This window comes from Poecilia reticulata, chromosome 5, assembly GCF_904066995.2.
Source record: "Poecilia reticulata chromosome 5, P_reticulata-male-v2, whole genome shotgun sequence".
Lineage (NCBI taxonomy): Eukaryota > Metazoa > Chordata > Actinopteri > Cyprinodontiformes > Poeciliidae > Poecilia > Poecilia reticulata.
Window position 1 is genome coordinate 8,689,038 of NC_088834.1, and position 112,360 is coordinate 8,801,397.

General features: G+C 36.2%; 12 protein-coding genes and 2 long non-coding RNA genes across 16 annotated transcripts; 9 read left to right on the top strand and 5 right to left on the bottom strand.

Moving 5' to 3' along the window:
• Window positions 1-7,522: 7,522 nt before the first annotated feature.
• On the top strand, window positions 7,523-12,516 carry LOC103464818 (uncharacterized). 2 transcript variants are annotated; one of them, XM_081606965.1, is made up of 9 exons: window positions 7,523-7,633; window positions 8,042-8,269; window positions 8,399-8,653; window positions 8,738-9,040; window positions 9,835-9,885; window positions 10,180-10,230; window positions 10,502-10,597; window positions 11,077-11,132; window positions 11,281-12,516. In XM_081606965.1, exons 1-9 carry the CDS (start codon window positions 7,534-7,536, stop codon window positions 11,560-11,562), a joined length of 1,422 nt encoding a protein of 473 aa, XP_081463091.1. In that variant the 5' UTR covers window positions 7,523-7,533; the 3' UTR covers window positions 11,563-12,516. The 2 variants fall into 2 exon arrangements, with proteins under 2 accessions (XP_081463091.1, XP_081463092.1); XM_081606966.1 differs by lacking the exon at window positions 9,835-9,885.
• Window positions 12,517-17,351: 4,835 nt separating this feature from the next.
• Window positions 17,352-18,373, top strand: LOC145551565 (uncharacterized). Its single transcript, XR_014087433.1, has 4 exons — window positions 17,352-17,453; window positions 17,554-17,628; window positions 17,849-17,904; window positions 18,004-18,373. It is a non-coding gene; the product is annotated as an uncharacterized LOC145551565 (long non-coding RNA).
• A 921-nt stretch (window positions 18,374-19,294) lies between these two features.
• On the bottom strand, window positions 19,295-37,149 carry cand2 (cullin-associated and neddylation-dissociated 2 (putative)). Its single transcript, XM_008409188.3, has 24 exons — window positions 36,924-37,149; window positions 36,145-36,288; window positions 35,632-35,786; window positions 35,366-35,489; window positions 34,978-35,035; window positions 32,935-33,133; window positions 32,123-32,228; window positions 30,358-30,497; window positions 29,749-30,059; window positions 29,324-29,465; window positions 29,009-29,127; window positions 28,663-28,818; window positions 27,891-28,112; window positions 27,594-27,800; window positions 26,424-26,611; window positions 24,115-24,274; window positions 23,709-23,849; window positions 23,308-23,447; window positions 23,019-23,194; window positions 21,924-22,019; window positions 20,340-20,509; window positions 20,102-20,266; window positions 19,841-19,948; window positions 19,295-19,712 (listed from the first exon to the last, which is right to left on the bottom strand). The coding sequence occupies exons 1-24, from the start codon at window positions 36,989-36,991 to the stop codon at window positions 19,482-19,484; spliced, it is 3,726 nt and encodes a 1,241-aa protein (XP_008407410.1). The 5' UTR covers window positions 36,992-37,149; the 3' UTR covers window positions 19,295-19,481.
• A 2,414-nt stretch (window positions 37,150-39,563) lies between these two features.
• Window positions 39,564-44,079, top strand: sec13 (SEC13 homolog, nuclear pore and COPII coat complex component). Its single transcript, XM_008409190.3, has 9 exons — window positions 39,564-39,716; window positions 39,891-39,935; window positions 40,895-41,010; window positions 41,257-41,408; window positions 42,008-42,141; window positions 42,257-42,390; window positions 42,827-42,947; window positions 43,313-43,459; window positions 43,567-44,079. The coding sequence occupies exons 1-9, from the start codon at window positions 39,714-39,716 to the stop codon at window positions 43,675-43,677; spliced, it is 963 nt and encodes a 320-aa protein (XP_008407412.1). The 5' UTR covers window positions 39,564-39,713; the 3' UTR covers window positions 43,678-44,079.
• Window positions 44,080-44,229: 150 nt separating this feature from the next.
• Window positions 44,230-51,428, top strand: LOC103464822 (deoxyribonuclease-1-like). Its single transcript, XM_008409189.3, has 10 exons — window positions 44,230-45,628; window positions 46,700-46,786; window positions 46,876-46,970; window positions 47,081-47,158; window positions 48,118-48,230; window positions 48,668-48,780; window positions 49,250-49,404; window positions 49,994-50,090; window positions 50,220-50,349; window positions 51,171-51,428. Exons 1-10 carry the CDS (start codon window positions 45,482-45,484, stop codon window positions 51,272-51,274), a joined length of 1,119 nt encoding a protein of 372 aa, XP_008407411.1. The 5' UTR covers window positions 44,230-45,481; the 3' UTR covers window positions 51,275-51,428.
• Window positions 49,216-50,924, bottom strand: LOC103464820 (uncharacterized). The gene is made up of 3 exons (XR_533714.2): window positions 50,829-50,924; window positions 50,562-50,698; window positions 49,216-49,395 (listed from the first exon to the last, which is right to left on the bottom strand). It is a non-coding gene; the product is annotated as an uncharacterized LOC103464820 (long non-coding RNA).
• A 568-nt stretch (window positions 51,429-51,996) lies between the features above and the next one.
• LOC103464824 (enkurin-like) lies at window positions 51,997-54,283 on the top strand. Its single transcript, XM_008409191.3, has 5 exons — window positions 51,997-52,139; window positions 53,044-53,189; window positions 53,267-53,463; window positions 53,757-53,894; window positions 54,042-54,283. Exons 1-5 carry the CDS (start codon window positions 52,066-52,068, stop codon window positions 54,231-54,233), a joined length of 747 nt encoding a protein of 248 aa, XP_008407413.1. The 5' UTR covers window positions 51,997-52,065; the 3' UTR covers window positions 54,234-54,283.
• A 4,750-nt stretch (window positions 54,284-59,033) lies between these two features.
• Window positions 59,034-64,825, top strand: LOC103464856 (elastase-1-like). Its single transcript, XM_081606969.1, has 8 exons — window positions 59,034-59,180; window positions 59,279-59,376; window positions 61,166-61,266; window positions 61,478-61,603; window positions 62,076-62,212; window positions 62,297-62,439; window positions 64,488-64,637; window positions 64,725-64,825. Exons 1-8 carry the CDS (start codon window positions 59,141-59,143, stop codon window positions 64,734-64,736), a joined length of 807 nt encoding a protein of 268 aa, XP_081463095.1. The 5' UTR covers window positions 59,034-59,140; the 3' UTR covers window positions 64,737-64,825.
• An 828-nt stretch (window positions 64,826-65,653) lies between these two features.
• Window positions 65,654-73,988, bottom strand: gls2b (glutaminase 2b (liver, mitochondrial)). 2 transcript variants are annotated; one of them, XM_081606967.1, is made up of 18 exons: window positions 73,429-73,988; window positions 72,871-72,970; window positions 72,598-72,719; window positions 71,511-71,640; window positions 71,214-71,293; window positions 70,682-70,845; window positions 70,442-70,500; window positions 69,824-69,856; window positions 69,644-69,702; window positions 69,440-69,506; window positions 69,266-69,316; window positions 68,964-69,140; window positions 68,755-68,886; window positions 68,017-68,109; window positions 67,875-67,936; window positions 66,954-67,030; window positions 66,623-66,686; window positions 65,654-66,530 (listed from the first exon to the last, which is right to left on the bottom strand). In XM_081606967.1, exons 1-18 carry the CDS (start codon window positions 73,599-73,601, stop codon window positions 66,374-66,376), a joined length of 1,800 nt encoding a protein of 599 aa, XP_081463093.1. In that variant the 5' UTR covers window positions 73,602-73,988; the 3' UTR covers window positions 65,654-66,373. The 2 variants fall into 2 exon arrangements, with proteins under 2 accessions (XP_081463093.1, XP_081463094.1); XM_081606968.1 differs by lacking the exon at window positions 73,429-73,988 and having other exon boundaries at window positions 72,807-72,937.
• Window positions 73,989-74,044: 56 nt separating this feature from the next.
• Window positions 74,045-78,895, bottom strand: rdh5 (retinol dehydrogenase 5 (11-cis/9-cis)). The gene is made up of 6 exons (XM_008409195.3): window positions 78,493-78,895; window positions 77,442-77,522; window positions 76,985-77,307; window positions 76,642-76,900; window positions 75,652-75,815; window positions 74,045-75,434 (listed from the first exon to the last, which is right to left on the bottom strand). The coding sequence occupies exons 2-6, from the start codon at window positions 77,519-77,521 to the stop codon at window positions 75,214-75,216; spliced, it is 1,047 nt and encodes a 348-aa protein (XP_008407417.2). The 5' UTR covers window position 77,522; window positions 78,493-78,895; the 3' UTR covers window positions 74,045-75,213.
• Window positions 78,896-80,447: 1,552 nt separating this feature from the next.
• Window positions 80,448-82,568, bottom strand: bloc1s1 (biogenesis of lysosomal organelles complex-1, subunit 1). The gene is made up of 4 exons (XM_008409196.2): window positions 82,265-82,568; window positions 82,089-82,161; window positions 81,322-81,454; window positions 80,448-81,097 (listed from the first exon to the last, which is right to left on the bottom strand). The coding sequence occupies exons 1-4, from the start codon at window positions 82,323-82,325 to the stop codon at window positions 80,987-80,989; spliced, it is 378 nt and encodes a 125-aa protein (XP_008407418.1). The 5' UTR covers window positions 82,326-82,568; the 3' UTR covers window positions 80,448-80,986.
• A 311-nt stretch (window positions 82,569-82,879) lies between these two features.
• Window positions 82,880-94,217, top strand: itcha (itchy E3 ubiquitin protein ligase a). The gene is made up of 24 exons (XM_008409197.3): window positions 82,880-83,007; window positions 83,706-83,775; window positions 84,626-84,767; window positions 85,643-85,767; window positions 86,301-86,432; window positions 86,926-86,974; window positions 87,057-87,235; window positions 87,440-87,677; window positions 87,943-88,038; window positions 88,254-88,428; window positions 88,804-88,873; window positions 89,001-89,085; window positions 89,549-89,677; window positions 89,788-89,860; window positions 90,001-90,072; window positions 90,176-90,264; window positions 90,490-90,649; window positions 90,762-90,895; window positions 91,766-91,906; window positions 92,026-92,146; window positions 92,566-92,670; window positions 93,182-93,278; window positions 93,371-93,443; window positions 93,583-94,217. Exons 2-24 carry the CDS (start codon window positions 83,751-83,753, stop codon window positions 93,680-93,682), a joined length of 2,610 nt encoding a protein of 869 aa, XP_008407419.2. The 5' UTR covers window positions 82,880-83,007; window positions 83,706-83,750; the 3' UTR covers window positions 93,683-94,217.
• Window positions 94,218-98,431: 4,214 nt separating this feature from the next.
• On the top strand, window positions 98,432-102,377 carry pxmp4 (peroxisomal membrane protein 4). The gene is made up of 4 exons (XM_008409234.3): window positions 98,432-98,661; window positions 98,858-98,920; window positions 99,008-99,206; window positions 99,757-102,377. Exons 1-4 carry the CDS (start codon window positions 98,492-98,494, stop codon window positions 100,021-100,023), a joined length of 699 nt encoding a protein of 232 aa, XP_008407456.1. The 5' UTR covers window positions 98,432-98,491; the 3' UTR covers window positions 100,024-102,377.
• Window positions 102,378-105,614: 3,237 nt separating this feature from the next.
• Window positions 105,615-110,770, top strand: tgm5l (transglutaminase 5, like). The gene is made up of 14 exons (XM_008409233.3): window positions 105,615-105,724; window positions 105,831-106,013; window positions 106,151-106,384; window positions 107,131-107,249; window positions 107,421-107,549; window positions 107,898-108,075; window positions 108,193-108,328; window positions 108,425-108,528; window positions 108,638-108,880; window positions 108,985-109,047; window positions 109,140-109,352; window positions 109,718-109,872; window positions 109,980-110,116; window positions 110,412-110,770. The coding sequence occupies exons 1-14, from the start codon at window positions 105,718-105,720 to the stop codon at window positions 110,563-110,565; spliced, it is 2,055 nt and encodes a 684-aa protein (XP_008407455.2). The 5' UTR covers window positions 105,615-105,717; the 3' UTR covers window positions 110,566-110,770.
• The last annotated feature ends 1,590 nt before the right edge of the window (window positions 110,771-112,360 follow it).

A 112,360-nucleotide genomic window follows, 5' to 3' on the forward strand; every position in this document is an offset into this window, starting at 1 on the left:
CAACTGATTTTTGCCACCTTATGCAGCCTTTTAGCTCTTTCTTCAGCCGTTATATAAGTGGGATGGTGTGACCGCATAGTATGCAGCCAAAGTCTCAAAGTTGCACAAAACAAAACCTCCAGATGGCTTTGGTTGTTAGGGCAATGCGCAAACATGGCAACCAGTATAAAAGGAAAGGAGGACACAGCTAACTATCAACTGTATGTTAGAGCCAGGCACCTTTATTTGAAACCTGACTAAAAATAACCCACTAATGGGAAGATTTGCCAGACACAGTCATTGTGCTGAATGCTTGCTCATATCTACAGACCATTCATGCATAAAAAAAGCAAACATGGTTGGAATCTTTCCCAACTTTATAGAAGTTCTGTTCAGTGGAACTGCCACATGAGTTTAAATGTGAAAACTAAAGGTTTTTGTGGCCTCAACATCATATCCTTCAGATCCCTCAGGGAATCTTCATCAGTATGTAGTGTAGGTGAAGTATAGTAAACACTATATGTAAACACAGTCACTGTCAATCACTTTCAGCACCTCTGACATGGAAAAAAATCAGAACCTGATGGTGTGACAGCACTTTGATGGATGAGGGCACGACCCTCCTTACACTTTTTAATACTCCGCACCTGCAAAAACACTTGTTTGGTTGTAACCTGAGATTATTTCACATAAACAAACTGGATGAAGGGATGACAGGATTAATGGATATTTTGTGCCTGTGCAGTAATAGACACATTTTTTGAGGGCAGACTCTTGATACTTTAAGTAGACACTGTGTTATTTTCAAGGTAATCTTCAATGGATCATCTTGTTCATTTCCTGCAGTTTTCTACTTCTTCTTTTTTGGAAGCCAAAGAGGTAAATAACTTTATTACTATTAATACTGAATATTAAGCTAAATAAAGCTGAATGGTAACTCGTTTTAGTTTTAGGTTAATTGGCCTATCTGCACATGTTTATTTGTCTCTTCTTTGGATCCAAATTGTATCTTAATTCTCTCCAGTAATAAATGTTTGGACCTCAGTACCCCTAAGCAGGATTAAGCAGGTGTATAAAATAAATGAATGGATTACAGGAAAAATGCTTGACATGTCAGTTCCTATCCACTTGTGGCCACTTTGCAGTAGTTTCTCAAATGAACTCTCTAATCCTTTCTTTCTACTTTGAAAGGAGGCTACTGAAAATTCACACAGAAAAGGGATTACAGTAACATGTGAAGTCCACAAAAATTAAGGAACCTCTCTTAAATCTCTGGTAGCTTTTTACCCATTGAGGTTGATAAAAAAAATAAAAAAAAAAACAGCAAAAAAAAAACAATCAAAGTAAAATCTTTTTTTTTGGGTGTGCATGCAAGTTAAATGCTTTTACATCGTTGGGCATCAAAACTGCACCATAAAATTAAGCTCTGACTTTTTTCCAGGTCATGCAGCATGTTTTCATTTATTCTGACACAACTTTATGCTTTACAAGTTTGCGGGTGTCACTCGTATATGCAGTGCGTTTTTATTTTAACAACATTATACATCTGTCATCTCTCAAGGTGATTTCTCCCAAAGGCGACACACAGCATTTCATCTCCTCCTTCTGGCAACTCATTTATATGAAACTGGAATTCAGACGCTGCAGATTTGATTTCCAGCAAAGAAAGCTGTAAAAACAGATAGGTTCAAGATTTACTCATTCATTGTTATTGGAAAACAAATAATACTCTGGAGGACCGTATATTTTAATCTTATAGATTTATTTCTTTTTCAACTTCTAGAAATATAATTTGATATCTTGGTAATATGGCTCTCAGCTGAGTGTGCAGAGAGCCATAAAAAGCCTTCTTTTAAGAAACTGTTTTTCCAGCAGGTATTCCTGTGGGTAGGCTGTGAATTCAATTAAGATAGCAAAGTGTGCCAGAGTTCAGTGTGTTAAGACTCCCACAGTGACATGATGGAGAAATTACATTTGTAAACAGAAGATCCATGGGAGAGATTAGAGAAATCTCTCAGTGTCAAGAAGTATTTTCAGAACAGATTCATACACATACATGTATATTTGTAACTGTTGAAATGATCAGCAAGAAGTAGGAAAGCAAGGAAACGTTTAATCACTAATTTATTACCAAAGTAATTCTCTATAAGAATAAGATGGATTATTCATAATTCTGTTGTGTTTGTCAAACTATATGTGATTTGTTGTGTTGTTTTCAAAGGGCCCAAAATGCTTCTGGACAATCGGTCATATCTGTCAAGCTTTTTCCAACTGTGGGAGCAAGAATAAAGAAATAAAACACATTAATTTATGTTCTTATGGCATCTCAAGGCCAGACAAAGCAAAGCTTTTAATGGACTGAGAGCATGAAAATGAGAACTATAAATTTTCCAACTCCAGTCAAAGAACTCTGTTTACATGAGTGTCATGTATTAAAGGCTTTGATGAGTTCAATGTTTCTTCCTCTAACAGAATCAAGGAAAGACAAGAATTGTTAAAGGAAATGCACACTGGTCTCCTCTGCAGAAATTAACCACTGGGGGTCAGCATTTTAGCATAAAGAGCCGATATGAAATATTAATGACTGAACAGCTGAACATGTCCTAATGAATTCAATTGTTGCTTTTTTAAACTTTTAAATATTACATTATCTCAGATTACGTGTAAACAGATTTATTGATAAGCAAAGATCTGTAAAGTAATAAGAAAATAAGTGTTTTATTTTATTTAAATTTTTTTATTGCAGACACCTAATATCACACAGATATTTCTAATTCAACTTATTTGAATTTAATTTATTCAGATTTCACTTTCATCTTCAGAAATAGCTTTTAGCAAAGGCTCCATGGGAATAATTACTAGAATCCTTAATAATTTCCATAAAAAAAAAAAAAAATCTATAAAAATTCTTGAAATTATACTTCAGATTTTAAGATAAATGGGTTTCTATGAACTTTTAATTAGTACTCATGGCTTTATAAAATGGGAAATAAATAAATAACACCAGAGGTTGATTTTTTTGAAGCCACTGGTGTCTATATAGGACAAGGATACATATTTAGCTTGCAACGGTGAACTGGATGGTAGTTAAAAAGATTAAATAAAACTTGCTCTTCCTCTCTACTAGAAAACAGCATCAGTGGGTGTAATGAAGTCTCCAGAACACCCATTAAAAGCTACAAATGTGGTAGGAGCTGTGTAATAAATAAGTCTGGTAACTGGTACAGGACTTTAAGAACACGTCTGCTAGCATTTTTCCTAGCACTTTAATTAGCATTGCAATTTAAGTATTAATTTACACATCATGAACAATTTGCAAACATAAAGTTTTAATTATTCATGAGATATTTGTTGAGGATTTTAACAACTGGCGTATGTGTGGATATTTTTTTGTGTGTTTTCACAACAGTATAAGATTAAACTGTGAAATAGTTATGAAAAGTAAATGGTAAAACATATATGTTTATATTTATTAAAATGTGTGCTGTGTACTCAGGAGGAGTATGTGATTTGGTAAGCTGCCTACAAGTAAATAATCGGTTAGTTCCTGTACAGCTGAGACTATCAGAAGCTGCCATTTTCTCATTGTTTTAGAAGGCCATCAACTTATTCTCTTAACTCTGCACCAAAACCCCTCACAGCCAGTGTTAAGATTTGATTGTTTAGTTACTGTTTACAACAGTTTTAGTAATATGCCAAATATTTGTCCCCATAATTTTTTTTTGCAGGCACTAAAATAAGAAAAAGCTATGGTTTCTGTTGTATTACCCCAAAATGCAAATCTCATCCTATAGCTGGTAATTTTCAAAAAGACATATTTTCTGTGTGTGTGTAGTAGAGTCTATATTATACAATATGAAAAAAAAACTCTTCATGTTTCTCTTCAAAGAAAGAAAATGAGACAGGAATGCTTTCAACAAGGGAGTTAAAGCTTAAAAATAGTGTTGGGAATTTAAATTCACATCTGTTTTTAGAAAAGCCTTAGCTGTTTAAAGATTCCAAAAGCTTTCCATAAATGTAGGAAGATTTCCCACCATTACAGATTATAGTGTTTATACAACATTATCAGCTTCATTCTGACTGTATCACCAATGTCTTTCAAAAACCGATAAGAGTTAAAAATGACCTTTGGTGACCTGTATGAAATAAAACATGTCCAAAATGATCGTCAGTTATTTATTCATAAGTAGTTTAACACATCTTTAACCAGTTTAATATCTTCTGGGTTTATTGGTAACTAATGACTGTCCAGGCACCAATCTGGGGATGAGGTGCATGTGTGTTTGACAAGTACAGAGCAGAGTTTGTCAGAGGTCAAACTGAAGCCTTGGGTTACTGACAGGCTTTTAAATCCCTGAGTAAACACAACACAGCTCCCCAAACTCCAGGCAAGATTAACCTTCATCAGTCAAACCTCACTGCATGAGGAATATTATGTGATCTATGTGCAGTAGACAAAGGCTGATACTAAACCTTTGTTCATAAAGCATGCTAATGTTTAAATCTAAACTCATTTGATCATTTCTCTGTACACCTGTGATTATTCTTCTATCCACCGTTTTAACTTTTAAAGGGGCAATATTAAGTATTCTAGCCACATAGTCCCATTTTATAGCACAATGAAGTAACTATTTTGACTTCAGTTGTTATAAAAGTGCTACATATATTAAATATTTTGTAAAAAAAATTACTTTGTAATTTAACTCCTTGAAATTGGGCCTCTGCTCTTTCTGAATCTCCACCTTCAGGAAATCATCATAACATTGCTCCTCTATTAACCCTTTACTAACAAGTGTTGCACTGAGAAGTAGCTCATATATTGAGCTCAGCAGATGCACAGTTCCACCAGGTATTTGCTAATTGCTCCTGGCTAGTCTGAAGGAGCTGACTGGGGGAGTCAAGGAGGAGGGTTGCTCTCTAACATGGAAGCATGGAAACTGCAGCTCCGAAGAGAAACTGAGTCTTAAAGGTGGCGCTGGGTCCACTCAGGCGTTTTGCACAACTGAGCGGTTGCCATGGGAGATTCAAGAATTTCTGTAAGAATCAAAGCAACACTCCAAATGTGTTTTTGATGAGGGAACAACAGAACATGATGTAAAGCTCCAAAAGTCAACTTTACATTATTTTGACCCTTTAACGTGTTTTTAGCAACTCCAAGTCTGCTCTGTCATATTTAATAAGAAATCACAATCTTTTCTCTGCTCTCAAGCCTAAGTGAAGTTTTGATCTTTTCGTATCTCCCTAATTTTGTGTCTCATCAGCTCCTATTGCGTGTTTTTACACACCTCATACATGTTCATGAGAACAAGAGAAAAAACTAATTCCTCAATTTAAAGTGAAAAAGAAATCTATAAAACAATTACCTATTTAATCACAAGGACATGTTAAAAATAATTTTACTGATTCAGCACTGAAAATGTTTCTCTGTAAATAGATTGAACCCTGGGTCTTATAAACACAAATCATCTCTGCATGTGTTAAAGCACTTGGTTTTGCTCAAAAGACTCCAAACTGTATGAAATTTCTATCCTATCTGTGTTTTCTTTTCAGATTAGCCAGTGGTCTCGCTGATGGCAAACATTGTATAAAAAACATAATCACACAATGGAGCCATCGGTCCGTGTTTAATTTGGAGCAGCTGACGTTGTTATCAGAGTCTAAAGGCCAAAAGCCATTAGAGCTCTTTAGCACAAGGCTGGTGTTCCACCCAGGCTACATGCTCACATACACTTGCTAGAAACTATTATTTCAGTTATTAGTTTTCACAGACAGCTTGATATTGTAGAAAACAGCCCAGTCAGCACAATCTAGTGGTGTATTTGGAGGTCAGTGTCTCCAAAGGCTGTTTGTGTTCAAACTAAGTGTGCATATTATACTTATGCGTTTTATATTATCATTTTATTTTCCAGTGCTTGACAATTAGCATGCCTCAGTCATGTTGAGGAACAGCATGATTTATCAAGGCTTAAAATACTGAATTCAACATTTTACTTAACATATGGACCAGATGATTATTCAGTTGATTATTTGGTGCAGAATAGTGTGTAGAAAAATTCAAGTAATTTCATTCAACAATATCTTCATAACTTATATAATATATTTTATTCTTTCTTGCTTTTATTTTTTATCTTTTCTAAATAAATCAATACAAATAAATAAATGTGTGGGTCTTGACAATTATTTCAACATCTTTTCCATTCAATAAAATAAAAAACATTAAACATTTGATGTCACCATTAATACTTTTACTTACTTTGTTACATTACAACCACTTTTATTTATTTTTCAGGGATTTTATGCAGTATATCAGCATAAAATAATTAATTGCAGCAGAATGGTTTATTAAAAATTTCCCCAAAGGAAGTTTGTTGTTGCATTGTTTTGTATCCTTCAACCAAAATAAATACATAATATGTAATGTGACATAATCCCAAAAGGTACAAACTGAAACTTGCAGAGGTTAAAAAAATTTTAATTTTATGGATTACAATTTTGTTTTTCAATCTGTCTATCTATAGTTTGATTTCATGCTTAATTTTAGTCTGCTTCCTATTTTTGATAAAGAACAAGTAGAGCAGTGGCGTAAATAAGCAAGTAAACATTTCAGTAGGATGTGGTTTGAGGGAAGATTTTCTGATCAAGAATGGTTAGACGTGCAACATTTGTATTTTGGTTTGGCAGCTTGAGCTTTATGCTTTGATTCTTGTGAGAATCTTTATGAATATAATGCATGGTATGATGTAGCTCAAGAAGACCAAAAATAACGACTTCTCAAGTTTTTGTCAGAAAATGGGCAAGAGAAATCATTAAACATGACAGCCAAATGAAAAATCTGCAACAACAAACAGAACAAAAAACATTCCAACTTTGAAATAGCAAACAATCAAGAAAAAAATTAGCTGGATATGTAAAGTTGTAGGCAATAAGGATGCATACAAAATAAAATTAACAAAAATAAAGAAAAATATTATGTAGATAATTTTTCGAAAAACAAATGTAGGTGAGAATGATTTTCTTTTATTTAAGCGCATTTTGATTTTTAGAGTTGATTTTCTTTAACCAGTTCTTGTTCACTGTTATAAAAGCTACAAAAAATATATTTCTATTTATACATTACACATATGTCTGTGATTTGTTACTAAGCTAGCCAAACAACTTGTCTCCTTCAAAATAAAATGCACTTATATGGACCAGTTCTTCAGAAAAACCGTCAGCTAAATGCAGTCAAATAATCATAAATTTCAAATGTCTCTAGAATAAGAACAATACACAGATTTCTGAATCATAAAGCTCCAGTAGAATATAGTGTTTACTCCTTTTTTGACTGATGACAGGTAAATGAAAAGCTATTTGCAAATTGTTCATATTAAGATCAGAATATAAGAATCAGAATATGATTCTTACAAGTGATTCAGAAATTTATTGCATTGTTTTATCTACTGCACGTTTTTACAGTCTTTAGTTGTTGCAGCCTCACTACAGCACCACACAACATCAATAAAGGAAGAACATGGGTGGAGAAGTTGAAGATGCTTTAGATTACATATTCAGGAAATGGTGAAAGAAGACAAGACATCGTACAATTTCAACACACGACAACAGTCCAGGACGTGCAAAATGAAGAACATCTTCCTGCTCATCATCCTGATTTCAGGTAAAATTTGGGTTCTTTTTCTCTCTTTCTCTCCTTTTATATCTGAGTTATAACTGTTGTTGCACAATTTTATTTACTGTTTTCATATTCTTGAGGAAGCATTACACTTACGGTCTCAGTCGAGCACCAGATCACAACGGAAAACTAACGAGTCAAATCTATTGAATTGTATTTTAATGCAACCAAACGCAATTTATGTTCATAACTAGTTTGAATCCACTGGCATTTGATTTCACACATGGTTGGTGGTTTTGACATTGCTTCAAGGTTTTCCTTTAGGATTTAGAAAGTTTGAAAAATTACACAAATCACAACAATTTTGTCGTGTTAAATTTGTTTCTTAGCTGATAAATTGTCTCAGTGACTGGCATGGCACGGTCTGAATATTTTTATCTGTCTGATTTACAGGTTGCAAGGATTCATTTGGAAAAAAACGATGCCTGAAAGATGTGACTGAATTTACATGCAGTAAAAATGTGAAAATATTTACTTCCACAATTAACTCAGAGCAAAACAATCATATTGATGTATGCAAAGAAAGATTTAACTCCCTCCTGTTCCATTACAAAAGCAACAGCGTCAGTTTGACTGTAATGTCAAAACAACACATCGGTGAAATTTTAGAAGTAAAAGCAGGTAAATTACACTCAACTTTTAAATAAGAAAAATATTGTCAATAACTAACTGTATTTAGTTGTAAAGCTTTAGAAATGTATTTGCTGAATAAAATTTTCTGTTTTAAATATTTATCTTTCTGATTTGCAGACAGCTGTAGCTCATCAACAGCTAAAAAGCACACAATATGTAATTATCCAGGTCGAAACCAGCCAAAAATCCAGTTTAGGTGCAAGTCCAAGGATTTTGTCTGTGAAGAATTATCCCCACAATCATATCAAGTTTCAAATGGTGAATTTACAGAATTAATCCATGAAGGGCTCCCACACAAATATTTTTATTCATGTAAAATGGAGAGGAGAAAAGCAGAAAATCTTTATGATGGATTCATTCTAACAATTACTGGTAAATAATTCTTGAGTAAAATACATCGTGAAATTTCATTATGTTAAGGTAACTTAATTTTCTAAAACTTTTTTTTTTTTACAGATATTGTAACTTTCACAAAATCACCAATTATTGGAGAGAACCTCGACTACTTTTGCAAATATGATGACAAAGACCAAAACCTTGGTAAATTTGTCTGTAAGGGAGAGGATCCGACCAATTGTGATGTTGTCATACACACCAAAATTGCAGATAAAAAATCCAGGTTTACAATAGAGAATAATAAGAAAGGTAATATCACTATAACAATGAAAGACTTAAGAGCCATCGACTCTGGTACATACTGGTGTGGAGCAAATACGTCCAACCGCCAAATATTCATAAGCCGACTCTTCTTGAATGTAGGTGAGTCTAAGCCTGAATTGAACTGTTGTGGTATTATTGAAAAATGTTGACCTTGCATGAATGTGAGATGAAGAAATACCTGATTTAATTTTGAGGTTAATTTATTCAATTTTGTTATTTTTTTAGCTTCTCAGCTAAGGACCTTGCTCTAATGATGGTTAGACGTATAAGCAAAGAAATGCTGGTGACAATATCGAGGTGCTTCTGAGCTGAAAGGGAGGAGAATTACAGGAAGTGGTTTTATTCAGCAGCCATTAATACAGGAAGCGCAATACAGGAAGTGCTTGTAAAATTATCATTCCTGTTTGTAAAGTTTACTTGTGTTAAATCACAGATCTTTTAATTAATCACCAGACATACATGTTTAAGTAAAAAGACAGAATTATGTGCATCTATTTCTTTTTATGATTCTTTAACACAAACCTTGGGAGGAATGAAAACAACAAAAACACAATCAGACATCAGCATTCTGGGATGCACACAGCTGGTAGTACAGTGTTATTGGTTATTGTGTTTCCATTTTATTTCCATTTTCCTGTGATCAGACAGAAGTTGTGATAATTATAAAAAAACAGCTGTGAGAAAATGACTGAAAAGTAATTTCTAAAAAGAGAAACTGAGTGTCAATCAAGCAATAGGATGCTTGATTGACACTCTGGATGCTTGATTGACATGAAACAGTGATTGGTGATAAAATCATGTTTATGAGCATCATTCTTCTACAGATTTATAGTTCAAAACCCTTTCACATGTATCATAATATATAGTTTTATCTCCATGCTTTTCATCTCTAGTCACAACACCCACATCTCCTCCTACTTCATCTACGTCTTCAGGTACTTCTGGTAAGATCACATCTTTACATCACGACATTTATTTAGCTTAAAATGAGTAATGGGGAACATTACAATCAAGCAACATCCTGTTGCTTGATTGACACTCTGGATGCTTCATCTACGTCTTCAGGTACTTCTGGTAAGATCACATCTTTACATCACGACATTTATTTAGCTTAAAATGAGTAATGGGGAACATTACAATCAAGCAACATCCTGTTGCTTGATTGACACTCTGGATGCTTGATTGACATGAAACAGTGATTGGTGATAAAATCATGTTTATGAGCATCATTCTTCTAGTCACAACACCCACATCTCCTCCTACTTCATCTACGTCTTCAGGTACTTCTGGTAAGATCACATCTTTACATCAAGACATTTATTTAGCTTAAAATGAGTAATGGGGAACAAGCTGGTTTTGGTGTTGATTTTATATGCATTGCTTTTTTATTTGTTGTTGGATTTATTTAGTAACAGTATCCATATCCTCTGCCTGTAGAAAAACATCATGCTTACCAACCTTCACGACATTTTTACTTTGTTTCTGCAAAATCTATTTTAGATTCTTTCAAATTTGGGTAATCATGTTTCAAACTGTTTCAAACAATGCCATTTCTTTCAGGTGGCTTGAGTTCAGAGGCGAAAACATCAATCATCATGACAGCAGTTGGAGGGACGCTGATTATTTTGCTGATAGTTACGTTTTCTCTGTACAAACGTAAGAATTTACATCATTTATTAGCACAACATACAATAAAAGGTCTCATACAGACAAAATTAAATTTATTAACTGTAAATGTCATTATCAATCCTAATTCTAAAACATGGCGAATCGTGTCAAGATTCTCAATAGAATTCAAAAGAACAACATTTTACCTGAAATCATTATTCCTGAATAGTCTGGAATAAATTTTACTTTCAGTCTAAAACTGGAAAACTAAATAAATTATGGAAAAATGTATGGATGACAACAGCAGAATCCTGTTATAGGATTATTCACTAATTTACTGATTTTGCTGATCATGAAAATCATACTGTAAAATTTTAATCTGCTTTGTGCAAAAATGTCAGCTGTGGCTCCAATCCAGTAGCTGGTTACCATCAATGTGTGAATGTGTGTGTGACTGAATGTAGTTTGAAGTCTTCTGGGATCTTCTGGATTTGATAAAATGCAATTTACCGTTGTGTTTCTTATAGGATGTCTTTGTTCAGATAAAGCAGAAAACAGATCTGGAGAACAACATCCCACAGAGGTTAGTGCTTGTCTGGAAGGATATTGATGTATTTAATTTGGTTACTTTTTTCAGCCATATTACTATAGTGAAAAGAGTTGGTATTGAATATGCATTTTATTTAGACTAAATGGGAAAAAAATAATTTTTAAACATCTATTTCTAAAAGGACTGCATATATGAAGAGATACCAGATGGCCTGGAGACAAAAGTGGGCACCGTTTATGCCACAGTCAACTTTTCACCTAACGACCCAGCTTCATTGCATTATTGTACTATCAATTTTCAAAGCGGTTCCACCAAAACCGCTGATGGAGAAGCTCAGATCATGGAACCCTCCTCATCCTCTTGTCAGTATTCTGCCATAAAGTTGAGCCAAAACTCAGCTTCCCTCAGTGGTCCACCAACCAAATGTACAGGCGAACCGCTTTACTCAGCAGTCAAGAAGTAACAATAGAAAATGAACGAAAAAAAAACAAAGATGTAAAAGATTGGAGGACATAAGTTTTATTTCATCAGGGCAAACATTGTAAATACTTTCAAGCTGTAATCAGTTGATGTTTTAAAATATGATACATGACATCTGACTTGTAGTGCAATGATGGAGATCAGTATTAAAGTTTGGTTTCTCTGTTCTCTTCAGCCTCATATTTATCACATCACAGAATGCACTGCGACAGTATTTTCCTTTTTTATGCATTATTCGACAATTGCACTTGAAAACCATCATTACTATAGGTGTATTATGCTTGTTGTTATGTGGTTTTATCTGTTTTGTATTTGGTTAGTGTTCATATCATTTTTTTTTTGCTTTCTGCATCGTTTTATACCAGAAAATAAATAAATAAATAAATAAAAACTTTGCAATGCATTTTATGAAATGGATACACACACATTGCAGCCCTCAGTTTAGCACATTTTTAGTTTAAATGCAAAGAATTCTAAAATGTGCATGAAAGATATCACACATTTGCAAGCTGAACACATATTAACGTCCACAGGCATTAGAAGTGAACTCTTCTATTTGTACAGTATAAGTCATGTGGTCATTTACCTCTATGTGTTGCATAGGATGGAGAAATTAATAAAATCTTACAGCAAAAATAATTTAATATCTTTTGCAATATTATTGTGCTGTATTATTACAAAGATAATATGCTGTCTTTCTTTATTGTTTATTTCTATTTTTTTATATACATTGCCTGTTTTGTGTTTATAAATGTATCTATATGGATGGCTGATTGACACTTGGTTGCTTATTGTATCGGAAATTGACTTATGAGAGAAGGGGTAGAAATTATAAGGCTTTTTTTCTTCCAATTACTTTTTTTCATTCAAAACTTTTGTTTTTATCAACATGTCCATTTTAAACTGTAAATGAATTAAATAAACAAAATAAATAAAACTTTTGTTTTCATTTTGTAATCAAAATTATTCACTTTAGAATAATTTCAGTTCTACACCTGGGTCCTTGACAAATTCTCATTAAAACAGACTTTTTGGCAGAACATGAACTAATGAGATCTATTGATATGTAAATACACACAAGTTGTTGCAAATCTATGATAGAAATTCAGAAAATGCAGATAGTGATGTGGTCACAAGACCATGAAAACAAAGATCTTTTTATTTGTCTTCTCAGTGATGACAGGTAAAAAAACTATTGGTTTGTTATTCCCATTAATAATCACTGTCATTACTAATCATTCTGTTTGGTAGTTTTATTCTCTTGTGGTTTATGTTGTATTACACAGGGCCTGCAAGTGAAAAAAGGCTGCTCAAATAAATTAACTTTTCAATAATATTCCAATTTACTGGTATGTAAAGATATGCACTCTCTTTATATTTAGAGTTTTAAACAAGTAGTTGAACAACTTAGCTCCATTTGTGTTTAGCTTCAACTCTTAAAAACGAAAATCATCACCATGCTTCAGAGGTGAAAGTGAACTTAACCAAGAGTCACTGCATTCTCGATGGTGTGCTGCCGTTGCCTTTACTGCATCCTCTCATGTTGCTGATAAGATCATGAAAATGTTAAAAGTCATGACCAAGGCCCAGAAACCTCATTGAAACAGGAAAATTCAGCAGATCTTGATGAGGCCAGCGACCTTAAATAAACTTTCTACAAGACCCGGAAGTTTAGTTGAAATAATTTCTCTAATAGCTCAGAGAGAAGGTCTTATTTTGAGGACCCAGATTACAAGAATTAAATAATTGAGGATTTAATTATTTAATTTAGTATCTTTGTGAAGCAGTTTTGCTGATGCATAGAAGCTGTTCTTGTTGCGGTGGAGAATCACAGGTTTTTGGAAAAGCTGCAAATATAAATTATTTCCAAGTACAGAGCACACCTGTATCATGAGTGTCACACAGAAGTGGGTAAAAAGGATCTGAACTCCAAGTGAAGTGGTTTGGAGTAGACAGTGTAACCAGAAATTTAACTCAAATCAGAGTAGCAACACAGTATGATAATATTCCTCTAGTAAAAATAAATAGTACAGTGCAGTAAGGGTATCTTCAAACCTGGTAGTCCAGTAGACTGGACACCATTGAGACTGCACTGTCACAAACTATCCAAACTTATTGATAAACCAGCTCCCCGCCTTGCATGTGTTGGCACTGCACGAAGAACTACTGAAGGAAAAAACAAGAAAACCTCAGAAGAAGTTATAAGGGCAACTTCCTTCTTCACAAGATGTAAACAAAAATGGAGTAGCAACAAATTTTAGCGTTCAAATGATTTCTCTTTTGTCTTTGGAAAAAGACAATGAGCAATTTCTCCCTCTAGTGTTAGACTCTTGCATTTGTTTTGATTCTATTGACCCAGAAAGCCCTGCGCTACAGTTTGCTTCTGGCTTTTGGAGGGTCTCCAGTTCGCTTGCATCCACATGTGTATTTGAACTGCACCAGAGTTCATTTTAATCTAACCAGAACCTAGGTTTTTAGGTGGACCAGAGTTAGCTTTTTTGGTTCACGTCTACATCACTGTTTGATTGCACATTCACACCTCCCCGAATGAACTGTTCTTAATCTAGACAAACACACTGGAGTTTCATTAAGACCAACTAACCAGGGCTGGTGTGAATTCACCCTTGGGGTGCATTCAAATTTCCTAAGCAGGAAAATAGAGTTTGAATGTCTGTTAGGGTAAAACCTAAGGGGGGTAAATAGGGATTTTGTGAATGCAGCCCTGTTTAGTCTGCTTATTGTTTGTGGCCTATTGACTAAATGCATCAACCCACTTACCAACGGAAATCTGTCACCCTCCCTCTCTGTCATGTTGACTTCACGTGTTTACACCAACACTCTGGTAACATTTTTGAAATACCTAAAAAGGAAAAAAGAATGATTGACAATCGATGTGCTAAAAGAGTAAATGTCTCCTCACCTCCAACCACTGAAGAATATTTAAAGTATTTCCTGACTCAAGTAGACCTCAGTCAAAAGACTGATTTAGATATAAAATACACACTGCATGTAGACATGGGAACCGGGGACAAATAGATGATTTAAGCAGCGTTCTAATTCGACAAATCATAAACCCCTATAACTCAGTGTGACCAAAATTCAAATGCCTCAGAGAAACGCCCATCTCATCTTTGTCTTCATGGATGCAAAATCTGCGCCTGACCCAGATTTTGCATCCAGGAAGCACCAAAATCAGACCTAACTTCTAAACTTCTAGGTGGATAAAATTTGAACATCTGTGATTTCAGCTCAAGTCCTTCAACATGAAGAGCATCTTTCTACTTATCCTCTCACTAATAACAGGTAATTTAAAAGCTTCTAGTTGATTAAATTGTACGTCTTGCATCTTACATCTGATTTCAGACCATCTTCATAGAGGGTTTAGAATAATATGATATATTTATTGGTTAATATAAGTTTTCAGGAAGCTGCCTGCTTGGACATTACGATGCAAGCTACTGAGTCCTTTTAACCTGAAAACAGATTTTCTGCATTCCCATTGCTTTTGAGTTCACTATTAGAAATACATTGTCTTATGTATGCTTTTAATTTTTTGTAAGTTTTAAACTGAAATGTTGACACTTATTGAGGAAACCAGACTTACTACTTTTTATATCTTCTGAATGAATCGTTCTCAAGGCTGAGAGTTTATCAAGCTTTTGTTGCTTTCGGTGATTTTATTTTTCTTTTTACTTCGATTTTGGCTGTTGTGTCATTGGTTTTTAGTCCAGTGCTTATACCGGACCGGCAGCAAATTGTGCAGTATGTGCTTAATAGGTATGAACTATGAACAACTGATGAAAGGATTTCATGTCAGGATTGTAAAACTACTTCCAGAAGATGGTCTCTGACGGTAAAGTAATAAAATTCAGAACAGAGCTGATAGGATCAGCTAGAGACAGTTCATTTTCAAGGAATGCAGAAATGCGTGGCTCCTTGCAAACTGAAAATGTGTGCATGTAAAAAGCCAGAATTATCATTTTTCATAGGTTTTGTACTGCTATTGTTTTGTGTTTCAAGAAATTACAAAAGGCCCGAAAAGTGCTGCATATAAGCCTTAAATTTAGACTGAGCTGATTTTTTTTTTTAAGTATATATATATATATATATATATATATATATATATATATATATATATATATATATATATATATATATATATAATTTTTTTTTTTTAAGTTACCTACTGTAGCTTCATTACCAGAAGCTGGTTTGATATATTTCTCTGTGTTTAGTAGATAACTGGAATCACTTAAACTTCGTCTTTCTTCTACAGGAACTGAGGCCTCAACAGAGATACAAATATGTGTGGAAGGATGGGTGGAAATGACATGGAAATATCCTTGTGCCAAACAAAAATATAATAAACTCCAAGTAGTTTTACCAACTGAAACCATACAGAGCAATCAGACAAACAAAATGGAAAATCATGGCAAATATGTATTTTACCATGATACATCGGAAAAATATCTTAGACTAATGGTATGGTCATGTAACTCAACGGACAGTGGAACTTATGGTTTTAATTGTGATGACAACACAAAAAAGAGTAAAGTAAAGATTTGTGGTAAGTGGCATTACATTGGAGTGAGTACCAGAGTAAAAACAGTAAAAACATCTTGCACTGCTATGCAGGCAGATATAATTTTACAAAAGTAATTAACTCTCTGTCACATCATAAATCAGCAGGACCTTTTCACATATTTATTCAGGTTTGTTCTATTTACAGAGAAAAAATACTGCAAGAAACGCAGTCAAACTGCTTACCGAAGAGCTAAAATGACCATCAAATGTGATTATCCAGATATGTATCTGTCCAAGTCCAAGTTCATCTGCAAAGAAAACAACTTTACTTGTAAGAGTATCTTAACAACTAAAAACTCAGGATTCACCCTGACAAATACCAACAATGGCTTCAAATTGTCAATTAGTCCTGTGTCCTTAAACAATGCTGGTGTTTACTGGTGTGGCGTGAAAGAAAGCAATGGCAGTTATCGAGTTGGAATCTCAAAAATACAGCTGGAGGTTAAAAGTAAGTGAGTTACATATTTATTTGCTCGCCAATTATTGAACAAGACTAAAACAACACTTATTTTCCACAGATATCACAATGTTCCAAAGATTGAAAATTCCAGGACAAGATCTAAAATATTATTGCAAATACGGAAGCGATGTCTCTAACCTGACAAAATGTATCTGTAAGGGAGAAAATCCAAATGACTGCCAGGAAGTTGGAAGCACCTCAAAAAACAGCAGGAGGAGGAGGTTTATGATGAAGGACAACAAAGTAAATCAAACCATCACCATAGACGTGAGAAATGTAACAGTAGCTGACTCTGGAACGTACTGGTGTGGAGCAGAGAACACCACCAACAAACACAGCAAAATATTTATTCACATGTTAGTCTTGAAAGTAGGTGAGTCATTTTGTTCCTACTCTGATGGAGACAGCTTAGGTTTAGACTGCATTTAGTCTGGTTTAGACTGGTTTCTGCATAAGTATGCAGAAAGTGAGAAATGCATAAGTATGCAGAAACCAGAGCAGTAAGTAAAGTGATGAGCATATAGTTTTTCATACATGGAATTAAGACACCAAACACTGTTAGACATTCCTAGATTACCTACTTTTATAGGTAATATATCAAACACTGACCCACAGGTCAGTTTGTGCTGCATTTCCATATATTTGAGTATTATAGGAAAGCTTGTTATTTGTAGTCCATTAATCTGAGATTAATGCATTTCAAACATGTATTTATTTTCATTTTCTGATTATGGTTTACTGTTAATTAAAACTAATATTGCATTTATTTTGTTATCCCCACATCACGCTCGTTTGGATAAACTCAGCAACTTCACCTGCAAATACATTTGGTAAGAGACTACTGTATTTTTGTTCTTAAACTGCTTAATAATCAATTTATTTCTCTGTGTTGCTGAGTGCTTGAAACAAGACTGTGTCTGTATGTTGTAGGTGACATAACCCTGATCACTGGTACAATTGTGGTGATGCTTCTACTTTGGGCAACATTGATCATTATATATAAACGTAAGAATGTTTGTATTTATTTGAACAACAGAACACAAGTAATATTATTGTATGAAACCACATTCTTACACTTTACATGTGTAGATTAAATCTAAAGAGCCACATCAGGAAGACCTTTGTTGCTGATTTATCAGACACTAAATTGTTTCTTTTAAAAAGAAAAATTCTTAGATAATAGTTTTCTGAGTTCTTATTTGTGTACTCTTCTGTTTTTGAAAAGGACGTTCAAATACAAAAAACACAGAACGCAGAGCAGCAGAATGTCACCTAACAGAGGTTAGTTTTAAAATCTACACTTTCTGTGTTCAAGTGTTGTTGCACCAACAAATAGATTTTGTCATGCCAGTAACCAGATTGATATTCATTCTCTGTTAGGAGCATTTCTATGAAGAAGTGCGGGAGCATCAGGAGACACGGGTGACCTATATCTCTGCCAACACTCCTACAAATGAGCCGGCCCTGCTGCCGTACTCTATTGTCAGCTTCCAAAGGATTTAAGAGAATAACGCTGACACAGAAGCTCTGCTCCTTTTACCCACCTCTACTTTGTGCAGCTGGAGCTCAATCTTCCTAACTGATCCACAGACCAACCTCTTTACCATATATCAGGGGTGTCCAAAGTTGTACATGTACATTGCTTTTTTGTTACTTATTGAAATATATTTCTGATTTGTTTCATTTATTTATTTTTTGCATTAAGTTCCTCTATGTTAAAGATGAAAAATTCACATCTCTTATGTACACTGAACACTTATACTTTAATAAAAAGTGATTACATGATTACAAGATGATACTGGGTGTGTTAGGGCATCAGATTCATTTGCTCCCTTCTCAGCGTTTTCCTTTTTCCTTCTGTGGTGTGATGAGGCCACAAGTTTGCTCTTCATGCTAAGGAGAAGCACCTGTTGCCTATCAAATGTCATCAAGCTCCAGCTTATAAGGCTGGTTCTTCCAGCCACACCTCACACTGGCCACCAGATAGAAATAAAACTCAAGTCTAGTATTTGTCAAGTTTGCAAGATTAGCCTATTTTGTTTGTCATCTCAGGAATCTTGCGCTGCTTCAAGTGTGCTAAAAGATTCAATAATCTGCTCCTGCAGTTTCTGCCCCCCTGCAGAAAACCAGGACTGGTACTGTTGTAAATCATTCCAAACCTCCCCATATCTGCCCGTCTTTCATAAAACGGGTGAAAACTACTGGAGTAAAAAGTACATGACACCTGCAGATTATGGATTTTTGCTAACAAAATGGAGTTCAGGGACCATTCAAACAAGTATTCCTGGCCCTAATTTATTAAATGCTTGCAGCCCATCTATCCACATAGTGACACTCAAATCAATCCTCCATGATTGGCGAGACCAAAGAACTGTCAAATGATGCCAGGATAAATATGGCATCACCACAAGGCTGGATTTAAGAAAACTACTTTTGTCTTGGCACCTTTCTAATGGTTACTTTTTAAAAATAAAAATCTAACTTTTCTGAAGCCGTGGTGCATCTACAAACACGTTCAAGAGAACAGGACAATAGGAAGAGTTTCATTTGTTTCAATGACAATGCAGCATTCTCTCCAGGTCATAAAGAGCTCAAACTGGCATATTTTCTGTCTAATAAAAAAAATTATATTCTTTGCAAGATGTTTGCGGAAAAAGCACTATTTTCAGAATAGTTTATTTCAAAATTTATTCAGCCCACATTGACAGGATCCAACAAGGCAGAAAAAAATTTCACACAGTAAACAAAACATCAAACGTTAGATCAAACATTGGCCTGAAGCTCTAAAAATACAAAAAAACAAACAAACAAACTGGAAAACCAACATTTTCTCTTCTAAGGCACTTAAGGAGGAGAGCTTAGCTCATATCCATGCTCTCTGTGGGGCCTAAGCCTCCTGCCTCCCCTCCCTGGACACTCTGGTAGATGGACGCCATGTCAACGTTGGATCTAATCTGGTTGGCGAATTCAGCCATGCTGGGACTTCTCTCCACCTCTGGCACAGCCAGCAGGGCGGCGACAGCGCGCATGGCTGAGCGCCGCAGTTCCTCCTGCTTCTCAAACTCCTGTTTTACAGAGCCGGCCTTTACCTGTAGATTGTAGGAGATGCCACAGAGTGTAACTCATGTTGTTTGGTGGGCAATCTGGTTAAGCTTCAGGTCAACAAACTGGGTCAAATGCCTCATATTTCAGTAATAATTTCAAAGTATTACAGTACTTTGGTGGTGCAGGTGGCTTTAAGAGGTTCCACCAGTCGGTCTAGTCTTTGGAGAACAGCAGCAGGACACAAAGAAACCAGTCTGGCCAACATCAAAAAGGTCAACATCTACAGCCCAGAATAAACAGAAGTGATAGAAAAACAGATGGTTTGTTCTTTAACAGTCCAGAAAGCTGAATTGCTGTTTTCTTACATTCCATGGAGCAAGCTTGACATTTATTTGATTCAATTATTTTATTTTCAAATAATGTTCCTTCTCACCCTGATATCATAGTGGTCTTTGAGTCCTTCCTCCACATGATCCAGAAACTGCAGGACGTCCAGCCCCTCTAGGCAGCTGTCCAGTAGAGTGTACATACACTCAAATGCTGCTTTACGCACATCCAAACCATCATCCACCGTGTGTTTGAAAGGTCCCATCTCCACCTGCAGCATACATGCAAAGCATTACATTTGCACAGATTGTCATTACTTGCAGAGTCTCCATCAGTCAACACACCTCCCTGATGAGGTCCTTCCTGATCTGGGTTTCCTTGTAAAGGTGAGGCAGGATTGTTCCCAGCAGACCTTTGACCAGAGATGGTTTGTTATGAGCAGCAGAGTTAAACATCACCAAGGCGACACGGCGCACGTTGATGTCACTGTCCTGCAGGGTCTTTAGAAAGTCACCTGTCAGAGTAAAAGAAAAAATATCTTTGTATCACCATTAACAAAGTTTGAAACCCTCAACAAATATGAAGAAAAGCTGCTAATATACTAAAGAATGCTACAAATGGTTTAGGATTTCAAATTTAAAATAATCTATTTTTCTACACTCTTCTTGTCACAGTAGATCCACAAACATTAATGTGCCTCATTAGAAATTCATGGGACAGGCCAAAAAATAGTATTGCATATTGTAAAGTTGGAGGAAAACAGCACATAGTTTTAAAAGTTTGTGAAAAGAAAAAAAATCTATGCACACATTTGTATCCATCCAACTTGGCCTAAAGGTAATGAAGCGCCACCCACCACCTTTAGAAGTTACAAAATTAGTACATAAATGCAGCTGTTCCTTCCTCGCCTTTTAAGGTTTGGTAAAAATCATAAAGAATGCTACATTAACACGCATTATCAAAAAGATCAAAATGCATCAGACAAGTCAGAGTCACCATTAGTCACACACTAAATGTTATCTTTGTGTTAGAGGGGCAGGAAGGAAGTCACTGTTTAAAAAAGCTATAAGAATTTCCTGCTGCAGCATGTCACTAGTACCAAAAGGGAAACGGTAAATATAGATCTTATTGGCATTCATGCAAAATGTCACATGTGGGTCGAAATGAAGACATTGCCTGTCATCCTAAACACAACAACCTCACCAGGGAACATGGTACTGGCGGCATAATGCTGTTGTAATTTTTCCTAGTTAATAAAATCCACAACTTTGTATTGATCTTTTACGTGGAAGCTAGGTTAATACATTTATGTTTGTAATTACAACATAAAAAAAATGTAAAATAAAAAGATGAAGGATAATAAATATTTTTTGCAAGGTATGATGTATTCAGAATGCTAATACGGAAACATCATGGTAGCTGAGTTCACCACTGAACTAACTGGAATATTTAGTTGGAAAATCATCTGCGAATTAAAACAAATTGTGCTTGAAGCTTATGGGTCGTGACAACAGACGACTACCTCAGCAGCCCGAGGCTTCAGTAAGCATAGACTCATCACAGCTGAAGAGCTGCGGCAGAAATCATCAGAATGAGTCCAAAACAGCAGGTTTCTTTGTGCCCATCAGGCCTGTTTAATGTACCCTATCCAAGTTTGAGTACTTCTGAACCAGATACTCACACTAAGCCTGCATAAAGTTATATCTCCAGAAACTACGGCTGTTCTGAGTGGCAACACGGTGCACTGAATTTGAATTTTCCCAGGAATGTTGAGGTTTGATTATCTTAAGTCCATTCACAATCATACGTTTTTTCACAAACATATGATTGGCCATATGTGCAATCATATGGCCAGTAAAAAATTGTTGTAGAATTTATATTAAAAAGTGAACTAAGAGTAAAGATTTACTGCTAAAGCTGTGTTTTACCAATGCTGTCTTTCAGCAGTGAGTCTATGGGAGCTGGATGGTCAACGATGGTGAACTTTACAGCTGTCACCACCGTGCTGCGAGTCAGAGGAGAACCTGTAAGGCAACAAGCATGAGCAGAAAGTTAAAACTAGATTCTGTTTCATGAGGTGGGTCAAGTTCTACAAGTTACAAAAAATAATTCTACAAATGAGATATTTAAAGTAATCCATTTTTAACATTACACCTCAGGGATCAGAACTAAAATAACTGAAGTTAAACTCCATGGTTTTGCTGATATGAGCACAGAAACACTTCAGGGAAAATAGATTAAGAGAAACGTGTGTCCTAGTTGCCATGGACATTGCAGAGAGATAAAAAAAAAGCTGGTTTGGTTTTACTCAGGAAACAGTAAATGGCTTGCAACGTGTTTTTATTGTACCTAAATTCCATAAAACTCTTTCTTTGTTGGCCATGTCCAATGTGCTTTGATTATGTTTTAATAATAAGTGATACCAAGATGGCTATGTTTTATTTGTAAAGAGATTTTGCTCTGGTTTTAACCGTGGAAGAAAGCATTATAATCTTTATCATTCGTCCAGGACAGGTTGGACTGATACGTTTCTTGATAAGAGTTTAATTAGTGCAGCTATTAAAGAACAAAAACACCACTTCAGATTCTTGAAATCATTTCATCCTCTTTATCTTTTTGTTCTATAAATGCGTAGAGCTCTTTATGCTTCACAGTGCTAGAATTTCCATTAGAAATGTGAGAAAAACTTTGCTAATGTCAAAAAACCAACTTCACAATTGCATCGTTTCCATAAAATACGTTGTTGATCATGTGACTTGTGTGATGCTTTAAAAGTGTTTGATTTAAAGTTTTGTGAACAAACCAACATCAGTACATATAAAAAAAAAAACACTTCATCCTGGCAGTAAAACTTTTAATCAAAAAACATTTTAATTGGCATGTTCCCATTAAGCTCATTTATTTTCAAAATGTGATGTGGTGAGTGGAAATGTGAGGTATCTAAATGTCTAAACTTTGTATGTCTAAAAAGATCCAACATGATGAACAAAGGACAGAAAAAAAGAACTTAGCCCCCACAGTACCAGCTTTAAGTTGTTGTTTTAGTCTGGGCAGAAGTTGTGCAGGGTTGACTAAGGTCAGTTTTCCCAAACATTCAGCCACTAGGTTCCTGGTCCCCTCCTCCTGACTCTCACAGTGCTGAAACAGCAAAGCCCAGATCGACTCCACATGAGGTGAGAGACTGGAGGCTGGACATGCGCTGAGCAGAGAAAGAGAGAAAAGGTTTCAGCAGAGATACCATGAAGGCCTCAAAGGACAAAACTTGCTTAGCTTATAAAACCTTTGATATAAAGTATATATATAAACACCGACCTGATGACCTCTTTGAGGGAGTGAAGCAGCAGGTATTGTCTTCGTGGTTGAGCTGAGATCTCCTTCAGCATGAAGGGCAGAAACTCATTTAGGCTGCCGACCGCCATGCCTCCTAAAGCGCAGGACGCCGCTGTTTTTATCTGGGAACACAGAAGGGATGATGCCTCAACACTTGTGAAGATAATTTGTGTTGGCATATTTTTACAACAACAAGCTGTGGCTTTAAGAAGAAACAGAGATGAAGTTGCTCCAGGGGATCTTTTTTTTTTTTTATTCAGTGTTTTCACTGAATACGTGAAAACCTCAATCCAATGAAATATTTCTCTGTTTTTCCTGTCCTTTTGTTTTATGCCGGTTTTGAAGAGCTATCAAGCTTAGCTTTTTTATTATCTGTGTCCTACCTCCTCGTTGGTTGAGGAGAAGGCCTCCAAGATGACTTCCTGAACCTCCTTACTCCCTCCCAGACTGCCGCTCCTTCCCACCTCCCCCAGACACAACAGAGACAGGACTCGAGCCGACTCTGGGGAGCTGGAGTTCTTCACCTGAGAAGAGAGAACTGAGCTTTAATAAGACAAACACCCAGGATGACATCGTTAAGCATCAGTGGTACCATGTTTCACAAAAATAATAAGAAAAGGGGCAGTGTTAATACTGTAGGCAGTATTAGTAAGATATCCATTTTTATTTGACACATTACAACCACAAACGTCTGAGGATTTCACTGGGATTTTATGAGACGGACTAAAACAAACAGTATCTACCTTGAGTTAAACTCTTCCTGTGTAGCTGAAAAGAAGAGTCACACACCTGCTGTATGAGGCTGGTCACAGTGCCAGGCGTCTCTTTTGGAGAAGCAGAGGACAGAGCAGCCACACAGCGAGCCACAGAGTGGTAGGACTGTCTGTGCAGGACGTCTGCAGAGGACTTGGAGCTTTGAAATGGCTCCATAAGAGACTTAAGCAACTGACTGAAGAAGAGAGGAAAATATAGAAGTAAAAAGAAGAAGGAAAAAGTATGATCAGATGCCTGTCCGTATGTACAGGTGTTGATACATCACAAATCACTGTAAAGTGCAATAACACTGCTAAATGAAACATAATCTATGTTGTGTGGTATTAACAGTCATTGTAAAAAGTAGACACTTTTGCAGTTTTATGGTTTTATTTCTTGGGGCACTACAAAAATGATTGGATTTTTCACAGAATCTAAAATGATGTAAATCTGATTTCAAATACACAAAAAAGTATGAGTTCAAACCACATGATTCCCTTTGTAATGAACAGGAACCTGAGGAGATTCAGGTTATGATCATCAACACCTCTAAAAAGCAACAGTTTTGGGAAATCAATGATCTGAAGCACATTGTGCATACTAACAGAACTGCAAGGCAGGAAAACTTCAGCAATGTCCTTTGAGAAGTTACAGCTGATTCCCATCAATCTGGGAAGGGTTAAACTGATTTTCCATCATTCAACATAAACATCTCCCCAAGAGTGGTCATCTTAGCAAATTCACCTTAAGTTTATCTTGTTGAGTTAACAAATAATCCCAAAAGCTCAAGACTCAACATGTCAAAATAATATCAAAGGCTAAACATATGTGTGCTGTTCAGGTTGCAATAAAAAAGCATTTTTGGTTTCAAAACATAAAAGCACTCTAACTTAATTTGCAAAGTTGCATCTGAAAGAATCCCAAGATTACTAGAACAGTGTTCTTTAGACAGATCAGACCAAAGCAGAGATTCTCGTCTATAATGAACAGCTGCATGGTGCATGAAGAGCATGCACCACAACCACATCAAGCATGGTGTTTGTGGGTGATTGATGATGTTTTGCAGGGGTAGGAAGTGGGTAACTTTGCAGTCACTGAGTTGATCGTACGGAAAAGCTTTAAAGTGGGCATTCTTACTTTTCAATGTGAGTGTAGTTCAGTCACTGAGTTGATCGTACGGAAAAGCTTTAAAGTGGGCATTCTTACTTTTCAATGTGAGTGTAGTTCACACTCATAGTCTAAACCAATGCATATTTTGATCATAGAGTTGGTTACATATATTTCAGAAGTATGGAAATCTGAATTCAAAATTCCTCAACCTGGCCCTCTTCTTGCATCTTGTCGCTGCGGATGAGAGCATTTTTATCTTTTTATCTGGAGTAGGTTGATGTCATTTGGAGGAAATAAGTTCCACCTTTTTGTGTTGCACAAACGGAGACTGTTGCTGTCCTGTCATAACAGAGCCACTGATTAACACACAAGTTTTATAGAAGTCTTCAGAGCCTAATTGCATCTGACATGCCATCCTTATGTCACTGAAAATGTCCCCCAAAAGAAGCTGGAACCCTCCAACCAGCAGATCGGTTTTCCTTGCCACCACATGAGGCCAACAATTGAGGTAAGTTTAAGTGTAGGATATTTTATAGCCAGGTCATTTATCAGTTTTGGCACTGGTTATGTTCTCCATACGTCAGCTTGGGACAACCTTAATTTTGACAAAGTTCCTGGAGAGCCACAGAAGGCATTACACGTCAGTTTTACCAGACTCAGTATTACTGCCTGTGATTAGCGAAGTGATCTTTATCAACATAATTTGTGGAGTTCCCCTTGAAAACAGTAATCACATCATTATTGATTTCGTAGAATAACAAAGCGGGCCTGACTCAGTTGTGACTCAAGAGTGATGTCCACACACTGGAGACGTGATTTAATCTGGACCCGTGACGTGAGGGGAGCTCTGATCAAGTTTCACTGTTTTTATTTTCTGTAATATAATATAATGGCTTCTAATCAGCAAAGGAGACTTTGACATTGTAAGTTTTGGAAGGTTTTCTCATACCCTGATGAAATAACAGCTGTTTACAAGCCTGAGGGAAACACCACATTTTGGCATGATTGTAATTTTATAGAGCTGGCAAAATGATGGTAAAACATCCATTTGCAACGTCAACTCTAAAATTACCTGATTCCTATCTGCAATTTTTAACCATTGTTGGTCAACAACTCATTGGTTGCAAACTATTAGCAGTTATTGGTCCTGAACGACTTTCCCATCAATCTGTGTTGACCCGAGTACGACACGCTTAGTTTTCTAGAGGTTGGGACAGTTGAGCTCACCAGCTTACCTGTAGCCCAGGTTTGTAGCCTTGCTCACCACCAGGGCTTGGAGGAAGTCCAGTATAGCCAGAAGTGCTCCACCCTGCAGCAGCGGGGAGTGGATGAGCTTAAAGACTCCGGACAGCACAGATGAGCTGATTTTAGCCAGGGAGGAGGGGCAGGCTTTGGCCATGCAAGTTAACAAGGTAATGGACACCTAGACAGAGGAGAGCATAAAGTATATAAAGCATTTTAACAGCAAAAAACAGCTCCAGAAGTTTGGCTTTATGATTCAAATCCTGGTTTTACTTTCTGTAATTGGCAGCAGGTTTAGCACAGTGAAAGTTAACTAGGAAGGCAACGACTCTCCACTATCATCATGGTGTCACCGAGATGCAGAGTCATGAATTAAAATTTGTTTTATAGTCGATATAAACTATAAATCGTTTATAACTATTATAACTATAAATATAGTTGATATTTAAAAATTAAGGCAGTTTAAATAAAACAAGCAAATGTTTTATTTGATTGTTTGACCTGCTGAACTAACTGCTTCCCAAGTTTCTAATTAAGAAATAAAAGATTGGGATGTCGCGATTGGACATTAATATTGGAAATTAGTCCGATATCAATCAAAAGATGAGCATCGGATTATCTCAGCCTGTATCCATAATCTGACATAAACACACCTGTAAAAGCACTATTCTCCAGCATTTAGTCCGCCTCACTACTTCCATCCAACAGAGCTTGTACTCTGTACTCAAACCCACTGGTTAATAATAAAAGGGTCAGTTGTTCTCAAACTTATTCCTGACATTGACTATTGTTCTCTGTTTGAGTAATATCACTTAATCAAGCCTTTTCTAACATTGCACACTACAAAATAAGTAGTAAAAGTATCAATGATTTGTGCTGATATCGTATCGGGTCAATGTCGATATCAAAAGTATCAATATTGACCCGAAATACCAAACACCAAAATAACGATGCAGCTTCTGTTGGATGTTCCAGGCCTGCAATGGGCAGAATAAAAGGTGTTAAACAGGTGGCCATGATACTATGTCTGATTGGTGTATTTTCACTGTGACAAATTCATCTAAAAAATATTTAGCGATTTAAGTGATGCAGAGATTTTTGTGTTTTACAGACGGAAAAAAAAAAAGATCTGGTTTTAGAAAAAGCATTGTCTGTGTGAGTACCTGTGATACATGCATGTCGCTCTCATCCACCAGAGGAGGAATCTCACTTAACACAGGCTCCAGAGCAGCTGGCTTGATGCTGGCAGCATGATGGGTAACCAGCGCTGTGAGACACGCCAACGTGCTGAGCTTCAGAACCCGCTGGTTCTTCCGCAAGAAAGACCCCAACACCGACAAAGCCTCCGGCAGGATGGATGTCATGTCAATCTGGAGGAGCGAGGAATGTTGCTCTCATATTTTAAAAGAAAGTCAGGTTTTCTTTTTGTAAATTCAATAATAAAAAGTTTCCTACTGAACCTTTAGTGGAGATGCAGAGATGAGGGTGAGGGTCTTCACCGCTGTCAGTCTTGTTATCTCATTTTTCAATCTGTCCAAAAAGATCCCCAACACTCCCTGCAGCTCCGTCCCCAGGTGGTCGCCAAGATGACACACCATGTGACCCATACAGGAAATGGCTCTCTCCTTCACTTCCTGGTCGATGTCTGTTGCTTTGAGCCTCTTCATTGTTACTGAAAACACCTGCAGGAAAGAAGATTTAATAAAGAACAGGTGACAAAATAAAACACATCTGGAGCGAAACAACAGCTAATCCAAGGCAAATAAACAAAAGAACCAAAACAGGAACAAATAATAAATTAGAACAAAACAATGTAAACAACAACAGACTTATTCAGTGAAAGAAAATAATCAGTGAAATGGGACAAAGCCTGCAAGGATAAATGTTTCTTTGATATTCTGGAGGAAGCAGAAACCTCATTTCTACTCAACACAAATAACACAGTTTTCCCAACTTATTTATGGAAGCATTTTAGATTCCTCTGTGTTTAAAGGTAAAACACAGAAGCATTGCAGATTCTTACAAGCAGGATAAGCAAAATATTTCTGCATGTTTGCTGTACATAAATCAAATTATTTTTTATATCTTAAGTATTATATCTTTAAAGTAGACCCACTTTACTAAACAGTTTTTGGTAAAGTGAGGCTGGTTTTCCTCTCCTAAAACAACAACAAAAATTATTCCAACTCCAACAATGTAGACTGAATACAACATTTAAAAAATAGGATATACCTTCTGAATAAAAGGCTTCGGGTCAAAACCTGAGGATGTGGTCGTCTGTCCCTGTGGCCTCATCACTTTGATTAACTGCTGAGTGACCAGCAGCGCCTCTGCAGTGATCTTATAGAAAGTGTCCTCAACGCATGTTAGGACGGCAGGCAGCAGCGTCTGCAGGAGCAACAGAGAGGATAACCATGAAAACGTTGAGACGCCCAGACAACCATTAATGGTTCAGGGTGTGACAACACTGAGATAACTGAAATTGTTCTGACCAAACTTTATCACTTCCCACAAAATGCATGTTCATTGTTCTGGTTTAAAGTCTTCAGAGCAAAGCATTAGAGGAGGTTTGAACAACCTGCATGTGTGGCTGAAAGGCTTGGGGATGGTGGGAGATGAGAAGAACGTGGAAGAATGAAAGAGCATCAATCCTCATGGTGGAGGAGGTGGATTTATCAGTCAGGGAAAAGACAATGCCTGGAAGGAGAGGTGGAAAAAAAGGCAGAGATTAAAAAAAAGAAAGCAAAGGAAAGAGAAAGTAAACTAAAGGGAAGGACAAAGAGATAGTTTCAGTGTGAAAAACTGAAAATGAAAAAAAAGCTGACCTTGAATAAATTTGAGATTTATATCACATTAATAAAGATAATGGGTCAATGTCGCAATGTATATGTACCAGGTATAAGGACGGGTATATGCTCTTCCAAGGCTCCAGGTACTGTGTAGGCCAGCTCTGTGAGAAGACAGAAGCAGCCCTGCCGAGATTTAAGACTCTTCTCCTTTAACTGTTTATGGAGAGCCTTCACAATCACCGGCACCTGAACGGAGATGAAATCACATATTAAACATGAATATCTCAAAACAGGACCCCATTTGCAAGACATGGGTTTCCTTTCTTGACAGGAAGTGTAAACATTTTTTTTGTTTGTTTCTAAAATACAGCACTTGTTGACCTCATTTAGAGCCACCCCTGGTAAGGATGTGCAGTAGCATAATATATAGTGATTTAATTTTAGCAATGTTTCACGCAATAATAAATAACTCAGTTTTAGGGCTTAAATTTTTCTTCTGGCCTCAGGTATTAACATCCGTTTTCAGCACCTCTTTTTTCAGCAAAGCGACCTCTGGTTCTTCCTCCCGGCTCGTTCCTGGCTCTGAACTGGCCGCAATGAGGCTGTGATGACTTGAACCGCCTCGTGTTTGCCTCAGGAGAGTGGAAAAAGCAGCAAAAACGTCAGCCTTCACGTTCTCCTCGCGCTCCTTGAATCGGGCCAGCAGAGCCGGGCAGATGGAGGAGTAGAAAGAGAGGAGAAGGTCTCTCCTCGTGCTGATCAACGCCTCCAGACACTTGATGGCGGAGCGGCGAACCTTCCAGCTCATGTCATCGTCATCACTGTACTCATCATCTGATTCTGTGAGAAGTTAAGACATGATACCTCTTCAGAGTATCTTCAAGATTTATTGACATTTATTTCTAATATGTTTTGACAGTGGTAAGTAGGGAACTGAGGTTATGGACATTTGAACTTTAGATTAAAACCCAGATTTTTCTATTTTTTGAAGACCCAGGTCAGAATCTTCTTTTTCTTTTATTTTGACGAAAGAAAACCAAATTCATTAATTTATGTTGGTGAATATCAGAATTTGATTTTTTTTTAAATCTTACTGTTCTGCTCAATAAAAAGAGCAAATAAAAACCTGATAACAAACCTTCATCAGCTCCACCCTCTATGTCCATGCTGTCTTCATCTTCCTCTGTGTCATCATAGTTGTAGTTAGGGTCAAAGGTCATGAACTTCAGACAGAGCTTAGTCACTGTGGCAACATGAGGTGACATCTCCTTTGGACATCTAGTGAACAAACACAATGTGAGTACTAGACAAAAATACATATGTTCTCAAAAGAAGGAAGCAAATTAGAATTGTTTGCATCTTTATCAAAAGGTTTATTTGAAGTTTAGGCCTTCTTGGCTAAATTTATAAATTTCAGTTTCCAGTTATGTCCTGTAAATTCCAGTAAACCGTGTTATTTGTTCCTTAATCTGTTTTATTTGAATTTATTGCAGCTCAACTTTCAAAGCACATTCTTTTCAAAGATAATGTAGCACGTTTATTTAATATAACACGTCACCCTGAACACATCAAGCCCACTGTAAAAGATGGTGGTGGTAGCATCATGTTCGGGAGATGCTGTTTTTCAACAAGAAAAGGGAAGCTGAGCAGAGATAATAGGAGGAAAGATGTCGCCAAAAACCGAGCAACCATGAAAGAAAACTTGTTGGTGACATGATTCATATTCAATAAATACTGTATTTTCCAGACTATAGTGTGCACCTCACTATAAACTGCACCCACAAAGTAAAAAAAAAAAAAAAAGAAAGAAAAAAAAAGAAAACTGGAAACGTACATATATAAGCCGCACCGGGCTATAAACCGCTGGTCCCTCCGCCATTCTCGGTTTTCCACAGATTAATAAATCATCTATTAAGGATGCAACCCTCCGTCTCCAACGCCGAACTATGGATTTGTTCACGCCGAGCTTACGTGCAGCGGCTATCGATCTGTACTGCAAGATCGATAGCCTTCAACTTAAATAAGAACTTCTTTGTGTGGTTTCCATGATGAGGGGGTATGAGTTTGAAGAAATTTCTCTGTCGTGCCTGCTGCTAGCATGTGCTTGTTCTAAATTAAAATCAGCACTTTCTTCTTTGATTTCCAATTTTGACTTCCAATGATTCACTTCCTGCTAAAGAGCCCCCTGGCGGTTGAAGAAAAATCCACAGAAAAGCCACACTGGGCTATAACCCGCATGTTCAAAGCGTGGGGAAAAAATGCAAAATAAAAATAAAAAGAAATTGTCATCTAATTGAACTGTGTTGTATTTAAGCATGTAACAATTTATTAAATGAGGAGAATGAACAAATGCACAGAGGATATTTTTCCGGAACATCTTTCTGAATAACACTTGTTTACAGATATCACAGTGTTTGACAGCTAGCTGTAATTAAAACGGAAGGATAAGGCAAACAAAAAATGCAAACTCAAACAATTCAATGTAAATAAGTGAATGAAAGATGTTCAATAAAATTAATGTGATTGTTGTAAAGAACTTTTACCAACAAACACCTAAAACTGTGACCCAACAAAAAGCGTTTTTTGATCAGAGCCAAAGAATGCATCTTCTTCTAAACAGGTGATCAGGTTACTTTTCTAACCTGTGGTGTACTGAGAAGCACACATGTAGATAACATACAGGCTTCACATTATCAGCCAGTTTGTTTGTTTGTGACTCGGTGTGCAATTTATTCTGTTCCTGGTGATATTGGCTAGATTTCCCCAGATAATTAACCTGCCCAGTGGTTTGGGGTTAGGGTGAGGTGAATATCTGATGAGAAGCATTAATGAATGGAAAGGAAATGGGAGAAATTCAATATAATGTTTTCCTGAAGTGAAGGAAGCAACGTGTTTGTTTGTACCTTCGTATAAAGGCTTCAAAGGCCTGGAAGCAATACTCCCTCAGCTCATCGTCCTCCACACTGGTGAACTTCACCACCATTGGGATCAGTTTCTCTAAATGCTCTCCTGCAGTAAAACAGGAAAGAAATCTAAAGTTACAATAAGTTGTGACACATCACAATAATTTAAACAGTTATACCAGTCTATAAAATGCTTGTTATTAAAATACAAACCTGTTACAGCAACCATGAAAGTTATGATTGCCATGAGAGCGAGTATAAGTTTGTACACCATAGAATTTGCATTGAACGTTCATTGCAACATTTTAGGGACGGTTTTTGACAATTAGCTATTGTCAAAATAATAAAGGCTGTCAGAACTACAAATAATTAATTTCTTTGTTTTGTGCAAAAATGGCGTTATACCTGTGAGTGTTATGGGCTTTTTTAATTACCTAGATGTGTAAATGTGATTGGCTGAACACGCACAACCACTTGCTAGACAAGCTACTCTTTTGAATATTGGAAATAATGTCTATGCATCCATTTCAATGAATAAATGTGAAATAAACATTTTTTTTTTTAGTTTTGGATGACGTTGGCTTTAGAGAGAGAGGAACACCAAAGAGGCAAGCACTCATTCAAAAGGACAAATATGTACGTCCATGTCATGAAAAAGAAAATTAGATGTCATCATTATTTCATTTCTATTAGATTTAATAGGAACATACTGTTATAAATATGTTTTTAATAAATTTTAAACATCCCCATTATGATATAAAATTTAATATGAAAAACTAATTGTACCCTGACTAAAGAAAACAATTTCTTACCAACTCGATGGCCGCCTTGCCGACTAACAGTTGCCAAGCACTGGATGTATGTCCTCGTCAGTGATGTTTGCGGGTTTTTTGCCAGTTCTTTCAACAGGTGTTCAGTCAGTTGAGAGAAAAGGGCGGAGCTACAGCAGGCCACCAACTGGCCGAGAGCCAAGATGGAACGCTTCCTGACCGCCATTCTGGAGCTGGTAAGCTGGACGATGAAGGTAAAGAATAAACAGCTGAACAGACGAAGATAAGTTGATTTCAAGATAAATCCTTCAAAATGTCTGTAAAGTACTCTTCCCACTTTCAGCAGCAAACAACCTTACTTGTGGCCCATATTATGAACCGCCACTACTCACAGAACTCTTTATTCACATCTGTATTTCAGATATACATTTAGTGTACTGCAGAAAAACAAACTTTAGAAAAAAAAAGAATAATCAGTTTGTTCAGCACCTGAGGTAGCAACATTAAATTCGGTGAACCTTCTCACCCTTAGCACTTGAGTAACATGTACTCCAAGACAAAAGACCACACTGACTTACACCAACTTACACCAACCACTGTGTTTCTGTAGACTTTCAAATAGTTTTGTTTAGACACAATATGCTAAAAACCACAATCTTATGCTAAGATGAAGACTATCTGATAGAAAAAGAAAAAAACATGTACAAACTACTTTCAGTTTACAGTGTGGGTTGTTGTGAAAAGGCAGGTTGGAATTGGGGACGCTCTCCTGTTGCAAAAATGCTTCAAAGTTACTGAGAGCTTTACAAGTGATCTTGTGCAGACTCTTCTCTCCAAAGAAAAAGAAGTGGAAGAGTGTCGTAAGACTTATTTTTTTGTTTGTTTTAAATACAAAAGGGCACATACACTGTATTAAGGCAACAAGACGGTATTTAAAACTGTGAAAAAAAGACATAAGTCACAGTCCAGCTCTAACCTCAGAGCATACTTGATCTCTTACATTCTTTATTTGAACAGTATGTCCTTTAATGTTAACCTCTTCTGGCCTATTTCCCAGTTTCCAAATGCTCTGATGCACAACATTTAATTAGTTCCATGTTTTATGTTTACTTTTGTTGTCCCTTTGTTGTACATCAGACATTTTGTTTTGCTTGTTTAAATTAAATCAGCAATGCACTGCTGTGAACAAGTTCAGCCCCTGCACAAATTTGCAAATTGTTTGCAGTCATGATGATATAATTGAGATTTTACGACATACACCAACACAAATTATTGAAGTGTGCCAAGACAAATGTAAACATGTTCTTCAAGGCTTCAGTTTACTCTTTAAATAACATCTAGTCGACCCAACTGCTTTCAGAAGTGACGTAATTAGTAAAAATAGATTCCTCCTGTATGCAATACATCCCAATATGAACATAGCTGTTTTGCAAAGGCTTCGACAGCGTCATTATGACAAAGCAACACATTAGAAAGGTCAGGATAAACATTTTCAGAGGTTTAAATAAAGACAAAAATGTAAAACAATATCTCAAGTTTTGCATATTACACAGAGTGCTGTTTTATTGATAGCTTTCAAACAGAACAAGTACGGAACAACAACAAGCCTACCAAAATGGCTGTAAACCAGAATTTTCCTATTTATACTTGAGTGCCAGTGTCCTGAATCGTAAAGGCATTTTTCCACAAATCTAACTTATATGAAAGAATGAGGCACAGCAAAAACATACAGAAATTTGTTCTGGTCAAACAATAACAAAGTTAACTTTTTGGCCTTTGTAGAAAATGCTACGTGGGGAGAAAAAAAAAACTCTGCTCATTACCCCAAACACTATCAAATACGGTCGTGGTAGCAACATGCTTTTCTTCAGTGGGGACATGGACAATGACCAGAGTTGATGAAAAATATGGCTTGAGCTAAAAATAAAACAATCTCTACAGAAAACTTGTTAAAGATTGCAGAATGGTCAATTACATAAAGTTAATCATATTATTATGCATGGATGTTTTGTGGTACTTTTTTTAAGAAGTTGGATTTTTTTTAAATAACACTCCAGTTAGAGTTTGTTTTCATCAGCTTGTTACCTGAGGCAGCAGGCTGGAGAGGAGAGAGCTGTGAAAACCAACCAGAGCGCCGCCCAGCCTGCAGGGGAAAACAAAATACTTAAAATACACAACAAATGCTTAAAATGCTTTACTTTATCTGTTTGTATCTGTGTCTGTCCGTTTCTGTTCTGATAGCATCAAATATGTCTAAGATGCAGACAAAGTGCTTCGCAGGTGTGTAGCTGCTAGTGCACTGACCTATAATTGAAGAATTACCCTTAAGCAGCCGTTTGTCCCGTACGTGGTCTGGCTGATTAATGACATCTTGCCTCAACAGTTGTAACATACTTTCAATAACTTTTTACATACTACCTCATTTATTTGATTAACACCTCATAAGATTTTTTTTCAAGAGACTTATATTTACCTTCCTAACATGTCAGACAGAATGTCCAGAGCCTCTAACTGAACGGACACGTCTTCTTGTTTCCCAAGGGCACCAATCAGCTGAGAGGTAATCTTCTTACACACGCTGGCTGTGAGACTCAAACCTGCCAACATCACGGAGAAATTTAGGAGAAGGTATCATTCCTAAGCTCAAAACACAAATCTTACGGACATTCATCCAAAATGTAACTCTTTATTGACTCTTCTGGCTTACAGGACAGAGCTGAAGCAACAACCAGTCCTCACCTGAGGCCGACAGTGGCAGCTCAGCGATCACGGCCTTCAGTCCCATGCTGGAAATGTCTCTCAGCTGCTCCTTATCTGACGTCATGTTGGTACAAAGTATGTCCACCATCACCTCCACCTGAGGCTCCTTCACCTTACTCACCAGAGGGGCCAGACTAAAAATCCAGAATATTGTACCTCAGTTTTTGCCTTCACAAAAATTTGTTTTTAATGCAGACATATACATTTATATCTTATTTCATCGTTCCATTGAAATTAAAAGAGACTTCCAGTATACATGTTTGTCTTTCTCAGATAAACAGTTTTTGGATGCATTATGATTTTTACTTCTGATGTAAGTTAATTAAAATGTAAATAAAATTAAAACATTCATCTAAAAGAAGTCATATTAGTAGATGGATATTTTTCATCAGTAAGTAAATAGTGAATGAATTTCATACTACTGATATATTAAAACACTGGTTTATGTTTAAGTGAATGATTTCTCGACAATGCATCTGTTGTAGGTTTTACCATTTTACAGCCAGGTTTTGCACCTCTCCGTTTTTGTCCTCCAGCAGTCTGAGCAGCATGTTTACCACCTTTCTCTCACTGTCCTCATCCAGCTTAATGCTGTCTTTCTGCAGTTCCAACATCAGGTCATTGGTGGCCATAAACCTGGATGCACAAACATGCCATAGAGGAAATACAAACTCAAACACAGGTTCAAAATGTAAGATTGTCAGGTTAAAATGTAAATTTTACTGAAAGAATTATAAAGTGAAAAGCCAGTGAGAGTAAACTGACTAAGATAAAGCTATAATGTATTTGGAGAAGACTCAAACACATTTGAAGCAATATTAATCAATTATTAGAAATGTTTTGTTCCATAATGTTCTAACATTATTAGAAATGTTTTTGTTCCATTGCTTTCCATGTTTGCTTTCAATTAAGTTGAAAGCAAACATTTCAAGCTTACCAATAACAGACGGGTAAAGCCTTTATTTTTGACCATTAAATATCCACCATGATAATTCTGTATTTTATGCATTTGAAATGACTTTTTTTATAAATTTCTTGAAAACCTTAAGTTTTTCCCCCCCTTATATTTAGATGACTAACGGCAATAAAAGACTTGGTAAATAATATGAGTTGTGTGAGCAACTTATAGAGTCGGCAAATATGAAGAAAAAAAAATCACAAACAAATAGGTTTTACTTAGGAAAGAGGACACACAGTGGCATTCCCATGACATCAGTCAGACTAAATGTGTCATGTCACTTTCAGAGGGTGCTGACAAACTCTTACTTTACCTGAAATCTTTGTCAGTTGATGTCATTTTCTCCAACAAGCTGGAGATGTGGTAGGAAACACTCGACATGGTGGGTATCTAACCGCTGACACCGTAGCTATGAAACTTATGGTCTGTGGCAAAGCGGTGAAAGTGGAGCAAAAGATTTACCCTGACAACATGGCGAGGCTGGTGGGCTGAAGGGAGAGCAAACGGTCGGTGGAACCCGACACCTACTGGGTAAAGATAAAAATAGACGGTAAGTCAGAGTGTAGTGGTTTATGTCGCCCCCATGTGGACATAAAATGTATCACACCTAAGTATCTCGTGCAAGAATAGAATAGTTGTACATTAAACAGGTAAAAGTACCTAGTTACTATACTTGAAGAGATTTCTCAGGTATCTCTACTTTACTTATGTGTTTATCTTTCTGGCGACTTTTTACTTTTACTCACAACATTTTAAGAGAAGTACCTGTGCTTTCTTCTCACATGTTCACATGTCTTTCTACTTCCATGATAAATAAAACAAATTAAATAATGACTTATTATTTATATGGAGTCATATAAAATCAGAACAAAAGTGTTCTTCCATGTTGTTGGCTCAAAGAACAATTAATGACAAATTTGCTGTGTTTTGTGCAATCTAAATTGTCTTGACCTGACTGAGATTTGATTTGAAGAAAAACTAGAGCGTATCAGTTTTTAGTTTTATTTCTATACCAACACATAGCATGTTGTGAGCAAAAGAAAACAAATAATGTATTTTGAATGACAAGAAGACAAGTTATAACTTATAACTTAAGTTATAACTTTAATTAAGTTATCAAAAGTTATTTTGTATTCCTGGAGGTAAAAAATACTTTTTATACATTTCAAAACTTGAATTTTTTTACTTGAGCAAAACCTGTACTTTTCCATCCATCCATCCATCCATCCATCCATCCATCCATCCATCCATCCATCCATCCATCCATCCATCCATCCATCCATCCATCCATCCATCCATCCATCCATCCATCCATCCATCTTCTTCACACCCTTGCCCCTTAGTGGGGTCGGGAGGTGCTGGTGCCTATCTCCAGCTAACTTTCTGGGTGAGAGGCGGGGTCACCCTGGACAGGTCGCCAGTCTGTCGCAGGGCAACCTGTACTTTTACTAGAGTATTTTTTCATACTAGTATCTGTACTTTTACTCAGTGACGGTTTCTGGTGTGGGCGACATGGGCAACTGCCCAGGGCAGCATCTTGTCAGAACGGCATGAGCGCCCCCGGTCGTCCGATGTTACCATTTCATATTATCCAGAATATTTAAGGTTTTTATTTTTTTTTCATCTCTAATGCTTACCCGTATCCTTGATGTTTAACATTATTGCCAATGTTTATCGTATCTGGGATGTTTAACGCTGTCCCCGATGTCAAGTGTCTCCAGAAAAGTTTCCTATTATGTTACACTTTGGAGATAACATTAAACATCCAAGACATGATGAACATCAGCAACATCCTTAAACATTAAGGACAATGTTAATTGGAGATAAAATAAAAAATTGGAAACAATGTTAAAGATCCCGGATGACGTTAAACATTGGAGATAACATCAGTGTTGGCGTTGTACCCTATGTTTAACACTGTCCTTTTTTCTGTCTTATCTCAAAGAAATCTCCATGTCCAACCTCCATATTCAGAGATAATTTTCTAAGATTTTTCGGTTTTATAAATTTTTATTTTAACAGACAGACAGATTGTGAGAACATCCCTGTAAAGAAATCAAAAATGGTCATGTAACTCCCAGGAGCTGAAGGGAACCAGGATGGATCAATGGAACCAGGAAGGATCGAGGGAACTATAGGACAGATTCAGATGTAGCCTAACGGTTCAGCTCAGGCTGAAACCAGTTTCACATGAGGACAGCAGAGTTAATTCCTGGTCGTGAATTCTCTCTTCCAGAGAATTTGTTGCTCCGGCTCAGTGTGACAGAGCAACTCCAACTGTGAACAGGTGAGGCCATTTTTAGGCTGTTTGATCTCAAACCTCCCCCATCAGCGGTGCTGAGTTACCATGACATAACAAGGCGTACATCTTAAAACCTTTCTCCAGCTTACTTGTTGGGCGCTTCGGATCGAGGTACATCATTAATTATTACCTTGGGCAAACCCTGCAAGCACCTAGTGCAAAATGCCATTTTCAATAAACAGGGGACTCTTTAGAAATCATGAATTAAACACAGTTCATCATTAAAACTTGTTAGTAAGCATAAATAACCCAAGACTCTGGATAATCTACTGAAAACTTTGTAGTTTCAACCTGCTTCTGGGACTTGAGAGAAGAAAATTGGTGTCAAACCTTTGTGCAGCAAAAAATTGTTGTGAATCAATTTTTTGATCAAAATTGATTGTTGTGATAAGGGTGTAATTTTCTTACACCCTTATCCCTCTGGGTTTGGGAGGGGTGTTGGTGCCTCTCTCCAGTGTTTGTGAATCATTTTAAAGATATTAATAAATGTTTCCAAAGGTCATCCAGCCCCTTCCCATTTACAAATTATAATTAAGCAAACTGAATAAAACCTCTATTTAGACCCAAACACACACACGCACACTGTTCTGACACACTTTTAAGAAAATCGTCTGAAGCTCTGTGATGTCTTGTTAGGTGGAACCATTCTCCGTCATTCTTTGTACCTCCCGGTAGGAAGGAAGGTGGGACTCGGTGGAAGCGGTTTCTGTACTTGTTGCCACGTCGGACTGTTTGGTGAACCTGGAGAATTAATTTCACATATACTTGAGTAAATATTTTTAGGAGGACTAAATAACAGTCATGGTGAGTTTGAGTACTTATAAACTTAGCTGCTGGTTAAACTGCTTCAGGACAATAATGATACTTATTTATAAGTACTGACGTTCTCGTTCTCGCAATTCGTTAGCACAGTGGCTAATAACAGGAGGCTATTTTCTCTTGATTTGTGCTTAATTATGATCTTTTTGTGATTTAAAGGTTTCTGTTATTAACACAGTGGACACCTCGCATGAGGACATGATAGTGAGTATTTCATTTTTTTTTTCATTCTTGTAATATGTCATTGTTGTTCGAAGCTAACACAAGGCGCTAGTGCTAAGGATTATCTTTATTGAAACGTTTTTCTATGTTTTTGGCCAACATACATTTCTTTTATCTATTTTTATCACCTATAAAATACTTGGGAGATGCACTTTGTAATCAGGAAAGTATCTAACAGTAATTATGAATATTTGTTCACCGTAAACCTTTATCAGAAGCACATTACTTTATACTTGTTCCTCTTATTGTGTTGTACAGCCATGTTTATTTGAGAAACTTTATTTTAAATAGACACGTAGCAAAAACAGAGTGATTGTTATAATTGTAATATTCACAGCATTTCCTGTAGATGCAGTTTAATTTGAATACATTGACTTGGGGAAATGTGCATCAGCTACATTTATAAGTCAGCTTGACTGTCAAAATAACGTTCAAGAGTAATGGAGCTCTTGCAATACCTCTTTACTAGTATGCAAATGCCCATGTCTTATTTCATTTAATTCAATTTAAATTTAAAAAGTAGTGTATTAGTACAAAATGAAAATTCAATAATTACTTAATAACTAAATACCAACTAAATGATTATAGTAACGTAATATTTTGCTTTCTTGTCCTTTTTTTCTTTTTTTTTCTAAAAAACTGTGTTTTTTTCTAATTATTTATTACTAGCGCTTTGAATTACCCCGTTGTTGAAATGTGCTATGCAAATAAAATTGTCTTGTAAAGTGTTGTACAAGTGAGTCAGTTTTAAAACAGACTAATTTATGTTTTGGTTTGTATGATTAGCCTCTAAAGATACAGAATTGTCTATGAAAATCCAGGAATCTGAAATTTGATTCTGGTAAAAACTGCTACTTCAGTTTCATGTTTTGAGTTTTTCAGCTTGTGTCACTGTAACCAATCATGAAATAGTGGAGCATTCCTGGTTGTGTTTGTTTCAGCACGATGCCCAGATGGATTACTATGGGACTCGGCTTGCCACCTGCTCCTCTGACCGCACCGTCAAGATCTTCGATGTCAGGAATGGAGGACAGATTCTGGTGGCAGATCTCAGGGGGTAAGAAACAGAACCAGGAGGACTAAATCAACAACAACAAGAAAAACTATTATAGACTGTCAAGATCCAAAAGTAAATAACAAGCAATATTTTTCCACTGATCCTCTGGTCACAATTTACTCTTTTTTTATGCCATGTTGTTTTTTTTTGTTATTTTAGAGGTTATATTCATTTATTGTATTCATTGTACATAAGTGGAATTGAAGCCATTTCTTATGTTGAATTCCAATAATTGTTCTTTTTTAGACATGAAGGCCCTGTGTGGCAAGTAGCGTGGGCTCACCCGATGTTTGGCAACATTCTGGCTTCTTGTTCTTACGACCGAAAAGTCATCATCTGGAAGGAGGAGAATGGAGCCTGGGACAAGATGTACGAGTACACTGGACATGAATCATCAGGTTGGTAGATAGCCTTGAATCTATTTTCCTCTTCCTCCTGCTTAGTTGCTGACTCTGTGGAGAGGAAAACCAAGCCTTGTCTGGCTGTTAATATTTCAACTGCTGACCATTTGTTTCCCTTAATGAATAACAAACTCAACAGCAAGGTAGTTCATAAATTGAAGTTCAGGCATATATCAAGTGTATGTTTAAAATAATCAGTAGCACTATGTAAAACTGTAAAAGTTTTAGTGCGTGCCAAATCCATCTTCCTTTTTATTATAAAATAATAAACATTTTCCATTTTGTATTATAAACAAACTGTTTATGTTTTTATTTTTTTGTATGATGCCGTTAGATGAATTTCAGCATTTTTCCACTTTTTTTAAGCATTCATTGCTTATTTTATTGGTCACATGACTTAGAAACTAAACCATTTCATTTATGGGGATCGTACAGTTTCCATGTAGGAGTATTTCCTGTCCCTTTAGAGCAACCTCTGTTCACATTTCATGACAGACATCAATCATCTAATGATGAATTGGTTCTGTCTGAGATCATTTTCAACATTTTGTGAAGGCGTTGATCTTTTTCTTTTCTCCATCCCTCTGTGTCCACAGTGAACTCGGTTTGCTGGGGTCCATATGAATTTGGTTTAATTCTGGCCTGTGGAAGCTCAGACGGGGCAATTTCTCTACTCACATTTACTGGAGATCAGCAGTGGGACGTCAAGAAGATTAGCAATGCACACACTGTGAGTCAAGTGGTAGAAGTAGTTTGTGATTCCTGTCATTGTTTTGTTTATTTTTCTTTGCTGTTCATTTTGAGGAGTGGGTTTCGTGTAAATCTAAGGTGTATTTTTGCTGCAGATTGGCTGTAATGCAGTGAGTTGGGCTCCTGCTGTAGTCCCAGGCAGTCTGATCGATCAACCATCTGGACAGAAACCAAACTATGTCAAACGTTTCGTCTCTGGAGGTTGTGACAACCTGGTTAAACTCTGGAAGTGAGTCTCTGTTGTCCAACATATCTGTAGTGAGGATGCTTTTTGTTTCATTTTTAGTTAGGTTGATAGTTTTGCTCAAAATAATGATTATACGCTTTTTTAAAGATCCATGCTAAGCGTTTGAGTAATTTTTTTAATGCATATTTATGACTTTTTTTGACATGCTAGTCTGTCTTTCTGCAAGACAAAGAGTGCAGGAATGTCATATTTGGTTAATTTAAATGTTTAAGCATTTTTTTTTGTTACATTATTAAACTTGCTTTAATATTTTCCAAATGTATGTCCTGCTAGTAGACTTTCAACATCTTTTTAAGGTGGATAACTAAGAACTGGAAATTCTTATGTGAACAACAATTACCTTTTAATCAAGTATTTATTTGTGCAACCACTTAAAAACCCAGTATGTTATGCTTTAAGTGTTGCTTCTTCTCTGCAGAGAGGAGGATGGTCAGTGGAAGGAGGACCAGAAGCTGGAGGCGCACAGTGATTGGGTGAGAGATGTTGGCTGGGCTCCTTCCATTGGTCTTCCCACCAGCACCATTGCTAGCTGCTCCCAGGTAAAGTTTTAAGGTGTAAATCCCTGTGGCTTTACTAGACTCATTTTCTAAAACATAGTTATTCTTTTATCCCTTATAAAACATTAAAGAGAATGTAGTACTTTGCTTTGCACTTAATTGTTTACTTGTACCACTAGGTGGAGCCATAAAACTATAACGTTTTATAGTTGGTTGGTGGTTAAAAAAAAAAAAGATATTAAGATTTTTCTTTTCATGGCCGAGCTAAATTAAGTATATCTGCTAATAGAGTGTGATCTAATGAATGAGTTTCATTGCTGTAGATACATTTTGAGTAAGTTAAAAATAATTATTCAAGGGGTTTAATCCTATAAATGTAAACATCTGTTTCTTTATGTCACTTCCAGGACGGCCGTGTGTTTATCTGGACGTGTGACGACCCTGCTGGCAACACCTGGACGGTCAAACTGCTCCACAAGTTCAACGATGTGGTTTGGCACGTCAGCTGGTCCATCACCGGAAATATACTGGCAGTTTCTGGTGGAGACAACAAGGTAAAATATACCATCACGTTCTTAAGAGTCTTGATAAGTACAAATATAAATGTGCTTGAGATCTAAAAGCTGAAGGTAAAGACTTGTGTGCCTTCTTGTGGCTGTAGGTGACGCTGTGGAAGGAGTCCGTGGACGGTCAATGGGCGTGTATTAGCGATGTCAGCAAAGGCCAGGGCGCCGTTTCCACCATTACAGACACTCAGCAGAATGAGCAGTGACAACCTTACAGCAAAGAGTGCAGCTTTAAGAAATTGATTAATAAACATGCTGGACATTTGGACTGACATCAAACTGCTGTCCAGAGTGACTGAGCTCAATCGGATCTGTTTTTGACTCCTGGATGTCTCCTAAGACAAGAAAAATGTTTCAACGTGAGAAAGATTGAAGAATAAATGGTTGTTGTTTTTTTTTTTAAATTCAACCATGGTTTAGAATGTGTTTTTGTAACATTCACTCCAACCTCAGTATTTTAGTTTCACCAACTCACACCGCTTCCTCCTGAAAGCTGGTCCAAATGAAACTTTAGTCGTAAAAATATTCTGCTCTTCCTCTCCATGTGACTCTGTTTTGAAACATTCCGCCTTCATCACCAATAAATCATCAGCCCACAGGTGACATCACCTTTCTGCAAAGCCTCTGTTAATCCACAGTCACTGTTGACTTATTCATCTAAATAAGCTCCGAGTTGAAAAGAAATATTCATGCATGTACAATTTATTTTGCATTAGTTTCCTGATAATTCAGCTTCTTATCTCAGGCTGTGAACAAATCGCTATGTTCTCAGATGCCAAATTTTGGCTTAAGCTGCTTTAATCAGTTTCAGATATATGTTAACTGAATGTTGCGCTTTGTCACCATTGAATGCAACATAATTCTAAACAGTTTGGATGTTTTACTTTTATGATTTCAGATAGAGATTCTTTTTTCACATTTGATGTAATAACTGCTAATGTTAAAAATCTTATGTCTTTGCATTCATTATGTTTATTATTAATCTAAAATTAAAACGTGAAAAAGAAGATGTTTCTGTTGGATCAAATGCAATTTTTCTGCATTTTCTCAGTCATCTTTAAATTTAAGCAACTAAATTCTTAGTTAAATTGAGTTTCAGCAGCAAATGAAAACTGCAATGCTTTCAGAGTTTGTGCACCAGGCTAGAAGTGGTTGAAGATCTGCTTCTTTGCTGCAGTATTTCTTCCTGTCATTCTTCTTGGTCCCAGACAGGAAGTCTAACGGACTGATAAAGGGCCATCTCTGGAAATCAGCTAAATGGATGTGGTCAACCTTTTAGCTGTACAGTTTCACTTTGAAAATACTTGTCTCTTAAAAGTCTTAAGTGTTTTTAGGTGTATAAGAGCTTGCAAGAACATCCTTATAGAATATTTATTCTTTAACTTTTTTTTAAAGGGATTTTATTTATCTGAGCAGGAAGCTTCTGCAATAACATTCCATGTTAAGAGTTTCTGAAAAGTCAAAATGTCTGAAAATGTTAAAGAAGAAAACAACAAAGTGGGTAATGAATTACCATTAATGAATTTCTAACTGGGTGTGACAGCAGGTGTACTGTGCTCTAACGGATAGATCTCAGGTCACATAAATTATGCAAAGGGGGAAAAGAGGAAGTGTTTGTTGTCTATTATGTCCTGATGGATCCGCTTCGCTTCCTCTTTTTTTATCTGCTCTTTCATTCCTCTTTTAAAGCACCACTAAGTGAAAGAAACCATATTTTCACAGGAAACTGTAACTTCAAATAAAGAACCTGTAATGAGGAACTTTTCCTCAGAACCTCATGGGAAAATCCCAGCAGCAAAGGGAAGGTTGGAGAATATTGTCATTGAAAAGAACTTGGCTCCTCCTGGAAACTGACACAAACTCCACATGTGGGGATTTTGTGTAATTTAATCAAGCAGAATAATTTCTTCAGTCGTCCTGTGTTGAACTTTGTTCCCTCTGGTCTATGATGCAGAAAAGTGCCACGGCTCTAAATGCCCGCACAGAAACGTGTTCTTCATCTGATAACGTATGCTGCTGGGCGTGCTAAAGTTCACATGCTTTGGGGTTGTGGTCAACAGAGACACTTCCTGTAGGTTTGACAGCTGCTCTGTGAAGCATCTGTTTGAAGACAAACACTGCAACACACTTCCAAAGTCGTCTGATTTATCTCCAACGGTAAGAACTTTCTTCTACTAAGATCACAATCTTTTCCTTCCTTTATTAGTCAGTAAAGGTCATTTGGTGATGTTAGTTTCTGTTTAGAATCTATAAAATAAAACATGTTTTTGTTTCATTTTGATGGTGCGCTTCGTTTCAGTACTTCACTCAATTATTGTCATCTTTTTACTCCCATACAATGAAGAAACATCCAAATGCTGCATGAACATGTCTGTTCATGCAAAACATGTCTGGCAGTTTAACTGCATCTCTTATCTTCCTTTTTAATAAAGAGTTATCAGTGAGCTACAGTTGGCAGCATTTCCACTACACGACCCAATTCTTTGACTTGCTAAAATATGCTTTGCCACAATGTAGAAGACCTACTCTAAAACTGTCTTTTAAAAGTTTCTTTTAGTTTAAGTGTTTTCCACTTTGCTTTCTGAAGTGTTTTCAAAGTTTCCCTTTGGACTTTGACTGCTTTGATTTTTTGCCAAGTATAGATGTTTAAAATAATTTTTTTTTTGTTTTCTAAGCCAGTCACCTCTGACCCACGATTCACTCATAGATAAAAAGGCTTCAAGGATTACAAGAGTAGAAGCAGTAGTTGAGGAGTTTAAGAATGATGGTCAGTTTTCACTGTGTTCTTTTCTTCCTGTTTACAATTTTCAGATACTAACCTGGGATTTCTGAACATCATAGAAAACTACAAACTAATCATCTCCATGATGAACTGATGCTGAATTTCATGCAAAAAGTGCCCCTAGTATTTAGTGCAAATACTATTCAGCACATTGACATATTTCCCAGTAGATTACTATTTCTGCATCAAAAATATATTTTTTTGTGCTGGACTTTTTGAAACAACACTATAAGGATTTTGTTGTTATTGTTTTCTGTTCACATTACCCTGTTAGTTGGGGTATTTTGACCGTGTGAAACAAACAGTTGGTTTATACAACACAGCTGAGTCTAGCCACATAGCTTCTCTGTGGTTATGTTCTTATTTCACCAAATTCCTCTTGCGTCTGTGTCTTTTCATTTTTTTCATGTTTATTCATTTCAATTATCTTTTTTTTCTCTAAATAGGTCAAAATGAAAGTCGCAGCTTTTAATGTGAGGAACTTGGGAAATCAGAAAGTCACAGACAAAATGGTTTCCCAGTACCTTACTAAGGTAATGGAACTATTTCCATCTTTACGGCATTTAAAAATGAGATATGCAATGTAGATGTATATTGTTTACCTGGTTTGTGTTTCTCCCAGATAATCTCTCAGTACAGTGTAATTGTGATACTCGAGGTGGTAGATAAAAGCGGTAAAGCCATGGAGATGTTGCTTAAAAAACTCAAGTGTACTGCGTAAGTATAAAGTAGGAATTAACTTAGTGTAGACAATGGATAATGGATAATGTTCATGAAAGCATTGTGTTTCATCATAATGTTGTCTTGTGTTGTATTTGTTCCATCAGTGATCATCCATATGAAATGATCTGCAGCTCTAGTCTGGGCAGAAACACCTACAAGGAGCAGTTTGTTTGTTTCTACAGGTATGTTATTACTGCTAATAATATAGAGTTAAAAGTCAAACGTTCAAGCCTCTGTTAAACTAATGTGTTATGCTTTGTTATATTGAGCAATGAATGACATAAGCAACTTCATGTGGTGATGATTTAGAAACTCAAGATCTAACTTACATCAAAAGCAAACAACACTGTCCCTTTTTAGAGGAGACAATTTTGCCTTTGTATAAATAGGACAAAAACTAACAGCTGAAACTAAATCTCTTATTTATTGCTTACAAATGATTTTTCTCCAAAAAATTTGGATAATAAAAAACCAACAATAGGTCAGATAATCATCAAACCTTTAAGCAAATGGGCTATAATAAAAGACCACACCATTTATCACTCTGACAAACTACAGGAAGCTGAGACAATAATTCTCACAGATTCACCAAAACTGGATAATAGCAGGTTTAAAACAGCATCCCCTTGTTTAGCTGCACATTAATATTGAAGGGTCACAATTAGGAGTAAAAAAACATGAAAATATCTACCTTGTATCAATGTTTAAGCTGCTGCTGGTGGTGCAGCAGTGTGGGATATTGCTTTCTGGCAAATTCTGGGCCCCATATTAGAAACTGAGTCTTTATAATATCTTGCTGACCATGTCCATCCCTTGATGACCACAGTTTTCAATCTTTTCAATCAGTAGACCTCAATCCAATAAAACACCTCGAGGATGTTATTTATTCTGAGATCCTCATCTTGGATGTGCATCTGACAAATCTTGACCAAAATGTTTGAGAGATGTTTCTGACATCCTGTTAAATCTATGCTATAAACAATTAGTAGAATTTCATGAAGTTTCTGATGCACTCTGAGTGGTGAAAATCTACAAACCCCTCCAAAAAGTTGACTTCTCATGTACTCAAAAAGGTTTAAAATCATGTTCACAAAACAGTAACAAACTTGTTTTTAAATTGTTATTATTGTTTGTGTTTCAGAGCAGATGAGGTCAAGCTTACAGCTCAGTATCAGTATGAAGATAATCAGGCTGGAGATGAAGATGCTTTCGCAAGAGAGCCCTTCATCCTGCGCTTCCACTGTCCCTCCACAGGTGGGTGCTGTTCCACATTCATGAAACGTCAGATCACAAGGTTTCTACACAGTTTGGAAACATGAAATTGTACTAAATATTTGTGTATAAGTATGTATGAAGAGAATAAAAACAATTTTTTTGCACATACTTTGATTCCTATATTAACCATACAATTATCCATCCATCTGTCCATCCAACCTGCTACGTGTTGCAGTTTTTGCAGAGTAATACTTTATGTATAACTGTTATAGATATATCTGCTGTGAATGTATGGTCAAATGTTGTGTTTTATTTGGGTATCATGTGAACCAGGAGACGTTTTGACATGAAATATGTGAAGACACTGAACTGAGGCCTATAATTTATTTTAAACCTAAAGATTTATTTGAGCTCACACCTATTTAGGTGCACTATGGATTTGGGTCTTTGTTATTTGCTTTTATGTCCACTTTCAGCTGTAAAAGACCTGGTCCTGATTCCGGTCCACACCAAGCCAGAAGACTCAGTAAAGGAACTTGATGAGCTTTATGATGTGGTCACAGCTGTCAGACAGAAGTGGAAAACTGATGTAAGTTGTTAAATTTTATATAAAGATATGCAACTCGAAAATTGGAAGGTAATATTAGAGTTTTTATTAATAGCTTTGTTAATTCAGCCAGAAGTTAATCATTTCAGCCATCTCGTCACTGTAACTCAGAGGAGAAACTCTTCAAACTCCAGGTGTCACTGTCTTGTTAAAAATGTGAGTGAGATGCTGGATAATGTGTTTGGTAAATCTCTCATTGAGTAACACCACGATTTCTTCCATTTATTGTGGATCTTTTCTGCTATTACAAACAGTAAGAGATCAGTAGGCTCTTTTTTAATGTCTTTTAACACTAAAGTAATTGATAAGGCTGCCAATGGAGAAAATCTTGGGGGAGCAGGATAAAAAGTAAAATTGCAGTTTTGCTTACGAACACTAACAGTCATCACTACTCAAATACTTGTGAGCAGTAACGTGTGATTTTGACTTTTATTGTTATTGTTCTTGCCAGAACATCATGATATTGGGGGACTTCAACGCAGATGGTCGATATCTTTCCAAGAAGAAGAAGGAATCAATCCGCATCTCTTCTGATCCCTTCCACTGGTTGATAGATGACGATGTTGACACCACGACTAGTAATCATAATGACAACACCTACGACAGGTGAGATACATGTTAGGGGTCAAGGACAACCATCTTTGTTTCTACAGCATTAATAAAACAGCAGATTGTCACTTTTAACTTGAGGTTTAATGAGTCAGGACAAAATAAAAATGACTTTGTCCTGGAATTAGATAAAGAGTTTACATCGCAACATCCGTTTGTCATCAATACACACTGCGCACATTTTTAGCACAGTTTGAATAAAAATGAATTCCTGGTATTTTATTCCTTGAAATAATCATCTTGCTTGAAAAGGATGTTTCATTGTCCTTATTTCCAAATTTCCCTTGATTTTGATCATCTTTCTTATCTTGTCATTTTTTTATATATCCCCTCATTGTTATTTAGAATTGCACCCTGCCTTAATGCGTTAAACTAAGATCTTAAAAATAGCCTTCTTTCTTCTTCACCTGACTGAATCTGCATGATTGAATTTCATTCCCTCTAACAAATCATGGACTGCAAAACAAATCTACTGTTGCTAAAAGTACTATCTAATAATATTATATGTAAACGTGTGAATGACTTTGCAGGTATGTTGAAAACTGCGCCAGTAAAATGCATTTGTGATGCTATCTTCTTCAAATAGGATTGTGGTGTATGGGGAAGAAATGCTGGATGCCATTGTTCCTGACTCTGCAAAGTCTTTCAACTTTCAAGTGGAGTTTGGGCTGACAGATGAAGAAGTATGCTTTATTATTATCATTGTTATTGTTTAGCAATAATGCATCTCAGAGAAATGGTTGACACTTTCAGACAGTTTAGAGCACAGAATAGGTGCTAAGATTTATAATTTCATGTTTTTACTCTCCCAGGCTGGAAACATCAGCGATCATTATCCTGTGGAGGTGGAGCTGGAGACTGTCAAAAAAGCAGCAAAACCAAAGAAGAAGGCTTTACCACAAACAAGAAAGACATCCCCCAAAGGAAAAGGTCCAAAGAAAGGTACAATTTATTTTGTTGACGACAGAGACTAGAATTTACTCTAACAGAATTTGATCACCCCTGATCTAAACTTTTCCATTGCAGCCCTGGCCATGTGGTTAGGGTTCCCCTGCTGAAAGGTGAACCTCCTGCCCAGTTTCTAGTCTTTTTGAAAAAGTTTTTATTTTTGTGTGTGTGTCCAGGATTATCCTCCATTTAGCTCAATATCTTACCGTCATTCTGACTTGCTCCCCTTCCTCTGATGAATAAAAACATCCTCACAGAATGTTTGTCTGCCACCACTACTTTCCACCTTAGGCATATTGCTTTCAGGGTGATAGTTTTCCACCCCACGTACTGTTCAGCCGGTCTGGTAAATAATTTAAAAAAAAGAAAACGTTCATTTTAACTTTCTGTATCAGAGGAATTTTTGGCATGCTTTCAACAATTGAACAACATTGCCATTTTTCCACAAATTTCTTGTCCATGCATTCCCCCACCTGAACAATGGACTTCTGCAGCTCCTCAAGAGTAAGCCCTCAAGATAATCGAATTGATGCTAATATACACGCCGGCTCTACACTGAAATCAATTGGTTGTACTGGATTTTGTTTTGGGGCATTGTTAACGAGTACGCATAGCACCCAAAACTCACATTTATATTTGTAAAAACCATGTTGTTCTTCCTTTTACTTTACAAGCATGCACTGAAAAGTGCATTGAAGAGTTTATGGTTTGTTGAGGATTAGGACTTTTGCAGGCATCATGAGTGCATATCACTTTTTGTCATTTTTATATTTGATTAATTGTAAAATTCAGTCTTTGTTCATTTCAACCAACAGGATCACAGAGTAGGACCAAGCCAACAGAATCCAAGACTTCAGCTGCAAAAAAGAGAAAAGGACAATCAGTTGCATCCAAGACGCCAACAAAAAGGGGACGTTGAGCCACTTTAACCAATCATTACCAAACTTTTCTAGTCTATATTTTTGTGGAAACTCAATGTCCAATAAAGAAAACAAATATAGGCTAAGTCGACAACTTAATTCTCTGACTCAGATGAAACTTGATATTAAATAAAAAAATATTCATAAATCGAACTCATGAGTAAAATTTATTTTTATTTTTGTTATATTTATTTTAAGAATCGTGTAGAAAACCAAACACACATGTATTTCATAAAAGGATCTTTATTTAGCTATTTTTATGTGTGTGTCTCTGTGTGTGTTTTTAAGATGTACAAAATCCCCAAACTGAGACTGGAGAACAGAAGCTGTTTAGACATTTTAGAGAATATATCCAGAAGTCTTACATTCACACCACTTCACAGCACTTTTCGTTATATTGCGATATCAATGGGATACTAACGTCAGACAATTTCAAGCCAAAAAATATGGCCCTCCCCGCATTCACAGCTGCCTAATTTCTAATCCGTCCAGCAGATCCATTTAAATGATTACAAATCTTCGTAATTTTAAATGCAAATAAATGCGTCTACTTTTGCAAACAGTATTTACGCTGAAATAAATCCTATTTAGCTTCATACAGAATTTGAGGTGTTTGAATTCTAATAGAATTTTACATATTAACATAAAATAAATCACATTTTGGTTCGGACAGAATTTGAGATGTTTGAATAATAATAAAACTAAGATTTTAAAGACTTGTTAGCAAGTTACCTAGCAACAAGCCAGGTAGGTGCTTTAACGTTTTTTGAAGTGTGTTCACAATTTTGCGATGTCTGAAGCGATCAACGCAAAAGGAAGTGTTCAAGACTGGATCCCAAAGGACCCCGGAAAAAAACCACCAAGGTGAGTTGAACAAGCCACTTAAAAAAAATAAAACGAAGAATTTAGCCCATGTTTTACAATGGAGTACCGAACCGGTCCAAAACCGATACGAGACGCAATTTGCTCCGTACTAAATATCCGATAGACATCAGCCATACATGAACACTGAATGCATCAATAACGAACACGATAAAACACTGGAAATATTGAGTCCAGCCAAATTGTCGGGTGTTATCGGGCAGCACGGTGGGCTGCCTGATAACAGACAACCCCGGTGAGGAGAAACGTTGCAGACACTAAGAACTTACAGCAGCCAGGCTTTGGTGGAACTTTTCGTACATTTCATTTAGAAATGCAGACATTTTTGAGGAAAACGGTTTTCATTGATCTTTCTATTAGCTTGACCGTTGGATGATCTGACTTTCTTTCAAATCATAATACAGGCAGCAAATGTTACATTTATTTATCAATTTGTTAAGGCTTTATGTGTGACCAGAGGTGGTTAGTAAGTAGTTAGAGTAACTTTTTGAAAGACAAATGAAAAAACAAGCAAAAAAAAACTTTTAGGAGTAGTTTTAGTAAGCCATAATTTTTACTTTTAATTGAGTAACATGAGTATGAAGTAGGCCTACTGGTACTTTTACTTAATTAAAATTTCAGAATGCTTTATTCACTGTGAGTGACTTCACTTTAAGCAGCGACCATCCCATGAGAATTGGCGACCTGAACCTTGGTGGTCATTGGACGTCTCTTATTCTCATTTATGAAAGGTGGTGACCATACAGTTGACCTCAATATTTAGAATACAGAAGTGGGATTTCTTTTTTTTTAGACATTTAAAATCAGAATTCTGTCTTCTTTTTTGTTGTTGTTTCTCTCCTCAAGTGTTATTGAAGATATTCTATGTTGTGATATCTCACTAAAGGTATGTACCCAAGCACCTGGCAACTATTCTGCTTGAGCAGAAGTCAAACAAACAGGCTTGGAAGACGATGGGACCAGCAAAACTTGAATTGCCTTCTCCGTCGAACTACCTCAAGAAAAACGCAAAGCGCCCCAAAGCTCCTGAGAGTTAGTTCCTCAAACAACTGCATGAGGATTTGATTTGTGCTGTCAATATAACCCACCTGTTTTATGCTTTTCTTTAGGGACAGGGACTGGAGGCATCCAGAAAACCAGTACTACCACTGTAAGGCTACCTCTCCATGTACCGCTCAATCCAATCAAGAGGGCTATCATACAGACAGCTGATTTGAAGCCTAAGCCCTCTCGTGTAGACTTCGCACAGGCACACAAACAGCTTCTCCAAAGTGCTGGACTCATCCCTAAATACATCGCAAAAAAGGTATTATCCTTCATCCTGTCACTTCACTCTGTGGAAAGTGTGGCTAATGCTGACAAGTCCTGGGCCATGAGTGCTATTTCTCTCCTTCCTAACCTTTCAGTGACTGACCAACAGCACCCGGATGTTATCAACATTCTGAATTGAAAATGAAATAATATTCAGAACCTCCCTAAGTCCAACGATGCTAAACCAAGCTTATATTCCTGTTAACAGCTACATTTTCCATGTAGGAGCCCAGTTGAACATTTGAGCAAATTATAGGTGGACGTGAAGTTTCTTTTTCGTCCCTGCAGGATTATGGCGAGGTACCTATGTACTTGCAGAAGCGCCGTGAAGCTGAACAGCAGGTTAGGGATGACCATGCGAGACTTGAAAAGGAGAAGCAGGCCACACGACAAGTGTCAGATGAAGAGCGAAAAGCTGCCCTGGAGGTATGCTGCATTTGTTTTCTTTAACAACAGACATCTAACATCTAAAACATCTGGTGAAGTAAATAAAATAAAACAGAGAAAGTCAAAGGACTGTAAAGATAGAATAATGTCTTATGTCAAGTTCCCATGTTTGCATCTTCTTGTTAGGGCTTGAAGAAGAAATGGCATGAAGTGCACCGTGAATATCAGGGCCTTCCTTTCATCCTATACACCCCATCGCAGAAAGGCCGCAAGGTCCACATGGAGGAGCAACTAACTGAACTGGAGAAGCACATAAGACTACTTGAAAAGTTCAAAACCATCTACATTTCTGATGCAGATGTTGGTGGAAGTCCTTAACCCCTGAGACTCTAGATGTTATATTTAAAAAATAAAATGTTCTACATGTATTACAGCTTTTATCTGTGATCTTTAAAGCTTTTAAATGAATCTTATTGTGTAGTTTTATTGCAGTGAAAACATGCATACGAGTATATTGATATTCATTTTTACAGTCAGGAAAAAAAAATTGCAAAAGAAAATTGTAACATATTTTCATAATAGTATTTTAGTCCATTTTAATTTATTTCAGGGACCATTGTGAACTATTTTGGTCTTTAACAGAGGAGGGATTTTGTCCATGCTTTCTGTATTTTCTCTTCACAGAACCTCAGTTCAAAATTCAAACCATCCATAGGGCACTCAGTTCTCTTTATGCAAATCAACGTTCCCCCTGCAGTTCCATCATCCAGCAGAGCTGCTTCTCCCCTGATTCACAATTTTCAGACAACATATAGACTCAGGATATTCTAATTGGGGGTTGCAGAAAAATGTTTCAGAAAGTTCATACAAAGACTCAAAGATGATAAAATCACGATGAGACCTTAAAAAGCAGTATTTTTGAGTTTATAATTCAGTTTCAGCATCAACAGGATGAAAAGCAACTCGTCTTCTTCTTCTGAAAGGCAAAGAGAAGTTAAAAAATTCTCTCATTTAAGAACTAAAATAAAAGAAAGAAAATATTTCAATTTTTCTCCAATGTTCAGCCAAGGGTGTGTTAATCTTTCTAAAGCTCGTTAGTTCAGTTAGCTCTCCAGATAGTTTTCAAGTAAACTGGGAGAAGGCTTAAGTGTGCAGTGATGCTTCACAGTCAAACAGCTGCTCTCACTCAGGTTACTGTATACTTTTTCTATTGTGTACATTTACATAAAACTCAGGGAATGCTTGTTTAATCTGACCCTTTTATTGCAAAATTAATTACTGAAAATAATCAGTCTAAAATTATGTCTATTCATTTTTGCATCAGGCTATTTTTGTTTTCTTAATGCACCAATAACGATATAGACACGAAAAAGACATGCAGTACTAAAATCTACTTTTAAATTATAATTTCACCATAATTCAACCTTAAACAATTAGCAGAGGCTTTTATTTTGACTCAGAGAGAGCACCATGTATCGTTCTCTGGCTCCATCACCGGATAACCTGAAGCAGATAAAAAGTTATTTGATCAGACAGAATAAATAAATACATGAGGGTCAGATATGTTCAACATTTTCAGCTCAAACATGGTGTTTTCAGACAAAAACATCAGCTTATTAGAACTATTGGATTTTCCACAAAACTGTGAAGCTTTTGATCATAGTAGAAAAATAAAACAACACCCATCCACCCATGGAGCCTCATGGTACTCCTAGTTTCACCTGAATCTGTTGGTGTTGTCAGATCATTAGTTTGTTCATTATTATACCTCTCAGCTTCAAGAACACCAGCTGTCCTGCCAGAGTCAGAACCAGCACAGCAGCCACCATATCTGGGATCGACCAATAAGACGGCTCCTCTGATATGCTTTGCTGACCTGCAAGGTGAAACAACTTGTTTACTTTGCTTACTCATTTTTGAGCATACATCAAAAGGTCATGCGTTTCCACCACGTCACAACTATTTCTCAGTAGAACTGTGATATCAATGGTCACAATGTTGTAGACACTATTCTTGTCCACAATTGGATAGTGTGAGGGCCAAGTTCTGGACTTCCCTTCACCTTAGGACCAGTACAGCTGACCCACATGCCCCCAGCCCCCTTTTGGTGGTCAAATGGGGATAAACATGTTTTTGCAAGGATAAGAGGTTTTAGTGTTTATGGTAAAACCACCACCAAATACCGGTGCATTTGGTAATGCTTGTGAAATACACTGGTGTATTTGGCAAACAACACTATAAAATGTGTTTTCTCAAACACAGTTACAAATACATTTCAACATGCTTTAAGTCACTGTAAGTCGCATCTCATAGCTTGTTCTTAACATATGCAACAGGTGTGCTTCGATAACACTGTGAGAAAAAACACAAGTGCATGATTGAACTAGGTCAAGAACAAAAAAATAAAATTTTCGTCACAGCCTCAGGTATAAAAAACAAGCAGAAGCACCCCCTATTTTAAAAAACCTTCACACTACACAAAGATGCTCAGATTTCTGTTTTTCACAAGTCTTTCAACTTTGCGTAAGTCAATGACCACAGACAATAAACTTCACAGTGACTTTTTTTCTGATCTGTGTTTCACTTCCTTTGCTTTTTATTTTTTTAACCTTACTGTAATTAAAAATATGATTATATAGCAGGATTGTCCATGTTTTTGGTTCTAACAAGTTCTGGCCAAGCTGGAGCCTGAGCTCAGGAACCTGAAGAACAATCATGGGAGGCTAAATACTGAGGCTGCTACACCCAACTCATGGCCATGGCAGGTAATGCATGGTAATTAGTTACAGCTACTCTGTTGCATGCATTGCAACAGAGTAAAAAAAGCCATATACGCAAATAAAACGTCAATGAAGCTTTGGAGTTGTTTAAAAATCAGAAACATATCTCATTTCTATTTTCTTTCCTTAGGTTTCTCTCCAGTACAAACATTTAGCTTCGTAAGTCATTGCCATCAGATATGCCTGAATATTGTCAGTTTTAGAGCAGAGAATTTTTTTTCACACTCAGCTGATGGATCCCTATCACTAAATCCAGTATTTTAAATCAAATAAAAATGCTGATTACTAACTAACACAGTAATATGTGTTTAACCTCAAAGAGTGCTGCTTATAGATTTAGCTCTTGATAATGTCTTAGTTTTGCTTTGGTGTCACTCATTCTTTTTGTGTTACTCTATATGCATATGACAAACAAGCTTTCCATTTTTGTTTTAAATGTGATTAGATGATTGCATCTTTTCTTCTCTCAGGGCTATCATTGTGGCCCTCTGAGCTGCCAGGTTGATGGAAAGTTTTATGTTCATGGTAGTTTGACTGTTGCAAGTGGAATGGCATGTGATATACGGGAAAGACCTCCTATCTTCACCCATCTGTCTAACTATATTGAATGGATAAACGTGGTTAGTATGTAGCAAATGTCCTCCCTCTGCTATCAATAGGATGATGTTTAATTGGTCTTTTCTTCTTTTTTTCAGACTGTATCTTAAATGATGCAGCATTCAAACACAGAGACCATTCATTACCACATATCTGTTGATTAAAACTTTCACAACTCCTCAATGTTATTTTCAATAAAAATAAACTTGGCTAAACTTCTCTGAGAACTCATTTTTGCAAAAACTTTTAATGGATTTGGTTACAATCTGAAAGGCAATGGAGGTTATGGGTTACACTTGGAATCAGACAGAAATTTGTGGGAACATTAATGTTTATTTTTCAGTAGTTTTATTTAATTTTGACAACATACCAGCGCAAACTGTGACTATCAGCGAAAATGTCTGTTGTCAATCCTTAAGCCCCTTTTGCACTGCACAGCCAGACCCGGGCTGACCCGGGCCGGTCTGGCTTAAAAGCATGACTGATCGTTTTTGATTTAGCATGTATAGCCTGGTACCATCCGGCTCCCTGGAAGAACCAGGGGCACAACTACATACTTTTTGAGGTGTATGCGAATGTGTCATCGGCTCCCCCGGCCCCAATGACATAAACTTGTACAATTCATCTTTAATTAAAGCATCAATAATAATAAATGTATATATATGTGAATAAATTGCTGCCTACAGGGCTATTAAAATGAATGAAACAAAAAAACAGGGCAATATTTCATCATTTAACATATAAGTGAGCCAAAGAGCCACTTCTGTTGGCCTGAGTCTAGAACCGCTAAGGGCTGCAGGTCTGAGGCGTTTTGTTAGCAAGTTTTCTATCATTCTTATAGCTTGATAGGAAACCAGCTGATTCCAATGATACAATGTGATAGATAGATAGATAGATAGATAGATAGATAGATAGATAGATAGATAGATAGATAGATAGATAGATAGATAGATAGATAGATAGATAGATAGATAGATAGATAGATATGAGTTGTATCTATATATTTATATGTAGAGAGAGATCGATAAATAGATATATAGATCTCTCTCTCTCTCTCTCTCTCTCTCTATATATATATATATATATATATATATATATATATATATATATAGATAGATAGATAGATAGATAGATAGATAGATAGATAGATAGATAGATAGATATATGTAGATATGTTTATCTACATAGATAAATGTAAAGATGTCCCCGATCTCTGATTTATAATTTCAAAATAAAAGCCTATATATAAGACGTTTCATTCCCCCCCCCCTAAATTATAATAATCCACACCCTATCATGAAACTATTATACGACCTCCCATCTATCTTCACCCTCTGCCCTGATGTGGTACTGGGGCAATATTGAATAATGTGAAAGTATTTTCTAAATCTATACAAGAGATTTTGATCACACACCAGTATTTTCATCTACTCTGCTGCAGGGCTTTTATTTAACCCACGGCTATTAAAATTGTCAATGTGACAAGATGATTCAAGTAGATATTTTTACCGAGTTAGTATATATATCCCAATGTATGAGTCTATGAATGTGTAGCTTTTTTACTTTCGAAAGTAGCAAAACATTTCATGAAATAGAAAGGATCATTAATCATTAATCCTACTCTTAAACATATGCTGTGCGGGTAAAATACATTTTTAAACAAAATTGCAGAGGGAATCTTTTGGTATTTCCTAGTAAGTAAAACTGTTACACCCAACACTACAACTATTCTTTGAATAAATGTAGTCTGTCCTTCCTGCTCTGACGATAACTGTGGGATCTGCACAGGTGGATGTAGGGTGGCATTGGACACGTAATCCACAACACTATCAGTATTAGCTGACCTGAGGGTATAAAAGAGCACTAGACAGAGGTTGTCAGGACAGAAAGTTTAAGGAGACTGCAGATATGCTCAGGTTTCTTTTGTTGACCTTTCTTGCATCCCTGGGTAAGTCGCACCTATTCTATTTTGAAGATTCTCCACAGAAGCCTCATATGGACTTAAATGTAATATTGCTATTTCCTTTGGATATCTGCTTTGCTAAGTTCTGGCTGAACCCCAGCCCAGGTACCTGAAGGATGGTATTGGTGAGGAAAGAGTTGTGGGAGGAGAGGTGGCCAATCCTAACTCCTGGCCATGGCAGGTATACTTCAAACCCTTTCAGACCTTATAATTCATGTGTTGCAAACTTAACAAAACAATCACTACCATAAAGACAAGACAAAAAGGTAAAGGTAATTTTATTTATATAGCAACAAGGCAATACAAAGTGTTTTACAAGAATTAAAAGGAAATACAAACAAAATGACAAACCAAAGGAAAGAGCAAAAAAAAAAAAGGAAAAATAATCTAATGTTGATCTAAAGCATGTAAACTAAGTGCTCCTGTTCAGGGTTGCTAAGTATCCTCTGGTCCAATTCCATTTCTGGATTTGAAGAACAGGAGTCTAAAAAAAAGTAGTGTCATCTGGGCTTCTGGTCTCTGCATCTATAGTGAGGACTCTACAGTTTCTGAAAAGATAAGCTAAAGAGAGACTGATCTAACTCCTTTTCTGGGTTAAAAGTGAGTACTCCACAGTTTCTAAATAACTGATAAAAAACTAAAGATGAATAGCTAAATTCTAAGTTTGTTCTAAGTCCTTTTCTGGGTTAAAAGTGAGTACTCCGCAGCTTCTAACAAAATAAAATAAAAAGAAGAAAAGACACATTAGGGCAAATGGCAACATTCAGACAAAACAAAGGGTAAAACAAAGATATGAGTGAAGGCGGCGATATCACAGGGCCATGAAACCACGTTGCTCAGCCTCCCAGCAGAAGTCCGATAAAGGTGTTATCAAGGAATGTCCTTGGGAGTTCTCAGCTCTACAGCTGCATGGATAACAGGAGGGGGTGAGGTGGGAAGGAGCGATATGTTTACATATCTTTAAGGAGATTGGAAACATGCGGCCCTTCCAAGGCAACATGGGAAAAGCCAATTCAGATACAGAATGTCTTAGGTCGGTTAGATTATAAATTTTAATTTTCCCTAAAGTCTCTCCAATACATCTCAGTTCCAAAATATCCAAATTAGTTTGGTCGTTCCACTGAACTGAAACTAGCAACTTCTCCAAGATCGATTCCATCCTGTTAATGAGCTTTAGAGTAGTCAGCTTATCTGCAAGTCTCAGTAAGACTCGTATCCAACTTGCGTCTCCGTCCACACCAACAGTCTGAGTGTTCGCTAGTTCAGCCACGTCCGTCACAAATTTGTTGATAAGCCAGGAATCCACAAGCTCCAAACAGCAGAAATCCTGTTTTGATTTCATAAATCCAGGGTGAATCCTGCCGGGTTTGTCCCCGCAGGACAAGAGGGCTGTCCTGTGTCCAGACTTTTCATCAAGCAAATTTGATCAATTGCATTGAGAAACAGGTTGACCAGATCCAGAATTTGTAGATTTGGAGGATGTGCAAAGAAAGGCTCCAAAAATATAGAAAAAGACTCAAAAACAGAGCAAGCAGGGCAGGCATGGGCAGGGAGGGAGCAGAGACAAAAAGCGTCTGCCTTCACCGAGAGCAAGAGAGAGCTAAAAGTAGCTTTAAAGTTATTTTAAACTACAAGAAAAAAACATGCAGATTTCATGGAACTTGCTTGCTGATATTAAACATGTGAAATCTTCAGGGTCAGATTTTAAACTGATCACATCTGCTCTATAACTCAAGTATACCAACTGATAAATGTAATGTAAGTATATTTCCCTTAAATCATTCCCTAAATCAAGTCCAAGAATCATTCCTGTCACTTTTTCTCAATCAAAACTGGAAATTTTGCTTTGCGTTGCCACATCCTCATCAAGAGTTAGATCTTATTTATTAGAAAGTCTTTTTAAGACATTGGAGAAAAGGTTTGGAGTTTGTTTACATGTGTTTGCAAAACTGTCTCTTGGTGTTTTTCAGATCTCCCTCCAGTACCTGTCTGGAGGCTCCTACTACCACACCTGCGGAGGAACTCTCGTTAGGAGAGGATGGGTCATGACTGCTGCTCACTGTGTGGACAGGTGGGAGGCTTATGCATCATGGAAGAGCTGAAGAGAACAAAAACAAGAGAAGCAGCAATTTTCATAGACCTGAATATACTTTTGATATTGTCCCACTTATTAGAGATTCATCTTCAAATAACTATTGATCATTTTATTGTTTTAATTTTTTGAATTAGCTTGGATAAGTATAACTGAAAGAAACATCTTGTCTCTTCTGCATGGGCAAAAGATCCATGACTTGGCGTGTCGTTCTTGGAGATCATGACATTTACAACCACGAGGGAAAGGAGCAGTACTTGAGTGTGAGCCAGGTCTACGTCCACCCTAACTGGAACTCCAACAATGTGGCTGGAGGGTTAGTAAGAATGTAGTTTCACCAGTTCTTAATGTATACAGGCAAAAAAGACAGACGCATACATCAAATGCAACATGTTATTAAGTAATCTTGCACTTAAGTTTTAAAAACATGAAGAAATTTGTGAAATTTGATCCTTTCTTGTTATTTATAATACTTTCCATGTAAAAATATATATTTCATGCCGTTTTCTTCTTTAGTTGTTACAATAACTTCTAGGGAAGTGCATCAATTAACTAATTACCAGCAAAACCGTTGAGGAAAAAAAAAGTTTTTGTTGCTTAACTTCTGTTAAAAGATTTGTGCTATCTATTTCTTGAACAATATGGTCTTAAAGGATTTTAGAACAAAATAACATTTTGGTTAGGTGGTTTTATTGCTTTAAAAGAACAAAGAAATATGTTTCTTCATAGAGCTAAATTCACCTTTCAAGGGTCTTAAAAAATTGGCATTTACTTCCCGCTTCTTGTAGTTACGACATTGCTCTGCTGCGTCTGTCCACTGACGCCGCCCTCAGCAACTACGTCCAGCTGGGCGTTCTTCCTCCCTCCGGTCAGGTTTTGGCCCACAACCACCCCTGCTACATCACTGGATGGGGACGCACTCAGAGTGAGTCTAGTATAATTTCACACTAACATGATTAACATGGTGGACGTTCAGACAGGCTTTAATATGTTTGGCTGTTTTTCCCAGCTGGTGGTAACCTGTCTGCTCAGCTGAAGCAAGCCTACCTGCCTGTTGTTGATTACAACACCTGTGCCAGCTCCGGTTGGTGGGGCAGCACTGTGAACAGCGCCATGGTCTGTGCTGGAGGTTACAGCGACTCTGGTTGTCAGGTGAGCCACCTGTTGAACTCCCTCTTTTCAACAAAAAGTGGACAATCATAATGTTCATAATGATGTGCACAGCTACATAAAAGTATTGACACAGATAGGTGGTGATAGATAATTCATTATTAACTGACTTTTTTTTGTCAACTTACACCCACAAACTTTAGTGTATGTTATTGGGATGCTATATCACAGGTCAGCACAAAAATGATTGTGAGGTGGAAAATAAATAATGGATAGTTTTGCACACTTTCTCCATTTCTGAATTCTCTGTCGCTAGAGGACCCAAATTTGGGTCCTCGGCGCTTGCCGCAACAAGATCAATTAAAAACACATGCTATACATTTATCAATATAGGCATATTGCATATCCACATAAAGGGAAAAAGCTCTTCTAAATGATAAGATCGATATTTTCTTCCTCAACAACACCCAGATTGAACACTAAGCAGATTAATAAAAAGAAACGCAATTAGACGCTAACGAGGCTAACGAGGCACACCCGGTAAAAAACGCAATAGTAAAAGAGCAAGGAGGCCCGATGTACAAAAACTATTAATCAGAGTAAAGCCGAAGCTCTGAGGTTTTTAACAATACTAGAGTCACCACGCTACGTGCAAAACTCAATGAACCAGCAGCTAAAGAAGACAAACAGAAATAGCTCATTTCACGAAGGTAAAATCAAAAATCCAGTCCTACCTTTGCCGTTTCGTGGTCATAATCCATATTAGAGTAAATATTTCCACCTGGTCCGATAATCCCTTTTCCCTGAGTACATCTCAAATGGTTTTTGGTTAGGCGCAGAGGCATTTCCGTGTTTTATGGGGATTGACGTTACGCCGGGTGAAAATTGGTCAATTTACGTCACATGCCTTTTTTTAGCTGTAATTGGTGAAAGACTTTAGTTTCCGTATTAATGTCAACGCCCTCAGATTCTATTGGCTCTGACGGTTCGAACGACATGTCAATCGTCAAAATTGACCAATGGGTTCCCGAGAAACTGCCCCGCGTAGTTTTGAAAAAATGAATGGGGAATTGGGAGGTTTTACGCACAGAGCGCAGAGCGCAGCTATTGTAATGTAATTATGAGATATATTAGTTTTTACTTTGATCATATCATTTTGACAACTTAGTTTTCATTGCTATTTGCATTTTCATTGTTATATAATTCTATTTGAAGTGTTATTGTGAGTTAATCTGGTCCATTTTCAGTCTATTACAATTTGTCTATTTTTTTTCTCTTTTTATGAATGAATGCAATGTGGATTTTTCAAAAGAACCCCCAAAAACAATTATTAGATGTAATTACTTATTTATGATAAATAATAATTTATTATATGAAAAGAATAAATGATTAAAACAGACCCTACAGAAATAAAAACTAAGAAAGTTCAAATGGCACAAATTGTGCCAAAATGGCTCATTTGGAAGGTCCGCCTAGATTTTTATCTAGTAGTACCTCTCTAAAACTCATATGATTAACTTTTTTTTCATGAAACTTGGCACAGTAAAAGGTCAGATTGTGTACTGTTGTTGCTACTTTTTTTGGCTTTCACTGCATGTTTTGAAAGGAGCATTCATAGATTGAAGTGGTTTTTTTAGGCGGAAATTGATTTTTTTCTTAATTTCTGCTGTTTATCATATTAATACACTTTCCTCAGTAACAGGCAGGATGGTTTTTAGAGTTGTAACATGTTCCCTAGGGTCTTGCCTTTGTTTTGATACCAAAACAATTAAAATAAACTCTGTAGTTCTTGAGATACATTCAATTCATTTTGGGCATGTTATTTTCAGCCATATTGCTCAAAAGGAGGCCATGTGCCGATCAGGTTAAGCAGAGTTCTGTGAGCATGCTTTTTAACAACCATTCCATGTTTTAAACTTCTCCTTATTACTTATTCCTTTAATTTTGTTGTTATAATAAAATAAAGCATGAAAGTTCAAGGGGCATGAATACTTTCCAAGGCTGCAGGAATAATAATAAAAAAATCAAAATAAAGTCAATGACATCCAGTTTTCATGACTGATTTTTTAAATATCATTTTACTTATGCAGGGTGACTCTGGTGGCCCCCTGAATTGCAATGTCAACGGCCAGTGGGTGGTCCATGGAGTGACCAGCTTTGTGTCTTCTCTTGGCTGCAACACCTACCAGAAACCCACCGTCTTTACCCGTGCTTCTGCTTACATCAGCTGGATGAACGGCGTTAGTATTTGATAATTCAAGAATTACGTAGATTGTAATGGTGTGTGTTTGGACATTGCAACTGATCATTTGTATTTGCTTTTGCAGATCATGGGTTAAGAAGAGACGCAATATCTGTGGAAAAAAGAGAACATTTTGGATTCTTTTCTCACTCCATCAAAATAAAAGTTATGAAAATGTTGTCTAAACTCCTTTGTCATGTTTGGTCGAAGTTTTATGATGAAAAATAAATGATTCCTGACTGAAAGAAAAAGAAAATCAGAGATATATCTAATGAATTAAAGATGTGAACATTTAAGGGGAATCATTTTATTTTAAGGGAAATCTGTGAAAGGATTTAGCACCGAAATCTCAGCAAAACCTTTATGTTAAGTCATTTCAGACCACTGTGTATATAATAGTACAAATGACAAGCACAAAAAAGATAGAGAGACGGTGACAAATTAGCAAATTAATATACTAATAAAATGCATCTCGTCTTTAAACATTTGTTACAGTATTGGATACAGTTACGCGATATGCAGCAAATACTGTCTCCCAGAGATGACACACTTCCAGATCCCAACTATTTTTATAACTTAAGTGTACTTTAAATTTCGGCTTGTCAGCCTTAGTTTTTTCCCCAACAGTTATTCTGGCTTTTCTAAAATCCTCTCACAGTTTACTGATTAGTCATTAAATTCACTACTTATTTTAATTCTCAAAATTCCTGTAATCTCAGCAATGCTTAGCTTTTTATGCAGAAACATAAATATGATAGAAAATAAACAAATACATTAATACGTCCAGTTTTTTGGATGTTGTTGTGTTGTCTGCTCAGCAGGCTGCCTATGCACTTTCTTTTAACTTTTAGGACCTGTTGTTTACAAGAGGTCCCTCTTAATGCAAATGAAGTCCTGATGAAAATCTTTTTAAGTTTAGTCTCATGGTGCCATAACGCCACCTGGTTACTGAAAACTGAACCACTAGTGGTGTATAGACAAACTGCTAAGGAACTGTTATCAATCAAAACGCTCCAGAAACATCTCTCTATTAATGAGATTTACAACAGATTATTACTAAGCACATTTCCTATTGTTTTATTATGTATTCAAACTTTTGACATTAAACAAAATACAAATATTGCAATTCTGTATTGTAGACATGCAGAATCTATGCAAATACATGTGGTTTTGGTTTGAGTTTGCATGCATTCATGTTTGTATGTGCACATGTAGTTACAAATGGAAGAAATATTTCTGAATAAGCCCCTGTGAACATCAAAAGCTAAAGAAAATCCCCTATAAAGGACTAATTATTCTTTGATACTTATATTGAGAATCCAATGGGCCTTGTAAGTAAAATATAATTGAAAAATACAGAGATTAAAGTCAGTAAAAGCACTTTATTAACACATGTTTTCAAATCATATAGAAAGTTTTAGCTTTAAATAAATATATATTTAAGATAAATAGATATCTAAATGGAGTCGTGAAAAACATTGCAGGCAGGCTGATGCTGAATTACAGCAGTATTAATGACATTGCCTTTAAATATTTTACTTGACACGTTTTGACAAAGTATAAATATAATAGCTTACACCCTTGATATATTTGCTACAGTGTGCATAGTTCAATTGCATTCATTTAGTTAGGATTTTTTGGTTTGGTGCTTAGTTCAAGTTTAACAATGAGCTTCCACAAGTTTACATAGATTTCACAAATGTGCTGACATGCTACCATTCTGCTTTAAAGCTATTACATCATGCCCTCTATTGTATCCAGTTTTTGGGGCTGTTCCGCCTCACCATGTTGCATTTCCTGCTGTTTCCAGTCTTGCTGGTATTCTCTTAGCATCTTCACAGCTTCTTCATGTCCAAACTGCCTGGCGTCATCAACTGGAAGGTTCCCCCACCTGCAGTGAAATTTAACAAATTATGTAGGAGAATGTTGCCGATTCAGACGTAGAAAGAAGAAGTAATTATTCAAATGATGTTCATATCTGACCTGTCTTGAACAAAGGGATCAACTTTGCAGGTATCAATGAGGAACTTTACAACATCTATGTGACCTGAGAACAAAAAGGCAGAAATAATTACGCTTTCAGAACATGGCCAATCAAGTCATTTTTAAAAGGTTCAGAATGGGCTTTTAAAAATTATTTTAAATTTTATTTTATAAGATCAATTGCAAGAAAATATTTTAAACAGAAATGTCAGACTTCTGGAAAAAAATGCCTTTGGAATGAATACTTGGTTGGACTCTAGCAAAGGTTGATGGATACCAGACAGCTGAACATTTCTTTTCCAAAAATAACTAATGAGATGGAGGAGCTCACCCTCTGCTGCAGCAATGTGTAGCGCTGTTCTGGAGTCGTAGTCTTTCAGATCCATGTCCACAGATGAAAGGGCAAATCTGAAACATTAGTCATTTTGATTGTTCACTAGTTGTTTTTGATTACCACTAAATATTAAGAATAATTTAAGGGTATATAAACATGAGAATAAATGTTTGATCTACAACCTTATTGGGTTATTATGAATATCAGAAGAAAAATTGTTCTGGATCACTCCAGTACAAAAAGTGTATTCGCTGTTTTCTGAAAGATTTCAAAGATCACAGTTTGGTTTGTGTTCATAAAGTTATAAAAGCAAACATATTTTATCCTTTTTAAAGAATATTAGCACTTACTGCAGGGGGAGAGGATATTTTTTTGCTACGTTATTTTATTGACCTGTAATGATTACCACGCACATCAAAGCACAAAATAATGAAATGTACTAAATTGTTCATATTATATTAAGTATGTTACCGATTGTTTATGCATTTATTAGCACATATGATGAAGTTAATCAAGAGGTCTTCAAAATAAGCTCAACAATAAGCAAACCCTTGAAAAAAAAACATATATCTAAGTGTAATTTATTGACCAAAATTGTACAATAGTTATACAACTCTGCACTCATTGCCCACTTTATTGTGTACTGTTGTAAAAGACCAATTACATACTTAGAAATACATTTTGTGCACATACCACTGTTATAAAAAATTATTGATCTCCTGTATTGTATTGTTTGTCATAATAAGCACTAAAATAAACATGAAACTACAACTGGTGGAAATCTATGCCAAGCAACAGTTCATGCTTATAACTTTAAACAGAGTTCCTCCTTGATTCAATTTGTTGTTCATATTGTTGTGTTATTATTCAGACCAGATGTAAAGAAACAGGACAAATAAAAGCCAAAGCTTTTGGTACCTTCTCAGTGCTGACACATCCCCGCTGAAGGCAGCAAACATTAAGTTGAAAACAGACTTGTTCTGAAAATACATTAAAGTTGCATGAACATAAAGTTATATATCTAAACATAGAAATTACACACAGGGCAAAAGCAGCCTACCCTGTCATCTCCATCCTGCCGACGGGGGTCTTGCTTCTTTACAAAGTGCCTCAGGTTGTCGTAATTGTGGAAATTGAACTGTGAAACCAGCTCCTACAGATGCAGAACAGAACAGGATTTGTTTTATTGTCTTCAGGTCTAAGAGCTTGAGATTATCGTATATTATTCATCTTAGCCTTTGTGACAAATTTTTATGATAAACAATAAAGAAAGTCTTGAGTCATGGTACCCTACATAATCTCAGAGGTACAAGATTCTGCCCTTATCAATTCAACCTTCAGCCAAAGTGTGTTTTCAACATGATAGCATATCTTAAAATTGCTAAAAGTAAACCTTGGGTAATATTCTGTCACAAAAAAATGGTTTACTCTGCAATCAGTCTAAGCCCAGACAGAAATGAAGAAGATCATAGTTGGACCTTCATGTTCTTGACAATGACATAAGGCTTTTGCACAAGAAGGTCTGTGTGGACTTAGCACATGTAAACTCAGCAACAGAAAATGTTAATCTTCTTGGCACAAACTAACCTAAACCTTAATCTGCCAAACAACCACATTCTAACCCATCCAATCTAGAACAACATGGTAACAATTACATTGTTCAGCGCATACACAAGTATGGTTGACACTGCTAAGACATTCCTCCTGGCTATTATTGGTTGCAGATAGCAAGCAAGACCACAGGGATGAAGCAGAGGAGCTTATATGTCTCATATTAAACAAACACTGTTCTACTTGCCTCACAGAAGTGTATTCCCCGAACACTGTTCCCAACTCTGTCCAAAGGTGGGGACCAACACATCACTCCCATTACATTAGGAATCACCAGCAGTATTGCACCAGACACTCCGGATTTTGCCGGCAAGCCCACCTGGAAGAGGAGATCATGAATGGTTCAGTTGAACAGCAATACATACTTTTAGCTATTCTGTGTTAAGCCATACTAACATGAAAAGCCATCTGGCCAGAGAAGTCGTACATGCCACAGGAATGCATGAGGCTCAACGTGTTTCTCACTGCCTCTGCACTCAAGACTCGCTCGCCTGTGATTGGACAGATCCCTCCATTAGCCAGAGTAGCAGCCATGACACTTCCTGATTCACAGGACACCTCAATGGAACAAAGCTGGAGGGAAAAGAGTCACTCAAGTCACAAATAATTCAACCTAAATAATTTCTATTTCAGTTCAACTCAATCTTAAATCCCAGAGGAGGACGCACCACCTTTTTGATGAAGACAAAGAGTCTTACCTGGAAGTAAAAATCAAGGGCATCAATCATATCAGCTCCTGGAGGAAAGCACTGGTGAATAGAACATAAAAATCAGAGCTTCACATTGTAATTCTACATAGTTTGTACAAATTGAAAGAAAAATATCACCAAAACAAATGCAGAAGGAAATACACTTAATGTATTTTAGCAGACCTTCTTCTCTTTCATGTAGTAACCAATGGCAAAATTTCTGTCACCAGTTTCCTTTTCTGACTGAAACCTGAGAAAGACAAGCTGCTGAGGTCAATAATGGGTTAACAATAATGCATTTAAGAACTGAAAACATAATGTGTCTAACAGAATAACTATTGGAGCATGCATACAAAGAGTCAAAAAGTTTAGGCATGACGAACTCACGTGGCATTGCTAAATCCAACATATTCTTGGCCGGCCATTTTTTTCACAAACTCCATAACCTGGGAAACAAAAAATATATAATTTCTTCACATTAATATGACTATGAAAAACTAAATATTTGTGCCATAATTTTAAAATGATGGTTTCATAAGGAAGGGAAAATCAAGGCACATGACTTACATAGTCAAACTTTTCTGCCTTATTTGAGAAAGGCTGGAAATAAAGAAAAACTTTGGTTGTGATAGTCAGTTTATTTATACCTGCTACACATTATACATCATGAGCAGCTTCATAAATATTACTAATTGCATAATGTACTGCCCTGCTATCAGTTGGTGCAAATAAAGGACATAATGGCAGCAATAACTCAACTTTGGGTAATAGTTCAAACAGATATGGAGTTAGGAAAACTGCTTAAATTTTAAATTTTCTGTTTTAAATATGTAAAATTAATCTTCAAGACATCAACGAGAATAATCCATATTCGGATAGCATATTTAGAAAATTATTTTAAAAATCTTAACTCTGCAGCTGACCCAACAATCTGCAGGGAGTAAGCATTGCTTTTTGCTATTATTCAAATGTGTCCAGAGCAAATGTCATGTTTTCCAGATATTTATTTGAGATATTAATTTGAAAAACCAGCAACAATAATTTAAATAACCATTGCTATTTTTGTATCTTTAAAGCAGCTATAACAGCTACTTCCCATGCTTCTGTAATTGATTTTTACTAGAAACACTTTCGTTTGTTGTTCGCTCGTGATCTAAATGTGACCAATAAAGTCAACCTGTTCACCTTGATAAGAGAGCTGATCAAAATGGCTCCAGCATTCACCATCGGGTTGTGAGGCTTATCTAGAAAAGAGTAAAATGAGATAAACACTAAATTAAATAAGAGTTATGAACGACAACTGGAAAAATATAAATGAATTAATACTTAAATTTAAACCATGTACAAGTACAGCATTATCATACACTGACAGAGTGATGAAGGTTTTAGCAGTGAAACAAGGTGGTGATGACCTGTTATGCATACCTTCCTCATCAAGAGAAAGAACGTTGAACTTGAGTCCGCTGGGCTCCATGCCGACATAGTTGTGGACCTTCTCTGTTCCAGACTCGTGGACAGCGATGGCGTACTGCAAGGGCTTCACACATGACTGCAGACAGAAGGGCTGCTTTGTGTCACCAACAGAATGCCTGAAGAAAGAAGATGGAAAACACTCTCAAATATAGTTAATATAAATACAAATATTTAATTAGCTGGGGGCGTTTTTGAAGCTTTTTCTGGAGTTTTTGATTGCATTAAACCTATAACTACTTGTGTGCAGATGATGCTTTGCTATACAATATCTGGGTCATCATCTTTACTGATATTTTCATTGCCTTTGATAATATGTTTGCTCAACACCTCAATTCTGGGCATATAAATGTTCAACATGTATCTTGTTCTCCTGAATAGGTTTGCTAGTGTACTGGTTACCCCATGAGGCCTTACTCTAAATTATATTTAGTAATAAGTCTAGTCTAAGTACTATATGGTCAGCACAAGTAAATGTAAATCCTACCTCTGCCCATCGACTGTACATAAAGAAACACCCCATAATTCTGGACTGAACTTGGCCAGCTGAGGGATGTAGTCAGCAACCTAAAGCCACAGTTTAAAACAGAAAAACATGAGCTTGGTAATGAAAGATGTAGCAGCTTTTAATGTAAAAATCTCAGATAACAAATTTTAGGAAAGTGGAGATAAACATGATAAGTTTTGAATTTGAGATTTCAAACATCCACACTAAAGTCGTCATCAACTGAAACATCATCCTTGGAGTTTTGATGAAATAAAAAGTCAAGCAAAATAAAACTACCTTGCCATCACTTTGTTCTTGTACTGTCTTGTAGATTTCATTGATTTTCTCTGCAAACACATCAAATTCAGGGATGATGAATTTTTTCCGGAAGGCCTGGATCAGCAGAACAATGTTGCCACCGACACATCTGAAAATGATACATAACACAGACAATAATGGCTGAAATTCAAATTAACTTCAATATTATAGTTTCTAAATATGACAAGGCATAACATACATACCATAAAACAAGCAATTAACATTATGACAATCTCTTGTTTGGTTAATTTAATATTTTTTCAGAACAAACTACAACGAACAATTTCAGCCTGGGGCAAGGTGGCAAATAATTTTGCAAATGGGCAAACAAATGCACCTCAGTGAGGTAGGACAAAGAATGAGAGGGTCAAGTTACATATTATATCACATGGCATACATTTATTTATGGTACATTTCTTATTAAATTTTGGGTTAGTTAAAAATATAACAGGAGAAGTTAGCAGAGAGGTAATTATGCAGCATTACACATACCATAAACCTCATATTAAAATGGAATATTGGATTATTGTTTGAAGGTCAGACTAATAATAGCTTGGTCTCATGGTTTCAGAAGCCTGGTGATGAATGGAAACAAAACACCATAAGGCTCTTAGTGCTGTGATAAAGATACAATTGTGAAGAGCTGCAGAGGATCCTGCATCTATTTTGATGCATTAAAAGATCATAGGAATTTAAATTGAGGCCCAGCAAAAAACCTGGGCGTTGACATTGTGTTTAAAAGTTGGCCTGAGGTCCCAACTCTCATCACAGCAAATGGAGGTACGACATGAAGTCTGGCAAGACTAATGCCTTAAAAATACGACAGTACTTGAATTGTGCCGATGAAGCCTGGTGACAGATTTCAAAGGCAATGTTAAGAAAACTTCCCAATATAATTACAACTGGACCACTGACTGTCTGATCACTGACTTTTCCTGTCCTTGTGAATTTTGTATGCTGCATTGGTGCACTCCATTTAGCATGACCTGGGAATGTGTTTCTCTAATTCTGCTCTCAGGTTTGAGATGAAAATTCTGTAGAATATTAAATGCTAATACTATCTCACCTGTGGAAAAGGTCTCTGTCCATCATCACCTCACCAACAGAGTCCGTCACAGTCCGCCGAAGCTTCTCCATGCACTCTCTGAGCCGAGGGTCTGAGGGCTGAAGGCCAGTTTTTTTCAGTGCCTGCAGACATAAAATCAGATTCAACCTCATCGTCTCTCCAGATGCAATGCAAAACCCATATAATAGCATTTGTGTAATAAATTTTACCTGTTTCTACAAGGCATATGGAATCAATGAATGCTTAATGTGCAAAAAAAAAAGCTATATTTACAGCATTAAAGTATGAAATGGGCACTTGGTCTCTTCCTTCGGTGATGGTGTAGAAAAGCATGTTTTCCACTCCAGAACTGGGAGATGTGGAATGCATGTTCCTGAAATTAAAAGTAAAGACTATATGATAAAATATTTTCATTACTCGGAATAGAATAACCTTCACTGTCCTATATAATCATATAATCAAAATTAAATTAGAAAAGTTTCTTAAGTGTTTTGTGGTTTGCAATAAAAAAAGGTGCCAAAGATATGATTTATATCTCCAGTAGTAAATATAGTTATGTTTTTTTCCCCCTTTTTTGGACTAAAATGAATAACATAAGATCTTGAGCCGCGTTTATCATAATATTCCCAAATTAAAATAATTTATATTTTTACTTTCAGCTGAGAAGTATTACATTATTTTAAGATTCTTCTCTATTCAGCAATTGATAAATTTTATTTGCTATAATAAATGAACCATAGCCTTCGACTCACTGTCAGGTTATTTATAAAACCTTATCAACTGATAAAAAAGTGAATATATAACCAACAAGCACCAAACAGGGGTACTTACATTTTATTATGGAAATGATCCGGGTGGGTGTAAGTTCGTCGCTGAAATGTAGTTGTTGAATTTCTGATCAAACAACATGCTGGATGTATGGAGAGAAAATTCCTCATCGTATTTGTATTTTTGGAAATAACTTGTAGAAGTTCTGACAGTCGCAGCGCTTTGAGGCAGTGCATGGTTAAACGACAGCAACAAACGTGGAGTTGATAAGAGCAGCCGGGTTGAATGACCCGTCTGTAAAGATCCAGCTGACGTGTCAAAGTCAGCTTGTCCTGCAGGGGTCACTGATTTCCCGAGTTCAGGAGAGCAAACGCCGTGCTGCTTTCAGGTTGTGTCGGGATGTTTGCAAGTCTGGCATTTGATAGTTAATTTCTCAGGATGTAGGTTACAAACAAATCATCTGGTGTTTATCACACAGCTAGTTGTAATTATTTGAGCTTGTAGCTGAACATAAATATTAAATGCTATGCAACCTGGTTATTTTGTAACCAGGTTGCTGTGTATTGCAGATTTCTGCCCAGCTCCCGCTTGAAAATGAGATCTAGATCTCAACGGGGTTTACCTGGTTAAATAAAGGAAGAAAAAAATAAAAAATAAAATAATAATAATAATAATACCATACCATACCATACCAACTTTATTTATAAAGCACTTTAAAACAACCACAGCTGATACAAAGTGCTGTACATTAAAACACAACAATAAAAGAATAAAAACTTACAGTTTAAAAACAAACATACAATTTAAAACTAGATTCCGCTGGAGTTGAAAGCCAAGTAAAATAGATGGGTTTTAAGACGAGCTTTAATTATATATATATAAACCTGTAAATAAAAATGATCGAACAAGTCGAGTAATTGTCAAAATTTATTGTGACAGTGTATCACTTTACTTTGTATTGTTTTGTCATAGTGAGATATTATACACGAGGCATAAATTAGGCAACTTTTCATTTAGAAACATTAAAATTTTTATCTCTTTATTCATGATGTTTCTAAAAAAAAGGTAAAACATCACGAGATGATTATGAATGGGCATAATGATTATGAATGGGATTTTAGTGGAGCTCAATAAAAATAATTCCTAATTGAATTTAACTTTGTTGTTCTTTCATTAATGGGTGTCTGTGAACAAAGTACTTAGTGTGGTATTAATGTAGCATTTAACATGAAAATTTAATGCAATTTTCATTTAGTTGTTTTGTTTGCCAAATGCAGCTGTTGATGTGGCTTCATCAAATGTGATCTTAAAATTAAGAAATTGGTTTGTTTCATAATTGTGTACAAGTTGAGACCAGGGCTACTTTAAATTTTAACAAGGTTTAGCAGCCATCACAACAATGCAGATTATTGTAACACGGTATGCAGACAGTGCTTATTACTGATACGATGTGTTACTGATTCAAAGCTGAGCTTGTTCTTAAGATTTCTCTGGAGTTAATATAACTTTATTCAGGCTGTGTTTGCTGAAAGTACCGATACTCGTACCTGCAAAATAACAAATTGAAAAGAAATAACCTTAGACAAGAAACAAACCAAAAAAAGCAATAAGTACTATTTTCTCTTTAAAGCATTAGGGTTAGACCAGTCTTAATTGACAAATTGCACAAATATACAAACTTATATGGATATACTACTGTACAGTACAATATACACAAAATACATACAAGCACAATCTGATTATTAAATGGACAGCGTTCATTATGGACAGCAGGTTCTACTGCATCAGGCACAATTACATAATGAAGCTAAACACTCTGAAGCCATTCTTTCTTTAAGTATTGATGAGTTACACACTCTTGGAAGGACGAGGCAGCACCAGCTTTAGTCCAATATCAACCACAAAGGAAGGCATGTAAGACAGAGGGATCCAGAGAAGCTTAGCATCCCAGCCGGCGCTGTACCGAGTGCGTGGGTGAGCCGCAGTCAGAGCGTGCTCCATGCAGCTGGTCACCTTGGTGAGGTCCGAGTCACACACAGCATTCATGATCAAACGCTGGATCTTGATGTCTGAAAAAAAAATAAAACACACTCAAATGAAACTTCCTCAGGGAGCAACTGATGGAGAACTTTTTCCTTTTTCATTACTAGTGTTGCCCCAAACACTGTGCCGCTCTAGGCATCCACAAAAACAGCCATTGAACAGACACAAGCAATTTTAACACACATTGTTAAAGACAGCTCAAAGCATAAAGTTTCCTTCCTCTGTAAGTCTGCTTATACTTACAGTTATCCAGGTACTTCTCTCCATAGCTTGCTTTTACTTCGGGGCTGAGTTGATTCCAGAGACGGTGCAGCTCCCTCTCAATGGGATCAAGGTTGGTAACTGCTGTCTTGAAAAACCCTGGCTCAATGATGCACACTTTGATTCCAAAGTAGCTTATATCTCTCCTGAAAATGGAAGCCATGCAGACTAGTAAAATATAATGCAGTTTTACATGTTTCAAGTTCATTTAAAGGTTTGTAAATTACTCTTCTCTCCTTTTACCATTGAACTTTTAGTTTTTTGTGCTTTGATCATGATTAATCAATGGGAATTGACAGATCCTTTAAACTCTTTTCTAACACTGTTACATTCTTCATAGCATAAAATTTATTTATTACTGTAATCAATCTGTACATTAATCATTCTGGGTTGTACATTCCAGAAAGCTACTAGTAAAGCCAGAAACATAAGAGGGTTAAATAAGATTGCTCTTCTCTCAAGTTACATCAAAAAATGAGTTATATAAATACTACTGGAAAATTAACATTTTCTATCATCTAATACTTGGTAGACTTTATAAACATCTATGCTCCCACTCATCAAGTCTTTACATCCCTCCTGTTATTTGCAGTTTTTTGCATTTTAGAAATCTTCTCTGCTGTGATTTGCACATACCAGCTTACATTTGCACAGTATTGTTTTTATTTGTTGCTGTTTTACATGGACAAATATGGACATCTTGTATTTTTATTGCTCTACTCAGTCGCACGTTTCCTTTAATCTGACTGTGCTATTTTTAATAACTGCACAGCATTATCATTTATTATATGTTGCAAACTCACCCTTACAGTCTCTTATTCTTATTTTTCTGTTGTACTTTTTTTTTTTTTACTTCACTTTGAATATCAATACTTCACTTTGCTTTTGACTTTCTGCAGTACACTTGAATTTCCCCAATGTGAGACAATAAAGGATGTTTTTTTTTTTTTTCTATTCTATTATCGGTTTTACCTCAAGCAGTCAGAGAAACTCTCCACTGCAAACTTGGAGATGCAGTACCCGCCACCATTTGCAGCCACCCTGCCGAGGACAGATGCCACATTTACAATACGTCCAGGGGCCTTTTTAACGAGGGGCAGGAAGGTCATAGTCATGGCAATGACTCCATTCATGTTCACTTTCAGTGTGCTGTGGAAATCCTCCACTCGCATCCACTCCGAAGGACCCATGGGCAAAGAACGCCCAGCATTGTTCACAATACCCCAAAGTCCTACGAAGAAAATAAAATTGAAAAGTTTGAAAAGTTAGTTTCAAAACTGATTTCCCATATATTTATTGTGTGATTTAACCTCACCTCTATCTCCAACCTCCTTCTTGGTCCACTCCATAGCTGCCTGGATGCTGCTCTGACTGGTCACATCCAGCAAGACCGTCTTAAGGTGAGGCCCCGTCACTCTTTTCAGATCATCAGCCCCCTTCTCTGTGAGACAGCCAGCCAGAACTCGAAAACCTCTACGGTCGAGCTTCTTGCACAGAAGGTTGCCAAACCCAGTGTCACAGCCAGTCACGAAGACATACTTGTCAGAAAGGTTCTCTATCTCCAGGCTGTCTCTGTATAGCCATACCAGAATCCACAACAAAGCAAAGGAAGCTGCAATGTAGTACGAGGCATTTTCTCTAAAAAAAAAAAACAAAAAGACATAACATCATGAAATTATGTCTTAATATGTAATTTGCTCTTAGAACTAAAACTAGAAGTAGAACTAAATCTAAACCGTAAAAAAATGTTGTCTTGCGTTGTCATTTCTTACCCTAAAAGTTCGTATATATACTGTGTATCCATGTTGCCTTCAGGAGTTTGTTTTTGGCCTCGAAACTGCTCAAAAAACATTCTGCAAAAATGTTAAAAAAGTAATTTAAGCATAAATACAATAATAACCATTTGAAATCCAATTTAACAGTATCCTTATAACAGTATCCACATTCGTGACAGCCACTGAACACAAGCAGTCTGTTTACTAAGACCTGCTTTTAATGCAGGGCCGTTTTGGTTGATGTGGGCACATGAGGAATCTTTGTTTAATACTCTTACAGAAGAAAGAAAGGAATTTGTAATGGAATGAAACACAAGCAGGGGATTATTTTATTTTTAGGTATAATTTCAATCTCCGTGATGGAGCTGCTTGGCTTATGGCATAAAGCCAATTAAATTGCAGGCTTGCAACAACAAAAGAACTTGTGTAGCCATCAAAAAATACCACAGCAATTAAACACTGAATAAATACAATGACCACAAATTCAGAGTAAAGAAATGTAACAATTTGTTATAATTGCTTGTAAAATACTGTGTTTTCATACGTAATTATTATTAATGCAATTCATGCCCTGGGAGTGGACAGAAAAGTTGACCATAAAGTGTCCTAGCAAAGAAACAAGATAGATTATTCCCCAAAATCACAGAAGTTTTTATTCATTTTTTTTTTATTCAGCTTGAGAGAATTATGTTATTGTCAACATTTCCAAGAATTTAAATCAAATTTAAGCTGTTTTTATGGGCATGTTGTTTCAAACAACTCTATCCTCTTACCTTTTTTCAGTATTGACTGGACAGTATTTAGAGGTTATTCAAGGTAGGTAAAAAAAAAAACCAACAAAAAAACACCTCTCTCTGGGCATCTAAAGTTCTATTCTATCCTATTCTATTCTATTTAAAGACTGTTTTCGATGTCATGCATTAAATGTACTTTGTGAGCTTTAGGCGACTTTAGTTCCCAACATGAACATGAAATAGCAAGCATTTAATAATTCACTGCATTAATTCAAATTTGAGAGAAACAAAATAATTAAAAACTCTAAACATACCTTATTCTCTTATTGGTCAATGATGGATCTCCACAGTCAGCCCCTTTCCCTTTTCCCTCCTGTATATTCTTCTGATTCAGCTCAGAGGGGCTGGTCAAAGAGAAGCTTTATCCTTGAGGCTTATCCGTTAAGACAGGTTCACTATTAGTAATCCTCAATCCGTAACTATTGCAATTGTTTTAAAGAAAAATGTGAGGGGAACAGGGCAGGAAAACTAAGCCCCAAAGAATTTTTTTGCATGTACACCAAAGTATCAGAACAGTATTTTTTATTTTAGAACAAAAAACTTAGAGCTTAGTTGTTCTCACACTTGGGTTTAAAAGTTTTAGGATTATGTAAAAAGTTATGACAAATGCACTAGTCAGAGTATCTAGTTTCAGGAGAAAATTCAGTTCACCTGCTTTAGAAACAGTTAAATGTATGCTGTAATACATTTAACTGTATAAATGTATTACAGTATACATTTATACTGTAAATGTATACATTTATACTGTAAATGTATAAATGTATACATTTATGTGTACATAAATGTATGTATACATTCAATGAAATGATTGAAAGCTATCATTTCATAGCTTGAAATGATTGGTGTTTCTAAAATAAAAGACTAAGAAAAAAAACTTTCACAAATAAGCTATAATGCAAATCCATTTAACAAGAGAAAAAAAAATCAGCAATAGCCTGGTTGTGTAACTCTGCACACTTTCGAACTGATACCATGTAAATGCCCTTTTGATTCAAAAACATTACTCAATATTATTTAGGTATTAACTATGTGTCGGAAGTGAGGACATCTGATGTTCACAGTTTTCTTGAGATGACCTCACAGATATATTTCCAGACATAGTTTTGGATATGGATATATGCTTCCACTCACTGTGATGCTGACAAAATAAAATCAGCAACAAAGGTGAAGATGTCTGCTTTCTTGGATAGAAAAAAAATCTTCTGTCTTGCCACCTCAGTCTAACACTGTAGATTATTGTCACCAATAGAAGAAAAATAGCAGGAACAAAAAATCCTGCAGCACCTTGCTGTCCTCTAGCCAGCCTCCCTGCTTTATGCTTGAAAAAAAACATGCAGCTTTCTTAATTTGAAAAAATTAAAATGAAAATAAATAAATTATACACATTTTTTGTTTATTCTTTGTAATATTTCTACAAATTGTGGCTTTAGCAAAATTATAAAAATGAGCAAACTTGGAAGACCAGGGTCTAACTACAACAGATTTGTTTGCTTTTGAATTGATTTGGACAGCATATGTCACATTAAAGGTTTTAAATAATTTTTCCATACAAAATTGAAAGGGTGGTTATTAAAATTTATTGGGTGAGTGGTCTCAAAATTATGAAACGACACACTAAGACGTTGGACTATGAGTGTGGTAAATAATTATTTCTTAACTTGGTCTACATTTACTTCTACATTTATAATATCACCCAAGTCCGGACTGGATGCAGATTCCAAAAATCACTGTTTGTTTGTGAAAGATTATTTTATTGTTTCTAAAAATAATTAAACAATGACTTGCTTGGCAGATAAACCAAGCCTTACAATGTGATTAGTGAAAAAGTTATAGAACTGTAAAATTAAAACAAAGGCATGAAAGCTTGCACTTGTGTGCTGGATTAAAAGTCTTAATTAGTTTCCAAATGGTGTTGTAACTACGTGAGTGCACACTGAACCCGGTTGTTCTAGGACATAACTTTTACGTCACACATTCCACTGGTTATCCAGTCATTGTAGTTTGTGGTTCCCATGAGTTTCTGTTACAAAACTTTGTAGAGAAACATCTAGGCTCTTTCCAGCGTTTCACTTTTGTAACAAACACATAACCATCAGTTTAGAGATTAAATACTTCCCAACTCTTCCCACCATTTAGCTTTATTCTTTTCATCTTTCCTTCATGTACTTATTGTTAGCAAGAGAGAAGAACGAAAACACAACTTCAGCTATCATTTTTTTGTTTGTTTTATTGTTATTTACGATAACTGTCCATTTATTATAACTTGTCCAACAAAAACAATAAAGCAATTAATTTTGTCAAGCTTATTGACATTTGAAAATTACCTTTACAACAACTGAAATGCAGTCTTCACTCTTATCAGATGGGCATACAGGAGAGATGAGGTGCACATGTAAATATGTAATTAATTCTTTTAAAGAGATACTTTAAAGGATAACTTACCAGACGTTTTGTGGGGTCAAACCTTCTGCCTATTAAATACTTTCATTTTCTGTCCCTCCAAAAAACAAATTTACACAGAAAAAGGAAATATCCTCATAAAATGTATTATTGAGCTTCATTTTGTGATCACTCTTTCCAGTTTTGGAGCTAAAAACAAAACTTCACCAGTGAAACGCATCTGAACTGCATCATCCAATGCAACAAATATTTGTCAGTAAAATGTCAACCTCACTCCACTCAGAGGGATGCATTCATGTATACATTTATATTTAGGAACAAATGTACTGTAAAAACACATGATGATGCTTATGAGCAAGTAGTCTGAAGCTGCCCCTGGTGTACATACTCCAGAGCTGTGGCGATTGTTCTCATGTCCATCTCGATGCTGCGGGCCCAGTTTTCAACATCTCCAATTTCCTGTTTGAGAGAGAAAACAGTTAACAAGAACAAAAAAGTTGCCACCAAAAAATGATCTGTAAACCCTGGGATAATTGAAAAGTTTGATATTCACCAGCAAAGTTTGAGAACCTTTGGCTTAGATAGTCCAGTATATATAATTTATAGAAGCAGGCATCCAGTGTAAGGCTAAATGTGCTAATGACAGAATAATAATGAAATAAACATATGGCAGTATAACTTACTTTTAATGCCTGATTGAATCCCTCCACCATGCTGATCCACTGAGCTGTTTGCTTGGAGAATTGGCTCGCCTGCACTTGGAGTGTCTTAACTTCATGGTCCAGTTTGCGTTGGTTTACATATGCTTGAGCAACACTGAAGAGAAAAAGGGAGAAATACTGAGATTACTAGCTTTGTGCCTATCAGGTACCCACCGAGTCATTGAAGGGGAAATGACAGTGGCTTAGCAATGAATACTTAGCTACTTTAGTTCCAACCATGATGCAAAAAAACTCTTTTTTCATTAAGAACTAGTTCAACAAAAGCCATTAAATCCTGCTCTGATTCTATAAGCTGATTGTCTTGGTTTGTTCACATCTTTCACAATAGTAACAGCTATTTTTGTTTGAACTGTATGGGTGATCAATTATTTCAAGTCAAAAACTGAAACTGGCTCATGAAAGATACAGTACACAGTAAAAATCTAAAATGATCCTTGAGTCTAAGCAAGTTGTTATTGTTTTGTAAGAGTGTTGTTTACCGACGAGTCAAAACTATGAAAATACATTTAAAATAACATATCAACTTTATAAATGTTGACATTCCTTACTCACATTGGTCATTGAAATGTCTTTATTCGAGTCAAATACATTCTTATCCTAAACATATACAGTGTCAAAAGGACAGTAATGAGTTAATAAATCCCAATCATAACAATGCAAAGTTGTTGTTTAAAGCTATAACCACTACTGTCTTTTAATGAACAAAGCCATGAGATAATTTTTCCTACCCAACGTTCAGGTGATCTACCAAGGCTTCAGTTAGACAAGTGGCAGCAGCGATCGCTTCACGTCTGCGTTTCTCTGTGAAACAAACAACAAAACATAGAATCAACATTAAAGTCTGTGCCTTTACGAGATTTGTTTTTAGCATGTGCTAGCATCACAGCTATCCAGCTTTCCTTACCCTGCAGCTCCTTCCGCTCATTTTGCTTCGCTTGATGCTCCTTCAGAAGGCGAGACAACATATCGCTTGAGCAAACGTTAGGGTTGTTGTTAGCTAAAGCCAGTTCATTTAACGATTGTTTGTATTGTAAGGAAAGGTAAGATCAAGAGATCAGAACGAGACCATGTAGCCTATCACGAGATGTCGCTCTCGGATGTCTCACGTGAGTGTTTCCTTATACAATTATGCACAATCTTACATGTAATACCTTATTATTTTGGTTTATTAAATTAGATTAATGAACAGTTGTTTTTCCAAGCATGCTTAAAATTAAACGGCAATTCTTATTTAGTATTATTTGTTTTAAAAAAAATGTGTGAAATGACGACATCAGCTTCGTATCGTGATTACCTTCAAAGTAAAAGCGTTCATGAATACAAGTAAGTTTATTTACTTGCATGTAAGAACGAAACAAGATAAGTTTTAGACTGACAAAAAGAAACTTAACCGGATATCAAATCAAATTTTCAATTAATGTACGTACAATTGGTTTGGGTTGAAGTTTTATTTATTTATTTATTTATTTGTTTATGTATATTTTATTTAGTGATGCACTATTTTATTCTGAAAGGCATTAACCGGAAATGTGGAATTTAGCTAGTGAAACAGAAGTCCCTGTTAATGGCTGATACGTAACTGTCAACAATTCTGGGGTTGCTGAGACCGAAACCCTTTTACGATCCATTACTCTCTGTATTTCACAGGTAAAGATATTTCGTCTGGTTTGATTTAAAAGTTGTTTACTGAACAATCGTAGTAGCTTGAAAGCCCGGATGCTGGTAGCATTTGTAACGAAAGCCAGTGCATGGTTAGCTTATCCTCGTTTCGGTCTGAACCTCTAAGCAAAGTTCCTGACGGTGGTTGAACTCACTAGGAAACGAGCAGATCGCAAGACATTTATAGTTGATCTTAAATGTATCCTAAAACCATTTATTCCCTCTCAAGAGTCTGTTATTGTACCATGACAGTTGACTCACGATGGAAAGCAGCTTTTAAGACACTGAACTCACCAACAATAAAACGATCGGGTATTTAGTTGAATCTAAAATGATGCATTGCAATATAAAAGAAGAAATATTAGTGAAGGAAGGTTGAGTCAGACCTAATTAGTCCGACTAGTTGATGATGGGATTTTCTATTATGGAAGAGACTAGGCGGGTTCTAGAAATAGACGAGATTAAACCAAGTCACCTTGCGAGGTGTATTGTGATGCATTTGAAATTAAGACGTTGAAGTAGTTGGCTCCAAATCTACCTGCAGCAAACATCGTATTTTCCTTGTCAATTGTGTATGAACATTTTATGTTTAGGGCTTTATTTCCCCAGCCTAATAAACCTAATCAAACTGTAGATTATAGGTGCAATCAGGGTCCTGTATTTACACCTGTCGTCTCTGCTTCCAGGTTAATTTTTAAAGGCAACTTAGACTCAAATGTTATGGATGAACCATGAAGGCACAATTACAAGTCACAGGTAAGTTATTTCTTGGACAAATTTATGAGCCACAAATAAACATGAAGCCAGATATTCACCAGATGTATATATTTTTCTCTTTGACAATAAATCTGACCAAAGATTTGTTGCTTTAGGTTAGTTTGGATTATAAAAACTGTTATATGGTAAATCTGAAAATATAAGTATTGTTCTTTATATTAATCGATTTAAATTCAATGGCTTACGTACATTAAAATTACTATGACTTACTCCCACTTGGGAAAGCCCAGATAATGGCTTTGTACGCTTTAATTCACAACATTTAAGTAGCTCCATTGGGATAAAAACTATTTGCTACCATTAAATTAATCAGAGTGTGATCTTACAAGTATTCTAACAGTTTGCTGAACATTTTAATACATGATGATATACCTGTGTTTCAGATGTAGAAGTCGATTAATTAACATGAGGGCCTATTGATTACAATGTTGGAAAATAAGTGAATGTAAAAACTATTAATAATCTAACACAGAGTAGGTGTTATGACACTAAATATAGTCAGGATGTACTGGCTTAATTATACATTAATTATTCTTTTCATGTAATTAAACATGAAACGAATAAACCTTTAACATAGTAGATAGTAATAAAATTATTGTGACAGGTGTAAGCACTTGAAATAAATCTGCCAGAGGTTGGTACAGTGAAGCGTTTAGTTAAATGTTTGGTGTTCACATGATGATATACATTTATAATAATAATAATTATAATAATACTACAATGATGCCCAAGTATGTTTTCCAATTACAACCTCTAAATCAGTATGATCATATGTACAGAAATTTACTTCCAATCTCTTTATAGTTCATGGTTGTGTTCCTCTTTCCAGTGCTTTCAGCTAAGCTAAAGGAAAACAAAAAGAACTGGTTTGGTCCCAGTCCGTATGTTGAGGTACTTGTGGATGGCCAGTCAAAGAGAACAGAAAAATGCAACAACACCCACAGTCCCAAATGGAAGCAGGCCCTCACTGTGTGAGTACTGTTGTTGTTTGTCTCTGTGGCAAAAGCCAGTTTTTTTTACTAGCCAAAATACCAGAAATCAACTTGGGAATTGTTAATACATAGAACTGATACAGAAGAAGAACGTATTTTAATGTTTAATGCACACATAATGTGCTTTTTAGACATGTATTTATATAATTGTGAAAACTGATATAATCATAATAGAAGTTGTGGAATTCCAGTTTTTATTTCATTCTAGCTGTTATAAGTCAAAGATACAATTGTACAATTTGTAGCACATACATTTCTGAGATGAACACAAGATGTCTGTAGGATGTCCCTCCATAATAATACATAATAATAAATATAAAAAGGGTTTATGGTTTTACAATCTATTTTAAGATGCGCGTTTTATAATCCTAATTTGTAAATGCAGAAAACGTGTACTTGGATACCTCCTACTTTAGGATTTCTGCTAACAAGGATGCTCACTTATGGAACAACTTTAATCATATTACACATATTGTAACACGTGATAAATTACACACTGGAAATAACAACATAAGGTTATAGTATAGTCATTTCTTTTATATTTACATAGTTTCTGTGATAGTTTGGGACCAAAGTTAAAAGACTAACTGATTATTGGCTCATTTATAATTTTTTAGTCTTGAAAACTCAATTAGAACAGCTGAATCTAGAGCATGTTTAGAACACTTCAATCCCATAAAAAGTCTTGAAGCTTAAAGATCAATATGTTTTCAAGTTGTACTCAGTCCAGGGCCTCCCTGTTTCAGCTGCACTTAACATAATGGTGGCTGAGTGAATGCCTCAGAGCTGAAAAGTCAGCCTCTTCTTCAGCACAGCTTTTTACTGAATCTTGTCTCTGTGTTGCGTTCCTGCAGAATTGTGACTCCAGTCAGCAAACTCATCTTTTGTGTTTGGAGTCATCAAACACTGAAAGCAGATATTCTGCTGGGCAAGGCCACTGTGGACATCGGCACGGTCCTCAAAGCCAATGATCTTAAATGTGAGTATACACACACGTACTTTGCTTTTTTTTAAAAATCTTGTAAATATTGCACCTTTTTAATTTTCCTTCATTTGTCAGTGAAATTCTGAATTTGTTGTAGGATCAGATGTTTTACATGGAATTTGCATATGTTTTTACACTTGTTGAGTAAAGAGTTCAAATAAAATAAGATAAAAAATAGTAACTTCCCATTCCATGGAGCTACATTTCTGTTGATAGTCTGTTTATGTTTTATCCGTTTTGCCAAGAACTGTGCAGTTAAATGGTGCAGCACACTCTACAGAGGCTGTCCTCTCCTATTATAAAAAAAGTTCATGCCTGAATTGTACTCATTATCAACATATTCTGTTGTGGTTTGATAACATCGACAACCATTTTTCGTATTTCTAACCTTGTTCTTTTGTAAACGTTTGGACTCAGAGGAACATTGTATGTTTTTTCTACTTTGATCTCTTAGTTGAAGTCTGAGTTTTGCTGTCGTGTTGCTGTTGGGAGCATTTTCTTAACGATGTGATTTCTCCTAATCCCAGTGTGTGAGGTGGTGCAGACGCTGCAGCTATACTTCGACAGAGACCCTCAGGATATTGTAGGGGACCTCTCAATCTGTCTGGACGGCATGCATGTTGACCCGGAAGCCTTTGCTCTGGCAGAGAGAGAGCAAGGTAAGGCAAGCACCAAACAAGGTCATGGCATAAATAATGGAGAACTTCATTATTTATGAAGTTCTCCATTCATAAATGAATGGAGAACTTCAGAAAATTCCTTTTTTGAATTAGGATGTCAATTCTATATTGGCTTTTTATAAATGATTAAACTGGTTTACTTTGCTTAATCCATGTAGGGGACTTCTGTCAAGGTTCAAATGCCTGCATTACATTCATTTGCCACCAGGGAGCAGTAGAAGCATATCATACATTGAGTTTGTTGAGGACCGTTTACACAATGGCTCATTTAAAATGGCAGTTTTTAATTTGACTGCCATATAATCAAAAAAAAAAACAACATGTTTTTAAATTCAACTGTAATAGCACTATTAAACATTTTGAAAGCAAATCAGTTGAAATATTATCAATATTATGAAATAGATCATTTCATTATCAGAAATGATCTAACATGGTCATACATGATGTTACAGTTTTCTTCTTTTTTTCCTAGCTCCTCTTACAAATGGAAATGCAACACAAAATGGCAACACAAGCAACAGGTCTTGTAAACTTGTACTTTTGGATTTGCCAGTTTTTCTCCAATAAGGTTCCAGATAATGTTTCTTAAACTTTTACTTTTAGATCAAGCCGGGACACGTCTCCATCCAGTGACTCAGATGACTGGGTCATTGTGCCCAATGGTCTTGCTGTCAGCGATGGAGGTTCTCCCTCTCCGTCTGCAGAGGGCACCACTTCCTCGCGTCCTCCTAGGCCTGCCAGGCCGCCGCCTCCCACGCCACAAAAACCTGCTGCCTCACCAAGTAGGAAAACACACAGTTTCATATACTAAAGAGCTGCTAAAAATATGGATATCATATTTAAAGAAAGCAACTATTCAACTTTTAGATGTATTAGTTTTTGTTGACTACCCAAGGGGGTATTAGACTCCAGTTAAAGAGAGTTTTGCAACTAAAATGAATGCCTTATGCTATTCTTCCCTGCTCCTTATCATCATTGTGTCCCAGGCTCTTCCAGTAGTTCTTCCCCCAGTGAACTGAGTGAAGCACCAGCTTCTGACGGCTCCTCTCAGGCATCTGCAAGCGGAGGTTCAGACCAGCCCGATGACGCAGGTGCACGAGCAGCGACGGCCGTTTCCTCACAGACGGCTAGCGCTCCCAAACCAGGTGGCGCTGTAACAGCAGCTCCAGCTACAACAGCTACTCCCAGAGTCAACCCCATTAGCAACGCCCCGCTGCCACCAGGGTAAGGAACAACTTCCTGTTTTGGTACTATGTTGTGATCTTCAATAATTCAGCTCAGTTGGATTTAAAATATGTTTTTTTCAATGGTACCAAATGATAACTTTTTTGTCAGCTAGGATCATATAGTTATACATAGCTTAATAAACTTTAAGATCCATAGCCCTCATTGTTCCAAGATCTTAGGTTTGTAAGATTTTTCTTTTTTTTTTTTTTTTTTACTGAAAATGCATCAGAATTTGCTTAATATCATTTTTATTGTATTATAGATGGGAGCAGAGGGTGGACCAGAATGGAAGGGTGTATTATGTGGACCACATTGAGAAAAGGACAACCTGGGACAGACCTGAGCCTCTGCCTACAGGGTACAATGCTTTATGCTTTGTTTAATGAATCCTGAAATATCAGAATCTGCTTTATTGGTCATATTGTGTGCACAAACAAGGAATTTGACTTCAGTTTTCAACCAAACAGCAAATCCTAAGTATTTCTATTCTCTTTTAAAATGGCTGCAACAACTTATAGTTACACCTGGATTTGAAGTTTTTACATATTTGCTTTTTCTTTCTTTTTTCCCCAGCTGGGAGCGGCGGGTCGACCCGATGGGTAGAGTGTACTATGTTGACCACATAACACGAACCACAACATGGCAACGGCCCACTCAGGAGTCAGTGCGCAACTATGAGGAATGGCAGAACCAGCGCAGCCAGCTCCAGGGAGCAATGCACCAGTTTAACCAGAGGTTCATTTACGGGGTGAGAACAATTACTTTAATTACTTTCACCTTCAGTTAAGGATTGGTTTCTTTGCTTCAAGACTCTATAAACTATATTAGTACAATTGCTAAATTATGAACCAAGCTGGGTGATCTCTAAATTTTTCAAAGCACACAAGACGGCATGGACCTTTTTTTTTATTATTTTTTTTTATTTTCTTAAACAGGTTTGCTTATTTATCTATTACTTGTTCATCTATTCAGATAAGCTAAAACAAATACAAAATTGTATATACCAATAAGATAAGGATTAAGAATTTCACTAAGATCAGTTTACTTATTTGTAAATCCGAATTTTACTCTATGTTTCTGTTTTATTAATAGAGACTATTAATTCACATTCTTTCTGGCTCAGCTTCAGGACCAGTTTGCAGCCACATCCACTAAAGAGTTCGACCCACTGGGACCGCTGCCGCACGGCTGGGGTAAATATATTTTTACGAGAATTCACCTTAAAGAAACTGAAGTCTTAGAAACATGATAAGGATCTGTTGAAGGAACGCATAGCTGTAAGTTGACATATATTTGTGTACAAAAATGTTTTTGTTTTAGAGAAGAGAACAGACACCAACGGCAGAGTATATTTTGTTCATCATCCAACTCGAACGACACAGTGGGAGGACCCGAGGACACAGGGGTGAGTGCATATCGTATCATGATATCGTGTGTTTTATGGGTGTAACTCTCTTTGGTAACAGCTGGATTCGTTCTGTATCACTGAAAAGCAGCAACATGCCAATGTGTTTCTCAATTTATGAGGACTTCTTTGAAACTTGAAAATGGGAAACATTTTGGATCCTTCTTTTAAAAAGTTGCTTTGCAATTGCATTTTAGGCAATGCAATGTTTTTCTTAATTAAAAAAAAAGATTTTTTATTTTATTTTTTTTATTTACGGTTTTTGTGTCTTTTCAATATAGCATAAAATCTACTTTAGTGGTTAAATAGAAAATTTACAGAATATAGCAAATGAATGAATCCAAAAAAATCGATTGTCAGAATAATCGACTGTGACTGTGTGAATAAATTTAAGCTTCACTGTAAAGCGTGCTTATTTTCTTATCCTGTGTGTTTGTGTGTTTTCTTTGCATGTTTTGCTCAGTCTCCTGAACGACAAACCCCTGCCTGAAGGGTGGGAGATGAGGTTCACTGTGGACCACATTCCCTACTTTGTAGACCACAACCGGAAAACGACGACCTACATCGACCCCCGGACAGGGAAATCTTCCTTGTAAGTTGGTGTTCATAACATTTAAAGTAATCCTGGTGGTAAAGGAGATCTACCTCTTGGTCTTCCATTCTTGTCACAACAAAAAAATGTTTGTTGTCTCACTTTTACAGCGAGAATGGGCCACAGATCACGTATGTTCGGGACTTTAAAGCCAAAGTGCAATACTTCAGATTCTGGTGTCAGGTATGTTTACAAATCAAATTGTTAATTGATTTTGTCCTGCTTTACTGATTTTTTAATGTATATTTCTACATTATTATTCAGAGATGAAAACAGATTCTGCTGGATCTGAGAACACATGTGTGTTTTGTGTTTTCTCTTAGCAATTATCTATGCCTCAGCATATCAAGATTACCGTCTCCAGAAAAACTTTGTTTGAGGATTCATTTCAGCAGGTACAATCTTGTCTTTTTGTCAGGTTGCGAGGTATTCAATTAGTTTTTTTTTGTTTGTACATGAATTATGTAAGTGGATTAATATCCGGCCTTGCTTTCAAAGATCATGAGTTTTCACCCACAAGATTTGAGGCGGAGACTCTGGATCATTTTCCCTGGAGAGGAGGGCTTGGACTACGGAGGCGTAGCCAGGTAATCCCTCTGAAATTTTTTATGCAGGTGTGTCTTTTTCTTTTTTGTGACTAGTTGGGTGTGAAAAGACTAACTTGCAAGTTTTGTTGACAACACCCAATGTTGATGTAAAGTTGTGATGTAATATAAGCCTCCATGGAATCTTGCTCATCAAGAAATTATCTCACTTCTTTACATCACATATAATTGCTAATATATTTTTGTAATTTGTGTTGGTATTTCCAGAGAATGGTTCTTCTTGCTCTCCCATGAAGTGCTAAATCCCATGTACTGTTTGTTCGAGTACGCTGGAAAGGACAACTACTGTCTTCAGATTAACCCGGCTTCTTATATCAATCCGGATCATCTTAAATACTTTAAATTCATTGGCCGCTTCATTGCCATGGTACCCTTTTCTATTGGTTTTAAAATAAATTTTTGGCTTAATAAATTTAAATTTGCATGTCTTTCATTCAAAGTCACTAAATGTGTATTTTGTTTCTCTATTTTTTCCTCAGGCCTTGTTCCATGGAAAGTTTATTGACACGGGTTTCTCGCTGCCTTTCTACAAGCGCATTTTGAACAAACCGCTGGCTCTTAAAGACTTGGAGTCCATTGACCCCGAATTTTATAATTCACTCATCTGGATCAAGTATGTAGTTCATGTATATAATGTGTGTGAGGTACAATTGAACGTAATAATCTGGAAAACCATGGAATTTGTGTATTTTGCAGGTCTGGAAAAAGAAAGTAGAGTATGTAAAATAATCTTTATTTCTAGATTATGTTTTATTCTATTGAGCAATGATGACGCAGGTTTAACACCTGACCACAGTAAAATGTCTGTTATAAATTCATAATAAAGTTTTATATTTATAGTTTAAAATGATATAAAAAAGGTCTAATCACTATGGAGAAATTAGTCTGAAAAATTAAAGGATTTTGGCATAAAGCTTATATGATCTTTATGCCAACCTAGATTTTCTGAAATGGTCAGTGGTCAAACAGTTTTGAAATTCAACTCTGTTGAATGTGAACCAAATAACACATGATTGTTTCATTCTGGATTTTCATACAGATAATTATCTTTAATATCTTCCAAGGTTTTGATTAGCCAGCAAATTTTTAACATCTGTTGGTTCTCATAATTAGTGAGGACAATTTAAGGTCAATAAATGTTAATGTTCTGTCTACAAATTCTGATGATCTCCAGCTTAGTTTTCTGCAGGTAAGATAATGATTAGGGTTGGTGGAACCTCTGAGAGTTAGAAGCATGTTCTATTGCTGGCTGACAGAAAAAGCTACAACAACAGATCCATGCACTTAAATACATAAACCTGGAAGTCTCAGCTAACAGGTTATGTGTCAAGTTTTCCATTTTCTCTTTATGAGTTAGAGGCTCTTCTGTACCACAAGAGTTCACCCTTCACATTTTATTGCTGCCTGTAAAACCTTAGAGGAGCTGTGTTGCTACGGTTATTTAAACTGAATTGGTTAATAAAGTGGGTTTTATGTCTTGCAGGGACAATAACATAGAGGAATGCGGTCTGGAGATGTTCTTCTCTGTTGATAAGGAGATCCTGGGAGAGGTCAGCACTCATGAGCTGAAACCAGATGGAGGAAACATTCCAGTTACTGAAGAGAACAAGGAGGAATACATCAGGTACAGCTGCATTGTTTCCACTTCCTATTTACTATTCAAGTTTTGCTGCTTTTACATCTTCCATAATATAACAGTTATGCAAGTAGATTTTTTTTCTTCTTACATATTTATATATACAGGTTGGTGGCAGAATGGAGGCTGTCCAGAGGGGTGGAGGAGCAGACTCAGGCATTCTTTGAGGGCTTCAATGAAGTTCTTCCTCAGCAGTACCTTCAGTACTTTGATGCAAAGGAGTTGGAGGTACAAAGCTAATTGGGTGTTTTTCTCAGCAATCTTAAAAAAAAATAGGATTTAAATGTGCTTGTCATCCATTGCTGATTAAAATAATATTATATTTTACAGTATTTTTTGTGATAACTGTAAAATTTACTGTAAAATGTATATTTTTTGGCATTTCTCTCTGAATAAAGTCAGATTACCACAAACACAAATGCTGCCCTAAAAATAAATACTTTAGACACTAGGTACATTAGGGGGAGCAGCTGCATACATTGATGGCATTTGATCAAATCTTCAAATATATTTGTCTTTATTGATTCTCTCATGTAATATATCTGTCGTAATTGAAGATAAGGTAAAGCACTATTTCCTGCAACATAAATAGCAATTGGAATTGCATGATGGTGATGTGTTCAGTGTATTCTCTGTTTTGTTTTTAGGTAATGCTGTGTGGGATGCAGGAGATAGACCTGGTGGACTGGCAGAGAAACACGATTTATAGACATTATGCTCGGAGCAGCAAGCAGATCCTTTGGTTCTGGCAGGTTTGTTCTGAAAAGAAATGTTCTGTTATTGTTATATTTGTTAATGTAACATGGAATCAAATCTTCACAAGCCTTGGGTGGACCTAACCTCCATGCTATTTCATTTTAAAAAAATATCCAGCAACAAAAAAATCTCTGAACTTTCATGTGTTGGAGCAGTTTGGAACATAATCTCCTTTCTCTTCTATAGTAAGATTAAGTCAAACTTAGCAAAACAGAAAATGTTTTAGAAAAAAAGGTACAGTTTGAGATTTATTTTCACAGATTGACTGTAGTATTCAGAAAGTGGGAGGAAAGGCTGACTGGCATGTATGTAAAGTAAACATGCCAGTTTCATAATGTTTTAATTTGTTTTAAAGAGTAAAATATACAATTAAAACGGCACTGGAAGTATGTGGTGCTGGAATTGTACAAAAGTGCAGCATAAATGTGCAACTCTATATCAATTTTTCTTATCTGAATGTATTTGGAATTATCTAACTACTTGGAACATAAATGATTTGTTTTGCAGTTTGTGAAGGAAATGGACAACGAAAAACGAATGAGACTCCTGCAGTTTGTCACCGGCACCTGCCGTCTTCCTGTGGGTGGCTTTGCTGACTTGATGGGTGCGTAAAATCCATACAGACGTATAAAACAGATGTTTCTTTTGCACCGTCATGAGATTTTTCTCATACAATTTTCTTGTACGCGCGAATAGGAAGCAATGGTCCACAAAAGTTTTGCATTGAGAAAGTGGGGAAAGAAAACTGGCTTCCACGAAGTCACACGTGGTGAGAATGTTTCTTTTTTGCTCAAAATGACATCATATCATAAATGAATGGGCACCTCAGCTTTTCTTGTCACGTGCAGTAAAAGACAACCAAAAATGTCAGAAGAGTAACTTTGGCTCTGTTGTTTTTTTCTATTTAGCTTCAATCGTCTGGATCTCCCTCCTTATAAAAGCTATGAGCAGCTGAAGGAGAAACTTATGTTTGCCATTGAGGAAACGGAAGGATTTGGGCAGGAATAATCATAGCAGGAGTTCCTGACTTTCATCCCGATAACCACGTGGATGCAACAGAAAATTGCTGACCTTGAATGAGCCGGATCCATTTTTAGAAAAGAAGCACTTTTAGCAGTTTCTCTCTGCAGCCTGGAAATGCTTTCAAAACCCTGGTAGATTCTGTCTGTCTCAATAGCATATTCACAAAAGAATACAAAATTGTTCCATAATAGGTTCATTATTTAACAAGGGATCTGTGAGTCGTCTACCTTGATGATCTGTTCCTCCCTGATCCACTTAATCTCACCTGCTGCACAAAAAGACTAAAAAAAAGAGACGCCTTTCTCACTCTGGCATGCCTGCACTTGCTGTATGTTGAGTAAGCGCAGTTTCTACACGTGGAGCACACATTCTGCGACATAGTCATTTATTTAGAACCACTTCGTTGGGCCTATGCACCCTGATAATGTACGAGGAAAGAACCTTGTCTGTACATTTTGACTCATAATATGGAGATTAATTTCCTGACAGATAAAACACAGTCCCTTGTGATTCGAGGTCATTGAGGTTTTGTTTTCTTTCTTTTGATGGAAGGTGGGATGAATGAATATTTTTCTAATAGGTGACTGAAATGAATCCTGTAGCACATATACAGTTTTTTATTAACTTTGCTAAATGTGATGACTTTAATTGCAATAATAACTTTCTTGTGTTGTGACAGGTGTTCAACTAGTTTGCACATGCTTTTGTGAGCAGTGAGAATATGATTGCGATTAGAAGATGCTATTTTTAAGTGCAATAGTTTTGTAGAACACATAATTTCGCCAATGTCGCATTCAAACGGGGCTTTGATTAGTTTTTCTAAGATTTGGTTTTTACCTTCAAGTTAAATCCCAGTACAACATAGAGATCTGTTGCATACTTTGAATTCTGTATGGTTGCTGTGGTTTGCTGTCCCATTATAGCTGCTACTGTTATATCTGCATTTTAGACCGTAAATGTTCACCAAATGTTTCAGTCAGGAAGAAGTAAACTGTGAAGGCTGTGATAACGAAGCTGGTACTGATGACCCCTTCACACTGAGCGATCGTCGGTTCTCAGCTAGTTCTCAAGAGCCCAAGTTACATAGCTGGAGCAACGGTGCATCAGATGGGTTCTGTTAAGCTTTGCAAACGGAGTGAATCCGAGAAAAGCTAAGATTTTAAATCCTACAGGTTTCATTTATTAAGTGACTGTTATTGCTTATGTACAGTTGAAACCAGACATTTACACACACATTTTCAAAATTATGTTTTATTAACCTCACGATTATATTAAATTGTACTAAAATGGTCCCAGAATAATTAGATTTTAAGATAATTGCTCACATTTTCTTCAAATTCAGAAGTTTAAATAAATTGTATTCATATTTGGGAATATTGCCCATTTGACTTGAAAATGTTGGGTAGTTTTTCACAATCTTCTCATAATAGTTTGCTGGAGTTTTGGTATATTCCTCCCACCAGACCTGATTTAACTGAGTCTGTTATGCAATCTGCCTTGATTGCACAAAGGTTTTTTTTTTTTTTTTTAGCTCTGCCCTCAATTTTCTCTATGGAATTGGATCAAGGTTTTGCAATGGCCATTCCAAAACATTGACTCACTTTGATTCTTTTGTAACTAATTTACTAGTAGGCTTAGGGTCATTGTTTGTATGGAAACCCGCAGTTTAACTTTCTGTCTGTCTGGAGATGTTTCTTTAATATTTCCACATGATCTTCTTTTCTATTTTGTGAAGTGCACCAGTCCCTCCCGCAGCAAAACATCCACACAGTATGATGCTAGCCCTCGGTACAACTGGGATAGTTTTAGTGGATTTTCAAGCTCTCCTCTGCTATAATCTGCATTATGGACAAACATGTCAGTGTTATTTTTATTTGACCACAACATATCAAAAATATTAACATATAGGTGCATTTGCAAAGTGTAATTTTTTTATTTTTTTAACTTTTCATGTGACTTCTTCGCCAAGTCGCCTTACAGCTAACATTGGTACATGTTTCACTGTGTATAATCACACTCTCTTGCCAGATTCTGCCAGCTTCTTCCCAAAACAAGTTTTAGTTTTAGTTTTTTTTTCTGGGGTTTATGTGCACATTTTGCTGTGAAATATGTTCATCTGTAGGGCACAAATCTTGCCTCCTTTGTGAATGTTATCACAGCTCAATATTCCCATGACGTTCATAGTTGCCAATAATATTTTTGGACAGATGAATAGGGTGGGAGTTATTCCAAGGATAAACCAGATTTGTGGAGGTCTGGCATTCTCTTCCTTCTACTTTGACTGATTTCTTTAGGTTATCCACACAGTGCTACTCAAGGAAACCTTGTGATTGAGGTCCACCTCAAAGAACATCCACAATTCACTCAAGTATTGTGAACTATCGGATGCCTACCAGGCCATGCCACTAATCATCTAGGTTTCTGCAAATTGTTTAAAGGTAATTTAAGCTTAAAGGTAAAGGTAAATGGATTGAGTCTTAGTTCATATAAACGTCTGAATTTGAAGGCTGTAATAAAAATGTTTTTAAAACATTTTAATTTACTTGACTTTGCAAATAAAAAAAAGTGGTAATCTTATTGTTATCCTAAAACAAGAGAGTTTTAATTTGATTTAATGTCATGCATCTGAGAGTAAATATCTGGTTTCAACTACAAATACATTTAGTGAGTATAAAAAAGCTCCTCCATCAAAACATCTGGATTGCCCAAGAAGTGAAGAAAACTTAGTTCCACAGAACCCTAGTTTTATAGGGTGCGAGTTGCTCAGATTTGTACATTGTAATTAAAGAATTCTACTAGCACAAGGCTATATAGAAAGGTAATTAGTAAAATTGTGAACCTTTAAATGTCATTGTTGGTCTCCACATTTCACAAGAGCATCTACAGCATCCTCATGAAAACATTGTCACCCCTTGTAAAGATGTCCGGGAGAGGTGGGCGGGACTTTAAAATTCTCTCTGCAAATACTTTTAGAAAATCTGGCTTTTAATTTCAGAACATTTAGTAAATGTGTTGGGGGGCGGGGGGATATAGCAAGTTTTAATAAGATCTTCAGCACCACAGTTGGTATCTAATCATCAATGACTTCATGTTTACCAAGAGGATAATTATGTTGTAACACTAAAATCTGATCTTCAAAAGTGGAGAAGGTAAGAGACCATGCAGTTTAATTAAAGTAGAAATTAGTTTTATAAAACAGGAAAACTAAAGAGAAGATAGCTACTCATCTAGAATAATGATTTAAAAAATATTGAAGTTGCTGTGGTCTGTGTGAGATTATGCTACTGCTAAAAATACATTTTACAACTTTTTTTCTTTTTACATGCTTCCAAGGGGTGCCCATAATTGTGCAAGATATTGTACTTTAAGTTGTACTTCAACTTTCAGCTTTTATTTTTCCAAATACATAAAAAGACAATTATAAAAACTGAAAAAAAAGGTGTTTCATCAATGAATCTGAATATAGCCCTGTTTTTATTTTATCATTTAAAACTGCTACTGGTGTTACTTTTTGAGGTTCACTGGATTTTCTTTTTTCAAATGTTTCTAACAGTTTTCTATTTTAAGATTGTGGCACACATGTTTAAATCTCACATTTACTGTGAATGGGAAAACAAGCAGTAAGCAGCTTTACACAGTTTCAGACTGATTTAAAATAATTATGTAGTAATGTCATTATTAGCAACCCCCCTAGCTTTACATTGGGGCTGTGCTGCAAATTGAAGACTGTGATTGTAATGTGTGTTCTACTTTAAAAAAATATATATATATCTATCTATCTGCTGTTTCCCTTTAAAATCACTCATTAAAAACAAATAAGATTCTTGGATTTGAAGTGTGAATTTACTCCCATAAACCATTTCATTATAGTTATTTTTTTACTATGCTTTATCTACATTCAAGGATTAGTTTTCCTTTGTTTACCTTTTAATGATTAATTACTGTATCAATTTCTTCTAATTATTTAACTTTTTCATGTTGGATGTGAATCAGTCCAACCACAACCCACAGCTAGCTGGACTTGAATATAATGTTTACCCTTTGTGTTTACAGCACACTGACACAAAGCTGGTTGATTTTTGCTACTTGTCTTTCTGATCACCACTGTGTTCCAAATCATGGGACAGGAATCTGTAGAAATATGCAAAAGTGTATCAGAGTTGTAATGACAGCATTGTGATAATCCATTGTCAGTTGTGTAATCACTATTTATATTTTTAGCTATAACTTTTTGATAAGTGAAAGTGGGTTAATTCTCTTGATCAATAACATGAATTGAATGTGCTGTTGACGTGAACTGATTAATGAAATCAAATGGTGAACTTTCTCGTTAATATCTCTCTTCTTGCTCCTCCTACAATGCCCTACACACAGCTTAACTATTCCCAAAGTTCTGCTTCTCAAAAATTTTGAATATTACATAGATAGAAACAAAATAAAATTGATTGTTAATACAGGAACGTCAACATACTGAAAAGATTGTATGAGAACATCTTCTAATAAATTAGTTTCTAGTGATGGAAATGTAATTTGGGTTTAAACATCTAAAGACTTAATTATCAAGGAATAGCTGGTATTTAATGGATTTTTTTATATATGGTAAAATATTTCTTAATTTGAAATTGAATGTAAAATTTGCCAAGGAAATCAATTTGATTTGACTTTATTTAAACGACAAATCACCATCATTATTTGAGCTCATTTAAAAGATTACACAAAGTAAGTCGTTCATAAAGGAGCGACTCAGGAACCAGTTAGTTTTTTCATGACTGGGGTCGATTTTCTGTGTGACACATGAGTCGCAACCTTTATTTGTGTCCCCTCTCGGTCTCTCGGGTTCGATTGAAAGTCATGGCAGGTCCTGACCTGATAAGAACTGTCCTGTACACGATCAATAACCTTTTACAACAGGAGAAATACAAAGCCGCCTTGGCTGTTGTGAAGGGATTCAGGAACGGAGCTGTGTGAGTAAAGCACAAGCAGCTGGCTAGCTTAGCCGCGTTAGTTGTATAGCTGCAGTCCTAACTTCGTTTAATCTTCGATCTTTACATCCCATACCGAGTCGAAGATAGCCATGATAAATTATGCTTGCAGTAGCAGTTACTGTTATTTTACATCAAATCAGGTGTGTTTCAACTGAGTGAATCATGTTTGTTTTAGATATGGAGCAAAGATCAGAGCACCACATGCCCTGGTCATGACATTTCTGTTTAGAAGTGGCAGGTCAGTCACTGATGTGAACATTTACTTCATTTACTTACAGCGTTGTCTATTTTGGGTGTGAACACATTGAATGTATTCCCATTGTAGTTTAAAAGACAAGCTTCGAGCCATTTTGAAAGCCACATACACCCACTCCAGGAACCTGGCCTGCTTTGTGTTCACATACAAAGGACTGCAAGCCTTACAGCAGAAGATCCAAGGAAAGAGTCTCCAGAGCCACTCCTTCCTCGCTGCCTGTGTTGGAGGATGGCTGGTGTTTGGAGACAACAACAATATCAACAGCCAGGTAGAGTATGGTGTTTTGTAGGTCAGGAGTGTCTGGGGAAAAAAACTGTTAAAAACTGCTTAATAAAAGTTTCCTTATCTGCCGCTCTGTGTTTGGGTCCATAAAACTTGTTCAAAATCTATGTAAAAATACAAAAAAAAGAAGTAATTGTTGCAACTTTAAACTTAAAGTAAAGTATTTTTATGAGGGAGAAAAAAAATACTTATTTAGCCTTTTTATTAACAAACACAAGTCCTAAAAAAAATCAGTTACTAATTCTAATGATACTTGCCATACAATTTTAAGATCTGCCCATTAGTGCATCTCTGTGCATCTTGGACGTTTTGACAATCTGACTAGAATATGTACAGATTAAAAAACCTATTTCCTATGTCCTGAACCCAATGGGACACAACCCACTCACTCATGATTGTACTGATATAGTCCAAACTTTGACTTGTTTCTCTTATTCCTTTCCCCATCCTTTAAAGTTACAGATTCTATCTGTTTTCTGGGGCCGATTGATTTCCTGTGTTTAACAGTTTCTTAATTTTTTACTTTATCACTTCAGATCAACATGTACCTGCTGTCCAGAATCCTATTCGCCTTGTCTCGACTGGCTGTCGAAAAAGGAGTCATCCCTGCGCCCAAACAAGACCCTTTCCCACTCTTTGCCACGCTGGTGTGGGGAATCGTGTTGTGGTTGTTTGAGTATTACCCCCACACCCTTCAACCCTCCCTTCAGTCCTCCATGAATTATCTTTATCATGACAGCAATGTGTGGCATGACATCTCAGACTTCCTTGTTTATAATAAACCAAGGATTGCTGGATCTTAGAAATGACGTTTTATGCATTTCCCTGTACTGATTTATTTAGTCTTTCTGCTAATGATTGTATAAATATTTTGTTAATAATCAAACATTTTTTTGTTAATTGTTGCATTTTTTGACTCTTGATATGACACTGTACTATGACATTTAATGAACACTTTTTATTTTATTTTGTGATTTATGCAAAATTTGATCATGATTGCAAAGCACTACGTTCATTTACTGTATTCACACTGTTCTTGTATGATTATATTTTTGGGGAAGTTTTCTCTTAAGTCCAGAATTTGTTTAATTTTTACATTTTAATAATATTAAAAGAAAAATAATTATGATCGTTGCTTATTTGTTAAGTTTTAGGAATAAAATGTTTGATAAAATATTTAGGAGTATTACACATACTCAATACTCTGTAATGTTCAGTGTTTTGTAGTGAAATTCAACAACCTGCTAAAATGAAACTTACATAGCCTGACTCAGTCACAAATGGATGACCCCATTTATTTATGGAAAATAAACAAATGGGGTTCATTTTAAAAATCTGAAAAACTAAATTGATGAAAGACACAAACAATATGTTCAATGGGATAAAACCAAAATGATGTCTAAATGCCATTTAAGGACCATAAAAGCACACAAAGCATGTATTTGTGCAATACAATTTTTGCAACTTCTGACAATTTAGGATATTTTGGTCAAATATAAATACACCTAATTTATAACTAAAAACTTTCAAGCTATTTTCTGCTGCTTATTTCATGTCTCTAAAGTGATAACACAAAGTTTTCATTTTAAAAACATATCTTGATGTTTGGACATTCAAACTCCTATTCATATGTCAAGGTGGAGGTTCTCTCCAAGTGGTGGTTTGATTTTGCATTAGTGTACTTCCTCATGACACTTCTGACTCAAGAAACTACTTGTTTACCATGAATGATGCCTCTTAAGAGACCCCACAGGTCCATCAGCTGGCACTACTTAAATACGCTTTTTATCTAAGTGCCTTTAGGGAGCTTGGGACATTTTGAAGTGTTATTTTATTGTGTTGCCATATATGACATTGTGTAATGTGATTGTTATATATTTTGAAGTCTCTGAAATTTATGTACAGTACTTTATTTAGTTGAACTAGGTACTTGCATTGTTTTTTATATATATAAAAATAACATACGCATTGGACATTGTGCAAAGACCAAAAGGATATTTAAATTTGAAGCACCAGAACCCACATTTTGCATGATTTTTAGACATAAACAATCCCTCATAGTGCTGAATGTTCGCAACAACTGTGAACTCCTGCAGGTAGCATTCAAAAACTGGGCGTGCATTGGAACACATATACTGAACAGATTTATGTCTACTGCCTGAAGGTGTGTCACGGTTGTACAGTGTTAAATGAGGAGTGAAAAAAACATCATGTTTCAGCAAAACCTGTTCTGTATTTATCTTTAAAATCCTGGATAATTGTTTTTACAGCCTTGCACTAACCACTCTGTCATGCATCCAGCCTTAAAGTATCATTGGTTAAAAGAAAAGAAGTACAAATAGTGTGTGTGCAAACAGTAATTATCTTCCTAAAACTTTCTTCTATTGATAATAACAACAACTACGTGCAGCTATACTCAGACATACCTAACACTTTATTGTCCCAGACTGTCATGTCTGATATTATACATAACAATTAAACTTGACATAACTCACTCGATTCAATACTGTTATGATCTGTTTAGCTGATATAATACGAAGGGGACTGGCTTGTCTCTGCTGTTAGACTACTGAATAAGTCAAACACCAATTTTGAAGTGACTATAAAGTTCAGCCATTGCAGGTAGATTCCTTTAAGACATTTTTGACTTAAACTTTAGGCCTTTAAGCTTTGACCGATTTTCCTGCTTCATATATACACTTGCTGCTATAGTCGTAGGTTATTGAATCAGATCCTGTCTCACACACTCTGTGCAGGACTAGAGGTGACTGATTGGGGAATGTACATTCCATATTTCCCTCATAGGTTTGGACTCAGTGGATACAATTAAAACACACCTAGAGGCATTTTTTTCCAAGAAGCTGTATGTTAGACTTGGGTTTTTATGATTGGCATTCATGAATATTGTGTTTCTTGTATTGTACAATAATGTATATTTTACTTGGCTCCCCTTTGTAAAGGAATCCATGTCATCCGTCTATGAAAAGGTGCTGTATGATTTATTGATGAACATTTGGAATTGATGTATTGGATGAGAAAATAATTCATCTCCCACTTCATCTTCCTAATGGACCCCTGAAGGTTTTTAGTGAAAAATAACGAGAATGCTCATAATTTCATCGACATCAGTTCCATTAAACTGCCTTAGATATTTCTATTTGGCGATTCTCAGTTCTGTTTCTGTGCCTAACTTAACTTCTGTAATCATGAACAAAAACTTCCAGTTTCTTCTTTTGTCTTTAGCTAACCACCATCAGTATGTGGATGTCTGATTAAATGGGTGAATGGCTGAATGTGGTATAAAACACTCAGACTTAAAGTACTGTACAAATGCAGTCTGTGTAACATTTAGCATCACCTTCCTCAGCAAAGTTTTGTGAGATTTTAGCGCGGATTTGATGCTTCTTTTGGAAGAAAACACGTATTGTGTAGAGTACATTCTGGAAACTGCTCCATTTCCTTGAGCTTTTTACAACCTGATTACTGATTCAAAGATAGTTTGCCGCTACATTGAAGATTGCGTCAGCAGTTAAACTTGTCTTTTAATTGAACACAGGGAACATTTCCAAGTCATTAGAGGAATTTGGAACTTCTTGTCTCAATCAAATTTGTGTCACGGGATGTTGCGGTTTGGCTGCCAATAATTATAGTGCCACTGACGTCAGCTGAGTGTGAGATTGTACCGTTCCTCGTGTTTGTCCCAGAACTTGTTCGATGTGTCTGACGGAAGGGACGGCATGTACAATTTTACCATTAGGATTATTCTGCTCATCTGTGTCAGTTTAGTTAAGTTGAAGTTTTTGACCTAGAAATGCATATATCAGATGTTAGCAGTTTTATCAGTGCTATCAGATCTTTGAGGTTTTAAAATAAAAACAAAATATTTGTGACATTACAATGACTTATGACATTACACTAACTCCCTGTAGCTCTTTAAAATACTGTTGTTAGTTAATGACTCACTAAGCAGCTTAGCAGCATGATATATTGAGACCACTCAGGTCTTCTGGTTCTGGTTCTAGTCTGCTCTGTGTCTCCAGAACCAGAGCCAAACAAGGAGAAGCAGCATTCAGCTTCTATGCACCACAAATTTGGAACAAATTTCCAGAAAATTGTAAAACAACCAAAACACTGAGCTCCTTTAAATCTAGACTAACTCCCCCACCCCCTTACTCATTATATATTTTGTTGTGTAAAGACTGCACTTTACATTGTAATGTTTCAAGTGTTGATTTTTGTGGTTTTTTCTGATTTAAAGCTTTTTGAACAGCTTTGTTGTTGAAATGTGCTTTGCAAATAAACTTTGATTGAAAATTAGCTTTCTGTAAAAGTTAAAATTGATCAAAATAAAAAAAAACACAAGTAATAAAAACAGTTTGCCTCATTTTACTCGTTAAATATATTAAAAAAAGAAAACTCAATTATGAATCAAATATAAGCATGAAATGAGATCAGATATTGGAAACAGTTATTGAAAAATAGTATATGTGTAGGTGGCAGAGACATTTCAAAATAGCCTACAAACGTCTGCGATCTAATCAGAATTAAAACATTTTTTACAATGTTATTTCATCTTTCAAATAGACATTCCTTAAGTTAAAACATCTGAACATCTGTAGCTCCATATTTGGGGGCAAATTCACATTAAATGTGCCCGTCAACTGTAACACTATGTTTCATGTCACAATAAGGTGATATGGAGAGAATGGCATGAGTTTGAGTTGACACTCACTGTTCAAAAATGCATCCCACCCCTCTCAATGTGTGTGCTTATTAGTACCAACTGCATCTCATGAATTAAACTTGTGAAACCAGTTTTATTTTTTTGTGTTTTTTGTGGAAGGTAGGCATCTGCGTCACTGAACAATTACCTATAATCAAACTCCCACGCTTGTGTTAAGCAATGTCCTTACTTGGCAGTTTCCTCTCTAAGGATTGTGTTGATAGTGCCATAAGAGTTAAGAAAATACTGATTATGCATGACTGACTTTGTAATGTTTGTAATGTACATCCGGTTTGCAATGGACGTCTAAAAATAACCTCTAACATAAAGTAAATGGGCTTGACGGTCCTAATTACTTACACTTTAGAGTTGTAAAAATTGGATATCAGTTTGCAAGTCTGAATACATTTAACATTTTCTCTAATCCCCACAAAGACACAATTATACATGACATTGACAAAGAGCTGTGTAAAGTTTGCAGAAGGAGTCAATGTGAGACTTTAAATCCCAGGACACTAAAATGTGGAACATGGTGGTGCAAAATGCTGCTGTTTCACTTTGAAGAAGAAATTCAGAAAAATTCTTATTGATTGGAAGGGTATATTGAGAGCAATCTGTCAAAAATAATCAGCAAAAATGTGTTTTATTAATAGCATTATTAGCTAATGGTAAAAAAATTTTTGCAAATCTGTCAAGTATATTTCATTTAGGCAACATTTGTTTGCTTATAGTCAGTGTCAGCAGTGTGTCTCCTTTTTTTTCCATGTCACACGCTAACAGACTTTACCCCTCCCTTTATTCTCTACAGATAATGTTCCAAATCATTGCAATACTGAATTGTTATCTTGCAGCAGATATGTAAATAAAGACTGCATGGTGAAACAGTTGGTAGCACTGTTGCCTTGCCGTAAAAAAGTCCTGGGTTTGAAGTCTTTCTCCTTAGACTTTGCATGTTCTTTCTGTGTATGGGGGTTCTCTCTGGGTACTCCCACTTCCTCTCACACTGTAAGAACATGACTGTCAGCTTAATTGGTCTCACTGTCAGCTTAATTGGTCTCTCTACATTTTCAAACTAGATAACATACAGGAGGTCTATAAACAAAAACATAATTTTAAAAATCCTAATTTAAAAATATTCTGTTTATATATGTTTAATGTTTTAAGATCCAGATTAAAGCTGTTTATTGGTGCATCAAAAGTGGATTCTGTAATAAACTATATAAATAATCAGTTTTAATCGTTTTTTGGAAGTATTGGTATATTTCACAAATTATCATCAGTCTTTCAAAATTATATCCATATGTTAAATACTTTTCAAAAATAGCATACCTATGGTGTCATCAGGTATATAAATATGCATAAGAAAACTTCACATACCTAAAAAAAAAAGTCAAATAAGTTAAAGGTGTTTAGTTCTCTTCAATTAACACAAACTCCTTTGCCTTAGGTCTCGGTGTATTGTAACATTCAGAAACATTTCACACGAGCCAAACTACTTACATACCTCAATGTTCTTTTGTCAGATGGGTGAGTCTGTGTATTTTGCAAAGTGAAACTGTGAAAATGGCACACAACTGCGTGAAGGGGAGTGTCATATTGTGGCTTGTTTTTGGTACTGCATGACCTGAAAGCCTTAGCAACAATCAAGGAAAACCAGCTCCCTCTCTGAATGTATCCAATAAATTTCTGGCCAAGGGAGGAGCTAAGCTCTATATAATGGGAGGAAACCTCTGCAGCAGCACATTGCATTGTTTCCAGACAGACAAACAGACACATGGAAGGTGAGATTTGTCTGAAAAAAAAGCTGTCACTCTATTTCTCTTTTATTTCTGTTTTCAATCTGCATTTATGGTGGTTATTAACCGACTTTTGTGGTTTTTGTTGCAGACTTGGGCATTCAGCATGTCAACCTGGAGCTGTCTGAAAATCAGCAGCGACACAGGACGCATGGCTTCAGAAACTCTAAAGAACTGGTGGTGCGAAGAGGGGCCCCATTTAATATCAGCATTAAGCTAAAGGGTCGACCCTTTAACCCCCAGACGGATTCTCTAAGGATTAAAGTTACACTAGGTATTACTAGACTTATATTATAGACAGTGAGTGCTTGGCACAAATCTGCTTTTGCAACAAGTTGGTAAAAACATTTAAAAAAAATAAAATCTTTCTGCGCTTTTATTTATTATTATTTTTTACCTTTTCTTCCTCAGGTCGTCTTTACGCAGTGATGCCAGTCACTTTCTCCGAAAAGCACCCATCCACCCGCTGGAATGCCTGCATCAACTCAAGCACCCTGAACCTCCAGGAACTCTCCGTCACCGTCTCCTCTCCTGCTTCTGCCCCGGTGGGATGCTACAAATTTCAGCTGTATGTGTTCACACAAGATGGCCGGAAGAGTTTTGTGGTGGGAGATTTCATCCTGCTCTGCAACCCTTGGTGCTCTGGTGAGTTAGAGGTCATTGCATTTAGAGTTTATTTCGGTTTAGTTTTTTCTTTTTGTAAAAGACTGAATATTTATCTGGTGTTGATGTTGCAGTTGGAGAAGGTCAATCAAATCGGAACTTGCTATTTTTTTATAGACATATCTTTTGGAATAAGTCTTTGAAGGTGGTCTCCAATGAGCCATTAGCTTTTATGTTATTATTGAATCAGAGTGCTAATTAAAAATATATATTAGCTTTTTGAAATGAATAACATTTGTAATTTCAAAGAAAAGCAAAAGATCATTATGAGTCTTAAAAGCTTACTCATTTATTCTCAATAAAAAACATGCCTTAATAAACCAAATTGACTTTTAGACTTTTAGTGTGTCCTAATATAATGTTTATCCAATCTATTAAGCATAGAGATGTATCCTTTGTTAAACACATCGCAATCATTTAGTATTCTGACTCATTCCCCTGATAAAAATATGAATACTAATAGCTTTTCAAAATGTTAATATACATAACTGCAGTTACTTGCTTGTTTTTCTAGTGTTACATACAACTTATTTTCACAACACATACATTTTGGTGCAACATTTAGTTAGTATTCTGCCCGGTACACTTTTCAAAACATACATGTTTACTTTATTATCATTTGGACAAATGTTCAGCACCAGAAGTCAGACCTAATAGGGCCAGACGTACCCTTCCAGCTGAGCTATTAGATATTGCAGTGCTCTAATGAAAAGTTTTCTGTTTTTCAGAGGATGCCGTTTATATACCATTTGAGGACCAGAGGGAGGAATATGTCCTGAGTGACTCTGGATTGCTCTTTATGGGGACTGCGAACAACCTTGTCTCAAGACCCTGGTCCTTTGATCTGGTATGAAAGATATTCCCACCTAACAGAACATATTTATAACAGATTTTGGGCTAACTCAGAACTGGAATGCCTTTCACTGGAGCTTGTGTTAACAAGCTGCAACATTCAGGAGCCTATAAAGTATAATTTTTTTTAATGCTTTTCCCTCCCTCCCTCCCCTTCTCTGCACAGTATGAGCCTGGGGTTTTGGAAGCGTGTCTGGATCTGCTCAAAGTCAGCCCCCAGCATCAAAAAAACAGAAAGAAGGACTGCATGAACAGATCCAACCCTGTCTACATCAGCCGCGTTGTTTCTGCCATGGTGAGTGTAAACAGACCTCAGAAACAACATGCCAAAAAGTATAAAACAAGAACAAATCCCATCTAAACAGTGTTCCTTCCCACATCTCTGAGGGCATAATTTGCATAATAAAACCAGGTGTATGCAGGAGATATTGGGCTTCTTGTAAAGAGTCACATATCTTGGCAAAATCTCAGCTCAAAAGCGTCATAAGACACAGCACACTGTAATTATGGCTTTCTCTCAGGGTAGTCATTAAGAGGCCACTGTCAGTCAGATTATCTTAGAACATTCTGCACATGTCATTTCCACATTTGCTCATCACTTTCAGGGGTTGGCAATAAAAATTGTCTTGTGTTTTGACTTTAGATTAACTCTGAGGATGATCGCGGTGTGCTGAAAGGGAATTGGACTGGCGACTTCAAACAGGGTGTCAGTCCCTCAAAGTGGACAGGAAGTGGGGACATCTTGAGACTGTGGGTCAAGTCTGGTTACAGCCCAGTCAAGTATGGACAGTGCTGGGTGTTTGCAGCAGTCATGTGCACAGGTAATTAAACCCAGTTGAAAAAAAAAAAAAGGACCTTCACATATACTGTCTTTGGACAAGAATGTTAAAATATTTTTGCCTGTCTGTAAACATTTATGCTTTTATTACATCTTTCAGTCATGAGAGTTCTCGGCATTCCTTCCCGTGTCGTCACAAACTTCAACTCCGCTCACGACACCAACGCCAACCTGGTGATTGAAGAGTACTACAGCGAAACAGGACAGAAGCTGAACCGAAGCAATGACAGCATATGGTCAGTTGTGATCAACATCTGGATATGTGTAAGAGTCCTTGCTTATCTTTCTATATTTTTTTAATTAACCACCATATTGTCGGACTGTTTGAATAGGAACTTTCATGTGTGGGTGGAGTGCTGGATGAGGCGCAGTGATCTTGGGCCAGAGATGGATGGCTGGCAGGTTCTTGACCCAACCCCACAGGAGAGGAGTGGAGGTGTGTGAGAAGTTTTGCTTCGTATTCATTTTATTTATTCATTTCTTTTTCTGTGTTAAGGCTTTTTGAACTTTTACTTGAACTTCTCTTTCTTATCTTCCTTGTATAGGAGTGTTTTGCTGTGGACCAGCTCCAGTCAAAGGAATCAGGAATCGGCGTACAGACCTGATTTATGACATCCCATTTGTCTATGCTGAAGTGAACGCTGATGTGCACACGATCATTCTGTCAAGTAATGACCAGGTGGTTGGCTTCAGCAAAGACACAGAGAAAATCGGATCTCTAATCTGCACTAAAGCCATCGGCTATCCTAGAGTGCAGAACATCACTGGAGACTACAAATGGATAAAAAGTAGGAATCCCAAACAAAACATACAAGTACATTTCCACCGAAGCTAATCTTGTGAAACAGAATTATTCTAATCTACCTCTTTATTGCACTCTTTTACAAAACAGGTCCTACGTCAACACTTTCGTCACGAAGCTCCACAATTTCAGATGACTCAACACTAAGCAGAGGTACATTGTAATTCTAGAGATTTCATTAGAGCTTAAAGTTAATTCTCTGAGGACAACATCTCAATTCACACTGGTTTTCTTCATTTTTTTAGCTACAGCATCCAAGGGAGTGATTGTCTTCTTGACACTGGCTAAACATCCTGTTGCTGGGGAACCAATCGTCTGCCTGGTGAAAATTATGAACAAGCAGAAAATACCAAAGATGATGAAAGTGCATTTGAATGCTCAGGCAAAAGAGTACAACCACAGCCCCTCCGAAACCTTCTGGGAAAAACATGGTGTCATACAGCTGGCACCATTGGAAGGTAAATAGTCTGCTGGTCCCATCTACACATCTACACATTTTGTCATCACAAAAAGAAAAATGTGTCTATTGGCCCCTAAAATTGTACATTCTATTAACATATAAGTTTCATAGTCAAAGTTGTAAAAATAAAATTGAAGAAAAAAAAGATTAAAGTAGTTTTTTACTGAAGAAAAGCTCTACTTCACAGCTCCTCATAAAGCTCTAAATTGGCTTCATATTTGCCTTGTGAACAGTATCAAAATCTGATTATCGCTGCATGTTGTTCCACATTTTGCATACCACATCTCTAATCTATTGTGGATACATTTGCTGGTTATTTTTACACACGCTCTTATAATTTCTTTGGCTTCTCCCTGTTTCCAGTTAAAGTCATCGAGGAGCATATCCTTCCAACGCAGTATGAACACGTGGGAGACGACCTCATCAACCTGGCAGTTGTCCTGGAGGACATGACCACCAGTGAACAGGTGCTTGCCTCCGAGGAGTTCAACATCGCCAGCTCAGGCCTCACTATCCAGGTACTTATAATGTTCCCATCAAACGTTTTGGCTTTTTAAAACCCTGAAGTTGCAGGGTACATTTTTGGTGAATTTTCTGGGTTTACCTACGGTTTATTTTCATGCAGGTCGCAGAGGAAAACTCCATTGTGACAAACAAAGAGCTCACTGCGTCCGTGACTTTCACCAACCCGTTTTCTCACCCAGTCAGTGGATTATTGACTGTGGCCGGGGCCGGGCTAATTGCTGGCAAAGAGCAGTTCAGGTAGGATTCTGGTTTTGTTATTTTAATGACTTGGTCATGTGGTGAATGCTTAACCTCACATGCCTGGCAGTATATTGTAATATTAACAAAAGAGAGAATGTCGCACAAAGAAGTGTCACTGATAGCTACATTACAGAATTGCGTGTCAATCCTGAAAGAATGTGGGTGTGACTGATGTTTGAAAGAAGTCATAGAGAACAATATGCCAAAAATAAAAGAACCAAGCATTAAAATCTTCTGGTTTCAAACTTTTGCAAGCCATGTATTTAATACAGTGTTTCTTGTCTTTCTGCAGGATGCCCTCACTTCGTCCAGGAGGAAAAGCAACCCAGTCCATAACCTTGAACCCGAGCATGGCAGGTGTAAAGATGCTGCAAGCCAATATGTCGCTTTCAGACACGAACCTCACAATCAGAAGCTTCAAGATGATCTCCGTAAACAGTATTTAGCTTGTGCAAAACGTCCCACTTGCTTGTGTATTATAGTGAATGAAAAAGATGTAAATATTATTTATTTTACTATTTATTTTTTTGCTATTTATGTATTTGTGGAATGTTAATAATGATGTGTGAAAAATTATTTTACACTTAGAACTTTGAAGTGAGAATTTTGTAACATTTGATTTATTTGAATAAAGAAATTTAATGAAATATATGCAACATGTATTGTATTTATTCTGAAAACCATACACTAAAACAGTACTGGTAGCTACCTTGTTGTAACTCATTTTTTGCCCTAAAGAGGGAGACATTTCCTAAATGAATAAACTGGTCATAAGGTACAAGGTCAGTAATGCTTGTAATCTGGATTGCAATAATAAACATTTGCTGTTGTGACCTTTACCATCTTTATACCCATCACTAACCTTTCTAGAACATTGTCATAAAAGTTTTTTTCTTGATATAAAAAGAATAATGCTAACATTTAAAATGCAGAATTGTAAAATGTTTCCAGTCTGCTAGAAAACTTTAAGCCAAAGCAGGATATCATACAAATCTATAAAATCCTGAATGTTATTTAGTAATACTTTTTGTGCAACCCATCTGGCAATGAAACATGTTATAGTTAGAAATCTGAATTTCATAATTATTATTTTGAAAAAACAGTCACATCCTCTTTCTGTTTAACTATGTACATCACAGCAATTCCCATCAGTCACACACAGGGCGGCATTTACAATGACTATTTATAGGAGAAAGGAGTGTTAAATAACATGGTGCAGTTACAAAAATGATAAATGATTGATTTATCAATGTAATACACCAAATCAGAGTTTCTGTACAACTCCTGCTGAGTGGACTTCTGTAATCATTTATATTTGTGATTTAATAAAAAAGATTTTTATTTGCTACATATTAGCATTTTGATTGTGCAGGAAAGGACTGTTAAACTATTCTGGAACCAGCCATCAAGTAAGAGATACAATTATCCTTTACTAAATTAGGCTTTATTTGAACACGTATGTCCAGTTGCATAGAGGAAATTACTTTTGCAGATTTAATAGAGAGAATGAAAAAGCTCAGTAGCCATTTTGTGTTGTGTAGAAACTTTTAAATATGAACATGTTTAATTGTATTAGAAATAAAACACAATTAAACGCTGGAACACCACATTTACATGTATTACAGAAAATATGTAACTTTAATCACATTTTCTGGTTTTTCTCAGAATTATTGTAAAATAACAAAATGCCAGATTCATGAGTGAGATTTATTTTTTTTTGCAAAGTTTGTTTCCATATTTTTGCACCATGTTCATCTCTCGAACACACTCATTTTATTTTGGATTTTGAAATAGAAACAACTTTGATAATCCTAAATGGATTATTAACAGAGTTTTTTTTTATTTGAAAAATACACATTTTTACAAAGATCATGCAGATATCTAATTTTAACTGCATATACAAATACATGTTGTAAAAGTGGAATCTTTCGTGCCAGTCATCTCAGAACATGAAACAGCCATTTTACAAATAGAATAAAATATCTCAAGCTTCTATTATTTTTTGTACTATTTTCATGATTACAAGTAAAGAAAACCCAAAATGCTGCATCTCAGAATATTAGAATATCGCATCAAACAAATTAAAACCAGATGTTTAAATGCTAAAATGCATAGATACAGAACGCTGTGAGCAATCAGTTTCTTCAGAAATTACCTTTGGTGGTTTATCGTCCTTTTGAAGGTTGTCAATGACCGTCTTCTGGACATCCGTCCGGTCAGCAGTCCTCCCCATGATTGTGT

Excerpts from the sequence above, each read along its gene's own strand:
- tgm5l (XM_008409233.3), top strand. Across the intron at positions 108,529-108,637 it reads CCCACAGGAGAGGAGTGGAG|GAGTGTTTTGCTGTGGACCA; the intron begins GTGTGTGAGAAG and ends TTCCTTGTATAG. Across the intron at positions 108,881-108,984 it reads AGACTACAAATGGATAAAAA|GTCCTACGTCAACACTTTCG; the intron begins GTAGGAATCCCA and ends TTTACAAAACAG.
- LOC103464818 (XM_081606965.1), top strand. The coding sequence starts at position 7,534 with ATGGTGAAAGAAGACAAGACATCGTACAATTTCAACACACGACAACAG. Across the intron at positions 7,634-8,041 it reads GCTCATCATCCTGATTTCAG|GTTGCAAGGATTCATTTGGA; the intron begins GTAAAATTTGGG and ends TCTGATTTACAG. Across the intron at positions 10,598-11,076 it reads TACGTTTTCTCTGTACAAAC|GATGTCTTTGTTCAGATAAA; the intron begins GTAAGAATTTAC and ends TGTTTCTTATAG.
- cand2 (XM_008409188.3), bottom strand. The coding sequence starts at position 36,991 with ATGTCGAGTGTTTCCTACCACATCTCCAGCTTGTTGGAGAAAATGACA. Across the intron at positions 35,490-35,631 it reads GCTGCCACTGTCGGCCTCAG|GTTTGAGTCTCACAGCCAGC; the intron begins GTGAGGACTGGT and ends TGATGTTGGCAG. Across the intron at positions 35,036-35,365 it reads CTGTCTGACATGTTAGGAAG|GCTGGGCGGCGCTCTGGTTG; the intron begins GTAAATATAAGT and ends TTTCCCCTGCAG.
- pxmp4 (XM_008409234.3), top strand. The coding sequence starts at position 98,492 with ATGAGTCGCAACCTTTATTTGTGTCCCCTCTCGGTCTCTCGGGTTCGA. Across the intron at positions 98,662-98,857 it reads GGATTCAGGAACGGAGCTGT|ATATGGAGCAAAGATCAGAG; the intron begins GTGAGTAAAGCA and ends TGTTTGTTTTAG. Across the intron at positions 98,921-99,007 it reads TTTCTGTTTAGAAGTGGCAG|TTTAAAAGACAAGCTTCGAG; the intron begins GTCAGTCACTGA and ends TTCCCATTGTAG.
- LOC103464822 (XM_008409189.3), top strand. The coding sequence starts at position 45,482 with ATGCTGCTGGGCGTGCTAAAGTTCACATGCTTTGGGGTTGTGGTCAAC. Across the intron at positions 47,159-48,117 it reads CAGTTTGTTTGTTTCTACAG|AGCAGATGAGGTCAAGCTTA; the intron begins GTATGTTATTAC and ends TTTGTGTTTCAG. Across the intron at positions 48,781-49,249 it reads GACAGAAGTGGAAAACTGAT|AACATCATGATATTGGGGGA; the intron begins GTAAGTTGTTAA and ends TGTTCTTGCCAG.
- LOC103464824 (XM_008409191.3), top strand. The coding sequence starts at position 52,066 with ATGTCTGAAGCGATCAACGCAAAAGGAAGTGTTCAAGACTGGATCCCA. Across the intron at positions 52,140-53,043 it reads CCCGGAAAAAAACCACCAAG|GTATGTACCCAAGCACCTGG; the intron begins GTGAGTTGAACA and ends ATCTCACTAAAG. Across the intron at positions 53,190-53,266 it reads GCGCCCCAAAGCTCCTGAGA|GGACAGGGACTGGAGGCATC; the intron begins GTTAGTTCCTCA and ends GCTTTTCTTTAG.
- rdh5 (XM_008409195.3), bottom strand. The coding sequence starts at position 77,521 with ATGTTTTTTGAGCAGTTTCGAGGCCAAAAACAAACTCCTGAAGGCAAC. Across the intron at positions 77,308-77,441 it reads TATATATACGAACTTTTAGG|AGAAAATGCCTCGTACTACA; the intron begins GTAAGAAATGAC and ends TTTTTTTTTTAG. Across the intron at positions 75,435-75,651 it reads AGAGAAGTACCTGGATAACT|ACATCAAGATCCAGCGTTTG; the intron begins GTAAGTATAAGC and ends TTTTTTTTTCAG.
- sec13 (XM_008409190.3), top strand. Across the intron at positions 41,409-42,007 it reads CACTGGACATGAATCATCAG|TGAACTCGGTTTGCTGGGGT; the intron begins GTTGGTAGATAG and ends CTGTGTCCACAG. Across the intron at positions 42,391-42,826 it reads AACCTGGTTAAACTCTGGAA|AGAGGAGGATGGTCAGTGGA; the intron begins GTGAGTCTCTGT and ends TCTTCTCTGCAG.
- gls2b (XM_081606967.1), bottom strand. The coding sequence starts at position 73,601 with ATGCACTGCCTCAAAGCGCTGCGACTGTCAGAACTTCTACAAGTTATT. Across the intron at positions 71,294-71,510 it reads AAGAACAAAGTGATGGCAAG|GTTGCTGACTACATCCCTCA; the intron begins GTAGTTTTATTT and ends CTGTGGCTTTAG. Across the intron at positions 68,110-68,754 it reads GGGGAATACACTTCTGTGAG|GAGCTGGTTTCACAGTTCAA; the intron begins GCAAGTAGAACA and ends CTGCATCTGTAG.
- LOC103464856 (XM_081606969.1), top strand. The coding sequence starts at position 59,141 with ATGCTCAGGTTTCTTTTGTTGACCTTTCTTGCATCCCTGG. Across the intron at positions 59,377-61,165 it reads CTAACTCCTGGCCATGGCAG|ATCTCCCTCCAGTACCTGTC; the intron begins GTATACTTCAAA and ends GGTGTTTTTCAG. Across the intron at positions 62,213-62,296 it reads TGGATGGGGACGCACTCAGA|CTGGTGGTAACCTGTCTGCT; the intron begins GTGAGTCTAGTA and ends TGTTTTTCCCAG.
- bloc1s1 (XM_008409196.2), bottom strand. The coding sequence starts at position 82,325 with ATGTTGTCTCGCCTTCTGAAGGAGCATCAAGCGAAGCAAAATGAGCGG. Across the intron at positions 82,162-82,264 it reads TGAGCGGAAGGAGCTGCAGG|AGAAACGCAGACGTGAAGCG; the intron begins GTAAGGAAAGCT and ends TTTGTTTCACAG. Across the intron at positions 81,455-82,088 it reads GTAGATCACCTGAACGTTGG|TGTTGCTCAAGCATATGTAA; the intron begins GTAGGAAAAATT and ends TTTTCTCTTCAG.
- itcha (XM_008409197.3), top strand. The coding sequence starts at position 83,751 with ATGAAGGCACAATTACAAGTCACAG. Across the intron at positions 86,975-87,056 it reads AATGGCAACACAAGCAACAG|ATCAAGCCGGGACACGTCTC; the intron begins GTCTTGTAAACT and ends TTTTACTTTTAG. Across the intron at positions 93,444-93,582 it reads CTTCCACGAAGTCACACGTG|CTTCAATCGTCTGGATCTCC; the intron begins GTGAGAATGTTT and ends TTTTCTATTTAG.